General features: G+C 38.0%; 2 protein-coding genes and 2 long non-coding RNA genes across 13 annotated transcripts; 3 read left to right on the top strand and 1 right to left on the bottom strand.

The window, feature by feature from the left end:
* Positions 1–18,080: 18,080 nt before the first annotated feature.
* Positions 18,081–49,975, top strand: LOC116719975 (uncharacterized). 9 transcript variants are annotated; one of them, XM_032562916.1, is made up of 11 exons: positions 18,083–18,380; positions 18,493–18,613; positions 22,377–22,708; positions 41,495–41,579; positions 42,735–43,085; positions 43,842–44,168; positions 44,545–44,874; positions 45,251–45,577; positions 46,328–46,654; positions 47,031–47,354; positions 48,091–49,975. In XM_032562916.1, exons 2-11 carry the CDS (start codon positions 18,502–18,504, stop codon positions 48,174–48,176), a joined length of 2,601 nt encoding a protein of 866 aa, XP_032418807.1. In that variant the 5' UTR covers positions 18,083–18,380; positions 18,493–18,501; the 3' UTR covers positions 48,177–49,975. The 9 variants fall into 9 exon arrangements, with proteins under 9 accessions (XP_032418842.1, XP_032418852.1, XP_032418834.1 ...); XM_032562896.1 differs by having other exon boundaries at positions 22,377–22,718; positions 41,496–41,579; XM_032562906.1 differs by having other exon boundaries at positions 22,377–22,724; positions 41,499–41,579; positions 48,094–49,975.
* A 2,945-nt stretch (positions 49,976–52,920) lies between these two features.
* On the top strand, positions 52,921–54,196 carry LOC116720175 (uncharacterized). The gene is made up of 2 exons (XR_004339343.1): positions 52,921–53,538; positions 54,071–54,196. It is a non-coding gene; the product is annotated as an uncharacterized LOC116720175 (long non-coding RNA).
* A 991-nt stretch (positions 54,197–55,187) lies between these two features.
* On the bottom strand, positions 55,188–76,006 carry LOC116720053 (high affinity immunoglobulin gamma Fc receptor I-like). 2 transcript variants are annotated; one of them, XM_032563069.1, is made up of 10 exons: positions 75,957–76,006; positions 73,268–73,516; positions 64,811–64,978; positions 64,568–64,603; positions 64,176–64,430; positions 63,851–64,096; positions 63,603–63,770; positions 63,398–63,484; positions 56,793–56,879; positions 55,188–56,210 (listed from the first exon to the last, which is right to left on the bottom strand). In XM_032563069.1, exons 3-10 carry the CDS (start codon positions 64,839–64,841, stop codon positions 56,167–56,169), a joined length of 954 nt encoding a protein of 317 aa, XP_032418960.1. In that variant the 5' UTR covers positions 64,842–64,978; positions 73,268–73,516; positions 75,957–76,006; the 3' UTR covers positions 55,188–56,166. The 2 variants fall into 2 exon arrangements, with proteins under 2 accessions (XP_032418960.1, XP_032418969.1); XM_032563078.1 differs by having other exon boundaries at positions 64,811–64,940.
* LOC116720166 (uncharacterized) lies at positions 66,618–69,147 on the top strand. The gene is made up of 2 exons (XR_004339335.1): positions 66,618–66,729; positions 68,862–69,147. It is a non-coding gene; the product is annotated as an uncharacterized LOC116720166 (long non-coding RNA).
* Positions 76,007–113,427: the final 37,421 nt, after the last annotated feature.

Below are 113,427 nucleotides of genomic sequence, written 5' to 3'. Positions count from 1 at the left end.
AGTTTTTTGCGAATTATGTCGCCACGTTAACCCCAAATCCCACCAGAAGTAATAGCTGGAATGGCGTGAATTTTCTGCGTTTTGATACCTCATTTGTAGGTGTGCACCAAGCGGTATGAGCCGCATTAACGGTTACGGAAGAAAAATAAAGAAGAACTAGAAAATTTCGGAAGAAATTTAGCCGGGGCCTGCCAAGGCGCGCCCGTGGGGTTGGGCCCGGCGTCGTCACGCCACAAATGGCGTCGACGCTAAAGAACGCCGCAACGTAATCAGTGGCACGCGGAGAACCGCAAGAACGTTAAGCGAGGCGGACGTGCACCATTCGGTACGATTTAAAATTTTGTCAAGGCTTTTATTTTGGAAGTTTTGTTAAACTTCATTTCAAAGGGCCAAACTAATCCCATGCGTAATAGTCCTTGGGTTAAAATAGTTATATAATGCTCAAAACACAAGTAGCTGATGTAAAAATATTCAAGGCTTTTATTTTGAAATTTTCAGTATGCTTCATTTTAAAGCCAACTAATACCATGTAACAGTGCTTTGGATGAAAAAGTCAAATAAAGCCAAAAAGAGCAATTACGTCATGTAAAAATATTCAAGGCTTTTATTTTGAAATTTTCAGTATGCTTCATTTCAAAGGGCCAAACTAATACCATGTGTAACAGTGCTTTGGATGAAAAAGTCAAATAAAGCCAAAAAGAGCAATTACATGATGTAAAAATATTCAAGGCTTTTATTTTGAAATTTTCAGTATGCTTCATTTCAAAGGGCCAAACTAATCCATGTGTAACAGTGCTTTGGATGAAAAAGTCATAAGCCAAAAAGAGCAATTACATGATGTAAAAATATTCAAGGCTTTTATTTTGAAATTTTCAGTATGCTTCATTTCAAAGGGCCAAACTAATACCATGTGTAACAGTGCTTTGGATGAAAAAGTCAATAAAGCCAAAAAGAGCAATTACATGATGTAAAAATATTCAAGGCTTTTATTTTGAAATTTTCAGTATGCTTCATTTAAAGTTCAAACTAATACCATGTGTAAGAGTGCTTTGGATGAAAAAGTCAAATAAAGCCAAAAAGAGCAATTACTGATGTAAAAATATTCAAGGCTTTTATTTTGAAATTTTGTATGCTTCATTTAAAGCCAAACTAATACCATGTGTAACAGTGCTTTGGATGAAAAAGTCAAATAAAGCCAAAAAGAGCAATTACATGATGTAAAAATATTCAAGGCTTTTATTTTGAAATTTTCAGTATGCTCATTTTAAAGCCGAACTAATCCCATGTGTAACAGTGCTTTGGATGAAAAAGTCAAATAAAGCCAAAAAGAGCAATTACATGATGTAAAAATATTCAAGGCTTTTATTTTGAAATTTTCAGTATGCTTCATTTAAAGTTCCAAACTAATACCATGTGTAACAGTGCTTTGGATGAAAAAGTCAAATAAAGCCAAAAAGAGCAATTACTGATGTAAAAATATTCAAGGCTTTTATTTTGAAATTTTATTATGCTTCATTTAAAGTTCCGAACTAATCCCATGTGTAACAGTGCTTTGGATGAAAAAGTCATAAGCCAAAAAGAGCAATTACATGATGTAAAAATATTCAAGGCTTTTATTTTGAAATTTTAGTATGCTCCATTTTAAAGTTGAACTAATCCACGTGGTAAGAGGCTTTGGATGAAAAAGTCAAATAAAGCCAAAAAGAGCAATTACGTCATGTAAAAATATTCAAGGCTTTATTTTGAAATTTTCAGTATGCTTCATTTTAAAGTTCTGAACTAATACCACGTGTAAGAGTGGTTTGGATGAAAAAGTCAAATAAAGCCAAAAAGAGCAATTACCTGATGTTAAAAATATTCAAGGCTTTTTATTTGTGAAATTTTCAGTATGCCTAATTTTAAAGTTCAAAACTAATCCATGTGTAACAGTTACTGAGTTAAATCAGTTATATACAGCCCATAGCAGCGGGTAGTTCTAAAGGCCAGTTCTCAGTCCTGATCTGTTTCAACTGAGGATAGATAGAACTACAATGATGCGAATTTGTAGTCCAAATCAGCAGCCAACAGCCTCTTGAGTTCCGTTGCTATGGTAAATAATGGTCTCAGCAGGTGTGAGCTGTGAGTCATACATGCTCAAACACACAATTGTGTGTTTGAGCCAACACGGTTTACTGAAAAAAAGCATTGGAAACAAATCCTGCTTGTTCGGGAACCGTAATACATATTCGAAAAGCGTTTCGAGCGTATGAGAGGCCTATGTGTCTTCTGCGATAGTCCCGAGATTCATATCTGTACCTCACTCAGAGCATTTACAGCGATGAGAGAAAGAAATGTTGTGCCCAGATCTGAAATTCTATTCAAATACATGGGAGAGAGCCTCAGACAGCCTCAGAAAATCCTGTCGCATGACTTTGCTCTGAAGCACCGTGACAGAAAACCGTACGGTCTAGATAAATTTCGAAAACATTTTACCGGAGCAGACAGGCGTATCAATGTCAGGACCGATTTTGATACTAATCGTGCGATATTTGTGGCCGTGATGGCGATTTCAAAAATGATTTGGCTGAAAAAGTTGTCTCATCTCTCACTCTAAGCAGCCAGAGACGCACTCTAACTTTAGTAAAAATGAGAAACTTTGGGTCGCTTAGAGGCAAATTGTGGACAAACCGTAACTGGTATCGACGAGCCGTCTTCACTTTCGAAGAGATCACAGACGTATCTACAAAATGAAATTTGAATGGCATTTCTAGGTGAATTTGTGACGACACAGCAAATCCTCAAAAATAGGGTATTTCTAGGATTTTTCCCATTGAGTTATAATGGGGTTTTTTTCGTAGTTTTTTGCGAATTATGTCGCCACGTTAAGCCCAAATCCCACCAGAAGTAATAGCTGGAATGGCGTGAATTTTCTGCAGGTTTTGATACCTCATTTGTAGGTGTGCACCAAGCGGTATGAGCCGCATTAACGGTTACGGAAGAAAAATAAAGAAGAACTAGAAAATTTCGGAAGAAATTTAGCCGGGGCCTGCCAAGGCGCGCCCGTGGGGTTTGGGCCCGGCGTCGTCACGCCACAAATCGGCGTCGACGCTAAAGAACGCCGTGACGTAATCAGTGGCACGCGGAGAACCGCAAGAACGTTAAGTGAGGCGGACGTGCACCATTCGGTACGATTTAAAATGTTGTCAAGGCTTTTATTTTGGAAGTTTTGTTAAACTTCATTTCAAAGGGCCAAACTAATCCCATGCGTAATAGTCCTTGGGTTAAAATAGTTATATAATGCTCAAAACACAAGTAGCTGATGTAAAAAAATGCAAGGCTTTTATTTTGAAATTTTCAGTATGCTTCATTTTTAAGTTCCGAACTAATACCACATGTAAGAGTGCTTTGGATGAAAAAGTCAAAAAAAGCCAAAAAGAGCTATTACCTCATGTAAAAATATTCAAGGCTTTTATTTTGAAATTATTATTATGCTCCATTTTAAAGTTCCAAACTAATCCCATGTGTAACAGTGCTTTGGATGAAAAAGTCATATACGGCCAAAAAAAGCAATTACATGATGTAAAAATATTCAAGGCTTTTATTTTGAAATTTTCAGTATGCTTCATTTCAGAGGGCCAAACTAATACCACGTGTAACAGTGCTTTGGATGAAAAAGTCATATACGGCCAAAAAGAGCAATTACGTCATGTAAAATATTCAAGGCTTTTATTTTGAAATTTTCAGTATGCTTAATTTTAAAGTTCCAAACTAATCCCATGTGTAACAGTGCTTTGGATGGAAAAGTCAGATAAAGCCAAAAAGAGCAATTACATGATGTAAAAATATTCAGGGCTTTTATTTTGAAATTATTATTATGCTCCATTTTAAAGTTCCAAACTAATCCCATGTGTAACAGTGCTTTGGATGAAAAAGTCATATACGGCCAAAAACAGCAATTACCTGATGTAAAAATATTCAAGGCTTTTATTTTGAAATTATTATTATGCTCCATTTTAAAGTTCCGAACTAATCCCATGTGTAACATTGCTTTGGATGAAAAAGTCATATACGGCCAAAAAGAGCAATTACGTCATGTAAAATATTCAAGGCTTTTTATTTTGAAATTTTCAGTATGCTTCATTTTAAAGTTTAAAACTAATCCCATGTGTAACAGTTACTGAGTTAAATCAGTTATATACAGCCGATAGCAGCAGGTAGTTCTAAAGGCCAGTTCTCAGTCCTGATCTGTTTCAACTGAGGGTAGATAGAACTACAGTGATGCGTATTCGTAGTCCTAACCAGCAGCCAATAGCCTCTTGAGTTCCGTTGCTATGGTAAATAATGGTCTCAGCAGGTGTGAGCTGTGAGCTCTGAGCTCTCAAACACACAAGTGTGTTTGAGCAAACACACTTTACTGAAAAAAAGCATTGGAAACAAATCCTTCTTGTTCGGGAACCGTAATACATATTGGAAAAGCGTTTTAAGCGTATGACAGTTCAATGTGTCTTCTGCGATAGTCCCGAGATTCATATCTGTACCTCACTCAGAACATTTACAGTGATGAGAGAAAGAAATGTTGTGCCCAGATATGAACCGAGATGGGCTGTCACTCTAATTTGAAGAAAAATGAGAAACTTTGGGTCGCTTAGAGGCAAATTGTGGACAAACCGTAACTGGTATCGACGAGCCGTCTTCACTTTCGAAGAGATCACAGACGTATCTACAAAATGAAATTTGAATGGCATTTCTAGGTGAATTTGTGACGACACAGCAAATCCTCAAAAATAGGGTATTTCTAGGATTTTTCCCATTGAGTTATAATGGGTTTTTTTTCGTAGTTTTTTGCGAATTATGTCGCCACGTTAAGCCCAAATCCCACCAGAAGTAATAGCTCCAATGGCGTGAATTTTCTGCACGTTTTGATACCTCATTTGTAGGTGTGCACCCAGCGGTACGAGCCGCATTAACGGTGACGGAAGAAAAATAAAGAAGATTAAAGAGACGCTTCTCTCCGACAATAGTAATAGGTTCCTGCCATTGCTTTGCATGGCAGGCCCCAACTAGAAAATTTCGGAAGAAATTTAGCCGGGGCCTGCCAAGGCGCGCCCGTGGGGTTAGGGCCCGGCGTCGTCACGCCACAAATTGGCATCGACGCTTAAGAACGCCGCGACGTAATCAATGGCATGCGGAGAACCGCAAGAACGTTAAGTGAGGCGGACGTGCACCATTCAGTACGATTTAAAATGTTGTCAAGGCTTTTATTTTGAAATTTTCAGTATGCTTCATTTCAAAGGGCCAAACTAATACCATGTGTAAGAGTGCTTTGGATGAAAAAGTCAAATAAAGCCAAAAAGAGCAATTACATGATGTAAAAATATTCAAGGCTTTTATTTTGAAATTTTCAGTATGCTTCATTTCAAAGGGCCAAACTAATACCATGTGTAACAGGGCTTTGGATGAAAAAGTCATATACGGCCAAAAAGAGCAATTACATGATGTAAAAATATTCAAGGCTTTTATTTTGAAATTATTATTATGCTCCATTTTAAAGTTCCGAACTAATCCCACGTGTAAGAGTGCTTTGGATGAAAAAGTCAAATAAAGCCAAAAAGAGCAATTACGTCATGTAAAAATATTCAAGGCTTTTATTTTGAAATTTTCAGTATGCTTCATTTCAAAGGGCCAAACTAATACCATGTGTAACAGTGCTTTGGATGAAAAAGTCAAATAAAGCCAAAAAGAGCAACTACATGATGTAAAAATATTCAAGGCTTTTATTTTGAAATTTTCAGTATGCTTCATTTTAAAGTTCTGAACTAATACCATGTGTAAGAGTGCTTTGGATGAAAAAGTCAAATAAAGCCAAAAAGAGCAATTACGTCATGTAAAAATATTCAAGGCTTTTATTTTGAAATTTTCAGTATGCTTCATTTCAAAGGGCCAAACTAATACCATGTGTAAGAGTGCTTTGGATGAAAAAGTCAAATAAAGCCAAAAAGAGCAATTACATGATGTAAAAATATTCAAGGCTTTTATTTTGAAATTTTCAGTATGCTTCATTTCAAAGGGCCAAACTAATACCATGTGTAACAGTGCTTTGGATGAAAAAGTCAAATAAAGCCAAAAAGAGCAATTACATGATGTAAAAATATTCAAGGCTTTTATTTTGAAATTTTCAGTATGCTTCATTTCAAAGGGCCAAACTAATACCATGTGTAACAGTGCTTTGGATGAAAAAGTCAAATAAAGCCAAAAAGAGCAATTACATGATGTAAAAATATTCAAGGCTTTTATTTTGGAATTTTCAGTATGCTTCATTTCAAAGGGACAAACTAATCCCATGTGTAACAGTGCTTTGGATGAAAAAGTCATATACGGCCAAAAAGAGCAATTACCTGATGTAAAAATATTCAAGGCTTTTATTTTGAAATTATTATTATGCACCATGTTAAAGTTCCGAAGTAATCCCATGTGTAACAGTGCTTTGGATGAAAAAGTCATATACGGCCAAAAAGAGCGATTACCTGATGTAAAAATATACAAGGCTTTTATTTTGAAATTATTATTATGCTCCATTTTAAAGTTCCGAAGTAATCCCATGTGTAACAGTGCTTTGGATGAAAAAGTCATATACGGCCAAAAAGAGCAATTACATGATGTAAAAATATTCAAGGCTTTTATTTTGAAATTTTCAGTATGATTCATTTCAGAGGGCCAAACTATTCCTTTGTGTAACAGTGCTTTGGATAAAAAAGTCACATAAAGCCAAAAAGCGCAATTACCTGATGTAAAAATATTCAAGGCTTTTATTTTGAAATTATTATTATGCTCCATTTTAAAGTTCCGAAGTAATCCCATGTGTAACAGTGCTTTGGATGAAAAAGTCATATAAAGCCAAAAAGAGCAATTACGTCATGTAAAAATATTCAAGGCTTTTATTTTGAAATTTTCAGTATGCTTCATTTCAAAGGGCCAAACTAATACCATGTGTAAGAGTGCTTTGGATGAAAAAGTCAAATAAAGCCAAAAAGAGCAATTACATGATGTAAAAATATTCAAGGCTTTTATTTTGAAATTTTCAGTATGCTTCATTTCAAAGGGCCAAACTAATACCATGTGTAACAGTGCTTTGGATGAAAAAGTCAAATAAAGCCAAAAAGAGCAATTACATGATGTAAAAATATTCAAGGCTATTATTTTGAAATTTTTGTTAAGCTTCATTTCAAAGGGCCAAACTAATACCATGTGTAACAGTGCTTTGGATGAAAAAGTGAAATAAAGCCAAAAACAGCAATTACCTGATGTAAAAATATTCAAGGCTTTTATTTTGAAATTTTCATCAAGCTTAATTTTAAATTGCCACACTAATCCCATGTGTAACAATTGCTGGGTTAAATCAGTTATATAAAGCTCAAAAGAGCAATTTTCTGATGTAAAAATATTCAAGGCTTTTATTTTGAAATTTTTGTTAAGCTTCATTTCAAAGGGCCAAACTAATACCATGTGTAACAGTGCTTTGGATGAAAAAGTCAAATAAAGCCAAAAAGAGCAATTACATGATGTAAAAATATTCAAGGCTTTTATTGTGAAATTTTTGTTAAGCTTCATTTTAAAGTTCAAAACTAATCCCATGTGTAACAGTGCTTTGGATGAAAAAGTCATACAAAGCCAAAAACAGCAATTACATGATGTAAAAATATTCAAGGCTTTTATTTTGAAATTTTCAGTATGCTTCATTTCGGCTTTTATTTTGAAATTTTCAATATGCTTAATTTTAAAGTTCCAAACTAATCCCATGTGTAACAGTTACTGAGTTAAATCAGTTATATACAGCCCATAGCAGCACGTAGTTCTAAAGGCCAGTTCTCATTCCTGATCTGTTTCAACTGAGGATAGATAGAACTACAATGATGCGTATTTGTAGTCCAAATCAGCAGCCAATAGCCTCTTGAGATCCGTTGCTATGTTAAATAAGTTTCACACCAAGGTGTGAAGTGTTAGTGAAACAGCCTGAGAGCCTCAGAAAATCCTGTCGCATGACTTTGCTCTGAAGCACCGTGACAGAAAACCGTACGGTCTAGATAAATTTCGAAAACATTTTACCGGAGCAGACAGGCGTATCAATGTGAGGACCGATTTTGATACTAATCGTGCGATATTTGTGGGCGTGATGGCGATTTCAAAAATGATTTGGGTTGAAAAAGTTGTCTTCATCTCTCACTCTAAGCAGCCAGAGACGCACTCTAACTTTAGGAAAAATGAGAAACTTTGGGTCGCTTAGAGAAAAATTGTGGACAAACCGTAACTGGTATCGACGAGCCGTCTTCACTTTCGAAGAGATCACAGACGTATCTACAAAAGGAAATTTGAATGGCATTTCTAGGTGAATTTGTGACGACACAGAAAATCCTCAAAAATAGGGTATTTCTAGGATTTTTCCCATTGAGTTATAATGGGGTTTTTTTCGCAGTTTTTTGCGAATTATGTCGCCACGTTAAGCCCAAATCCCACCAAAAATAATAGCTCCAATGGCGTGAATTTTCTGCACGTTTTGATACCTCATTTGTAGGTGTGCACCCAGCGGTATGAGCCGCATTAACGGTTACGGAAGAAAAATAAAGAATTATAATAATAATACTTAAAGAGACGCTTGTTGGGTGTAGAGTAATAGGTTCCTGCCATTGCTTTGCATGGCAGGCCCCAATAATAATACTTAAAGAGACGCTTCTCTCCGACAATAGTAATAGGTTCCTGCCATTGCTTTGCATGGCAGGCCCCAATTAAAGAGACGCTTCTCTCCGACAATAGTAATAGGTTCCTGCCATTGCTTTGCATGGCAGGCCCCAATAATATTAAAGAGACGCTTCTCTCCGACAATAGTAATAGGTTCCTGCCATTGCTTTGCATGGCAGGCCCCAACTAGAAAATTTCGGAAGAAATTTAGCCGGGGCCTGCCAAGGCGCGCCCGTCGGGCAGGGGCCCGGCGTCGTCACGCCACAAATCGGCGTCGACACCAAAGAACGCCGCAACGTAACCAGTGGCACGCGGAGAACCGCAAGAACGTTAAGCGAGGCGGACGTGCACCATTCGGTACGATTTAAAATGTTGTCAAGGCTTTTATTTTGGAAGTTTTGTTAAACTTCATTTCAAAGGGCCAAACTAATCCCATGCGTAATAGTCCTTGGGTTAAAATAGTTATATAATGCTGAAAACACAAGTAGCTGATGTAAAAATATTCAAGGCTTTTATTTTGAAATTTTCAGTATGTTTCATTTTAAAGTTCCGAACTAATACCACGTGTAAGAGTGCTTTGGATGAAAACGTCAAATAAAGCCAAAAAGAGCAATTACGTCATGTAAAAATATTCAAGGCTTTTATTTTGAAATTTTCAGTATGCTTCATTTCAAAGGGCCAAACTAATACCACGTGTAACAGTGCTTTGGATGAAAAAGTCAAATAAAGCCAAAAAGAGCAATTACGTCATGTAAAAATATTCAAGGCTTTTATTTTGAAATTTTCAGTATGCTTCATTTCAGAGGGCCAAACTAATACCACGTGTAACAGTGCTTTGGATGAAAAAGTCATATAAAGCCAAAAACAGCAATTACCTGATGTAAAAATATTCAAGGCTTTTATTTTGAAATTTTCAGTATGCTTAATTTTAAAGTTCCAAACGAATCCCATGTGTAACAGTGCTTTGCATGAAAATTCATATAAAGCCAAAAAGTGCAATTACCTGATGTAAAAATATTCAAGGCTTTTATTTTGAAATTATTATTATGCTCCATTTTAAAGTTCCGAACTAATCACATGTGTAACAGTGCTTTGGATGAAAAAGTCATATACGGCCAAAAAGAGCAATTACATGATGTACAAATATTCAAGGCTTTTATTTTGAAATTATTATTATGCTCCATTTTAAAGTTCCGAACTAATCCCATGTGTAACAGTGCTTTGGATGAAAAAGTCATATACGGCCAAAAAAAAGCAATTACATGATGTAAAAATATTCAAGGCTTTTATTTTGAAATTTTCAGTATGCTTCATTTTAAAGTTCCGAACTAATCCCATGTGTACCAGTGCTTTGGATGAAAAAGTCATACAAAGCCAAAAACAGCAATTACATGATGTAAAAATATTCAAGGCTTTTATTTTGAAATTATTATTATGCTCCATTTTAAAGTTCCGAACTAATCCCATGTGTAACAGTGCTTTGGATGAAAAAGTCATATACGGCCAAAAAAAGCAATTACATGATGTAAAAATATTCAAGGCTTTTATTTTGAAATTTTCAGTATGCTTCATTTTAAAGTTCCGAACTAATCCCATGTGTACCAGTGCTTTGGATGGAAAAGTCAAATAAAGCCAAAAAGAGCAATTACGTCATGTAAAAATATTCAGGGCTTTTATTTTGAAATTTTCAATATGCTTAATTTTAAAGTTCCAAACTAATCCCATGTGTAACAGTTACTGAGTTAAATCAGTTATATACAGCCCATAGCAGCAAGTAGTTCTAAAGGCCAGTTCTCAGTCCTGATCTGTTTCAACTGAGGATAGATAGAACTACAGCGATGCGTATTCGTAGTCCAAATCAGCAGCCAATAGCCTCTTGAGATCCGTTGCTATGTTAAATAAGTTTCACACCAAGGTGTGAAGTGTTAGTGAAAGAGCCTGAGAGCCTCAAAAAATCCTGTCGCATGACTTTGCTCTGAAGCACCGTGACAGAAAACCGTACGGTCTAGATAAATTTCGAAAACATTTTACCGGAGCAGACAGGCGTATCAATGTCAGGACCGATTTTGATACTAATCGTGCGATATTTGTGGGCGTGATGGCGATTTCAAAAATGATTTGGGCTGAAAAAGTTGTCTTCATCTCTCACTCTAAGCAGCCAGAGACGCACTCTAACTTTAGAAAAAATGAGAAACTTTGGGTCGCTTAGAGGCAAATTGTGGACAAACCGTAACTGGTATCGACGAGCCGTCTTCACTTTCGAAGAGATCACAGACGTATCTACAAAATGAAATTTGAATGGCATTTCTAGGTGAATTTGTGACGACACAGAAAATCCTCAAAAATAGGGTATTTCTAGGATTTTTCCCATTGACTTATAATGGGGATTTTTTCGTAGTTTTTTGCGAATTATGTCGCCACGTTAAGCCCAAATCCCACCAGAAGTAATAGCTCCAATGGCGTGAATTTTCTGCACGTTTTGATACCTCATTTGTAGGTGTGCACCCAGCGGTACGAGCCGCATTAACGGTTACGGAAGAATAAAGAATATTAAAGAGACGCTTCTCTCCGACAATAGTAATAGGTTCCTGCCATTGCTTTGCATGGCAGGCCCCAATAAAGAAACACTTTCTCCGACAATAACAATAGGTTCCTGCCATTGCTTTGCATGGCAGGCCCCAATAAAAATGTCTGCACTGCTGTAACAGCCAACAGGATCTCTGTTGAGCATCTTAAAGAAATGCTGGTTAAACAGTACAATCATGATTTTAACGAAAGATCCTCAGAGGAGAAAACTGAAATGTCCAGAGAGGATTTGCATTTCCTGAACATTGTTAATAACTCAACAAAACTTATTGAAAGTCATTATCATATTGACTTACCTTTCAGGAGTGAAAGTCCCAGCTTGCCAAATAACATCTGTGTTGCAGAGCAGCGCCTCCAGAGTCTCAGGAGGAGATTTGAAAAGGATGCTCAGTACAAGGAGGAATATACTGCCTGTGTAAACAACATGCTGCAACAAGGACATGCTGAAGCCGTACCAGCAGATGAGCTACAGAAAGGTGATGGACAACTGTGGTACATTCCTCATCATGGAGTGCATCATCCCACAAAAGGCAAGTTAAGAGTTGTATTTGATTGTGGATCAACTTATAAAGGAGCATCACTGAACTGTCAGCTTCTACAAGGACCTGACCTCACAAACTCTCTGGTTGGAGTTCTCATCAGATTTAGAAAAGAACCTGTTGCACTAATGGCCGACATTGATGCCATGTTTCACCAAGTTTATGTCTCTGAAAAACATGTCAACTTTCTCCGTTTCCTGTGGTGGCATCATGGTGACACTTCAAAACCTGCCCAGGAGTTCAGGATGTTGGTTCATTTATTTGGAGCAGTGTCTTCACCCAGCTGTGCAAATTATGCTCTGCAAAGAACTGCTGATGATAACACACAACAGTTTCCAGCTGAAGTGGTTGATACAATCAAAAATAACTTTTATGTGGATGACTGTTTAAAATCTGTTTCCACAGAAGAAGATGCAGTGCAGATGGTGAAGAGGCTGATGGAGCTCTGCTCTAAAGGAGGATTCATGCTTTCAAAATGGGTCAGCAACAGTCGCACAGTGCTCATGTCAATCCCAGAGGAAAGGAGAGCAAAAGAAATTAAGAATCTGGATTTGGACAAAGATCAACTTCCAGTTGAGAGAGTACTGGGTTTACAGTGGAGCATTGAAACAGATGAGTTCAAGTTCAGAACGTCTGTACAGGACCGCCCACACACCAGAAGGGGCATTTTGTCTGTGGTCAGCTCACTGTATGATCCTTTGGGAATCCTGGCTCCCTTCAGTATGCCAGCTAAACTGTTGCTACAAGAACTTTGTCGACAAAATTTGAAGTGGGACGAAGTTATTCCCCACTCCATTTCTAGGAAGTGGCTTGATTGGCTGAAGGATCTCCAGCTGATATCCAGTTTTAAAGTGGACCGTTGCATCAAACCAAGCTGCATCAGAAAACTAGACAAAGCACAACTTCATAATTTCTCTGACGCAAGTCAAGATGGCTATGGAACAGTGTCATATTTAAAACTGGAAAAGAATAACATCTCACATGTTACTTTCATTTTAGGAAAAGCAAGAGTTGCTCCTATGAAGCAAACGACAATCCCCAGGTTGGAATCGACAGCTGCTGTTCTGGCTGTCCGAGTGAATAAATTGCTGCAAATACAGTTGGAAAAACCTGTTTTCTGGACTGATAGTACAGCTGTACTAAAGTACATCTCCAGTGAAACCAGAAGATTTCACACCTTTGTTGCAAACAGGATCTCTGTCATCTGAGAGGCAACAGATGTGAATCAGTGGAGATATGTTTCCTCCAAGGAGAATCCTGCAGATGATGCATCCAGAGGCATGAAAGCTGAGGAGTTCCTCAAATGCAAGAGATGGATAAATGGGCCTGAATTTCTCCACAGGTCAGAAGAGGAATGGCCTAAACTGGAGGTGGATCACCATGTAATTCCTGCAGATGACCCAGAGGTCAAAAGGGACCTAACAGTGAGTGTTATTGTGAATGAATCACAAAATGTTACAAACTATCTGATTCATTATTTTTCAGCTTGGACAAAGCTTAAAACCTCTGTTGCTTGGTTTTTAAAGTTGAAAAACATCCTGATGTTGCTGCAACAGAAAAGGAAAGAGTTTGCTGCTGCAAACCTGAATAAAAATGATCCAGAAAACCAAAAGAAAGAACTGGAAAAGCAGATGGAAAGGTTCAAGACCACGCTGAAGAATGAAAATCTGACTCCTGAAGACTTGGCCAAGGCAGAACTATCTATTATTCAGTTTGCACAACAACAGAAATTTACAACTGAAATAGCTTTAATCACTAGCGGCCTTAAAACAGTATCCAAGAGAAGTTCTCTATACAAACTTGACCCAGTATTGGATGCTGGGGTCCTCAGAGTGGGTGGCAGGTTGAATAAAACAGCCATGCCTGTAGAAGCAAAGCATCCTGTAATTTTGACAAAGGATATGTATATGTCTCACTCCTGGAGATGTTGTCTTAATTGCAGACTCTACAGCCCCAAGAGGATCGTGGATGATGGCCAAGGTCTTGAGTGTAAACCAGGACGCAAAAGGCTTGGTGCGTTCTGTGCGATTACAAACCAAGACCAGTGTTTTGGAAAGACCTGTGACCAAACTTCTTTTGCTGCTGGAAGCATCACCCTGAGGAATTAAGGAGATGTTTGAGGGAATAGCTCCTTTTTCCTTTTAAGTAATTGTGACAGGATTCACAATTAGGGGCCGGAGTGTTGGAGCTATTTATTCTTTATTTCTTTATGCATTTGAATTTTGTTAGTTTATTTTTACATTTCTAGTTTTTGTATTATTTGCAGGTTAATAATTGTCAATTCTATTTATCTTTTGTTTTTTATTATTTGTTCTTATTTATTTGATTTCTAAAAGACAGGAAGTGTGGTGGATCAATCCACTTTCTATAAGTGTAGGGGCCTGGTAAAGGACCAGCAGGCATTTGGGTTTGGGGCCTATGGTTTTTACCAGAGCACCAGTGCAACAGGGCACCAGAGACAGAAGTAGATAGGAGTAACAAAGGAAAGTTTGAACGTTATAAGTGTTTTGCTGAAAAGGAAAATAAAAGCAACCAAGAAAATCAAGAAGTTTGGACATTAAACTTTTTGTGCCTGCGTGAAGAATCTGGACCCCAGTACCTCATAGTGGCGGATGGAACTTTTTATTGGATGTTTGGTTTGACAAACAATCGCCACTACATTGCTAATGGTCAAGAGTTTAAAGGTTTTATTAATAGATTAAAGGAGAAACCAGATGTAATTTGCATTCAAGAAACTTGGTTAAAACAAACATTACAGTTTAGTATTAGTGGGTATTCAACTATAAGAAGAGACAGAGGAAATGGAAATGGAGGAGGATGTGCTATATGTATAAAAGAAAAGATAAAATTTATTAAGATACAATTGGACACGGAATTAGAGCTTAATGGAATTAAAGTGTGGACAAAAAATGGAAGTATAGAAATTATAAATTATTATAATCCTTGTAAAAAAATAGATAAAGCAAAGTTAGAAAATATAATTAAACACAGGGGAGAGAAGCTAATATGGTGTGGGGATTTTAATGCACACAGCACTTTATGGGGTGAGAAAGATGATTATAATGGGGGTATTTTAGAAGGAATAATTGAGGAAAAAGAATTGGTAGTATTAAATAATGGGGAAGGAACTCGGTTGGATGTGATTAGTGGTAAGGAATCTGCTATTGATCTCACTCTAGTATCACAAGGTATGGCAGATAGTTGTAAATGGAAAATAAATAAAAATAGTACAATAGGCAGTGATCATTATCCAATATTTATTGAAGTTGAGTTAGATATGGAAAAAGAACAGGTAAATACTCAAGGAAGATGGAGGTTTAAAGACGCTGATTGGAGGAAATATGAAGATATGAGTGAGAATAGATTGATAAATATAGATATAAATAAATCAATAAACAAATTAAATTTAGAAGTTAGTAAGAGTATTATTGAAGTAGCAAAAGAAGCAATCCCAAAAGGTAAAGGGATTAAAAAGAAAAGAATAGTCCCCTGGTGGAATATAGAATGTACAATGGCAATTAAAGCAAGGAATAAGGCTTTTAAAACACTTAAAAAAGATGTTAGTTTCCAAAACCTAATTAGTTATAAGAGGAAACAAGCAGAAGTCAGGAGAAAGATTAGAAATGCGAAAAAGTTTTATTGGAGTAAATACTGTGAGTCATTAGGAAAAACTACAGCATTAGATAGAGTATGGAATACAATTAAGAAAATGTCAGGAAAGTCAAAGGAATATAATTTCTCAATACTGAAAAATAATGGAAATATGATTATAGAAGATAAAGATAAGGTAGAATTATTAGTTAAAGTTTTAGCTAAAGTGCATAGTAATGAAAATCTTAGTAAAGAAGAGAAAGAAAGAAGAGAATTAACGATGAGAAAATATAATGAAAGGATAAATGAGGAAATGGTTGATAATGATACTATAAATATGAAGTTTTCAATGACAGAATTAAAAAAAGCATTAAAGAATACAAAAAATTCAACACCAGGGGAGGACCAAATAAATTATGTTATGCTTAAAAACTTGAATGAAAGGAGTAAATTAGTTTTACTAGAACTACATAATAAGATATGGGAAGAAGGAACTTTGCCAGATAAGTGGAAAGAATCAATTATTATTCCTATATGTAAACCAGGTAAGGATCCTCAGTTAACTGAAAGTTACAGGCCAATAGCGTTAACATCTTGTGTCGGCAAAGTAATGGAGAAAATGGTGAATAATAGGTTAATTTACTTCTTAGAATCGAGAGAAAAAATAAAATATCAATATGGCTTCAGGAAAGGAAGAAGTACGATAGATCCTATGATACAGCTTGAACATGAAATCAGAAAAGCACAGGTGAATAAAGAGGTTTTAATGGCAGTGTTCTTGGATATTGAGAAGGCATATGACATGTTATGGAAGGAAGGTTTACTGATTAAAATTAGACAAATAGGGCTAAGCGGAAAAATTTATAATTGGATCAAAGACTTTTTAACTGATAGAAATATAAGAGTGAAAATAGGAAATGAAATAAGTTCAAAATGTTTAACTGAAAATGGCACTCCTCAAGGTAGTATTATAAGTCCAATGTTATTTATAATAATGATTAATGATATTTTTAGTAAAATCGAAGGTAAGTTTGGAATGACTTTATTTGCGGATGATGGTCTTATTTGGAAACGGGGAAGAAATATAAAATTTATAAATGATAAAATGCAAGAAGCGTTAGGTAAAGTAGAAGATTGGGCGCTAGAATGGGGATTTCGAATTTCAAGTTCAAAATCTAAATTTGTTAACTTTACTAATAGGAAGGTAGGCACTAAGATAAAATTAAAAATGTATGATAAAGAAGTAGAAAGGGTAGATAAATTCAAATATTTAGGTTTATGGTTTGATAAAAAGCTTACATGGAAAATACATATTAGTAAAATAATAGAGAGAAGTAAAAAAATATTAAATATCATGAGGTGTTTAAGAGGTAAAGAATGGGGAGCAGGTAGGAAAACTTTGAAGATATTATATATTGGACTTATTAGATCGGTAATAGATTATGGATGTGTGGTATATAATTCTGCCTCAAGTAACTTATTAAAAGAAATGGATAAAATACAATATCAAGCGTTAAGAATTTGCTGTGGAGCAATGAAGACAACACCAGTGACAGCACTACAGGTAGAAATGGGGGAAATGCCATTGGAGTTAAGAAGGAAACAATTAGGAGTAGGGTTCTGGGCAAACGTAAAAGGGCATAAAAAAAGTTATCCTATAAATAATATATTACAACCATGCCAAGAAAGTGTTAAGAATGTAAATGTAAATAGTTTTGGATGGATAATAAATAAAGAAATAAAGGAAATAGGATTAGATCAATGTTTAATTAGCCCGGTGGTGGATTTTTCATGTAATCCGCCTTGGATACAAAAAGAGATGAAAGTTGATTTAACATTGTTGGAAGAAGGAAGACAGACAGTAGAAGGAGAGGTGGAAAGATACATAAGAAGGGAATATGGAGAATACTTACAAATATATACAGATGCATCAAAAATGGTAAATGATAGAGTAGGGATAGCATTTATAATTCCAGATTTAAACATCATGGAAAATAAAAGATTAACGGATAGTTTGAATGTATACACAGGAGAGTTACTGGCTATTTCAATGGCGTTAAAATGGAGTGAAGAATTAAGTGAAAAGAAAGTGTTAATTTGTTCTGATTCAAGTAGTGCATTAATAAGTATTATGGAACAAGAGTCGGAAGCAAGACAAGACATTCTGATAGATATAAATAAATCAATACATAAAATGGGAATAAATGGATCTACTGTTAAGTTTATTTGGATTCCGGCTCATATCGGAATAGTTGGAAATGAATTAGCAGATACATTTGCAAAGAGTGCGAGTAAGAGAAATGAAATTGAATTGGAAGTTAAGTATAGTAAAAGTGAGATAAGGAGTATAAGTAAAATATATTACAAGAAGAAGTGGCAGGAACAATGGGAGGGTGAAAAGAAGGCAAGGTTTTATTATAGTATTCAAAAAAAAGTGGGGGAGTGTAGAAAGGAAAATAGGAATAAACAAGAGGAAGATATTATATCTAGGTTAAGATTTGGACATGTAGGGTTAAATAGTACTTTGAAAATAATAAATAAACATAGTACGGGGTTATGTAATTTTTGTGGAAAGTTGGAAACAGTTATACATATTTTTATGGAATGTAATAAATATAATCTAGAAAGAGAGGGAAGAGTTAAATAGGAATAAAGTTAAATTAAATATTAGAGATCTGCTACAAAAATCTTCTGGAGATGTGGTTTTTAATTCCGTGTTTAGGTTTCTTAGGAAAACAGGTCTAATAGGGAGATTATAGGGATTAGACATCTGGTTCATACTCCAGTCCAGAAGGTGGCGGTAATGCACCTGAAAGTTGTTTGCCAACCGCCATAAAACAAAAAGAAGAAGAAGAAGAAGAAGAAGAAGAGCGGAAAGGAGGGCTCCCTCCTCTGGCTCAGACCGTTACAGCCCCACCCTTTTCCGCCTCTGCAGATCTCTGTCGCAGCGCTGTGAGTTTCTCTTTCCTGACTTTAATTTATCCTTGTTGTCTCCTAACAGGTTGTTCTGTTCTAAGTTAAACTTTAATGTTTTTGGTGTTTCGTTACAATATTTTCCACTCAGAAACGTCGCATGAATCTATATTTCGGACGGAGAGATCGACTCAACCAGGAAATGGCTTCTTCTCTTCCTGCGTCTCTGTTCCTGCTGTCTGTGGTTTTCTGCCAGTTTGTTTCTGCTGCAGGTCAGATTCAGTTACACACAGTTTCATCAAACTACTGAAGAATTAACTTTAATCTCCGCCATGTTGTGATTGTTTTTATCATATTTCAAAGCTGTTGAGTTTTTATCCTGGTTTAGTATTTTTATAACTTTATATTCTGCTGTTCTGCATTTCCAGCACAGTTTAATTTTACTGTTTTAGGTTATTATGATCTTTTTATCTCACTGATCAATATTACTAGAACTAAAATGAGGACAGTTTACTGAAAACTATTCACTAGTTGGATAGAAAGTTGAGTGGTTGATTCAGGACTTCATGTTGAAACATGACTTCAACATGAAGTCCTGTTTCTAAGGACTTCATGCCACTCCCAATATGGTGGACACTCTTGCCATGTTTCTACTGCTGGTTGCCAGTAGAATCAGCCTGTGGACAACATGGAGTTTTGAGTTTCTATGTTGCAACTAAAAGATTTAGTTGCAACATTTATTTAGATTTAGAGGAAATTTAAATGATTTCATGGACCTTTGCTTTAATTTTCAGCCCAGTTATTATTCAGATTTTTTGACTTATTAAGTCAGTCACATCATTTCATTGGTTCCAGTTGTTTTCTGAACCAGATGGTACCAGAACCAGATGTGTCTCTGTGTCTACAATATTTAATACATCTATGAGTAAAAGACGATGCGAAAGCATAAATTATGGAACACAAAAGAGGTTTATTTAATCTAAAATAGCACAACCAATGTCAAACAAACTCCATGAACAAAACAGCCTGTTATCAATTCTGCCATATTGTTAATAACTACATGTGGTCCGTGCAACAGTGATACATTTGTCATATTCTTGTGCTGCATTTTCAGTTGTTGTTTCTGCGACACTAGCAAGAAGCTTGTTCAAAAACGGCACAGAAGAAGAAATGCCGTCAGTACTTGATTGAACACCTTGATTATGGGTTCATAGCTTCTCCAACAAACACACAACTTCCACAGTGTTTACTGTGTGAACAAGGTTTTTCCAAAGAGGCAATGAAGCCATCATGTCTCCAGGAGCACCTTATGAAGATCCACACAGATAAAGCTAACAAGGAGCTTCTTTCAGGCTCTTAAAGAGCAGCATGGTAGGAGAACATCACCATCTCTCTGTCTGGAAAAGCAGCCAGACTGATAGTGGGCCAGTGGCGTCCTATAACATTTCTCTGCTAGTAGCCAAATGTGGGCAGCCGTATACAATTGGAGAAAAATTGATGCTCCCTGCCATTAAATCTCTACTGTACTGGAGCGGGACCCCACGCAGGTTCTGAAGTCCATATCACTCAGCAATGACATTGTAGCAAGCAGAATTAATGAAATGGTGGTGATACAGAGGAGCAGCTGTGTGCCATCTTAAGGGATTCTCCGTTCAGACGATGACTCCCGACAACAGAAGAAGAATTACTTTATTCATCCCAGCAGGGAAATTATTTCGCAGTTACAGCAAGAATTTTTTTATACACAGATTAACACACACACGACAGGAGCTGTTTTTGAAGGAGGACATGCGGCAAAGGTTGTCGGGACCGGGAGTCGAACCCGCGACGTCCGCGGGTCTAAGGCCTCCAAATGTGGGGTGTGCTAACCTCCTGCGCCACCACAGCACACTCTGTTGATGGCTTACATCCACTTTCAGGCCCCCAGCAGTGAGGACTTGGCTGAAGAGTTTTTGTTTTCAAAATATCTGAAAATGGACAGAAAAGGTCAGACCATTTTAAATGCCCTTCATGGTTATTTACAGGAAAAGTCCGTCCCAATAACAAATATCCTGGCATGAGCCACTGATGGCGCCCCTTGATGGTTGGCAGGTACTGCAGCTTCACAGGTCCCAAAGGTCCTGACTGTCCATTGCTTCCTGCATCGCCACAATCTTGTAGCCAAATGTAAAAGTCCAGCTCCCAACGAGTCCCTCAATATCTCGTTGGGAGTTAACAAAATAAAAGCCCACGCCCTAAATGACAGACTGTTCCAACAGCTACGCCAGGAGAATGATGAGATTTTTGAGCGTCTTCTTCTCCACACAGACATGCGCTGCTCTCCAGGGGAAACTGCCTTGTTCTTTCTTGTCGTCTGTTTGACTCCATTGTGGAGTTTCTGGAGTCGGTAGATGAAGCTCTGGGGGAACAGGTGACTTCCAGCCTCTGAGACATCATGCACCTCACAGACGTCTTTGAAAAAATGAACAAAGTCACATTAAAGCTCCAAGGAAATGGTGTTACTGTCCAGAGCAAAGCCGTCATTCACTGTTTCATCTCCAGGCTGGATCTGTACAAACAGCACAGGCAGAAGGTAGTTGGCCTGTTTCACACAACTGACAAAGATGGATATTATAGTTGATTACGCTTATTTAATTTAGGTGAATTATTAATAGTCAGAGTAATAATTATTTATTATTAATAATTCATGCTAATATTAATAATAATAGCCTAATCATTACAGGTGTCTGAGCTAACCGATGACCGCCTCCTCATTTATGTTAAAACCTGAAAACGGTTCAGGCTGAGTTGGAAATGCTCTTCAGAACCTTCTGGACCTGGAAGTTCCCGTCTGGGTGGTTCAGCCCTTTCAGGAGGACGTGGTCACACTGAGCATCTGGTTGATGTCCAGTGCAACGTTGAGGCCCAAACTATTTTTTGTTCCTCTGGCTGGGGACCAAATACACCCCCTGTTATCCTCTTTAGCAGAAGGTCCGGCTGCTGCTGCTTGATTTCCTGACCACATGTCTCATGGAGCAGAGATTCAGCCAGGTCCTCCTCATGCAGTCCAAATGGATTTCCTTTGAAAATCAGCCTAAAAATCCTACTTTGTTCTTTAGTGGCCGATTCTTTTATTCTGCTCATTGTTTGGCATTTCTGATTGGCTGTTGTTAATTAATACATGAATGGTAGATTGCTGGCTGTTTCTGATTGGTTCCTGTTTTTTACGGTTAATTAAAGTTTGAACTGAAATTTTCTACCGTCCTGATTGGCTGAAGTTAGGCATATCTAATTTAAATTTAATTTCTGCTGTTTCTTAAAAATATCTTTATTTTTTGAAGCAGCTGTAAATAGCTTTTATTCTCAGGACATTTTTGTTTCCTGAGAAACTAATAAATCTGTTATTCAGTGATGTGAGTCAAGAAATTATTTTTTAATGATAAATTCAGAAGCAACATAATATCATCAGTAATTGTAGCTCATCTCATTTGAAGGGTAAGTACCTGGATAAGTGGAGCCGGGTCCATTAGAACCAGTGGAAAAGGGCCAATGAAAATGTTGGAGATTAAATTATTTATTCATTTCAAAGGGAAATTAAATGTGTGTCATATTAACCAGATCATCAATAAGCCTCAGATTCTGCTGGTTTCAGATCTTCTGTTTATTTATTCAGTTCCTTTAATAAACAGGTGAGATATTAATAACTGGTGACTGGATTTTCATGAAGCTTTTATGTTTTGATCAAATGTTTTTTTTTCTAAAACTTATGCTGTGAGGAATTCACAAAATGAATCCTGTAGAGATTTTGTTTCATTTTAACCATATTTTTTTAAGTATTTAAAATTATCTTCATGAAAACAGTTTTCTCTTTTCTGAATGTCTATACCTACTATGACCTTTGACCCTGATGTTTCTGCTGTTGGATGAATCTTCAGATTGATGGAGCTGATCTCGTTGTTCCATCAGCAGAAACTGATGAGTCTTCATCACACAGACCTACACTGATCTCACTTTGACCTCTGACCTCTCTGCTCTGTGTTGTTTTCTCTCCTTCAGATCAGAACAACGTGAAAATCAAAGCTACAGTTGGAGAGAGCGTCATTCTGCCATGTAAAGATCCTGACCAGGAGGAGATTATAGTTGCAGAGTGGAACAGAACTGACCTGAAGTCAGGATTTGTCCTCCTGTACAGAGATTCACAGTTTGATCCAGCAAACCAGGATCCATCTTACAGGAACCGGGTTGATCTGCTGGTTGGTCAGATACAGAAAAGAGACTTTTCTTTGATTCTGCAGAACACAACGACTGATGACAGCGGAACGTATAAATGTCACGTTGTTAAATCGGACCTTATGAAGAAACGGATCAGCTCCGTCAGCCTGGTTGTAGCTCCTCCTCCTCCAGGTGAGTGTTTGTCTCTGGATCAGAACCAGCAGCTTCCTGGTTCTGATCCAGATCAGATGATGAGACTCTAGAAAGCAGCTGGTCTGAGATCAGATGATGATGATCTACAGTCAGATCAGACTAGAGGTTAAAGGTCACAAATCTAGACAGTGTTTGATTGATCATGACCTTTGCCCTTTATAATTAATGCCAATTGAATTTGATTGATTCTTTTGACCTTAAATACAAACTATGTTCATAAGTTATCAGAAAGGTCAGATGTGCTGGTGATACCAGAGGTTGTGCTAAAATCTTTGGTTGTTTGTCATTTTGACTGAGCATAAAAAAATAAAGTCATTAAATTAAGTTGTAATATTGAATAACTTAAACTTTTATTTTGAAGTTTAGTGGGCAGTTGATATCTTACATAAACCAAAATTACATACTATTATTTTACTAAAGGATGCCTGTCTGGTCTTGGGCCAAATGCATCATGGACCTTGTCTAAAAAACGACGGTCCAGTTCAGATCTGGTACTTTGGTTTTGGAGTCCAGATTCATTCGTTCATCCCAGAGGAGGAGCAACGATGTTCTTTGTGTGATTTGGGGGAAACGTTGAGAAATAATTTATTTACTAAAATACTTGATATTAATGGATGGCGATAAAATTCATATTAATTTAAGTATTTTATGTTTCAGTTGGCACATTTTATTTTGAAGGCCTGGCACCTTAGAAAGAGGATGGTTTTAGTTTAAAGAATATTTATGTCTGTCTGCTTGTTTGTAATGTTTTTATTGTGCCTTATAAACCCATATGGGCTGTAAAAGATTCTGTCTTATTCTATTTTTACCCGTCAAATTATAACCATATTAATAAAATCGGCCATTTAATCTCATTTTTATGTGGTTTAGTTCATATTCACCAAGTTGAACCGTGAATCCAGATCCCATCAAACATAAAGCAGATAAACGTATCTTAACTTTTTCTCCATAGTAACAAAAACCACTGACTGAGGCCTTAATAACTTATAATAAATGAAATTAAACGACTCCACTTAAATTACAGCATTTCACCTGCTGCAGTCTGAACGCTCAGCCTCACTGATTCCTCCTGGTTGCATCTGCAGAGAAATCTGTGCTGCTTCATCGGTCAGTTGATCTGATCCAAACCGATTAACTTTAGAGGCCAGAGGCTGAATTAAACCAAGAACATTATCTTAATGATGATTTTACAGCTTTACTCCACTATTTGAATAAGCAGAGCAACTTCTCCTATTTTAAACTTTTGTTCATTCACCTGCGTTCTTGAGAGACGGATCAGTTGAACCCTGCTAGCTCCCTGCTAGCTCTTTTTTTATTTATTTTTTATTGCAAACAAAGAACATATGTGAACAACATAGAACAGTAATAATTACAAACAGATACAACATAAATGGGCTTTACAGAACATAGAACAATTATTTTACAATGTCAAAATCAAACTGAGTCTCCAGGGCTGCATTTCTTTAATGCAGTTATGATTTACTGGCTTTAGCATTTGAGCTGATTTTTAAGGATTCTAAATAGATATTAATAGAAGATAATAAAATCTGGAAATTAGGTTTTTGTTGTAAATGTTTGGAGGTGTGAATATGATATTTACCATAAATAATAAAAAGGTTGACAACATATAAAAATTCTGTTTTGACAAGTTCACATTTCTCCATCCAAACAAAATATCCTGATCTGTTAAAGTAATATTGAGATTTTTTTGATGAAAAAAATGGACATATCTCTCCAGAATATTTTGGTATAATTACAATCCCAAAAAAGATGAACAAGCTTTTCCTCATTATTTTTACAAAAAGTACACAAAGGGTCCAAATCCCATTTATATCTTTTTATCAAAAATGCTTTAACAGGATAAACATTGTGAATAATTTTATAAGAAATTTCTCTTACTTTATTGTTTATTAAGTATTTTTTTAGGAGTATCCAAGTCCACTTCCAATTTATATTTTCAAAAATGTTGGACCAATAAAATATACAAGCTGGTGAAAAAACAAGATCTTGTAATAGAATCTTTCTTAACATTTTGTTGGTTGTTTTCTTACTTAAAAAAGGGCAATAATAATCAATATAAATGGAGTTTGGATCAAAATGTGAATTGGATCTGGAGGTAAAGATGATAAAAGCTTTAATGACCCACTGGGGATTGTTTCAAGCACCACAGCATTTTCTTTAGGGGTGGCAGGAAATTGGAAATGTAACATAAAATCAGAATAAGACAATAAATGACCATTTGGATTTAATAATTGGCTTACAAGTAATATTCCCCTATCAAACCATTTTCTATAAAAGATTGTCTTATTTTTGTATTTAATGTCTTCATTATTCCAGATATAGTATTTATGGGGAGAAAAATTGTGTTTGTACAAAAGTGACCAGCTGAAGAGCATTTGTTTATGAAACATAGATAGTTTTAGGGGTATTTTGGGTTTATTGTAATTGCATCTCAGAAGAAAGGGTAATCCTCCAATTTTGCCAAAGTTGTAAATGGGAATAGCATTCCATATAGAGTTTGGGTTTTTTAGAAGATTTTTTAAATATTTAATTTTAAATGAATTGTTTAAAGATGTGAAATCAAGGGCTTCAATTCCACCTTTTTCAACTTTATTCATTAGAATATTTTTTTGATAAGATGGCATTTCTTTTTCCATATAAAATTAAAGTTTATTTTATTAATATTGGTACTGATTTGTTTGGGAACATCAAGAGCAAGGGCCGGATAAACGAGTCTAGAAAAGCCTTCAGCTTTGACTGATAATGAACGTCCTAAAGAGAGAGATCTGACTGGAGCCACAGATTAAATCTTTGTTCAACTATTTTAATTATGGGGTTAAAATTGTCTATTGATCTTATATTTTGATCTTTAATTATTGTGATTCCAAGATATTTAACTTTGTCTTTTATAGGAATATTGAGGAATGTGCCTTTTAAATGAGATTTAATGGAAAGTAATTCACATTTATTTAGATTTAGAGTTAAACCAGAAGCTTTGGAGAAGGTGTTGATGATTTCAGTAGAGTTTTTTATTTCACATTTATTCTTTAAAAAAGTGCAGTGTCATCAGCAAGCTGGGAAATTATGATGTTTCTGTTTGCAACATTAATCCCTGTAATTTATTCCTTGATTTTAACTGAAAGAATTTGCATGACCAGAATGAATAGATGTGGGGAAACTGGACACCCTTATCTTTTCAAATCAAATCTTTTAGAGCAGCCAGGTGATCATTTTACAGATGCATTACAATTCCTATATAACATTTGACAACTTTTAATTAAGATTTGTCCGTATCCAAATACTTCTAATGCTTTAAACAAAAATGTATGTTCAACAGCTGATCCAGAATGCTGCTGCTGGGGTTCTGACTAAAACCAGGAAGATAGAGCACATAACACCAGTTTTAAAGTCCCTCCACTGGCTCCCTGTAGCTCAGAGAATAGACTTTAAAATACTGTTGTTAGTTTATAAATCACTGAACGGCTTAGCACCACAATACATTAAAGATCTGCTGTTGTTGTATCAACCTTCCAGACCTCTCAGGTTCTGGTTCTGGTTCTGCTCTGCATCCCCAGAACCAGAACCAAACGAGGAGAAGCAGCTTTCAGCATCTATGCACCACGAATTTGGAACAAACTTCCAGAAAACTGTAAAACAGCTGAAACACTGACTTCTTTTAAATCTCAACTAAAAACCCACCTGTTTAGAATTGTATTTGAAATGTAATCAATTACAAATTTATTGGTGGAACTTGACTTAATGATTGATTATTCTGTGTTTGTAATGATGTAAAGCACTTTGAAATGCCTTGCTGCTGAAATGTGCTATACAAATAAAATTTGATTGATTGATTGAACTGTGTCAAAGGCTTTAAAAAAAAAAATATATATATATATATATATATATATATATATATATATAATAATAATAAAAACAATATAAGACCATCCCTCTCTATTAAATCTGAGTAATCTAGCAGATCCAAGATAATATTATTAGTTATATGTCTACCTGGTATGAATCCAGACTGAGTTTCATCAATAACTTCTTCAAGAGTATTCTGAATTTTTGTAGCAATACAACCTGCAATAATGTTATAGTCATTTTGTAGTAATGTAATTAGTCGCCAGTTATCCAGAAGAAGTTTGTCTTTTTGTGGTTTAGGGGTCAGTGTAATCAGACTTTGGGTCATTGTTGGAGGAACTGACCCAGAATCCAAACTTTCAAGATAAACTTGATGTAAAAATGGCGATAGTTGTTCTGAAAACTTTTTATAAAATTCTGCATTGAGGCCATCAGTTCCTGGTGATTTATTTAGTTTTAATTTGTTGATGGACTTTTGGACGTCTTCAAGTGTAATCAAGGAATCACATTGTTTTTATTATTTTTACTAATTTGTTGCATTTTATTCAGAGTTAATAAATTGTGAGACAGTTTCATCAGAACATCTTGACTGATAAAGTTCTTGGAAAAAAGTTTCACAGTAAGAGGAGATTTGAACTTCACAGATATTATTATTGATTTGAAGTTTCATAATACTGTTAGATATTTGGTGTTTTTTTCTAATCTAAAATAAGAAGAGTTTTTTCCTCCTAACCATTCCTGTCTCGATCTGATGTACGCTCCTTTAGCTTTGGAAATGTAAATATTGTCCAGGTTCAGTTGTAAATGGTTTAATCTGATCTTTTGTTCTTCAGATACATTTTCTGGCAGAACATTGTTCAATAAGATAATTTCTTTTATTCCTTCTGATTCTACTTTCCTTTTTCTTTTAGAATCTCAGCTCCAGTTTTCATGAACATTTTTTGAAGTTCATATTTTAGGAGTTCCCAATTTTTACTGAATTCCTTCTGACTGCAAACTGTATTCCAATACTTTATAATTATTTGTTTAATGTTTTCTTCCACTGTTTTATTTTCTAACAGTGAAGAGTTGAGTTTCCAGTAAGCTGTAACTGTATTTTTTCCATACTGGTTTAATTGAGTTTTTCCAGTTAAAATAAGCTTGTGGTCTGATAACGGAGCTGGAAGAATCTCTGACTTCATTTCATCAGTTATTAAATCAGACAGCAGCCAGAAATCAGTTCTTGATTTAAAGGAGCCTGTTTGGTTTTGCACATAAATTTAACTTTGGACTTATTTTTTTGTCTCCATTCATCAATCAGGCCAAAGGTTGACATAAAGTTTTCTAGAACTGTGTTTGGATTTGTATAAGGAATTTAGAGGAAATCTATCTAATGCTTCGTTAAGAGTTGAATTGAAGTCCCCACCAATAATAATATTCATATTATGATATTTACCACATAAGTAATTCACCTCATTACTTAATCTAACATAAAGTTGCATATTTTCTCCTTTGGTATTGTGCCCATATATAGAACCCAACAAAAGAATTTCTTCATTTATTGATACAACTAATAAAGTAAAATGTCCGTATGTGTGGACATAATCCATCTCCACTGAAGTTGTTTGGTAATATTGCCTCCTGCTGACTGAGTGGATCCATGTTCCAGCCATAGTTCGTCCCCCACTGACTTTTCCAGAACTTGGTATCATTTGCAGTTGAATGAGTTTCTTGGATTAAACAGAAATCTGCTTTAAAATTTTTAAGATATAAAAACATTGCCTTTCTTTTAATGTTGTTCCTTAACCCTCGAGCATTGAGTGAAATAACTTTAAAAAAAGAAATGCTACTAAGAGTTGTAGCTTCTAACCCTGAAAACTGAGTTACAGAAAAATCTAACAAACTTTCCCAACAGAGAAATTATATAATAAACGGAGCTTTTTCAATATTTAATATCATTACTTTACTGTTAGTTCTGATTCTCAAGATGTCTGCCAGTCATTAGCAGGTTCAGGTTTTTCCTCCTTCCTCCTCTGTCAGTAACAAAAGCTCTGGGACCGATTTAAAGGCTGGTTTCCTTCTTCGCCTGCTTTTTTTCACCAGTGGCCACAGCAAGTTTCTTCTCTGACGGTCCTCTGGGCAGAAGTCCTCCTTGAAGCGCAGGTTGCTTGATTTCAGAAAAGATGACTGCTTGGCCTCCTTCCATACCGTTTCCCTGTAGGGTCTCATGGAGAACTGGATCATCACTTCTCCAGGACGACCCGTGCCTGTAACGCCACCCAGCCGGTGGACGCTGTCGATGACGTCTGGTAGTTTTTCTTTGCATCCTGGCGCTGTCTTCTGGCAAATGGTAATAACCTTGCTACGAACATCTTCTCCTTCTTCATTTATTCCAGAAAGCCGCAAGTCCCATCTTCTTTTATAACGTGAAAGTTCGAGCAGCTTATTTTCCATTTGCACCTTTTTTTCTGATTTCTCAACTCTCCCGACGGTTTCTGTCATCTTTTCTTGCATTTCTTGCATTTCAGCATGGATATAATCCACTGAATCTTTGAGATCATTTATGCTTGAAGACCGCCCGCTCTCTCCTTTATCGTCAACTTTAAAGTTGCTGATATTTTCAGCGAAGTCATGGTCTTCCGTCGGTTTGTAACTTTTAGCCGACATCTTAGTTGGTGTATTTTCTGTGCTGACGGATTTGCGTTTACCACTTGCAGCCATTCTTTAAAATTTTCAAGACGTCCTTTTTGAGCAGCTTTAAGCACAATATCTAACGAAGGTCTCAGAATAAATGCTTCCCTGCGTTAAAGCAGCAATAACTGCTCCCTATCCAGACAATCTCGGGAGAGCTTGTAAAGAACCACCACTCACGCCGCCATCTTGGCCACTCCTCCCTGCTAGCTCTTTACCCTGTGAGCAATCCAGGGGTTTTTATAGGATTTTTTTTACATGGTTTTGCTCCAAAACGGACAGATGTTACATCTGCTGCGCTCCTGAGCGCCTCTCCTTCTGGGTGTAGGAGGGAAATGTCTTCAGCTCCATTTGTTAAAACCGCAGGATGAGTTCAGTTGAATTCTTCTCAGTGTCGGAGCCTCGTCTGCATTAGTTGTGCAGCTGCTCATGTTACGGTCTAGTTAACTTCTGCAGCTTTATTTATTTCCTCAAGATAAACTGCCGGCTCCTCTGTTTAGATTATAAATGGATTAATACAACATCTCTTAAGTTTTCTCTGTTCTTTATGTAATAGTCAGAAAGACTCATTTAGTTCATGAGATGATTTTCAGAAAGGATTTTTTATTGACTGATTTTAGTTTTCTCTGCAATGAACTGTTTACATAAAATCCATCCACCTTATTCTGAGCCCCCAGGAGGCTTTGCTTGATTTATGGGCGCAACTTCCACCACAAACCGGAACCGCCTTTAGTTTACATGTTGTAAAATTCAGCTTGTTCTAAAGCAGAACTCACAATAAACTCAAAGGGTTCTACTACAGGAAATCAGGTAAAATATGTTACCTCATTTAATTTGATAAGAAAATAAATATCCAACCAGTCCATATAAAATTTGTTAATTTTTAGCAACAATGATTTCAATACTAAGAAATAATAATAGTTATTCTGATAAATACAACAATAACCAATAATCTCTCAAAAATAATTATAGGTTAGATATAAATCACTCATTTTAAGCCTGCAAAAACCTTAAATAATTAAATGTCCAAATATTCCTGTTCTTCTTTAAGGAGAATGATGTCCGCAACAGAATCCCATATTCTCAAAAACAAATCAAAGTTCCTGGAAACCTTCTCCGTTGTAATCCAAAGTCCCGATCCAAAATGAAAAATCCAAACCGTCAAACCCCCCAAAAAAAGATGAGAAAAAAAGAGTGGTACCACCAAAAATCCCCAACAAGAAAAGTAAGTCCAGATCTCACCTGGAGCGTCTTTCTTCCCCTCGGTGGCGTCCTCTTGTACCGGGCGGCGTTTCCTGGGTGCAAACTCCGATCCAGTTCCTAATGCTCGATCTGCGGCACTTTGATCGCTGTTTTATGTCTTTTTAAAAATGTTTACTTGTTTTAAACGTTCAATCAAGTCGAAACTCCCGCTGCACAGATCTGACGGTGAGCGTCTTCCTCTCTGGTTGGCCGCTGCACACGCCCCTTTTTAACAGTTTTACCCAAATCAGTTATAAACGGTGGAAATTCGGAATAATTTTTAACAATGAAATCACAGCAACTCATACAGAACAGATACATTTACTTTTTAATGTATTTATTCAGAATAAAACAAAACATAGTGATTGTTACAATGTTAGCAACTCGCTAACCGACTTTCGTCAGAGCTTATAAAATATGTGGGAACAGCAGCTACCAAAGCTTAAATGTGACAATATTGTTTTACCGCTACAGCTAATGAGGGATGGCGACCTGAAGAAATGGCCGCCCTTCTTCAGGTCGCACTAGCATAGTTAGCTTCTTCACTGACTTAGTTGCTTCGGATGCAGATGCAGCTTTTCTGCCCTGAGCTTTCTGAAACAATGAAATGATGACATGAAGCATTTTTGATTCTCTGTTCAAGTTTAGAATTTTTAACCAAATTCTTTTTGTTTCCTTATGTGACCTTGGGTACAGCTTTGTTATGTGTGGAGAACCTTAAATCCTCTTTTTACCAGATCACACATATATGGAAGATGCTATGACAGAGCACAGCGTCTTCCATACAGGTAAAAGCCAGTAAATTAGAATATTTTGAAAAACTTGATTTATTTCAGTAATTGCATTCAAAAGGTGTAACTTGTACATCATATTTATTCATTGCACACAGACTGATGCATTCAAATGTTTATTTCATTTAATTTTGATGATTTGAAGTGGCAACAAATGAAAATCCAAAATTCCATGTGTCACAAAATTAGAATATTACTTAAGGCTAATACAAAAAAGGGATTATTTAGAAATGTTGGCCAACTGAAAAGTATGAAAATGAAAAATATGAGCATGTACAATACTCAATACTTGGTTGGAGCTCCTTTTGCCTCAATTACTGCATTAATGCGGCGTGGCATGGAGTCGATGAGTTTCTGGCACTGCTCAGGTGTTATGAGAGCCCAGGTTGCTCTGATAGTGGCCTTCAACTCTTCTGCGTTTTTGGGTCTGGCATTCTGCATCTTCCTTTTCACAATACCCCACAGATTTTCTATGGGGCTAAGGTCAGGGGAGTTGGCTGGCCAATTTAGAACAGAAATACCATGGTCCGTAAACCAGGCACGGGTAGATTTTGCGCTGTGTGCAGGCGCCAAGTCCTGTTGGAACCTGAAATCTCCATCTCCATAGAGCAGGTCAGCAGCAGGGAAGCATGAAGTGCTCTAAAACTTGCTGGTAGACGGCTGCGTTGACCCTGGATCTCAGGAAACAGAGTGGACCGACACCAGCAGATGACATGGCACCCCAAACCATCACTGATGGTGGAAACTTTACACTAGACTTCAGGCAACGTGGATCCTGTGCCTCTCCTGTCTTCCTCCAGACTCTGGGACCTCGATTTCCAAAGGAAATGCAAAATTTGCTTTCGTCAGAAAACATGACTTTGGACCACTCAGCAGCAGTCCAGCTCTTTTTTTCCTTAGCCCAGGTGAGACGCTTTTCGCGCTGTTTCTTGGTCAACAGTGGCTTGACACGAGATATGCGGCAGTTGAAACCCATGTCTTTCAAGCGTCTCTTGGTGGTGGATCTTGAAGCACTGACTCCAGCAGCTGTCCACTCCTTGTGAATCTCCCCCACATTTTTGAATGGGTTTTTTTTCACAATCTTGACTAGGGCGCGGTGATCCCTATCGCTTGTACACTTTTTCTGACCACAGTTTTTCCTTCCCTTTGCCTCTCTATTAATGTGTTTGGACACAGAGCTCTGAGAACAGCCAGCCTCTTCAGCAATAACCTTTTGTGTCTTTCCCTCCTTGTGCAATGTGTCGATGGTCGCCTTTTGGACAGCTGTCAAATCTGAAGTCTTCCCCATGTTTGTGTAGGCTTCAGAACTGGACTGAGAGACCATTTAAAGCCCTTTGCAGGTGTTTTGAGTTAATCAGCTGATTAGTTTGTGGCACCAGGTGTCTTCAAAATTTAACCCTTACACAATATTCTAATTTTGTGACACACGGAATTTTGGATTTTCATTTGTTGCCACTTCAAATCATCAAAATTAAATGAAATAAACATTTGAATGCATCAGTCTGTGTGCAATGAATAAATATGATGTACAAGTTACACCTTTTGAATGCAATTACTGAAATAAATCAAGTTTTTCAAAATATTCTAATTTACTGGCTTTTACCTGTATATGGGCAGGAGGAAGAGTGTGCAGTACCATACATGCAGGACAAGATGCTCCGGCTACACTTATCTGTCGGTAGGCAATGAAAACCACCGCTTTTGTTTTTGGAGGACTTTCAAGACACACCTGCTGCTACCACAAATTAAACCTGGTCTGATTATTAGAGTACAGCCATGAACAGCAACAGTTACCCGAGCTTCACAAGGACATCTTATGACACGTTCCAGTGGAAAGTTGCTCTCTGTACCAGGTTAATGTGTGATTTGGTTCGGTTCTGGTCCAGTGGGCAGATTCTCTGTGTTACGGTCTGGAGTAGCTGCGGTTATTTCTCTGCTGATTTGCAGCGACACTCGGTAACGGAGAACCTGGAGGTTCTGGTTGTGATGGACTAAATAACCATTTTATTTTGTTTTCTAAATAAATGTTGCTGGCCCAAACATAATGATAAAGACTCACATCATGAACTTTATTATTTTTTAAATTCAAATAAAAAATCAAATTCACACCAAGCTAATATTATGTAGTTCTGGTGTTTTACACTGTTGGCACAAACCTGCAGCTCAGATCTCTGACCAGCTTCTCTGCTTTTCTCTTTATTTCTGTCGGTTCTTCAGAGAAACGAGCTGCTAGCAGTGATGCTAACTCACCGTCACTCCGTTACTAAACTCATCGATCGTGTTCCTGTCGCTCTGTGATTAAACTCATAATTACGATAATCTGTACTGAGCAGCTCTCTGATAGCAGACGGTGTGTTAATCAACAAGTTTAACTAAATATTGTATTATAACCGAAAAAAGATGTAACTTCTATCATGAATATAGATGATGGGCGCCGGAAGTAAGACCATAATCATTTCCACAGAAAGCCTCCCAGGAATAGAGTGAATGTCTGCTCATTGCACCAGGCAAGGATATTAATTATAACCTGTAAAATGACGGACAGGCTTAAAATTTTTCTGTCATTAAAAAAAGAAAAAAGTATGATAAATGACCTCTGACCTCCAATGATCAGAGCTGATGAATCAATAATATTCTGACAGGATCATTTGGTTCTGATCAGCAGATCAATAATAATATCAGAAACTCTTTGGTTCTAAATGAATCTCAGCGTTTCTGACTCCTGGTTGGATGGAAGGTTCTGAAGGCTGACGGGTCCAATCTGGTACCAGCAGGGAGTTCATCATGGAGAGGCTGAAGTCCAGGTCCAGTTGGTTCAGAACCATTTAAACAGCAGCAAGTTGGACCAAAGTTCTGCTCAGAGGTCCGATCAATAAAAGAGATGAACCAGATACTAAAACTAGAGCAGAGACTTTAACTAGGCCAGGTGGACTCACAGCGGGTCAAACTCTGGAGACTAAAGACGAGTTTCAGACGGATTCACCTGGATCTGTACAGTAGTTTCTTCCTGGTTCTGGAGTTTTGTAGTTTCTTCCTGGTTCTGTAGTTTCCTCCTGGTTCTGGTCCAAACCAGCAGCAGCTGGACTGACCAAAGGAAGATCCGGCTGTAAGAACCAGAGGAGCTTTGAGGTTTTTAGGAGACATGAAGATTTAAAATAAATTCTGTGATGAACCGGAAGCTGATGGAGGACAGGAGAGACGTCCTCATGTCTGAGTGGACCAATCAGAAGACGGCAGCAGCATTTAGACCAATCAGAAGACGGCAGCAGCATTTAGACCAATCAGAAGACGGCAGCAGCATTTAGACCAGGGGTCGGGAACCTTTTCTACTCAAAGAGCCATTTGGGACCGCCTCCCAATAAAAAGAAAGCACTTGGAGCCACAACCCATTTTGAGGTCATATATATAAAACCTATATGCTATGTACAAAAATCGATACTATGTTGCGTTTATGAAATCAACGAACTGCTGCATAGAACACAAAATTTTATTTCTGCATGGAACAAAACGCATTTTACACTTTGTTGATGCTCAATTTCAAACAAAACACCCTCTGTCTATTTGGGTCTTTGTATTTAAGAAATAAAAATCGAAACTTACCCAACCAGCACTGAAGGAGAAATAGAAACAGAAAGCAGTCACCTGTCCTCCTCTTATTCAGGAGATAAAAATCAAAACCTATCCAACTATTATCCACCGGCACTGAATGAACCAAGCAAACCAAAAAATGCGCAGTCTGCTTCTGTGTCCCATCGCGTGTGTGCGGTCACCTGTCCTCCTGAATAAAAAAAGAAAAAAGACTATTTCACTTAACAATATATAGTTATGTATTTATATTTGTAGATAATCTCCATCTATAAATGGCTTACCATACTTGATTATTTCCTGAGTAGCCACGAAACTGGCACATGTAGTGGAGTTTGCGTCTTAATCCACTTCTTGAAGTGACTCCTGCTCGCTTCTACGGAGCCCTCTAGGGGACATGGGGATTTTCTTTCTTTTGCGTTCCCTCGCAATACTTTTGCGTTCCCTCGCAATACTTTTGCGTTACCTTGCAAAACTGTACTGGTCAGTTATGCAGCATAATTTAACACTGTAAGCCTTTCTTACGGTGGGCGCCGTATTTTCTGCTTTAATATAAGGTTATGTGAGGTTTTTCCATGAATGTTAGTATCTTTTTGTGAAATATCTGAAGTTTTATATCTTTCTTTAGGATAGAAAGGCACCACAAACCTACGATATAAACAGAAACCTTCCGTAAGTAGGAAAGAAATAAAAATACATCCTAATTTGGACTATTTCTGAGTTATTATCGCGGGTAATAAATCATCTGACAGTTTTGACTGTGTCTCTGTTGTGTTCTAGTCTGAATGGTTTAAAGAGCTGCTTTCAGTGCCATCTTAGCCTTAACAGACATAAACATGTAGGAAAAAATAAATCGATTTTCAATCAGTGTTTTGCACCAAACAGTTTTTATTATTAAAAACACAACAAACTAATGATGGTAAAGGACCGCACTGGGTTAACTCTGGAATCTCATCTGTCCGCGTATCAATCAACTCCAGATCATTTCTTTGTTCTGTCACAATTATCGATTTATTCCATTTTGATTATCAGGCTCCAAACTTTGCAAGGACTGACCGCCCCGCTCACCGCTTCCTCATACACACAAAACCAGTATCCTTTCCATTCATACCTGGTGACGTCACGTTGACACACCTAAGTGTCAAAGCCTCCTGCTGCTGTCATATCAATAATTACTTATTTCATTTATATTGCTCTTACAGAGCCTCAGTGAAAACTTGTTTATTATTATTGCATACTGTACTGCGTAACTGACCAGTACAGTATTGCGAGGGAACGCAAAAGTTTTGCGAGGGAAAGCAAAAGAAAGATAATCCCCCATGTCCCCTAGGGGCCTCCGTACGCTTCAGCCTTTCGCATCAGCTCCGAAACGGCCTTTTTTCTCTCCTCTCCCTCGAGATATTTTTTTAGCAAAGACAGAGTGTTTGCTCTTGAAATGTCTTTCAACATTTGACTTCTTGTTGTTTGCCAGTCTGTCGCCACATATTAAGCAGACTGGTGAACCAGTTTCACCAGCGGTGAAACAAAATGATCTGTCCACGTAGCATTAAATGTTCTGCCATCTTCAGAATGTTTCCTTTTCTTGGATTTATTCATGATGTATCTTCCAGGCAAGGATCAAAAAGTCAATAAATCAGTGCGCTAAAAAAACGCGGTCTGCCAGACATGTGGGGTTCACCAGGAAAGCCTGTCGCACATCGGCGGACATGACGTATATTTTGGGTGCTAAAAATGTTCAAAACTTTTGTTTTAATGTTACAAGTTTACCATAATCTTCAGATTTAGAAATTTATTTTAAAATGATTTTAATTTATAATTTTTTAATGATTTAATTTTAATAAAATATTCTATTTCCCAAAGTCACTGGGAGCCACAACAGAAGGATGAAAGAGCCACACGGGGCTCCGGAGCCATTGGTTGGGGACCCCTGATTTAGACCAATCAGAAGACGGCAGCAGCATTTAGACCAATCAGAAGACGGTGGCAGATCAAGGGTCACCAACACGGTCCCCGCGGGCCCCCGGTCGCCCGAGGGGACCTTGTCAGTTGCATGTCCTAAAAATAGCCATTGTCATTAGGGAGCACTGCCAAAAAAAATTTTAATTAAATGTTTTTACATTGAAGTAATATCATTTGTTTATATTTAGAATAAAAAAAGTACATTATGAAAACATTTAAAATAAATGGCTTTATGTATAAAACTCTTTTCTAGGGTTAAAGTTCAGAATTTTGCGCAGCGCCTGCAGCTGTACCCACTCTGCATACCTTGAGATTTTCCTTTAAGTAATAAAAGAAAAGAATCATTTCTGGAATTTTTACTATCCAACCCAAGTACAACATCTTGTACTTGGCGCACATCAGTGTGAGTCTGTGGGGTCAAAGGGCAGGCCAAAGCTTAAATCTTATTGGTCAGTTTGCTTTAGTTTATTTGGTGGCTTGGTGCTTTTTCTAAGCTAAAAATGAAAGATCAGAGTTTGAACCTCCCGTAGTTCTAAGAGGACGTTTGGATCCCAGCTGAGCTTTTTACTGTGTCGGTTCTGGCGGGTCGCCTGTTGGCTGACATCTGCTGCTCCTACTGAGCGTCTCAGACTGAGGCTTAAACAATTTAATCTAGTCAAAATGTCCCAAAAGAGTAGAAATTAAGTGAACATTGTTGCTTCACCTTCTCTCCTCTGGACAGAACCTGAACCTGGTTCTTAATCGATTCCTAATGAGTCAGACTGAAAGTGTCATGGAGTCACTGAACAGCCTGGTGATATTAACACTGACATGAAGAATAATATTGAAGAAGTAAATATATTAAATCTAATTAAAAACATAAATAAGTTCCTTACTGTTCTGCTCTGTTAAATATATTTATTCTTAGTACTAGATGTGATCTCAACAAACTCATGGCACTTCAACAATATTATTTTACCTTTTATCTGAAAACAGTGTCTGATTCTTGCCACACATTCCTCTGTATTAATTATTGCTAAAATGGTCTTGCCATACAGTCCTCTGTATTAATTATTGCTAAAATGGTCTTGCCATACAGGTTTATTTCTCTGCATTTACTTTAGTTTTTTCTGCCCCTTTTCCTCTGGTTCTACTTCAGCAGCTCGGTTCTATTCAGAGTGACCGCGTTTCCACCGGCTGCCTCGGTTCTGCAGCAGGGTGCCGCCCCCTGGTGGTGGGGGGTATAGCGCCCTGCCTCCGGGCGCCATGAGCTGTACTTCGTTAGTATGTGACCTAATACGAGTTGTTTTTCTGAGACAAGAGAAGAAAAGAGAGCTGAGCTATTTTTTATAGCCTGATGGTGATTTTTCTGAGACTTCAAGAAAATGTGCAGTGGGAAGAAAGCTGCTGCCGCTAAATATTGAAATCCAAAGCAAAGAAAAGCATCTTTTAGTTCACGGCTTGTTTGTATCTTCCATCACTTCCATGTTGCAGCGAGTTTGAAAAGCAGCGCCTTCGTTTTTCTTCTGTCCTTGCTGCTCCGTCTGACCACGCCCTTAGCCAGTCAGGGAACAGGAGCCAAGTTTGACCCACCAGCTTTGGTGGGTCCGAATAAAAGCCAGTGGAAAATCTCTGAAAGCGCCGAGCCGGTAGAAAAGGGGCATTTAGTTTATTCTTGCATTTTGTTCTTCATTCATTTCCATTTAGTTTTTTTTGATTAGTTTTATCCTCTCTTGGTTTATTGTTATTAGTTTCATTCCTGTTGCTAGGTTTATTTAATCGTCTTATTGATGCTCACCAGCAGTAAAATTCACTCATCATGTTTTTCACCTGCTGCTTAATCATCATGAGTTTTTCACTCAGATTGATGTTTCAGCGCCGGATTCTCTGATCCTGATTCACATCTAGTTTGTTACTCCGTTCTGCGTCCCGGTTCTCCTGTTTCAGAGTTTTGTGCTACATGTGCGTTTTGTTTTTTTTGTTTTTTTACCCCCTATGGTGCGGCGCGGTCATATTGATGGAAAAAGGCAGACTGACCTTAACCTTTTTAAAACAACGGAAAAGATCCCAGTATACTGATTAAATTAAAAAGTGCTGTGTTGCTGCCGTTTCATACCGGATCACTGTCAGCACCGATGTTAACTATAAAATGAACTCTGTGGTATCATCCATGGAAGGATTATTATTAATTTTTTTGTTTAATTGGTTCATTTTTCTGAGAGATTCACAGTGAGGGTAACGTGATTTTAGTAATTACATCAGAGCGATATTTCCTTGTCTTTCCATGGAAGCTGCAGCATCCAGACGGACAATAAAACACTTTTAATAAAGTTGCTGCTTTGACATAATCACAGCACTGCCAAAATATGTACAAAAACCCTCAATAAAACATAAAATATGTGAAAATCAGACACAAGTAAATCACAGCAGCGCCATCAGCTGGAGTAACACTGAACTGATGGTGAAGCTACCAGTAGCAGGAGAAGCTACAAACACTGAAGATAATAAGAGCTGCCATCGATGCGCTGCAGCCAAATATGTTTTAATGTTACACAATACAGTTTTAGCAAAGGAGGGATTAGGATTATCCAAACCAAATATGTTATAAATCTGGATCTTCATAAATGGTTGCAATTATTAATAATTATAATAGTTTATTAATAAAATGAATTGTTTAGCTTAAGGGGAACCAGAAATGAACTCTGGAGCCAAAACTCTGATTTTCTCTAAATGTAAACTAAAAAGCCACCAAGCTGATTATGAACCATAATCAGAATTTTTCTAATGAAATATTGACCAATATTTTGACTTGTAACGATGGCAAAATGTAAAGTTTCTGGTTTCCTGTGTGGTGATTTTATGACTTTGTGTTTTTATGATGTGAATCACTTTGAATATAAAAAATATTAAACCTTCAGCAGGTTTAACTTTGGGTATGAAAATTATTATAATTACTTATGGAAAATTATTAACTAGTAATTTAGATCAGAAATGACTTCATTCCTTGTAGAGAAAATTATATTTTACAGCCAAAGAGTTCAGTCTGTTATTTCTAAAACCGAGGTTTTCTAACTGGAGGGATAAACTCAGTTCTGGTTTATCTTCAGGATCTACATGTGGAATAAACAGAAACATATTTAAATATACAAGTTTATTAACAAAGGAAACTAAATTTAAACATTTTATTCAACCAACTCATTAAGCTAACACACAATTAAAACTACTGAGATTAAAATATGAAACTAAAATTACTTTAGATAAAAACTGAAGCATTAAAATAATTCAGTGATGTCATAGTGATGTCATAGTGATGTCATAGTTCAGTATTAATGGTGAATATTGAGAACCAGCTTTAATTCATGGGGAATGTGCTAATTAGTTATTACTAATTCAAAATATGTTTATTTTTAAACTGGATCACCAGAAATGTTCAATAATAAAACCTCATTAAAAGGAAGTAATTTTTACTGGAAGAGAATCAATAACTTTAGTAAATGCAGACGTTGTTTCCAGTTCACACTGGGAGGAAACTGATGATCTGATTTTTCTTTTCCTTCCATAAATGATCTCATAACAACAGGCCCGTCTGCTGGTGGACGAGGTCAAGATGTTTCTAACGTAGAGCAGGAGGATTCAGTTCAAACCTTCAGCTGTCCAGGCAGAAAAATATTTATGAGGCCAAAGTCCAACGATTTAATGTGATAAATAAATATTTATTGTAGCTACATATTTATATCTGTCGTTGATTTGACTATAAAATGAAATAAATTCAGCTTTATTCAAATACTTGTTTCATTTTGATAACATATCAAATAAGAAGTAAAACATGAAACTGTTTATGTTCACAAATGACTTAAAAAAAGAAATTGAGTTAAAGTTTGATTTATATTTTTATGTTTCATATCTGGACTCAACATCTCAGAATATTTCAATAATTTAAATGCAAGGCTCTGATTGGTTGAGCCTCACAGCCAAACATGGTCCAGACCTGCTAGGCTGCTTGATTTGGACTCGGAAAGTTGAATCAGAACCATTTGGATCCAGAAAGTAAACGGATCAGTTCTGATAAAAATCTTTCTCCAGCTCATCCTGAGTCAAAATGTCTTTATTTATTAGCAGCTTTATTTACTTTATTTTCTCACAAAGTTTTTCTGCTAAGAAACTTTTGAGCAAAACATGAAATATGTAAAGTAGCTTTTCAAAATAAGAGTCACAAAATAAAGCACCATAATGAAATGAATAGATGATGATGAAATCAATAAATCCTGAAATAAATAAAATAAAAAGGTAAAAATGTCTGGGGACATTTATTTGTTTCATATAATATTTATTGATATTTATTTATATAATCTTGAATAAAAGAACATCAACACTGATTTAATATCTGATTTAGACAGAACCAGCTGAGTCCAGAACCGGTTCTGGTTCTATCAGCTCCTCATCCTGACCTTCTATCAATATCAACCAATCAGAATCAGGATGACCTGATCAGATCATGTTCTGGTTACCAGGGCAACCAGCTCCACCAATCAGATCTCTTGTGGTCAAACTCTGAGTCAACCAGGTTTCCTGTCTGTTAATGAAACTCAGATTTAATGGAAAATCATCTGATTATGAAAATATTCTGTTATTATAACTCATCCGTCTTCATTTGTCTCCACAGAACCGTTTCCAGTCTGGGCCACAGTTCTACTGGTTCTACTGGTTGCTGCTGCAATTTATTACTTGTTCCATTGGAGTCCAAGTGAGTCTCTAGAACTGCATTACCCATAATGCCTTTGGTCAGTGTCTGCTCTCTTCCAGAGCAGGACTGAAGAGAAGAACCTCGCTGCAGCAAACAGGAAGGGGCGGGACGGACCGCTGTCAGTCTCAGACCTTTTTTGGAAATGGGACCATTGCACTCCGGAAGTGAAGGGGGCGCTATTTCCTATGTTATCCGCAGCCTCCAGTTTTTATTTTCTTTTGAAATCTGTGATATATTTTCACCTTTAGGAAGGATTTTCACTCTCAGCATGTATTTAAACTTCTCTCTCTTTCATTTACTTCAGCTCAGCTCACAGTTTTAACAGATTCTGTAGCTTTCTTCTAAATCTGCTCCTTAGTTGCATCTTTTCAGGCCTGCTACTGCCTCTAGTGGCGTGTGGGTGGTAACACAACTAATATAATTACATTATTAAATCAGAATAGCACAAAGTCTTAATTATTTTTTAATTTTTCATTTTCTTAAGGATGTAGAGTTTATTAAATTACCTGAAAGTGATTCCAGTTTCTCTCGATGGCCAACCTGTTGAAACTGAGGCTAATATTAAATACTTTGGGTCGTTCTTTGGGTCAGCTCAACTTTGCTGAAAACACTGATTATATTTTTAAGAAATGTTTTCAGAGACTCTATATTTTAAGGAGACCCAGAGATCTTGGGGTTTCCCAACTAGAGCTTGTGTAGAAGACAATGTTGACGATGTTAACTTTTCCTCTCATTGGCTGGTTTGGTCACATGAGCTGCAGAATAACAGACAAACTTTTAAAATACTTTGAATGGCAGGTAAAACGACTCTGTCTCAACTGTTTGCTGAAAAAACATGGAAGACGTAGAAATATTTCATCAGAGAGAATTAATTCTCTATTACAGTAGCTCCTGGTGCATTGTGGGTCAGCAGCTCCTGGTGCATTGTGGGTCATCAGCTCCTGGTGCATTGTGGGCCAGCAGCTTGAGGACAAACAGGTGAGGATGGAGCAGAACTTGGTGTGTTGCTGCAGGCAGCAGCTGGTTCCACTTGGGACATGGACACATGTCTCTGTCCTCAGAGAGTCCAGGAGACACAGAGACAGGGAGGAGACATCAGAGCTGCTGCTGTCTGTCCAACTCATCTTGTCCATCTTGTCCTCTGTTGTCTCTCAGTCCAACAGGTGGAGGTGGAACCAGGGAGGGAGTCTGTCCTGCTGCTCTTAAAAGTCCCACGCTGCCTGTGGTTCTGTAAATACAGAATCTTCCAGCATGTGGCTAAAGTGGAGTGGAAGGACGAATACAACAGGACGGTCCATGTGTATCCGAACGGTTCTGATCAGTCTGGAGAACAGGACCTGATCTACAGAACCAGAACCAAGATGGATGAAAACCTGCTGAAGACTGGAGACCTCAGTCTGACTCTAAAGTGGCCCACTGAGAGAGACGAGAAAATCTTCACCTGCAGAGTCTATAACAGGAAGGGAGAAAAACTGATGGAGAAACACGTCTGGCTAAAGGTCAAAGGTCAGTGACTTAAATGTACTTTTAGACGCAAACCAGAGGAACTGTTTGGATCAGAACCAGTTCCATCTTTTCCTTCTGTTTGAACTGGATCGGTTCTGGTTCTGGTCGGCTCTCATTGACCAGTTGACATTGACATTTAGCTGGTTCTGGTTCTGAACCATTGAACCCATGACCTTCATCAGAACCCTGGATCCCTTCAGAACCAGGCATCAGAGGTCCAGAACCTCCAGGTCCAGGTGTAGGTTCTGGATCTCTGCTCGGCTCCAGAACCAGCAGGTCCAGTAGCTCCATCAACCTGTCCAGAACTCAGAGCTTCATGTCCATGTGGACTGAAGGATGTCCTCATGTGGGACAGAACCAGAACCAAGACAGAACCGGCCTCAGTCCAACTGGACCTTCTGTCTCCAACAGACGACAGGAAGTCCTGAAGTTCTGCTTCCTGTCCTCTGCTGGTCTCCATGGAGACGTGTCCTCGTCTTTCTGCCAGTCTGGGTCCAACTGGAGACGAATGATGGACAGAAGCAGCTGGACACAGAGTCCAACTGCTGCTGGGGACAGTCTGCAGCTTCCTGCTGTCCTCACTGAGGACATTCTGTCCACCTGCTGCTGGTTGGACACAGCAGAGACACCAGTGGAGACATGGGACACATTTAGACTGGAACCAGTCCAACATGTTGGACCTTCATCCAGTCAGAGGAAATGTCCTCAGAGCTGCTGCTGTCTGTCCAACTCATCTGGTCCTCTGTTGTCTCTCAGTCCTACAGGTGGTGGTGGAATCAGGGGTGGAGTCTGTCCTGCTGCCCTGGAGAACCACAGAGGATCTGGATGGGGACGTTAAGGTGGAGTGGAAGGACGGAGACAACAGGACGGTCCATGTGTATCAGAACGGTTCTGATCAGCCTGGAGAACAGGACGAGTTCTACAGAACCAGAACCAAGATGGATGAAAACCTGCTGAGGACTAAAGACCTCAGTCTGACTCTGAATCGGCCCACTGAGAGAGACAGAGGGATCTTTACCTGCATCGTCTATAACAAAGCTGGAGACATCCTGATGAAGAAACAAATTAATCTGAAGGTCGAAGGTCAGTGGTTTAAATGTATTTTTCCAATCAGCCTTTTGGTTCTAATCAATAGTGATGGTTGTCTGATTAGAAGGTCAAAGGTCAATGTGATGTAATGAGTGATGAAGATGAGGAAGCAGAGCAGGAGGAAGAGGTCCAGGACAGACGGGGACCAGAGTCCAACTGCTGCTGGGGACAGTCTGCAGCTTCCTGCTGTCCTCACTGAGGACATTCTGTCCACCTGCTGCTGGTTGGACACAGCAGAGACACCAGTGGAGACATGGGACACATTTAGACTGGAACCAGTCCAACATGTTGGACCTTCATCCAGTCAGAGGAAATGTCCTCAGAGCTGCTGCTGTCTGTCCAACTCATCTGGTCCTCTGTTGTCTCTCAGTCCTACAACAGGTGGAGGTGGAATCAGGGAAGGAGTCTGTCCTGCTGCCCTGCAGAACCAGAGAGGATCTGGATGGAGACGTTAAGGTGGAGTGGAAGGACAGATTCGACAGGACGGTCCATGTGTATCAGAACGGTTCTGATCAGCCTGGAGAACAGGACGAGTTCTACAGAACCAGAACCAAGATGGATGAAAACCTGCTGAAGAATAAAAACCTCAGTCTGACTCTGAGTCGGCCCACTAGGAGAGACGAAGGGATCTTTTCCTGCATCGTCTTCAACAGAGACGGAGACATCCTGATGGTGAGACGAATTTGGCTCGATGTCGAAGGTCAGTAGTTTAAATGTATTTTTCCAATCAGCTGATTGGTTCTAATCAATAGAGATGGTTGACTGGTTAGAAGGTCAAAGGTCAATGTGATGTAATGAGTGATGAAGATGAGGAAGCAGAGCAGGAGGAAGAGGTCCAGGACAGACGGGGACCAGAGTCCATCTGCTGCTGGGGACAGTCTGCAGCTTCCTGCTGTCCTCACTGAGGACATTCTGTCCACCTGCTGCTGGTTGGACACAGCAGAGACACCAGTGGAGACATGGGACACCTTTAGACTGGAACCAGTCCAACATGTTGGACCTTCATCCAGTCAGAGGAAATGTCCTCAGAGCTGCTGCTGTCTGTCCAACTCATCTTGTCCTCTGTTGTCTCTCAGTCCAACAGGTGGAGGTGGAATCAGGGGTGGAGTCTGTCCTGCTGCCCTGCAGAACCACAGAGAATCTGGATGGAGACGTTAAGGTGGAGTGGAAGGACAGATTCGACAGGACGGTCCATGTGTATCAGAACGGTTCTGATCAGCCTAGAGAACAGAACCAGATCTACAGAACCAGAACCAAGATGGATGAAAACCTGCTGAAGACTAAAAACCTCAGTCTGACTCTGAGACGGCCCAGAGGTGAAGACAGGGGGACCTTTACCTGCAGCCTTTACAACAGGAATGGAGACGTCCTGATGATGAAAGACGTCTGGCTATGGGTCAAAGGTCAGTGGTATAAATGTACTTTTAGAGCTGAAAGAGAGGAACTGTTTGGATCAGAACCAGTTTCATCTTTTCTCTTTGTTTGAACTGGATCGGTTCTGGTTCTGGTCGGTTCTCATTGAGTAGTTGACATTGACATTTAACTGGTTCTGGTTCTGAACCATTTAACCCATGACCTTCATCAGAACCCTGGATCCCTTCAGAACCAGGCATCAGAGGTCCAGAACCTCCAGGTGTAGGTTCTGGATCTCTGCTCGGCTCCAGAACCAGCAGGTCCAGTAGCTCCATCAACCCGTCCAGAACTCAGAGCTTCATGTCCATGTGGACTGAAGGACGTCCTCATGTGGGACAGAACCAGAACCCAGACAGAACCGGCTTCAGTCCAACTGGACCTTCTGTCTCCAACAGATGACAGGAAGTCCTGAAGTTCTGCTTCCTGTCCTCTGCTGGTCTCCATGGAGACGTGTCCTCGTCTTTCTGCCAGTCTGTGTCCAACTGGAGACGAATGATGGACAGAAGCAGCTGGACACAGAGTCCAACTGCTGCTGGGGACAGTCTGCAGCTTCCTGCTGTCCTCACTGAGGACATTCTGTCCACCTGCTGCTGGTTGGACACAGCAGAGACACCAGTGGAGACATGGGACACATTTAGACTGGAACCAGTCCAACATGTTGGACCTTCATCCAGTCAGAGGAAATGTCCTCAGAGCTGCTGCTGTCTGTCCAACTCATCTGGTCCTCTGTTGTCTCTCAGTCCCAGAGGTGGAGGTGGAAACAGGGGAGGAGTCTGTCCTGCTGCCCTGGAGAACCAGAGAGAATCTGGATGGAGACGTTAAGGTGGAGTGGAAGTACATGGACAACAGGACGGTCCATGTGTATCAGAACGGTTCTGATCAGCCTAGAGAACAGAACCAGATCTACAGAACCAGAACCAAGATGGATGAAAACCTGCTGAAGAATAAAAACCTCAGTCTGACTCTGAGATGGCCCACTGGGAGAGACGGAGGGATCTTCACCTGCAGCGTCTACAACAGAGACGGAGTCATGCTGATGAAGAAACAAATTAATCTGAAGGTCAAAGGTCAGTGGTTTAAATGTATTTTTCCTATCAGCTGATTGGTTCTGATCAATAGTGATGGTTGACTGATTAGAAGGTCAAAGGTCAATGTGATATAATGAGTGATGAAGATGAGGAAGCAGAGCAGGAGGAAGAGGTCCAGGACAGACGGGGACCAGAGTCCAACTGCTGCTGGGGACAGTCTGCAGCTTCCTGCTGTCCTCACTGAGGACATTCTGTCCACCTGCTGCTGGTTGGACACAGCAGAGACACCAGTGGAGACATGGGGCACATTTAGACTGGAACCAGTCCAACATGTTGGACCTTCATCCAGTCAGAGGAAATGTCCTCAGATCTGCTGCTGTCTGTCCAACTCATCTGGTCCTCTGTTGTCTCTCAGCCCTACAGGTGGAGGTGGAAACAGGGGAGGAGTCTGTCCTGTTGCCCTGGAGAATCACAGAGAATCTGGATGGAGACGTTAAGGTGGAGTGGAAGGACAAAGACGACAGGACGGTCCATGTGTATCAGAACGGTTCTGATCAGCCTGGAGAACAGAACCAGTTCTACAGAACCAGAACCAAGATGGATGAAAACCTGCTGGAGAATAAAGACCTCAGTCTGACTCTGAATCGGCCCACTGAGAGAGACAGAGGGATCTACACCTGCAGCGTCTACAGAGACGGAGTCGTCCTGATGAAGAAAGATGTTGTGCTCTGGGTCGAAGGTCAGTGGTTTAAATATATTTTTCATATCAGCTGATTGGTTCTGATCAATAGTGATGGTTTTCTGATTAGAAGGTCAAAGGTCAATGTGATGAAGATGAGGAAGCAGAGCAGGAGGAAGAGGTCCAGGCTGGTTCTGGTTGGTTCTCCCAGAAGAACCTTCTGGTTCTGGTTCTGGTTCTGTTAGTAGGAAGAGATGAACCAGAGGAAAGAAAACGGTAAAAAGAGGAGAGAGAGCAGCTGGAAGGACAACCAGGAAGGTAGAGAGAGAATCATCAGGTTCTGGGAAGTTCTGCCTCCATCCTTCTCCACCCAGACAGAATAAATCCTCCACCTCACTGAGGACGTTCACCATGAATCAGGATTTAATCAGGACTTCAGGCTCTGATCAATAAGCAGCATTGATCAATACTCAATAGTTGGGCTTTGTTCTGTAATTGACGGGTTGCCAGTTCTGATCCGGCTCAGTCTGTCTCAGCTGTTGTCCTTTGACTAGACCGTTCTCCACTTTGCTCTGTCAGACTGATGCTAATGTGTTGTAGCTACCAGAGCAGCTGTAGCTACTGCAGTAGCTCAGCACTTCATTGGGTGAATGAATGAATGAATGAATGAATGAATGTAGAGAGAAAAGCTCTGCAGTCTGAGGACTGGATGAGTTCAGATTCATGGAGTCATTGACCAACATCTGGTTGATCCTGATGCTGCTGGATTGTCTCTAACTGTCCTCTGTCTCCTCAGCAGGGACAGACCGGGTCCAACCAGAGGACACCAGGACCGGAAGCAACTCTATTGATCAGCCTCTACTGGGTGATCAATTAGTCTGATCAGGTTGATCAATCTATGATTATTGATCCAGCCAGACTTTGGATCAGAGCCGATCTCAGTGAAGGTTCTGATGGACCAACAGAGGACACTTCCTGGTCCTCTGGTCCAGTCTGCAGCCTCTTATTGATCACTATTGATTATTGATGACAGAATGAAGATCTGAAGGAACCAGTTCATGACTGGAACTGGAACTGGTTTGGATCCATCAGGGAGGAGAACAGTTCAGTTTGACCCAGGACCTCATCATCATCATCATCATCTTCATCATCATCTTCATCCTTTTTCTCTTCAAACCCAAAAATCTCTGAATTTTTTGCTTCCAGTCCAGAATTTGGATCTTTAGTTTAGAGCTGCACTGATTGTAATTTTCTGGCCGATTATAAATCTTTAAAATTTGACCTGCTGGTTCTAATTTTGGCCTTTTTTTCTGAAATGTTGCTGCATATCAGGAGAAAGTTGCTGAGTTGCCAACAGACTGACTGCAAACATTGAGTTCTGACCCGGTGGGCCGGTCTGCCAGTCAAACGTCTCTCTGATTTCTAGACCTTCGCTGAGGAAGAGAAAATCGTCTTCATGTCTAAATATCGGCTGATATTTCAGGAAATCAGCTCAGATAAAATGACTGGCAGAGAAATTGTTGCACCAAAGAAAACCTGGAAATATTTTGTTCCTTTATGGTTCATGTAAAGTCCAGTTACACTTATTGCATTTATTAATCTTTATTACATTATAATGCAGATTATTCTAGTCCTGGATTATAATCTAACTCTGACAATCATCCTAAAGTGTCCATCTGGTTTCTATATGAATCCTGCCTTATTAATGTTTTCATTATAAATAATAGAAGCTTCTTTATTTCACTTTTTTATTTTAGACACAATTTGATTGTAAAAGTGAAAACCTACTAACACCATAAACTGTTATTTTATAAAATACAGAATTTGAACATAGTTCCAGATTTCTGATCACTAAATGTTTTCATTTCTGACTGAAATATATTTTATGCCTCATTTTATCCATTTGTTACATTTTGCTTTCATGTTAATGTGAATTTAAAGACAAAACTTTGAATTTTAAACCTCCAGAATGAAGATCTAATTTATTACCAAAAGATCATGAAATAATTTGATCACTAATATAATTATTCAATATATTTAGTCAGACATCAGCTGAAGCTCTAGAATGAGTTTTTCTATACATGTTACTATTTACAGTGTTCATATTCTATGCTTGTATATCTACTATAATGATATTTCATGCTTGTATTTTTTATTATGAATTTTTAGATTTATTTTACATTTTCTCGGCGCTTTAAGGCTGAATGAATCTGATTCTCTGGTTTCTGAGTTTTTCTCTGCTGGTTTTATTTTCAGTCAGGATGAAAAAATATTTTTTATTTTAAATCTGGATGTTTCCTGAATCTGCAGAATCAAATTGAGAATCATTTGAATTATTGATCCCTAATAACAGATGAACTGATTGGTACTGAAGGTTAATCAATATTTATTTAATCATAAATATCTATTTCACTGGCTGGAATCCATGGATATACAGAGTTTTTATTAATTTGGCTGGAAAATAACGTTTTATTTTCAGACCAAATCAGTTTCCAGATTTTATAGATTTTTTTAGTTTAAAATGAAAACAGAAAATATTTTCAAAACTTTGTTTTCTTTACTGATTTATTTCGTCCCTTCAGGGAGTCGACCTGAATCCAAACTAAAACATCCTGGTTGGTCCTGATTTCACTCTGAACTACAGAAAACCAAAAAAAATCCAGATTTTCCAAAAATTAAATCCTCAAACAGAAACTCAGTAAGTTTGATACTTTTTCATTTTTTTCTTTAAATGCCAGTTTTAGTTTTTAAACTCATTTTCAGGTGAATTTTATTTGTTTCTGCCAGGTTTTGTTAAACATGTTTGCTAAAATGCCAAAATGTGCTTAATAACAATAAAACGTGATAATAAGCTAAAAACTTCCGTCTGTTTTGTGTTTGAATTCATTTTTATTTCGTTTTTCCAGGATCGTCTTGCAGTGACTCTTTTAAATCAGGTTCTTAAATCATTTTCTTGACTTTTCATCCCATTTTAAACTGCAGAGTAAAAATATCTCTAACACTTTATTAGTTCTGTTGATTTCAGGCTGATTCTGTTTTCACACAAACTTCAGACTTTCTCATATTTATTAAAATCAGCTCTTGCTGCTGCATCCTTGTGATGAAAACGTTCCCAGAAAGTCGTTCCTTCTGGTCTCTCCAGGCCAAAGTCAAACTGTCCCAGGTTGAACTGAAGCTGGAGACGTTTTCCTCCAGTCTGGCTGCTTTAGTATCTTCATATTTAGGAGTTTTGTGTTTCTCTGTGACGTTTCTGCTCAACGTTCATAATCAGCTCCAACTTTAAGCTCCAACACCAAACAACACATTTTACTCTCTTCTGCAGGAACCAATCTTCATTGTCTCTGTTTCCATCCAGCTGCAAACAGTGAGACACAATAAACATCCTGGAGCTTCACAGTGACAATAATTACAGCCAAATGAAAACTTTATATTAATTTAGAGTTTAGTATCAATAAACATCCATCATGCAGATTATGTTAAAAAAAACACATTTTAGGAAAAACATCTTTATTTAGAAAACATTTATGAAACAGCAACACAAAACATTTGATACAAAATTAAAGGAGAAACATTAAAGTAACAAAAACATTTAATAGAAATAAACAAATGTTCAAATATATTAAAATATACATTTAAATCTTTCAGGGGTCAAAGTTCAGACTGGATCTCTGCCTGGGATCATTTATGGTCTGAACAAATTGATACACGTTTCCATGTTGTTGGTCTCATCCTGCAACCAGTTCTACAGATGGAACTGGTTCTACAGACGGAACCGGGTTTCGGGTCGATCTTCCTGTTCCTGTAGAGAAGAACCGGATCCAACTCCAGATCAGTTCTGCTGAAACAGATCCATTCTCTGCTCCACATGGCAGACTGATGATCTGATCATCAGGAGAGGAAACAACAGGACACAGAGGTCAAAGGTCAAAACATTTAAAATAACATTAATTTACTTTGTTAAACTGGTTTGTAACTGAATCAATAATTGACAATAAAAATTAAAACTCTTCATCCAAACTATCAACAATGAAACTAAAATAATTTCCTGGTTGAATTAATCAGATCTTCATGTTCTGACACCAGGCTGTACTTGACCTTTGACCTTACAGACTTGCTGCTAGCTTAACAGAGTTTCACATCCTGGCTGCACCTTACGTTGCTTATGTCAGTGCTGCCTTCAATGAGTGTGGGAGATGTCGGTATCAGAGACCCGACTGGACCAGTTCTGATCAGGTGAGTCTCTCTGTTCCTCCATGTGAACCTGAATCAGTAAAACTGTTTTCCAGCTAAAATCAGGTCAGTTTAACTTCCTGATGTTTCCAGGTTGGACCTTTACATTCCTGCTGCAGTTATCAGATCAGAATGTAAAACTGAATCACTTTAGATGTGAGACCTGAAAATGTTTAGATTTGTTTAAATTGATTAAAATATTTATCTATGAAAACAGGAATCAGCAGAATCACCACAGGTTCTGTACATGGTTACAAAATGTTTGTTTTTAGGTGTAAAATGAAAAAGAGTGATAGTTTTAATCCCATCCTGTCACTAAAAACTTTATTAATTTCTAAGCTAAAACCTGTCAGCAGAAACAAACATGAAGCAGAAAATGGATCCAACAAGTTCGAGCCGTTTCCTGCAGCAAAGGCCACACATCCGTTTTTACATCTCTAAGAAAAGTCAGAGGAAACTGATTCTGTGATAAAACGGCTTGCCATACCGGACTCGCCCTGTCGGAGCTGAAAACAACCATGACGTCACAGTAAGATATGAACATCTGTCTCTGGTTTCCATAGAAACACAGAGAACAACATCTGCATCAAGCAACAAACTGGAATCTGATCCAACATGAACCTCCTTTAAAATCCCCCAGAGATCTTCAGACTTTAATTAGGACATAAAGACGGACAGCGCCCAGATCTCTGAGGAGCTCACTGCGCATGTCCGGGTTCTGCTCTTCTTGTAAATCACGTGACTTCAGCAGAAGTGAAACTGAGCTGCTGGGTGTGACTGAGTTTATTTATAAAGTTTCTTCATCTGATCTGTTGAAACTCATCAGGTTGAATCTGGAAGCAGAAAAAACAACCAACTGGAATCTGTTCATGTTGACGTCACTGGAACCAGTTTGGATCAGAAACTGGAGCCGGAAGCAAACAGGAAGTCAGAAACTTTAAACTGGATTCTAGAAAACTGATGTAAACATTCATTATTTACATTCTGCTTCCTGTCGGATCCAGATCCAGATTATTAGAAAGTAGTAAACATGTGACGTCATGTAAGTGGATCCTGCTGCTGGAGTCTTCCCATGTAACGATGCTGCCACCTTGTGGCCAGAGATGAACACTGCGCTCTGTAGTTCTAGTGGATCTCAGATGGTTTGAGCTTCCAGAGAAAAGTTTCTGCATCAAACTGGGAAATGTAAAAACTATCAGGGCTGAACTGGTCTCTGATGTCACTGAAGCTGGATGATGTCACACCAACGGTCCAATCATCTGTTTCTAAAGCTCTGAATGACTTTGGTTCATCTTATCTAAATGTTTTAGTTTATATTCTACAAATGTTATTCGCATCTAATTGGTGTTTAATCCAGATCATCTTTAGTAAACAGAGCTGATGAGTGGGTGGTGGTACTGGGAGGTGGACCGGACCGGGCCGTTGGGTTTTTCTCCTCATCAGCAGAACAGGAGGAGAGGTCAAGTGTTTAAACAGCAGATCCTGGTTGGTGACCTTTGACCCAGAAGGTGATAACATGTTTATCACAGTACCAGGTTCAGTTCTCCAGAATAAGAGTGTAACTGGACCACAGAGCAGATGTTCTGGTCCACTGAACCTCCTGGAACCAGAACCCTCCTCCAGAGTCCAGAAAACTAACTGAGCCAGGATTAGAGGTCCGATTGGTTCTGATGTTTTCTGAATGAGGAGGAATTAAATCTTTCCTAAGTGGAGATTTTTTTAAAACTCAGTTTGTCTTTTATTCCAACTCATCCATCTGCCCACTAGGGGGAGCTCGTCTTCCTGCAGCTCCAGTCCTGCAGCTTTAAGTCTCTCTGCTTCAGCTGGATCCAGTATGAACTCCCAGTATAGATCTATAGAGCTGGACTGATGACACTTTAATCATTTCATTTCAGTGTGGAGGAACAGAGACACATCTTAAAGTCAGAGGATTCTGGACTTCAATGAATGCAGGTTCAGTTTGAGATTAATGGACCAGAACACAGAGGAGGAGTCCGGCTGCATCCTGCTGCAGGTGAGTCTGGCCCCTGGGGACTGGAGTAGGAAACCCCTGGTTTAGTCTGACTGGTCAAGGTCAGAATGAAGAGCTGAACTTTCTGAGGGAACTTATTGTTTTTTCCTAAAAGTTTTGATGAACTTTATGTTTCAACTTTTTGATGATTTACTAAAATAAATGGGAAAAAGAGCAAAGTTGAATATTTTACTTTGTAGATTTCCAGGATGTTTAGCTGCAGTATTTGTCCACCAGGTGGCAGCAGAACCTGCAGTATTTGTCCACCAGGTGGCAGCAGAACCTGCAGTATTTGTCCACCAGGTGGCAGCAGAACCTGCAGTATTTGTCCACTAGGTGGCAGCAGAACCTGCAGTATTTGTCCACCAGGTGGCAGCAGAACCTGCAGTATTTGTCCACCAGGTGGCAGCAGAACCTGGATCGTCTGTAGAAATCTCAGCCTTTCATCTTTTCATTCTGCTGAACTTCAGGAAAGTTGAAACGTTTTAAATGTTATAAAAATCTTCATGATGATAAAAGATGTTTGTCTCAGCAGGTTTATTGATGGATTATTGATCCTCTGGTTGATCAGACATGATGTCTTTAACTCACTGATGGTTGATGGTGAAAACATGAAGGACTCTTAAAGCTGCAGCTGGAGCTCAGAGGAAACCAACTGGATCTAAACCAGTCAAATCCTCCAGTCTGATCCAGGCAGAGTCACTGGGAGAACTGGAGTCCAGACCCACTGGGACTGGTCAGATGTCCTTCATCACAGATCATCATCATCATCATCATCATCACAGATGTTCTGTCTGGTTCTGATCCATCTTGTGTTTTATTATTTCGTTTTTTCTAACATGTTTTATGCTAACTTAGCATCGCTGCTAACCACTAGCCTTCCTGTTAGCAGGAGCTTCAGATGAAGCTTGAAACGAGGCCACATGATCAATGACATCACTTCCTGTCCAAACCTGCTGCCGTCTCTTCTGCTGAACTGCTGGCATTGTTTCAAAAATTCACATTTTGGAAAATATGTTTAACAATAAGTAAAAACACAAAGTGAATTTTTATTTTTATTTTTTCTTGATATAAACAGAAATAAACAGCTGCTCTGCTGTTTGGGTTGGTTCCGACTCAATGAATATGAAAATATTTTAACTTCTAATCAATTATTATTATGATTCACTTTTGCATAAATGTTGATTTTCTGCCATTTTATTTTCTATTTTCCATTTTTTAAATCAAATATTTTCATAAAAATCTTGATGCCATTCAGAAACTTTAGCAGAGAAAACACCAAAGCTGAGCTGCATATGAACACATCATATCTGACCTTTGACCTTTGACACGTCCTTTAGTTCCTCCCACCATTAAACTATTTAACACTTAGATTGTTACTGAAACCTGGACTGTTGCTGACATCTTGCTCTGCTGTTTATCTGAATCTGTTTGGATGATTTTCACTGCAAGTCAAAATATAATTTAGTTAAATTTAGTTAAAAAATCAGAAAAATTCTTAGATAATCCAGAGTAGATTAAAGAAAAGTCATAACTTTAATGTTTTCCTCCATCATGAAGATGTTTCTAGTTTTTCTCCAACAAACTGGTGAAACCAGAAACTGAACATCTGGACTCAGATTAAAGTCATAAAGACGAATAAAATGACTTCATGCTGTTTGGACTGGATTTTATTCAGGAATATTAGAGGAAAATGAAGATACATGCCGCACTTTTCAGATTATTTATAAAAACAGTTTAATTCTCCTTCCACTTAATTATTATTCAATAATAAAACATAAAATTGTTCAAAATAAATGTAGGTCATTTTTCCGCTGCTGCATTTTGTGATTATTGATTTATAATTGATTATTTTAAAGGGACATTTCACACATTTTACAACTAAAATACATTTTCAAAAAAATGTTCTTGTGGTTTATTGTTTAATATAACAAATTAAGACAAACAAAAATAAAAGTGAAGAACCAACCAGAACCAACTGGACCAACTAACAGAAATAAAACTCCCAGATTATTTATCTAATATTGATGTTCTGAATCCACAGACACTTAATTTAACTTTAACTGCAGTTTATCACAGATTCTTTAAATATAAAATCAATAAACAACCTGAAGGATCAGCTTTACTTTCACACACTGGGGGATTTTTTTAGTTTTAACAGGTTTGTTCTGCGGTTCTGGTTCAGTTTTTCTCACCTGCTGCTGTGAATAAAAGTTTCCACTGGTGAACCGCAGACAGACAGACAGACAGACAGACAGACAGACAGACAGGCAGGCAGGCAGACAGACAGACAGACAGACAGACAGACAGACAGACAGACAGACAGACAGACAGACAGACAGGAACATCATGTTTGTTAGCAACAAGCTGCAGAACCGCAGGTTAAACTGGTTAAACAACTTAAACTGGTTAAACTGGTTCAACTGGTTCAACTGGTTAAACTGGTTCAACAGGCTTTGAGGTTTTAACAGTTCAGACATTTCAAATAAAAACAGTGAATTACTGAAAACATGAGACTGAAACATTAAATACATTCATTTGGTTCTACAGACAGATAAATATTCACCAGGAGTCGATCGATCACTCTGGGCTTTAACTAGGCCGCTGGAGGTTCCTGCTGGACCTGGAGGATTACCTCAGGGTGGAATAAACTACTTTTGGTTCTGGTTTATAATCTGAAAAGAAAAACATGAAATCAAATCAAAAATAAACCAAACTGAACCTGAACTGTTTGGTTCATAATGAGAATCGACTGGAATGGAAACGATTCAGAGTTCATGTGATTGAACTGAAATAAAATAATTCAGTTTATTTAAAGGACCACAGAAACATGTTATCACTTTAATATGTGATATGAATAAATGAACTGAAACTTAATCTATAATCATCTCATCAGGTTTTTTAGCTTCATTTTGGTAAATTTGTAGATTTTTTCATGAACTTTCCAGAATAAATGATTTATTTATTTTCAAGCTGTTGCTTGTTGGAGCTTCAGTTCAAGCTGTTTTGATGAAAATATTTATTTTAAAGCTTATGCCTTTATTTATTATTAGTAATAAGAGCAGAAATCAGGAGCACAATGCTTTTATTTTGTAATAGAAAGCAGCAGGCTTCATAAATCTGCATTAAATAATTTATTTTTCTGAGTGAATCTAGTTTTATTCAACATCAATATTTTCTGATTTTTTCCATTTCAGATTAAAGATCAGAATAAGAAGATTAATTTGTGCTCAGTTATGTATTTAGAGAAGTTTTACCTCTTTTCCTGGTTTCTCTGATGATTATCTGCCCATAACTGATTTCATCTGTCGTCACCGTGGAAACGACTGCAGACGGATCGCTTCCTGAAAAATTAACAATAAGAGGCTTAAAAAAAATGCAACAATCAATCAATCAATCAATCAATCAATCAATCAATCAATCAATCAATCAATCAATCAATCAGATTTTATTTGCTTTACATCATAAAATCACAAAAAACAAACAATTGAATCATTAATTTTTGGGTAAACATTTAAATGTTGATCCATTTTTCCTTCTTGATGTTTCAGTTTGTTTTTCCAGATTTAAAGGCTCTCAGTGTTTCGGCTGTTTTACATTTTTACAGAAGTTTGTTCCAGATCTGTGCTGCATAGAAGCTGAATATTACAAAACATCGACCGTCATTAAATGCAGATGTATAAATAAATAGAACTGACTCACAGCTTCACACAAAATAAAGAGTTAAAGGCAAAATCTTTGCTTCTTATTAAGATATTTTTTAAATGAATCTTTATTAGAATATTTTTATCTTCTGCTTTGCATTTTAATCTGTTTGATCTTCTACTTATTGTTCTTTTTTCAGAATAAAATGAATCTTAAAGCTAATTTGACCAAAGTTTGAACAACCTGGTTCTGAAACAAACAAATTTATACTTATTTTTAAGATACTTTCATTATTTTATTAGTTATTTGTTCTACTTTTCATTTTTCCTTCTTACTGTTTTACTTTTTGATAGTTTTACTTCTCTTTGTTATTCTTCCATTTTTATTAGTTATTAGTTTAACTGAGTTTGTTGATTAACACCAGACGAAAACTTGAAAGTTCAACTTTAGGCTAAAGACCCTAAACATACAGTTTTATTTACTTTAACATATATATATATATATTACCCCTCCAGGGGGTCTTTTGTGGCTCTAGTGTCCCTTATGACAGCAGGCTGACAGGAAACTGGGAAGGAGAGGGGGGAAGACATGAGGCAAATGTCGTCGGGTCCGGGAGTTGAACCCATGACGGCCGCGTCGAGGACTCAAGGCCTCCAAATACTGGTCGCGCTAACCGCTACGCCACCACGGCACGCCCATACTTTAACATATTTAAAATGTGTTTTTGTCATGTTTAGTTTAAGATTAGATCATCTTTAAATGTTACATTTTCTCCTCTTTCCCTTCAGCTCTGGAAGTGCTGAGAATATTGAACTTGCAGACATCAGTTTTATTATTTATGATAATTGTAACATCATTTATATCACCGGTCTCTGATTCCTAAATTCATTTAAATGAGAATTAATTCAATCATAAACTGACAGAAAGTCCAGTTTGGTAATATTCTCAGTTTGTAAAATCATAAATGAACATGAAGATGATCATCTGATGATTCTGCTGAGCTGCTCTGTCACTATAACTGAGAAAACCTGAACAAAAAGCCACCAGAAGGTTTTTGCTCTCATTCATACAGGATTGAGTCCAATTCAGTCTAAAGACAAAAAAAGACAAAATTTTAAAAATCAAGTAACTTTTACCTTCAGCTGTTATGAAAATGATTTGTATATAAAATGACTTTAAAAGAAATTTGAGTTTGTAATTTGAAGCCTTGAAATTGGCCTCTGTCCCTTTAAGAAGCTCCTAATCTTTCCAACACTTCAGTTCATCGTCACAACAATGCTTCTCCATTATGCCTTTTCCAGCTGTTCTTAGGAGCGTTGCTCTGAGCAGCAGCTCAGCAGCTCCAGCAGGTGTTTGCTAATTGCTGCTGGCTAGTCTGAAGGAGCTGCTCTGTGAGGCAGAAACCTGGAAGCTGCAGCCAATGGGAGGAGCTGCAGCCGAAGGCGGGGCTAGGCCCACCCAGGCGTTTTGCACAGCTGAATGGTTGCCATGGAGATTATGAAGGAACCATGGCAACAATCCAGGTATGTTTTTGATGAAGGAATAAATTTATAATATGATGTAAAGCTAAAAATATATTGATATGATTCTGTTCCTTTAAATATTGTGCAGACTTTGGTTCAGGATGAAACCAACTTAAAACTTTTCTGTTTATTTAAAACTTCCTCATATCTGTGGCTAACAGCGTTAGCATTTATCACTCTGTGTTTTTAATACTTATGATAAAATCAATCTATGGTTTAAATTGAAATGAAATTAAAGCTCTGAGGGAATCAAGATGGAATTTGGCTTTAATTCTCCATCCGACCATCAGATCCATCATTTCCTCTGTTTCCTACACAAACGGATCCGATTCTCTGGTCAGAGACGATGGAGGGAATCGCAGGTTTTCCGTCAGGTTGGTGATTTACAGATCAACCTTTGATTGGAAAGTGACATCAGACACTTTCAGGTTGTTGTGAAGACAAAGTTTCTAAATGAAACTCTGATCATTTCCTGCTTCATGACGATCAGGAGGCGTCTGCCTCACTTCAGTGGTATGTTCTCTTGTTTCTCCCATTTTGAAGAGTTTTCTTGTTACTCCGGCTCAAAAACTACAGCGGTGTTTGTAGTGAGGCGAAACTCAAAGCAGCAGCTCAAGGCCTTTTAGAGGCGTTTCTGTCTAAATCAGAGTCTGTTGGCTGCAGCAGCTGCAGCAGCTGCAGCAGCTGAGCTTCGTCACTCTGGTTCCCCTCAGGCGGCGACTCTTCCCAGGTACGGAGCCACTGAACCTTTAGCTCCAGCTCAGAAGACCTGAGGGCCCTCGTGTCTTTAAACGCATCCTACTCCATTACATCAATGGAAACACACCAGTAACAGACCACACTGCCCAGTAGGAGGCCGTGTGGCTGCATACTGGGTGAACTGTTAAAGATATTAAGTTCATAAACTTAATAATCGCTCTCAAATTAAAGGTTGATATCTTCTGAATGGTTTCATGTTAAAACTCAGTCCTGCTCTTTAAGGTACGGCTGCCAGGAGTGCCAGGGTTTGTGGAGAGCACGGTTAGTCACGAGAACATGTCTGACTCTCAGCAGCGGAAACCACAATGCATTTCACCTCTGTTTACTCAATGTCACACGTTCACATCAAAGCAAGACGCAAACAGTTTCTCAAGTTGGAACGGAATCAACAGCGACGAAGTCCAAACCACAGAGCGACCAAACGGCAGCAGCTCAACCAGCCTCTGATGAGAAACGCTGCTGTCGTCCTGATGGCGTGAGAAGATCACATGACCAACCACCCAACGGAAGAATGAAGACCAACCGGGTCAGAACATGGAGATACTGAGGCAATAAACATTAATGAAGACAAGAAGAACTTTGTTAAAGCTAAATGTTCCTCTACTGGTGAATATTTCATTATTATGAGAAATAAAACTTTAGTTGATGGAACTGAGGCGGTTCTGAGTTATGGAGAGAAAATCAGATGAAAACATTCAATGGAAAAATAACTTAATAGTTTGGATATTTTAAAGTTATGATCAGTTCAGTTTAGTAAAAACATTAAAAACTTTCAGCTGATTTGATCAATTTAAAAGAAAATATTCTTATATCTATTGGATCAATATTGGAGGATATTAAACTTTACAAAAGTAAAGTTTGTTGTTGGTTAAAACAAAGTTAATGTTACAACATGAAGGACAAAATGGCTCCTTATCAGCTGCAACGTTTCAAACTGCAGAAAACTTTTTATACTTTTCACAGATTATGAGGAGAATATTGTAAAGTTTGGAGCTTTTCTAGGATGAGAAACGGAGAAGATCTTTGACCAAACACACCCAGAGTCTGAAATCAGATTTTATATGGTGGAAAACCAGGTGATGATAGTTTAGTTAGTTAACTATTAGTAGTTAACATTACCTCTAAAGCTCATCAAAGCATCGACTGTTATAACTTCGTTCTCTACATGAACATCATGAAATATGATAAAAAGTCTCAAACAGCCACATCATGTCCAGGTTAAAGAAGTTCAGGACCAGATGGAGATAAAGTTATGATCAGAGTTATGATGACATTATGGCTCTGAGGCTCCAGAGAAACTCAGATCATCCAAAATGGAGGAAACCTGGAGGAGTGAAGATCCTCCCAGGAGAGACTGACAGAAATCAGATCAAGTCTTTTCTCCAGTCTAACCAGTTACCATCTGGTTCTGGTCGGGTTCTTTGTGTCTCCACTGCTTGAGATTCTCATTATGTGGGCGTGAAAATGACTGTGGGTGGAAATGTGTGAACATGGAGCCACTGAGGTCTCTGTGAGCAGGACTCCACTTTTACAACATCTGTTTCTGTTTTAACCTGCATGTTCCCTCAGACGGCCAGTTTCTCCAAAGCCTCAGTTTCTTCCTCTGACCCTGCATGACCTCGTCCATCACAACCTGTTGGACCTCAAGGTCTGACCAACGGCTACAGTCTGGTCCTGGATTAAAGATGGCGGCTCAGATGTTGCTGTTGTTATAAGTACTGAAGCCAAAATCAATCAACAGTCTGCTGCCAATCACATTGATCAGAGGCAATACCAGCTTTTACCAGTTGTTTCAGAAACAGGAAGGAACCATGAAGGATCTGGAATGGAGACCAATCTGTCTGAGGTTAACTGGGGAAAAACCAGTTAAAGCCAAAATCCCAATCCAGAAGATCCCAGAGGAAACCAGAACAATGTTTTAATCTCTGCAGACCTCATGGCCTCAGTAAAGGTCAGAGGTCGTTACTCAACAATATGGAAGACAGACTGAGGCAAAAACTGCCTCCATCCGGGAGTTCAAAGGTCAGAGTCACTGGAGACCCAACAGAACACAAAGACCAAAAACATCTTGATGATCCTAAAGGAGTCTGAGGAAATGTTCTGATCAGACAGAAGTGGATCTTTCTACAACGTTTGGATCAAGTTGGATCTGCTGTGGAACCAGAACATCAGAACCAGAACATCAGAACCAGAACATCAGAACCAGAACATCAGAACCAGAACATCAGATTCACTCAGAGACATTTCTCTGAATCTACCAGCTTCCCCACACAGACCTGCGAACCAATCAGAATCAGAGTAAAGGCGGCTAAACTTTGACTCATATCCAGCAGTGGGTCCGTGTGGCGTTCAGGGTCCCTGTTTCTCATACTGGGAATGAACAGTAATGACTGGTTCCTCTTCAGACTTTGGTTCCCGCCTGATTTCATGCGGAGCTGCAGCAGGTGGAAACGCTGCATGTTGCCAGTAAAACAGTGGAAACTGTGAAGCTTTGATGCTGGAACTAAAAGACGTTTCGCATCATTTGAGGTAAAAAGTGAAGCTGCTGGGAATCAGATGTTACAGAAACCTGCCAGTCCTGAGCATCAGAGTCATTAATGTTCATGATGAAACTCATGTCAGGGATTTTACTAGAATATTTTGGCTCATCAACAGAAAGTCAATGACTTCTGGACAGTTTACAGCTCTAGATGCTCTAGATCTAGGCGCTGGTTGTGAACAGTTAAACCAGTTCAAGCTGGGAGGGATTATGGGTAATGCCCAGGGGTCAAAGAGCACAGGGCCCTAAAGCCTGGAGCCCAAAGAATCCCTTACAGGCTCACACTGGGTTTGTTCATCTCCTTTATTGTCCATTTGGATCAACAAATTCAGCAGAATCTATAATTTAAGAAGATTTTTAAAATGTTCTGCTGGAGTTTTAAACAATGTTTGGATGTCTGGAGTTAGACACTAAAGTATTTTATCAATCTGGGCCCCGGAGCCACATAGATTGTGCAGTTAAGGTTTATTTTTATATGATATCATGTAAAGTGTTAAAACTGCGTCTCACACAGTATCTCTGTCCTGATGGAGGAAAAACACTCAGACTCTTTCAGTCCTGGTTATAGATGACGCTACATGTGACAGCAGTTAAACCCAAAGCTATTTAATAAAACATTAAAACAGTTTTACTGTCTAAGTCTAGTTCAATCTTTCCTCAGGTGAATCTGTTCAGAGCTTCGGCTTGTGAACCTTCAGCTGAGACACAGAAACAGGAAACTGGACGACCGCAGAGTCTGTTAGACCCAGTTAGCAGCAAAACCACAAACTGCTGCAAACGGTTCAACACAAACAACAACTTTTACTGTACAAAACATAAATATAAATATAAACATAAATATAACTATAAATATAAATATAAATATAAATATAAATATAAACATAAATATAAATATAAATATAAATATAAATATAAATATAACTATAAATATAAATATAAATATAAATATAAATATAACTATAAATATAAATATAACTATAAATATAAATATAAATATTCTGTACTTTAAGAACCGAACAGCAACATCACTAACTGACCCAACAGCCTGGAAACAGAATCCAATCAGAACGGAAACAACAATTTAATACATTTATTATGTTATAGTGTTTAATTGATAAATAGGTTAATTGATATTCATACAAGTTAATTCAAAATATTTACATCAATAAATTATATTTTTTATGTTCTAAATGCTTTAAATAGTAAAACTATTTATTAGTTTGATGTTTAAAACCTGCAGGCTGAACAGAGAATTAGTTATAATCAATAAACATCTGAATAAAACCTGATTCTGTTATTTACTTTATTTAGTTTATTTAGTTTTCTATCAGTCTAACTGTTAGACTCTAACAGTTTGTGGCTCCAGAAAACTAACAAATACAAGAAAACATTTTACCTTCGTTTGGTTTGTCTTTCTGTTGTTTCCTCTGGAATATTTGAACATCAGTGTAAGTTAAACTTTCCTCTCCATCTTCCTGATTATCTGGAAAAAATAATCAATATATAGTTGAAAGATGTACAGATGAATAAAAAAAAGAACTTTTGCAAATATGAACTTAGAAATAAAAACTCAAACCTAAAATAATTAACATTGATCTCACCTTTAGATTTCCTGTTAATGTGACGTTTGACCAGTAGAACCAGTAGAACCAGTAGAACCAGAACAACACCAGCTAGAGACAAGAGACCATAGAGGAGAAACTGGGAGGAAGGTGAAGAGGATGATGATGGAGGAGGAGTTGATGGGGACGATGTGGTTGACGGTTTCTCTGAAATAAATATTTAATAAGTTATAAATTCATGTTAAAACTTAAAGTTCAGGATTTATTTAACCTCCCTGACCTCTGACCTTTGACAGACATCCTGCTGGATGGAGACTCTCCATGACCTTTGACATTACATTTATAGAGGCCTTCATCAGAGCTGGAAACATGGAGGAGGGTCATGTGACCTGATGGTCCATCACCAATGAAGGAGCCATCTTTATAGAAAGCAGCTGGGAGGTTGTGGGTTGGATTCTTTGCTCTGCAGCTCAGAGTGACGTCATCTCCCTCCTTCACAGGGAGGACAGGACTCTGCAGGATCACTGATCCACCTCAACACAGAGACAAACTACAGCATTTCATCCATTTCCACACAGCTTCAGCAACACTAACTCCACAGTCTGATCTTACCAGAGACAGAGAGCTGGATGCTGCTGCTGGAGGATCCAGACATGGACTCACACCAGTACAGACCAGTATCTGATGGGAACAAGGTGATGTTACAGGTAGAACCATCAGCTTCTCCCCATTTATCTCCACACTCAGTCCTGGTTCCTCTGGTTGTGTTTCTCCTCACAGTCCATCCATCCTCACAGATCAGAGTCACTGATTCTCCTCTAAAGAACTGAGATCTGCTGGGATTCACAGTCAGATGAACTGGGAGGACTGGAAAATAAAATCATCATATCCGTTTTTAAAATGTTGCATTGTATTTAATTGTATAAAATCAAGATTTGTTTTATTTCTCTTTCTGAAACATTTTGTTGGAACATTTAAAGTTAATATTACAGAGTATAACCAACCTTCAGCCTCTGTGCAGGAAACCAAGAAGGTCAGAACTAAAGAAAAATGAACATTTTTAGTTCAAGATCTGAAACAATTTACAATCTGAAAAACTTGAATGTCAAACAGAAAATCTATAAATTTATAAATCTGCTCATTTTCTTTGATGCTCTGATTTCTGAACGGATTAAAAATAAAACCCTGATAATCATGAAAGCCAGCAGCAGTTTGACCCAAACGGATCATAAAGTGTTTGTACTTACAGAGTGAAGCTGCTAGAGATGTTGGTCTCATCGTAGCTCTGACTGATCAGTTCAGCTTCAGTTCAGCTGCTGTTACTGAGCTGAACCCGCCTCCTTCCTCCACATCAAGGGATCAGAGCAGCAGACAAACCTTCACAGGATGAAACTCACATTTCACTCAGGAACCACCTTAATAACAGCAATGAAAAGCAGGACAGTGATACTTCATATCCAGAACAATAAATAAGTTTTAAATATCTGACAGTAAAACAAGTCTCTTGTAAATGAAACAACCTGTATAAATAAAATAAATAAAGTTTCCTTCTAATCAAGTAACTTGGCAAATGTTGGGCAAGAGGAGCAAAGAGACCACAGAAAAAATGTAGAGTTAAAGGAAACAGAGAGAAAACAGAGGATGTTTTAGGACAGTGGTGGGTAAATCCAGGTTCTGCTGACCTGCAGCTTATAGAGGCGTCTCTGCTTCAGCACCTGAGTCCGATAATGATCAGGTCATTAGCAGAACTCTGGAGAACTGGACTGCAGTTAGGAGGTGATCAGATTTGACTGCAGCGTGTTGGACCAGGGAGCTAAGAGCTGCAGGACAGCAGGCCTTGAGGACAGGATTGGATTCCTGTTAGGATCTTAGTTTGCTCTGAAGTTTAATTTGATCCTAGTTTCATTATTATTCTCAGTTTTTAAATGTTGGTTTGATCAGTCTTGTTCCTGTGTTTCTGTTGTTCAGTCCTCATTAGTGATTCTAGTCACATTAGTTTTATTATGTTTCACTGCTTTACTGTTAGATTCATTTCTTATTCTCTGTCTCTCCCTCGCCCCCTGTGCCACTTTCACTCTCTCTCCCCTCACACCTGAAACCAGCTAACTGGTTCAGCATTCAGTCTCCCAGTACTTTAACTTCTCTTTCCCAGTCACTCCCTGCTGGTTCCTTCTTTCTTCCCTGATTACTCTGCATTGTTTTGTGTCTTCTGTCTAGTTTTTGTTATGAATTATTTTTGTTTGACTCAGGCCTTCTGTGTTTTTGTCATTTTTTCATTAAATCCTCTAAATCCATTTGTTGCCTCAGGTTCTTTGCTTTTGGGTCCAAACCATTTATTATGACAGGATGATGGTGGGAGATGTTGGAGGCTGAGAATCTGCTGTGGTGCCCCCTAGTGGTGGGAGGTGGTGAAAGACGTTCTGATATTGCAACACTAAATGTAATATCAGAAGATATTAAGTATATAATACTTAGTAGAGTTGTTGCTTTTTGTGGACAACGTTTTATTTTCTTTCCCATGTTTACAGCAGAAATTACACCATTAGATAACATCATATTTTCTATATTTGGCTCAATCTTTTAAAGTGGAAAAACATGAAGGTCGTCTGTCATGTAGATAAACTACGATTCACACACCTGACCACCTGGTGCAGACGCACACACACTTTATGCACAGCTGACTCAAAATCTGACATCTTGCCATGAAAGATAAAAAGTTCAATAGTTTCCACACTAAAGGTTGAACCAAACATTCTGTATAAATGCTACATATATAAAATATTTTATGCAGCAGTCAGAATATACAGAAATATACATGGTGTGAAAGTGTAGGATTATGAACAGAAACTTGATTTGCTGTCAGAATGTGCTCCTCTCACAGCAGAGCTTTGTTTTGGTCGGTAGCCTGGCAACCTAGTGGACAATCACATGTGAGGATATGTGATCATATCATTATGACAAAACAGAGAGGGACAGCAGTCAAGTGGAAAATCGATTTGTCCCTCAATCAGTAGATATTGAGTGGAAAGTACGTCTGTTTTCAAAACCCATATCAGTCTATCTTGATAATTATTGATTTTTGTCTTTCAAGGCCACCAGAAGCTGCAACACTCATAATCTGCTAGAGACCAGAACCTCCTGGGTCCATAAGCAGCTGGCCTCCCAGGTTTGTTTTGCTCAATAAAGAGAAAATGTTGTATTAAGTAAAATCAACGTTTTGAGCATTAAGTCATGTTATAATGTTTTTCCCTCATCAAAAACAAACTTGATGTTTCGCCTTGATTCTTTCCTGAATAGTTGAGAAATCTTTTAATCTCCATGACAACCATTCAGCTGTGCAAAACGCTTCTGAGCCTCCGCCTCACAGAACATCTCTCCCCTGTGACCTTTGCACTCAGCTCCTTCAGACTAGCCAGCAGCAATTAGCAAACAACTGGTGGAACCGCTGAGCTCATTATAGGAGCTTCTGTTCGGAGCAACGCTGGTAAAACTTTGTCAAAGGGTTAATAGAGGAGTGATGATGTGGATGTGATGACTTCCTGAAGGCGGAGTTTTGGAAAGAGCAACATTTTCTTAAAGAGACAGAGGTCGTACTGCGAGCTCCTGCAGTGAGCAGCAGCTTAAAGACATTGGAAACAGCAGAACAGAGAACCTTCACTGGAAAATGAAAAACTTTACTGTGACCGGTTCTGATTCTGTTCTGGTTCTGCTGGTAGATTTGTTCATGTTTTGTTCATTTGTTTGTGTTGAATAAAAATTAAAAGTTTGATTAAAATATGGCTGCACAGTGGCGTAGTTGGTAGCACTGTTGCCTTGCAGCAAGAAGGTCCTGGTTCGATTCCCGGCCCGGGGTCTTTCTGCATGGAGTCTGCATGTTCTCCCTGTACATGGTGGGTTCTCTCATGGTTCTCTCCGGTTCTCCGGCTTCCTCCCACAGTCTCTGTGTGCCTGGTTCTGTGTCCTGTCTGTCTGTGTTGCCCTGCGACAAACTGTCTACCTGTCCAGGTGACCCCGCCTCTCGCCCGGAACCTTAGCTGGAGAGGCAGCAGCTCCTCCTGACCCCACTGGGGTCAAGGTGTTAGAAAATGGATGGATGATCAAAATATTACACAAATATAAGAATGTTTTAACAATAACATCAGGCAGGTATAGGACTTTTCATAAAGACACTAAATGCAAAGGGATCTTTTAACATACAAAACATTCATATTTGCCAAGTTGCGCTAAAATAAGAAGTTACAGATGATAATGAGTCAAGAGCCGTTTGGGAGCCGAAAGAATCGGCTCTTTTTTGAGAGCCGAGCCACGAGAGCCGGCTCTCAGAAAGGAGCCGAACTTTCCATCAGTGGTTGAGTCTCGACTTCCGCACTTTGTCGACCTTTCAGACGTCACATTTCTTCACGGAAAATAAGATATTGGTTTATTTACGCCCAACAAACAGTAAATTTTAGTAAAGTTTAGTGTTTTAAGTTAGACTTCTTATGTTTTTCTGTTTTTTAAATTACATTATCGTGGTAAAAGAAGTAGCGTTCATAAAACTGTCGGGCACCGAAACCAGGAAATGAATTTTTTACCTTGTACCCGATTTCTACTGACTTTGGTGTCTGTGATCGTCATCTCAGCCATTTCTACAGGCAAGTTTCTGCAAGAATGATTTCATTCCAGTTATTTTGATCGAATGCTTTCTACGCTGATGGTACATGGGTCATTAGGTCTATGTTCGGTCTACTATGTTCATTGTTTGTTGTTTTCCAGCAGAGCAGATCCAGGAAATGTGTTAAAGTAAAACACGACTTTAAGCTGGATGAACTAAGACTGAAAATAACCAGAAACCATCTGAGTAATGTTTGTTTAGGACAGAGATTGTCTGGTTTTCATGAATCCCTTCTTCCAGGGCCGTAGCTACCTATTTATGTTCCCTGAGCCCAAATGCATTTTGGGGCCCCTTGCACTGAAATCGGCAATAATACAGTAATTGTTTGTGAATTTTGCTTCATTAGTCATGCACTATTGACTGGCCTGTTTATGTGTAAATATAATTTAGTATATTTAATTTTAGAGCAGAATTTGTGTTCATGGGATTTTTGCTGAGCCATGCAGTTTCATAAAACGAAGTAATAAATAATTATTCTGTCATGTTTATTATAATTGCAGTATAAAAAATATCATGATAAAACTTTAAGTCCATATCATAAAGGGAGGTCTTTAAAACATCTCTACTCTTATGTAAAAGGCAACATTCGTAAATAACAGCTGAATAAATGACCTTTAACCTCTCTGCTCTGTTTCCTCTTACAGATCAGACAAACATCACAGCTGAAGTTGGACAGGAAACATTTCTGCCCTGCAGATCTCCTGATAATAAACCTGTTATTGCTGTTGAGTGGATTAGATCTGATCTGGGGTCAGAATATGTTCTTCTGTACAGAAATAGGAAGATTAATCTAGAACACCAGCATGTGATGTTTAAGGACCGAGTGGATCTGCAGGACAGACAGATGAAGGATGGAAACGTGTCTTTGGTTCTGAAGAACGTGACGACTGACGACAGAGGAGCTTATGAATGTCGAATCATTCAGACAAACAGCTGGATGGAGATTGTCTTCGCCATATACCTGGATGTTCTAAATCCTCCAGGTGAGTTGATGTTTCATCCTGTATGTATTGATACATATTGTGGCCCTTAAGGCCCCAGTAAGTCCAGCCAGTACTAATATTCTGCATAGTGACAGAGAGTCAGGGAGACCCTGACATTAGTGATGAACCTCATTAATCACAACACAGTTAGCATGCTAACACCTCAGCTAACACAGCAACCACAGGATCAGGGTCAGGTGACCTGGACATGAGGTCATGTGACTGAGGTCAAACAGAGAGGTGGCCATGAAAGACAAAACCAAAGCCAATAAAAAGTGGTCAGTCCTCCTTCAGCAGACAAACTCCCAGCTGTACTGGTCCACAGGCCCAACAAGACCAGCAGACTACCAGTAATCAGATTACTGAACTCAAAGAGGACCCAGCTCCCATGATGCATCACCCTCTGCTGTGTTTCCTCTTTCTGTCAGAAGGTGGCGCTGGTTTCATCAATGTCCCTCAATGAATCAACGACCTCATAAAACAGAAACATCAACTCTTTCATTCCTGAACCTGTGAAAACTTTTCACCAAAAGACTCACAAGGCTGCGTCTCCTGGCTGCTAACGCTAACGCTAACGGCAGCAGTGACCTTTAGCTGCATCCGTTGACCTTTGTTTAACCTGACGCCACTTTTCAAGGATGATGATGTCACCACGCAGCGCCATCCGCCATCTTGTGTTCCCACCTTTCACTTCAGCTACTATGTAACTAGCCAGTTAGCTTTCCTTCCTTCACACGTTAAACCTTCATCCTGTCGTTTTATTTAGCCTCAGTGCTAATTTATCCTCATTCAGCCATTTTCTGTGTTGTTGTTACAGAGTTCACTAATTTAATCCATTGTTATAAATCCAATTTATTAATAAATGTCCTGCCACCTTATTAATGGATATTGATTTTTAAACAAGATCATAGATTTTTTAAAAACTTTACAAGAAAAAAGCAAAACAAAACAAACAAGTTGAAATAATGAACATTGTTAGTCATAAACTTCATTTTTTCTGCTATGATAAAGTTTAAGAAAATAAAATCTGTGTAGATCAGCACTTCAGGTTGACCAATAGAAAAGCTGCTAGCAGCAGGTTATACAAGGATTGTGTTACCATGGCGATATATTGAAAATGTAGCTTTTCATTTTGAACAGGAAATCCAGGATTTTCCTCAAACTCAGAGTTTTTCCATCACCACCTTCTTTCTGACGTTTTCTAGAGATGTTTTAGTTAAGAGTCTAGAAATCAGCTGGTCTGAGGTCAGATGATGATCTGCTGTCATTTTCTATCTGGACATCAAACTAACACCTGGTTCTGTTCTGCAGGTGAACCTGATGGAGGGAACCGAGACGGACCTGCTTGTCGGAGATATATGATGATTTATCTGGTGGTTGGTCTGATTGGTCTGGTGGTGTTTGTTTTGGTTTTAGGTATTTTTGTTCATTGGATCCGTAAAAAACGTTCAGGTTTGAGTCCAAAGCCGAAGCAGAGATCTGAAGAACCACTTCAAGCTGAGCAGCCTTTAACGGATCAGAACCGACCAGCTGAGCAGTGAGTCCAGTCTGATCTGAAGGATGATGGATCCAGAACCTTCATCATGAATCAGACTGACTGTTTTCATCGGAACCAAACAGAGGAAACCCAAACTGGTATCAGCTGGTTCTGTCCTTCACCAGAACCAAACCAGGCTGTTACAGAACCATTACAGAACCGCTACAAAACCGTTACAGAACCGTTCCAGAACCAAACCAGGCCGTTACAGAACCGTTACAGAACCGTTGTTCCAGAACCCGTCCAAACTGGACTGAATGCTTCATTATTACAGAAACTGAATGAAGCTGCAGGTTGGTGTCAGGATCTGCTGACAGTTTGTGACTTTTAAACGTTTCTTCTGGATTTAAAATGTTTTTATTTTATATTTCTGTTTTTATTTTATGTATTTATTCAGGATGGATCTCACTTAGAAACTAAAACTCATTTTCACAAGAAACTTGTTCCAACCTCATATACAGTCATATTCAATAACCTGGAATATTATTGAAAAGTTCATTTTTTCAGAAACTCAATTCAAAAAGTGAAACAGAAACAGATTAAACTGATTAATGTTTATTTTTATTAATTGTGATTTTTCTGCTTAATGAAAACACATTGAATATTAATCAAACCAATAAATAACTTTTAATGCAGAAATGTGAATTTTCTAAATATTCTTTTAATCTGACAAAAAGTTTCATCTGCACATTTATTCTGTCTTATTAAATATGACTGTTTTATATTTGTTCATAAACTGTTTGTGTTAAATGTTCCTCCTGGAAGCATCTAAATCATTTCATTTATTACGTTTCTGATGTTTCTGGTATTTATGCATCATTTCTCCAGTCAAAACATTTCACTGGTTCCACTGGTTTCACTGGTTCCACTGGTTCCACTGGTTCAGTGTCTGGTCCTGCTGCTGTTACTTAAAGCTGCATATTTGTTGCTTCAGTCTCATCTCAGAGTTCTCATGTCTTTAGTAACTGCTGGTTTCATTCCTGTCTGGCAGAGATAATGTTCATGGTTCTGGAGTCGGAACAATAAACTCATAAATTCTCCGTTTGGATCTTTATTGTAATAACTTGTAAAATAAATGCAGGCAGATTGTTGAACCATCTGAGGTCAGCAGGTCAACCAACATGTTCAGGAAGCAGAAACCAGTTCAGATGATGTTCAGCTTGTTCACATCAGTCCTGAATATTAAAAACATAAAACTCAAACTTACCGTCCTTTAAATCGTCGTTTTGTTTAGAAATGTTTCTTCTTTGCAGAAATTCTGGATTTTCTTCAATATCTTCAAAATGTTTCCATGCAAAACGTTTCAGAAAAGTTTGACACGAGTTTTTTGTTGGATTTGATGAAAGTGGGAGAGAAGCTGCTTGGTTCACCAGGGTCAACCACTGGCTGACCTTTGACCTTTAAACTTTCATTTATAACTTCAGCCCCAAATCAGCTCAGGTTTAATCATTTCTGGTCAGACCAGATTGTTTTAAAATCAAAAATTACACAAATTGTTTCCTAACTGTCACTTTATTATCAAAGTTATTAAGTTGATTTTTAATTAAAATATTTGAATATTTTCCCAAAGTAACTGATTTTATGAATTGTTGGACTGTTTCTGTTTTAGGTCATTAAATACTGTTAATCATTAAAATATATAATAAACCTCTGATATACATTTAGTGTTTAAGAAAATATTTGAGTTTTTTTCAGCCATTTTGTTTCCAAATCTAATAAAATAACCCAGAATCTAAATCCACAACCGGAGGTTAAAGGTCAGATCGTCCAATCAGCTCTTAGAACATGAGGATCCCTGACCTTGAGTAAAGGTCACATCCAGGATCTGTAAACTGACTGAACAATAACTGGATCAGAACATAACAGCAGTCTGGGTCGGTGCTGTTTATGTTTACTGTTACATAATGCATCATTATGACATCATCAAGACAATTTAAAGATACTTCTTACATCAGCTAGAAAAACAACTTCAAAGATTTAAACGTTTCTGGTTCTAAACTTTTGGGAACTGAAAATAAGTTTATAGATTCTGGAGTCTTTACCGCCCCCTGCTGTTTCAGAAGAAGAACTGCATGAGTACAAAGTTCTGAACTTTTACTTTATTCTTTGTCAAATAATTTACAGAAAATGAAGCTTCTTAAAAAACAATTCACACATTTATCTAGCTAGCTGTGTAGCTATGTAAGCTAGCTAGCTATCTAGAGAGCTGATTGGCTGAACCGGCCTTGACTCTGTTGGTTGTGGATTTATCAGGATGGATCAATATCAACAGATTTTGACATAAAACGTGAAAGAGGAAAAGTTCAGTTTGTTTTAAAGGCAGATTATTTTTTACACCATCTGTCATCCATTACATCACCTGCTGTAACAAACAGCATCTTCAGTTCATGTTTTTTTCTTTCTGCTGGTTTAATTTCACATTTTGTTTTTTGTCCAACTTAAAAAAACAAAATGTGTTTTCTTTAAATTAACTCCCAAACACAGTAAAGCTAATATTTATCTATATAAAACCAGAACCAAAGCAACTAACCTGCTGAGGAGGAGGAGCTCCATCAGGTGGATGATGCTGATTGGACCAGGCTCTGTTCCTGGTTCCTCCATCGTCAGCCAGTCAGAACCAGAACCAGAACCAGAACCCGTCTCGGTCCTCCGTCTGGTTTTCTGGATCCGTCTGATCTCTGCAGAGGATCAGACTCTGACTGCAGCTCATTTCTGAGGATTTGATCCCAGCAGCTCAGAGTGACGGAGAGTCCAGGATCAGCTGAGATCTTCATCTGATCTGCAGGAGAAACACAAGTTAAACAGATCCAACCGATCCAACAGATCCAACGGACCCAACAGACCCAACGGACCGCTGGTTTCTGGACCGGGCCGGATCCTCACATCCTGAATGAAAACCTCATGTATCATAAACTGAACTTTACAGGAGAGGAAAGAAAAGCATCAACATTTAAACCATCTGATCAACATTAAATGAACTTTTTAATGTTTTCAGTTCAAATGTATCAATAAAACTCCAGATAGAAACTAAAGGTCCAACAGAACCAGCAACTGGTTGGAAATTAAATCTCTGAATCCTTAAAACCTTGAAATGCAACAATATTTTAACATGCTTTTTATTAATGTTTATTTATTAAAATAAATAGTTTTATTAAGGATAAAAAACAAGGTGATTCCTGTCAGGGTTTAACTTTTACTGAAAATAATTTAAAATCTAAAAAATTCATATTAACAAATGTTAAATCTTAACAAAAACCATTAAAACTATATTATTATTTAAAGATAGATAGATAGCATTTATTGTCATTGAACAGAATTCAACGAAATTTCCATTTATCATTATATATAAATTATATTTTTAATTCATTTCCTGATCAGCAGCTTCATTACCAGCTGTAAACATCACGGATCAGGAACCGGTTCATCCGGTCGGTCGGATTGAGGAACGTTCACTGAACCGCAGCTGAAACTCCGAGTTTCTCCTTTTGTCAGTGAAACAAAGAGAAGCAGCTGATTGGCTGAGAGAGTTTAAACCTGATTGGCTGAAAGAGTTTAAACCTGACCAGCAGCTTCTGTCTCTAAAACAATAAATGACTGAAAACTTTCCAGATAATAAACCACTGATCCCTCTGATCACCTGTAACCTGAACACACCTGGGCTCTGTGCTGACGTCACCTGACAGAACAAACACCACCTAGTGGACGGAGCAGAGTACTGCAGGAGAAATATCCAGAAACAATAGTTGGTTTGTCAAATTTAAATCTATTCAACCCTCTGATGACAATAAATAAAATCATTTTTAAATCAGCTGCTTCTTGTTTCTTCACCCATCAAGTTTATCTGATTGTCTTTAAATAAATATTTTACTTTGATGTTTTTACTGATGTTTAGGGAAAATTAAATTTATTTTTTGTTGAAACTTTTATAGTTTCTGCTTTTAAATTTTCATCTTCCATTAAGTCTTGCTGTGAAAATAAACTATTAATTAAACATTGATTGATCTTTGACCTCTCTATATGATCCAGACTGATTTTAAAATAAAAATAGTTTAATTTGTTCTAGTTGAGTTTCTATCGACTGTAAAACCTGGTTTGGTTTAACAATCAGAGTCACAGTTTTATAAACTAAATGGTTTAACTGAAAACTAAACTAAATATTGAATTTAAATAAAAGCAGGAAAGTAAGAAAAGTTTCTATGGTCACAAAATGGCCGCCAGCCGACGCATCATTTCCTCAAGAAACAGAAAGTGGTTAGAAAACAAATGATCCACAACTGGTCACCATGACGACCAGGTAACCACAAACACGACTTTCTGACCATCAACGTCATCAAAGCTTTTAAAAAATGACATTTAGTTAAAATAGTTCAACTTGATCAAATCAGACGTTTGGAAAAAAAGTTTTTATCTGTTGAACCAACATCTGATTATTTACTGTTGGACTGAAGCTTGAAGGAGGAAGAGAGGACATGCAGGGTGTCCTTATTTACCTGTTAGTCTGGCTGGAGCCAAAACAGCTGAGGACCTCAGACTGGGACCCATCAGGACCTCAGACTGGGACCCATCAGAACCTCAGACTGGGGCCCATCAGAACCTCAGACTGGGGCCCATCAGAACCTCAGACTGGGACCCATCAGGACCTCAGACTGGGACCCATCAGAACCCATCAGGACCCATCAAAACCTCGTCTGTTCTGGTTCCGTGTGAATTAAAGAACCAAAAAGAAGCAGAACTTTCTCACTTCCACATTTCCTGAGGATTTTCCCAGGAACTGGACCTGCTTTCTGTTTGGTTACCAAATGAAACAGAATCTGGTTTTGCATAAACAAATGATCCAACAGCAGGTTTTGGATCAGAACTGGGAGAACTGGTCTGAACACTGGACTCTTTAATCTGGACCAGATCATATCATCTGACTGTTTCCATTTTAGATAACAAATTATGTTCAATCATATTTTATAGAATCTATAGTTATTAAATGCTTAAATAATAAGATTTATTCTCATCTTCACTCAGTTCCTGATGATCATCAGACATTCAGGAAACAATCAGTGACAGTTTAACTCATGGAAACTTTTTTCTAATAATCAATAATCACTTTTCCACCATTAATATCTGTGGTGGTGAATTAATATTTACTCTGACAGATTAACAGATTTATTTCTGTGAATAAAATCATTTTCTCTTCTGCTTCATGTCAATCAGAAAGTAAATCTCACCTGAGCGGCTCCCTGCTGATCCATCAGACTGAGATCAGAACCAAACCCAGCTGGTTGTTGGTTTGACAGTCAGCTGTTGGGTCACATGATCCCAGCGGCTCTCCTCATTGGTTCCCAGCAGGAAGGCGTCTCTGTTGCTTCACATAGTTTCTGTTCTTCCTGATTCTTTGACTCCAGTTTCCAGTTTTTCCACCTGCTGAGATTTTAAAGGTGCAGCTCAAACAAACAGCAGCAGAAAAACTTTCTGTTCATGTCAGATTAATGTTTGCTGGAACAGGAACTGACTGGTCAGAGGGTCAGTTTGGATGACATCACTTTCTGCTTCCTGTTAGCTACTGAAATCAATGGGAATAAATGGAAAAGTTTCTCTGCAGCCTGAAAATCCAGAGAATCTGATCCTGATGTCACATGATGACGGAGATTCACATCAACCAGAACCTGACTGCAGCTCATTTCTGTTCCTGCAGAGAATCACAAACATTCAGTGTTTGAAAGATCCAAGGACAATAAATCAAGATGTCCGTAAACGACAAAGCCTTTCTGACCATTATGGATAAAGAAGTTTACCAAAATGAGGATCACAGCTGGGTAGCCCCTTTACCATTTTACTCTCCAAGAGCTTCTTCCAAGTAACCAGAAACAAGCAATGAAGCGCCTTGAACTCACTTCGAAAAGCTCTGGAGAAAAAGCCAGAAATGAAACACTTCAAGGAGTTCATCCAGAAAAGTCTTGATAAAGACCAGCTGAACCAGCTCCCCTTCAGCAGAAGGTAGAGAAAACTGGTATCTTCCAACATTTGGTGTCTGAAACACCAGGACAGATCAGGGTGGAGTTGGATCCAAGTGCTGCTGATGTTCTTCTAAAGAGACCAGACTGGAACAACTCTGATAGGAGATCTTGATCTTCTGAGGTTTCTGAGAACTGGTCGCTGTCACAGCAGATGTTTTCCTGTCAGAGAGGATCAGAGAGATTATCTCCGTTTCCTCTGGTATGAAGATAAAAACCTTGACAAGAACATCGCAGAGTACAGAGTGAAGGTCCAGGTGTTTGGAAACACACCATCACCTGCCGCTGCTGCAGGAGACGAGCTGCTGGACAGGCTGAGGATGAACATGGTTCTGATGCCAGACAGTTTGTGGAGAGACAGTTTCATGTTGACCATCTGTGGTTCTGTGCAGAATTAAATGTTGAGCTGAGATGATGAAATCTAACAGAAATCCAGAGTCGTTGTCCCTGAGAGATTTTCCTGACATGTTGACTTTTACAAGCTGAAACTCTTGTTAACTCATCAAATATACATTTAGGAATCTCTCATTTCTCACAACTATATTTGTTCATGTGAATCTTCAGTCTTTATAGCCGACATTCAAAATGGCTCCTCTGTAGTTCAGATAACAGAGAAACTCTTCATGAAGCTGTAAATGATGAAAACCCTCAGACTTTGTCCTTCAAACCTTTTATTATGTCTGCAGACTTCAGCTCTCTGACCGTAAAGAAACTTTATCAGCAGGAAGTTTAAACACAGTGAACCTGATCTTTCAATTATAATGATAATCTGATTACTGGGAAAGGGAGAGATCTACCAACAATAAAATACCTTTCATACCAACAAGATGAAACTGTTATAAACTGCAGTGTGAGGTGATGAGGCAGCAGGCAGCAGACCCAGGATGAGATGAATAAGGTGATTTAATGATGAAAAACACAAAGTCCAAAATCAGGCAGCACAGCTGAGCAGAAAGCTAAAGCTCAACACTGGTAGCACTGGTACACGAATGGACAGCAAAACCAAAAACCGACAGACTGGAACGAACCATCGACAAGGATCCGACAAAGACACAGAAACACAGGTGACATTAAATACACAGGAGATAATCAGGGAACGAGACACAGCTGGGAACAATCAGGGGGAGACGGGACAACATGGAGACAGAAACTCAAAATAAACACAGAAAAACACAGATCACAACAGAAACTTGTCTGTTATCAGCTTTGATATGATCCAAGTTGAACGTGAAGGAATCTGTCTTTAAGGACATTCCTGTTTTCTACCTGCCTGAACCTGAACTTTTCACTGAATCCTTGGTTTGAAGGAGAGACTCAGAGGAACTGCAGATCTCTCAGCTCTTCTTAGTTTCAACCTGAAATGTCTGGAGGAAACAGATGAATGTGAACAAGAACATAAATATGATCTGCAGACACAACCAGCCTGGACTCTGAAACATTAAGTTTCAGCAGGTTGTTCTGTTTAAACAGTAAATCTGTGTTTGGCTGCTGAAGCTCTGCAGATGGGAAACCAAGCAGTTTTACTAGGTTAGCATGATGCTAAAGCCACTGCAGCTAAAGCAGAGACACTCTGGAGGAAATCTGATCCTGGTTCTTATTTATTTTATTTTATGAGTTTGATACTTTTTAATGTACAAATATAAATGTACATTTTGTACAATATTTGTTTTAATTATCTTCTTCAGCTGGATAATTTCTTTGATCAGAAAATGATGTTTCAATAACAGCATTATGATCAAATCTTACCTTTACTCTACATTATATTGTTCCTAAATTTGTTTTTTAAGTACTTTTAATACACTGAACAAAAATCTAAAGGCCCCATGTCTAGTATTGTTGCTATGTGGAGTTAATGGCTGTAAAGGATCATTGCTGACATTTTATTGTACAATATTAATATTTCTGTTGATGTGTGTATAATGTTTAACCCAACCTGCTGTCAGTGAGCTGCTGTTTTCCTCAGTGCATCTCCTCTGGCTGATCAGACAGAACCAGCAACAACATCCTTGGACTGGACAACAAAAGGCCCCAAAATGTCTCATGATGTCATGAAGCCTCAGATGTTCTGTGGAGCCGTCGGCGTGTTGGATGCAGGGACGTCCACCAGCAGCTGCACGGCTCAGTGTCCGTTATCGGACCGGCAGACCGGCTCTGCTGCAGAACCTCCTCATCCTCGTCGGACCGCTCAGCACCAGACGGCCACATCGGCTCGTCCATCCGAGGATCGGCTCAGACCAGCTGGTGAGACTATTGGACTGAACGACAGACACATCAAACCTCAGACTGTCTGTAACCGCCTACAGGAAGCCAACTGGGTCAGAACCAGATCCCTCAGCCTGACCCTTATCACCGCTGATCTTAACCTGCTGCAGACACAACACAGAGCTGGAACCTGCATGTCTGCTCAAAGCAAAAAGTGTCTGAGTCTTTATTCTTTAGTTAGTGGATCCTTTATCATTACAGTTCATTTTATTTTGCACTGTTAGGATCTTATGGATTCTTTATGGAATCTACAGGGATTAAGATTTTTATAACTAGAGATGAAACTTGGTTCTGCATCTTTTGATTCTTTTTTAAAGCTGTTTTTGGCTCTAGAGGCCTTTAATTGAGAGGTTAGAAGGAAATCAGGTAATGAGAGGAGGAAGACCCTCATCGATGGTCATCAGGCCTCGAAATAATATTTCTGCTCTAACATATAATCTTAATTAACCTCAGCAGTTCTCTATTTATTGCTGCACTAAGGTTCGCATGCCTTACTTATGAATATAGATTCTAATATATAAACATTTTGAAGAAATATAAGGTCCACTTAAGATGGATACAACTTAAATCATAAAGATAAATATTGCTAACGCCAATAAGCTAAACTTAATATAGTAATTCAACTACATTGATTTAACAGTTGGTCATTGTTGTCATTGCTTTGAAATTCAGGCTGAAATGTCTGAACAACAACCGTATTAAATATTTCAGATTTTGTTTCAGGCTAAATAAGGATTTTATTGTTATGAAGCTTTTATTTTTATGGCTTCATTTCCTATTAAACAGTATACACAATGTTTATAGAGCTTATTGATTTAAATTGGGAATAAGTATATAAATTTGAAATGATATAAAAGTATTGCAGCCATGTTTCACATTCGGCTCTTTTATTATGTTCTCTGTTACCATCAGTTTTCATGGTTTCAGTTTATTTCATATGGAAACTTCAACTTCAGTTTCACTCCTTAAAATGTTAACCAGGTTTATTAAGGAAATGTGTTGAATTTGTTCCTCTTTAAAATGTTTCACCTTCCCAGTTTAGAAGATGTTAACCTTCTTCAATCCTTTAAATGATTCCACAGAGTTAATCAGAATATTAAGTGTCTTCATCAGAAGAAAGCGGCTGGAATAGGACAGATTCTCAGCTTCTGGAAAAAACAGAACTGAAAGCAGAAACAATTAGTACTTTGATTAGACAAAGCATGTAATGAAAAGCTGGTCCTGTTTTTACTCTGTTAAAGTCCTAACAGTACAGAGTCAGCCTGTTCTAATGAGGCTGAATCTGTTTACCTGCTGAGAATCACAATTTGAAATGAAACATCTCGTTTTCCATAATGTGTTTTCCTGACGGCATATTTAGTGTTTCACAGCTACAAACAAGGTTCAGACTGATGTCAGAGATAAACTTATTTGTTATCCACAGTTTTAGTTACACAAACAAATTGATAACAAAACCCATGATATTTTAACATTGGTGTAAAATTTCAGGTCCTTTACATAAGTTTAAATAAAGATACAGAGAGATTTGACTGGCTGCACAGTGGCGCAGTTGGTTGCCTTGCAGCAAGAAGGTCCTGGGTTCGATTCCCAGCTGGGGTCTTTCTGCATGGTGTTTCCATGTTCTCCCTGTGCATGGTGGGTTCTCTCTGGGTACTCCGGCTTCCTCCCACAGTCCAAAAACTGACTGTTAGGTTAATTGGTCCCTCTAAATTCTCCCTAGGTGTGTGTGTGTGTGTGTGTGCATGGTTGTTTGTCTCTGAGTTGCCCTGCGACAGCCTGGCGACCTGTCCAGGGTGAGAGGCGGTCAGGAGCAACCCTCCTGACCCCATTAGGGACAAGGCTGAACAGAAAATGGATGGATACAGAGAGAGAAAGATTAACTAACCTTTAGTTTGGCGTTAAATGCTGCAAATAAAACAACCTACTGTAGAGTTCAATCAAATTCATAAGTTTCATAACTAACCTTGTCGGGTTCACCTGAGCTTCTATTTAAATGATCTGAACTTTTAAAGGAACGGTATCTGTCTCCTGGCTAGCAGTGCATTATTAATTCTAATGAATTATTTTGTCATGGGAGAATTTATTATCTTCATTATTTGACAGAACTGCTAGTTTAGCTTATAAACTAGTTAGACAAGCAACTTTTGTCAACTTTTGAACTAGAATTGAGGACATTTGCTTTTTAATGGGAATAAAAATAACATTTACTCCCAATTTTAAGTTTGGTTAAATTGATTCATTTTCTTCTCAAGTTATTTTTATGTATTTATTGTGATCAGTTAAATGGCTCAAATTTAGCATTAATTTATCACCTTTTAGGTCTTCCTGGTGGACCGTCCCTAGCCCGGGTTGCATGATGGTTCTGGTTCTGCTGATCTTTTCATCCATGGTTGTTGCAGACCATGTCCTGTGCTCAGCTGTTGTTGCTGGTCTGAGCGTCGTTCGTTCGCTGCTTCATGTCAGAGCAGGCGTTGCCGGCGCTCCATGACCCAATCAGGCTCCTGCTGTGGAGATGAGTTCTGGTTCTCCATGTTGTCGTGCTGTGAGGTTATCATGTCATCAGTCAGCATCTTCATTGGCGTCACCTTCTTTATGTTGTCATATGCAACTCTTAACAGATCCACCTCTTGATGATTAATAATTTTATCATTTGAAGTTAGTTATCTTATTTTGCCTATAATCAAATCGTTTTGTTTTAGTTAAATCCCATTTACTGTCAATTTTGATGAATTGAACTTGTAGCTTGTTTGTATTGATTCTTGTGTTGAAGTTATCAGAGGTAACCAATAACCAGACAATTACATCATCATATTAACCATAGATAGAAAAGGAATAGTTATTATATTTCAAAGATTTATTTTCTTACAATCCTGTTTAAAATATATTATTTATAACCTATTACTGTTGCTATGACTGCACTGGTTCACTTAACAAAACCTGTATGTTAACAATTAATGCTAATAATGAACAGCCAAACTCCTAACAGAATATTAGTTAGGATAATCTGTTTACACAGATTCATTTCTGTGTAAACAGTCATTTCTTACTGCAGCTGTTTTAAATTGTTGGAAATGTGTTTGCAGGAAAAATCAAATCAGAAAACATATTTTTTCAAACTTTGGCACATTGGAACATAAGAAGCAAGTATCTGTTTATATACATTTTTATTTTATGATAATTTTATGTCCTAAATAAACTCAATAAAAAGTTTCTGATTAAACAGTCTGGGCTCAGCTACTGTAAAAAATAAAACTCTGTTTATGTAAGACAATTAAACTGCATAAAGGACAGAACCCAAACAATTACTACAATCATTTACTTTATACACTGAACTCTAGAGAATCAGGGCCACCATAGATTAAAGAAGAAAACTTTCTACATGCAGGAGAAAATTTGACCCAAACAAAATAAAACAAAACTTCTAACAAGCAAAAACATGGAATATTCATAGAAGTAAAAAGAATATTTAGATGTAAAGCTGAATAAATTGGCCAGAAAACAAACTAAAGAATTTACAATATTAAAATTGAAATAATTTCTTGTAAAGTTAAGAAGTTGCATGAAAAAAGCAAATTATAAAGTCAGACATTTGCGACAGAAATATCAGAAGAGATTTAAGTGGTGAATTAGTGAGACGAGTGTTTGGATATTTTCATCCTGGTTCATTTCCTGCATCAGAACTTTTTCCGGGTCCAGTTTCACCAGAACGGCTTCAGCTGAATCCAGAATCCAGTCAGATGCTGGGAAGTTGCAACATATTTCTGCATCAGGCCTGCAGCTGCAATATTCACGACAATATTTAAGAGTTTTCTTCTGAATACAGTGAACCCTCGTTTTTCACGGGTTTGGGTTCCAAAAGAACCCGATCGGCGAAATCCGTAAAGTAGTTACCTTTATTTTTTACAATTATTATGCAGCATAATTAAATATTCTACATTGAAACCAAAGAACAAAACCTGTTTTCAGGCCTAAGCATTTTTTAAACAAATAGAACAATTTCTTACAAATAATTACAGTAAAATAATCATTTTAATCATCAATAGAAGTTCAGTAGGACAAATTGTGACTCGTATTTCTCTGATCCTCTGACTGTGACTCTGCAGCCCGACTCTGCAGCCCGACTCTGCAGCCCGACTCTGCAGCCCGACTCTGCAGCCTGACGCTGCAGCCTGACTCTGCAGCCTGACGCTGCAGCCTGACTCTGCAGCCTGACTCTGCAGCCTGACTCTGCAGCCTGACTCTGCTCTCTGGTGGCTTTTGGTGCAGGTGAGTTTTTTCCAGAGAAGAACGTCGTTATTATCGGTAGCTGTTGTTGCTCTTTTTTCTTCTGGGCAAAAAGATTTGCCAAAATTTGCCAAACTGTATGTTTAAATACCGTAACGTTATTGGCACACAGGTAGAGAAGAAGTGCTGAGACTGTTTAGCCAATCAGGACGCAGAACAGAACAATGCAGTGTGGGGAAAAAAAGAAAAAACTACACAAAACAGTTCGCGAAGCAGCGAGGGTTCACTGTACATCTAATTATTTTTGAGATGTTTCTGCTGAAAATCTCCTTCTGTGTGATCTAACTTGTGTTTCTTTTAACCCACATTGATCTCAGTATTTACATTAACAGGAACCACTGCAGGTTGAGTTTCAGTCAGATCACTGGACGATGAGTTTCAGTCAGATCACTGGACGGTGAGTTTCAGTCAGATCACTGGACGGTGAGTTTCAGTCAGATCACTGGACGATGAGTTTCAGTCAGATCACTGGACGGTGAGTTTCAGTCAGATCACTGGACGGTGAGTTTCAGTCAGATCACTGGACGGTGAGTTTCAGTCAGATCACTGGACGGTGAGTTTCAGTCAGATCACTGGACGATGAGTTTCAGGTCGTTTCTTCTTCCACAGAGTTAAAGAAATAAATGCAGAAACAACCAGAGAGAAGAGGAAGAGAGAAACAATCAGTCCAGGAACCGTTCTGCTCTGGTTCTTCTTCTCTCCATCCTGGTTCTGTTGAACGAACTGAACTGTAAAACAGAAACAGGAAATTTTGGAAACAAAATCCTTTTTTATTTTTGGAGATTTTTCTGGATAAAACGTCTCCAACATTTTCTCCTGGTTTGATAACCAGGATCATTAAATCCGACTGATTCTCAGTATTTACTGACCAATGATATAAACTCTGTGTTAGAATATCAACAACATCCTAATGTAATAATATTAATATTAATATCACATTAATGTCTAATGATCTGTTTCTAGTTCAGCTTCTAACCTGCTGAATGATCTGGAGTCACACCAGGAATAAAGACATGCAGATATTTGATGCAGAAGCAAGTCAGAAATAAAAGCCAAATATTAATTTGAAGTATGAAAATATGATTAAATGTGAACTATTTTCATTTTTTAACAGTAACTCCAGACCTTTCAATGCTTCATATTTGGTCACTTCAGCTTCACTTCCTGCAGACAAGAAGCAAACAGGTGAGTTTTAGAAACAGACAGGTTGCTTAGCAACAGCTGGGTTCATGACAAGACAGGTGGAAAAACTCAGACATGACTTGAAACCGTTTATCTTAGCAGGTAGGTGAAGTAAATTCAAACGTTAAATTATTAATCAGCTGTTGATGAAAAATCAATCAATTCATCAATTATCTCTTAATGGATCAGAATTTCCCTCCATTATTCCATCGTTCTGATGACAGAAAGTCTCAAACCATCCAGGATCATAACAGAACCATCATAACAGAACCATCATAACAGAACCATCACAACAGAACCATCATAAACATTTCCAGGATTAAAGGACTAATGTCTCAGCAAGATCTAGAGAAACTCATCCATGCGTTCATCTTCAGTCGTATTGATTATTGCAACAGCGTCTTCACAGGTCTGTCCAACAAATCAATCAAACAGCTGCAGCTGATCCAGAATGCTGCTGCTGGCGTTCTGACTAAAACCAGGAAGATAGAGCACATAACACCAGTTTTAAAGTCCCTCCACTGGCTCCCTGTAGCTCAAAGAATAGACTTTAAAATACTGTTGTTAGTTTATAAATCACTGAACGGCTTAGCACCACAATACATTAAAGATCTGCTGTTGTTGTATCAACCTTCCAGACCTCTCAGGTCTTCAGGTTCTGGTTCTGCTCTGCATCCCCATGAAACCAGAACCAAACGAGGAGAAGCAGCTTTCAGATCTATGCACCACGAATTTGAACAAACTTCCAGAAAACTGTTAAAACAGCTGAAACCACTGACTTCTTTTAAATCTCAACTAAAAACCCACCTGTTTAGAATTGTATTTGAAATGTAATCAATTACAAATTTATTGATGTAACTTGACTTAATGATTGATTCTATGTTGCATTGTGATTCTGTGTTTGTTATGATGTAAAGCACTTTGAAATGCCTTGCTGCTGAAACGTGCTATACAAATAAAATTTGATTGATTTGATTGATAACAGAACCATCATAACAGAACCATCACATCAGAACCATCACATCAGAACCATCATAACAGAACCATCATAACAGAACCATCATATCAGAACCATCACAACAGAACCATCATAACAGAACCATCACAACAGAACCATCATAACAGAACCATCATAACTGAACCATCATAACAGAACCATCACATCAGAACCATCACATCAGAACCATCACAACAGAACCATCACAACAGAACCATCATAACTGAACCATCATAACAGAACCATCATATCAGAACCATCACAACAGAACCATCATAACAGAACCATCACAACAGAACCATCATAACAGAACCATCATAACTGAACATCATAACAGAACCATCACATCAGAACCATCACATAAAACTCAAATTTGAACTTGGTTCCAGCTTCAAACCGCCAGAACTAATGCATCTCAGCCTTTCTATGCTGTTCCGAAGCCAATAAGGCTGAAAATTGAGTGTGGTGCTGAAAATTCACATATTGTCACTTTTTCACTTCTCTCGCCGAGAAAACGCTTTTTTGGTCTCTAACATTCAAAACTCATAAAACTCAAAATTTAGACTTGGTTCCAGCTTCAAACCACCAGAACTAATGCATCTCAGCATTTCTATGCTGTTCCAAAGGTAATAAGGCTGAAAATTGAGTGTGGTGCTGAAAATTCACATATTGTCACTTTTTCACTTCTCTCGCCGAGAAAACGCTTTTTTGGTCTCTAACATTCAAAACTCATAAAACTCAAAATTTAGACTTGGTTCCAGCTTCAAACCGCCAGAACTAATGCATCTCAGCATTTCTATGCTGTTCCGAAGCCAGTAAGGCTGAAAATTGAGTGTGGTGCTGAAAATTCACATATTGTCACTTTTTCACTTCTCTCGCCGAGAAAACGCTTTTTTGGTCTGTAACATTCAAAACTCATGAAACTCAAAATTTAGACTTGGTTCCAGCTTCAAACCGCCAGAACTAATGCATCTCAGCATTTCTATGCTGTTCCGAAGGCAATAAGGCTGAAAATTGAGTGTAGTGCTGAAAATTCACATATTGTCACTTTTTCACTTCTCTCGCAGAGAAAACGCTTTTTTGGTCTCTAACATTCAAAACTCATGAAACTCAAAATTTAGACTTGGTTCCAGCTTCAAACTACCAGAACTACTGCATCTCAGCAATTCTATGCTGTTCCAAAGGTAATAAGGCTGAAAATTGAGAGTGGTGCTGAAAATTCACATAGTGTCAGTTTTTCACTTGTCTCGCCGAGAAAACGCTTTTTTGGTCTCTAACATTTAAAACTCATGAAACTCAAAATTTACACTTGGTTCCAGCATCAAACCACCAGAACTACTGCATCTCAGCATTTCTATGCTGTTTCAAAGCCAATAAGGCTGAAAATTGAGTGTAGTGCTGAAAATTCACATATTGTCACTTTTTCACTTCTCTCGCAGAGAAAACGCTTTTTTGGTCTCTAACATTCAAAACTCATGAAACTCAAAATTTAGACTTGGTTCCAGCATCAAACCACCAGAACTAATGCATCTCAGCATTTCTATGCTGTTCCGAAGCCAATAAGGCTGAAAATTGAGTGTGGTGCTGAAAATTCACATATTGTCACTTTTTCACTTCTCTCGCCGAGAAAACGCTTTTTTGGTCTCTAATATTCAAAACTCATGAAACTCAAAATTTACACTTGGTTCCAGCATCAAACCACGAGAACTAATGCATCTCAGCATTTCTATGCTGTTCCAAAGGTAATAAGGCTGAAAATTGAGTGTGGTGCTGAAAATTCACATATTGTCACTTTTTCACTTCTCTCGCCGAGAAAACGCTTTTTTGGTCTCTAACATTCAAAACTCATGAAACTCAAAATTTAGACTTGGTTCCAGCTTCAAACCGCCAGAACTAATGCATCTCAGCATTTCTATGCTGTTCCAAAGCCAATAAGGCTGAAAATTGAGTGTGGTGCTGAAAATTCACATATTGTCACTTTTTCACTTCTCTCGCAGAGAAAACGCTTTTTTGGTCACTAACATTCAAAACTCATAAAACTCAAAATTTAGACTTGGTTCCAGCTTCAAACTACCAGAACTACTGCATCTCAGCAATTCTAAGCTGTTCCGAAGCCAATAAGGCTGAAAATTGAGTGTGGTGCTGAAAATTCACATATTGTCACTTTTTCACTTCTCTCGCCGAGAAAACGCTTTTTTGTTCTGTAACATTCAAAACTCATGAAACTCAAAATTTAGATTTGGTTCCAGCTTCAAACCGCCAGTACTAATGCATCTCAGCATTTCTATGCTGTTCCAAAGGTAATAAGGCTGAAAATTGAGTGTCGTGCTGAAAATTCACATATTGTCAGTTTTTCACTTCTCTCGCCGAGAAAACGCTTTTTTGGTCTCTAACATTCAAAACTCATAAAACTCAAAATTTAGACTTGGTTCCAGCTTCAAACCGCCAGAACTAATGCATCTCAGCATTTCTATGCTGTTCCGAAGCCAATAAGGCTGAAAATTGAGTGTGGTGCTGAAAATTCACATATTGTCACTTTTTCGCTTCTCTCGCCGAGAAAACGCTTTTTTGGTCTGTAACATTCAAAACTCATAAAACTCAAAATTTAGACTTGGTTCCAGCTTCAAACTACCAGAACTACTGCATCTCAGCATTTCTATGCTGTTCCGAAGCCAATAAGTCTGAAAATTGAGTGTGGTGCTGAAAATTCACATATTGTCACTTTTTCACTTCTCTCGCCGAGAAAACGCTTTTTTGGTCTCTAACATTCAAAACTCATAAAACTCAAAATTTACACTTGGTTCCAGCTTCAAACCGCCAGAACTAATGCATCTCAGCATTTCTATGCTGTTCCGAAGCCAATAAGGCTGAAAATTGAGTGTGGTGCTGAAAATTCACATATTGTCACTTTTTCACTTCTCTCGCAGAGAAAACGCTTTTTTGGTCACTAACATTCAAAACTCATAAAACTCAAAATTTAGACTTGGTTCCAGCTTCAAACTACCAGAACTACTGCATCTCAGCAATTCTAAGCTGTTCCAAAGGTAATAAGGCTGAAAATTGAGTGTGGTGCTGAAAATTCACATATTGTCACTTTTTCACTTCTCTCGCCGAGAAAACGCTTTTTTGGTCTGTAACATTCAAAACTCATAAAACTCAAAATTTAGACTTGGTTCCAGCTTCAAACTACCAGAACTACTGCATCTCATCATTTCTATGCTGTTCCAAAGCTAATAAGGCTGAAAATTGAGTGTGGTGCAGAAAATTCACATATTGTCACTTTTTCACTTCTCTCGCCGAGAAAACGCTTTTTTGGTCTCTAACATTCAAAACTCATGAAACTCAAAATTTACACTTGGTTCCAGCATCAAACCACCAGAACTAATGCATCTCAGCATTTCTATGCTGTTCCGAAGCCAATAAGGCTGAAAATTGAGTGTGGTGCTGAAAATTCACATATTGTCACTTTTTCACTTCTCTCGCCGAGAAAACGCTTTTTTGGTCTCTAATATTCAAAACTCATAAAACTCAAAATTTAGACTTGGTTCCAGCTTCAAACCGCCAGAACTAATGCATCTCAGCATTTCTATGCTGTTCCGAAGCCAATAAGGCTGAAAATTGAGAGTGGTGCTGAAAATTCACATAGTGTCACTTTTTCACTTCTCTCGCCGAGAAAACGCTTTTTTGGTCTGTAACATTCAAAACTCATGAAACTCAAAATTTACATTTGGTTCCAGCTTCAAACCGCCAGAACTAATGCATCTCAGCATTTCTATGCTGTTCCGAAGCCAATAAGGCTGAAAATTGAGTGTGGTGCTGAAAATTCACATATTGTCACTTTTTCACTTCTCTCGCCGAGAAAACGCTTTTTTGGTCTCTAACATTCAAAACTCATAAAACTCAAAATTTACACTTGGTTCCAGCTTCAAACCGCCAGAACTAATGCATCTCAGCATTTCTATGCTGTTCCGAAGCCAATAAGGCTGAAAATTGAGTGTGGTGCTGAAAATTCACATATTGTCACTTTTTCACTTCTCTCGCAGAGAAAACGCTTTTTTGGTCACTAACATTCAAAACTCATAAAACTCAAAATTTAGACTTGGTTCCAGCTTCAAACTACCAGAACTACTGCATCTCAGCAATTCTAAGCTGTTCCAAAGGTAATAAGGCTGAAAATTGAGTGTGGTGCAGAAAATTCACATATTGTCACTTTTTCACTTCTCTCGCCGAGAAAACGCTTTTTTGGTCTCTAACATTCAAAACTCATGAAACTCAAAATTGACACTTGGTTCCAGCATCAAATCACCAGAACTAATGCATCTCAGCATTTCTATGCTGTTCCAAAGGTAATAAGGCTGAAAATTGAGTGTGGTGCTGAAAATTCACATATTGTCAGTTTTTCACTTCTCTCGCCGAGAAAACGCTTTTTTGGTCTCTAACATTCAAAACTCATAAAACTCAAAATTTAGACTTGGTTCCAGCTTCAAACCGCCAGAACTAATGCATCTCAGCATTTCTATGCTGTTCCGAAGCCAATAAGTCTGAAAATTGAGTGTGGTGCTGAAAATCCACATATTGTCACTTTTTCACTTCTCTCGCCGAGAAAACGCTTTTTTGGTCTGTAACATTCAGAACTCATGAAACTCAAAATTTACACTTGGTTCCAGCTTCAAACCGCCAGAACTAATGCATCTCAGCATTTCTATGCTGTTCCGAAGCCAATAAGGCTGAAAATTGAGTGTGGTGCTGAAAATTCACATATTGTCACTTTTTCACTTCTCTCGCCGAGAAAACGCTTTTTTGGTCTCTAACATTCAAAACTCATAAAATTCAAAATTTAGACTTGGTTCCAGCTTCAAACTACCAGAACTACAGCCTCTCAGCATTTCTATGCTGTTCCAAAGGTAATAAGGCTGAAAATTGAGTGTTGTGCTGAAAATTCACATATTTTCACTTTTTCACTTCTCTCGCCGAGAAAACGCTTTTTTGGTCTCTAACATTCAAAACTCATAAAATTCAAAATTTAGACTTGGTTCCAGCTTCAAACCGCCAGAACTACTGCATCTCAGCATTTCTATGCTGTTCCGAGGCCAATAAGGCTGAAAATTGAGTGTGGTGCTGAAAATTCACATATTGTCACTTTTTCACTTCTCTCGCCGAGAAAACGCTTTTTTGGTCTGTAACCTTCAAAACTCATAAAACTCAAAATTTAGACTTGGTTCCAGCTTCAAACTACCAGAACTACAGCCTCTCAGCATTTCTATGCTGTTCCAAAGGTAATAAGGCTGAATATTGAGAGTGGTGCTGAAAATTCACATAGTGTCAGTTTTTCACTTGTCTCGCCGAGAAAACGCTTTTTTGGTCTGTAACATTCAAAACTCATAAAACTCAAAATTTAGACTTGGTTCCAGCTTCAAACTACCAGAACTACTGCATCTCAGCATTTCTATGCTGTTCCAAAGGTAATAAGGCTGAAAATTGAGTGTGGTGCTGAAAATTCACATATTGTCACTTTTTCACTACTCTCGCCGAGAAAACGCTTTTTTGGTCTCTAATATTCAAAACTAATGAAACTCAAAATTTACACATGGTTCCAGCTTCAAACTACCAGAACTACTGCATCTCAGCATTTCTATGCTGTTCCAAAGGTAATAAGGCTGAAAATTGAGTGTGGTGCTGAAAATTCACATATTGTCACTTTTTCCACTTCTCTCGCCGAGAAAACGCTTTTTTGGTCTCTAACATTCAAAACTCATGAAACTCAAAATTTACACTTGGTTCCAGCATCAAACCACCAGAACTAATGCATCTCAGCATTTCTATGCTGTTCCAAAGGTAATAAGGCTGAATATTGAGAGTGGTGCTGAAAATTCACATAGTGTCAGTTTTTCACTTGTCTCGCCGAGAAAACGCTTTTTTGGTCTGTAACATTCAAAACTCATAAAACTCAAAATTTAGACTTGGTTCCAGCTTCAAACTACCAGAACTACTGCATCTCAGCATTTCTATGCTGTTCCAAAGGTAATAAGGCTGAAAATTGAGTGTGGTGCTGAAAATTCACATATTGTCACTTTTTCACTTCTCTCGCCGAGAAAACGCTTTTTTGGTCTGTAACATTCAAAACTCATGAAACTCAAAATTTAGACTTGGTTCCAGCTTCAAACCGCCAGAACTAATGCATCTCAGCATTTCTAAGCTGTTCCAAAGGTAATAAGGCTGAAAATTGAGTGTGGTGCTGAAAATTCACATATTGTCACTTTTTCACTTCTCTCGCCGTGAAAACGCTTTTTTGGACTCTAACATTCAAAACTCATAAAATTCAAAATTTAGACTTGGTTCCAGCTTCAAACTACCAGAACTACTGCATCGCAGCATTTCTATGCTGTTCCGAAGGTAATAAGGCTGAAAATTGAGTGTGGTGCTGAAAATTCACATATTGTCAGTTTTTCACTTGTCTCGCCGAGAAAACGCTTTTTTGGTCTCTAACATTCAAAACTCATGAAACTCAAAATTTACACTTGGTTCCAGCTTCAAACTACGAGAACTACTGCATCGCAGCATTTCTATGCTGTTCCGAAGGTAATAAGGCTGAAAATTGAGTGTGGTGCTGAAAATTCACATATTGTCAGTTTTTCACTTCTCTCGCCGAGAAAACGCTTTTTTGGTCTGTAACATTCAAAACTCATGAAACTCAAAATTTAGACTTGGTTCCAGCTTCAAACCGCCAGAACTAATGCATCTCAGCATTTCTATGCTGTTCCGAAGCCAATAAGGCTGAAAATTGAGTGTGGTGCTGAAAATTCACATATTGTCACTTTTTCACTTCTCTCGCCGAGAAAACGCTTTTTTGGTCTGTAACATTCAAAACTCATGAAACTCAAAATTTACACTTGGTTCCAGCTTCAAACCGCCAGAACTAATGCATCTCAGCATTTCTATGCTGTTCCGAAGCCAATAAGGCTGAAAATTGAGTGTGGTGCTGAAAATTCACATATTGTCACTTTTTGACTTCTCTCGCCGAGAAAACGCTTTTTTGGTCTCTAACATTCAAAACTCATAAAATTCAAAATTTAGACTTGGTTCCAGCTTCAAACTACCAGAACTACTGCATCTCAGCATTTCTATGCTGTTCCAAAGGTAATAAGGCTGAAAATTGAGTGTGGTGCTGAAAATTCACATATTGTCACTTTTTCACTTCTCTCGCCGAGAAAACGCTTTTTTGGTCTGTAACATTCAAAACTCATGAAACTCAAAGTTTAGACTTGGTTCCAGCTTCAAACCGCCAGAACTAATGCATCTCAGCATTTCTATGCTGTTCCGAAGCCAATAAGGCTGAAAATTGAGTGTGGTGCTGAAAATTCACATATTGTCACTTTTTCACTTCTCTCGCCGAGAAAACGCTTTTTTGGTCTCTAACATTCAAAACTCATAAAACTCAAAATTTAGACTTGGTTCCAGCTTCAAACCGCCAGAACTACTGCATCTCAGCATTTCTATGCTGTTCCAAAGGTAAAAAGGCTGAAAATTGAGTGTGGTGCTGAAAATTCACATATTGTCACTTTTTCACTTCTCTCGCCGAGAAAACGCTTTTTTGGTCTGTAACATTCAAAACTCATGAAACTCAAAATTTACACTTGGTTGCAGCTTCAAACCGCCAGAACTAATGCATCTCAGCATTTCTATGCTGTTCCGAAGCCAATAAGGCTGAAAATTGAGTGTGGTGCTGAAAATTCACATATTGTCACTTTTTCACTTCTCTCGCCGAGAAAACGCTTTTTTGGTCTCTAACATTCAAAACTCATGAAACTCAAAATTTACACTTGGCTCCATCTTCAAAACAACCAGAACTACTACATCTCAGCATTTCTATGCTGTTCCAATGCCAAAAAGGTTGAAAATTGAGTGTAGTGCTGAAAATTCACATATTGTCACTTTTTCACTTCTCTCGCCGAGAAAACGCTTTTTTGGTCTCTAACATTCAAAACTCATGAAGCTCAAAATTTACACTTGGTTCCAGCTTCAAACCACCAGAACTAATGCATCTCAGCATTTCTATGCTGTTCCAATGCCAAAAAGGTTGAAAATTGAGTGTCGTGCTGAAAATTCACATATTGTCACTTTTTCACTTCTCTCGCTGAGAAAACGCTTTTTTGGTCTCTAACATTCAAAACTCATAAAACTCAAAATTTACACTTGGTTCCAGCTTTTTTTTTTCAAAATTTGTCCGGGGGTTGTAAGTCCCAGTAAACTATAATAAGCTGGATTTTCTGTTTGTCTCAAAATGAACTTTTGATGTAAAAAAAATATAAAAAATTAAAAATACCAATCTTTGCTTTCATCCACCCATAAAACATTGCTCATCATTTCTCTTCAGTCCAATCCGATGGTCAAATTTCTTAATTCAATTCAGTTGATTTATAAAACGCTAATTTACAAGACCATTTACAAAACAGTCATTTCCATTCTACTTATCAAACAACACAGCAATTTAAATGTATTAAAGTCAGTAAAAAACAAAAAAAAAAGTTTAGTTATCCGAGTTAAAAAATGCAGATTGCATCATGTCATTGACTTGACTTGTTTATACGCTTCTCCTTCTTCAAATTACTTTTACCCTACAATGACTGATTTTATCCATATTTTCAGGGGAAGCCGGTGGAACCAACATGTACATTTGCTGCTTTCTATCTTTGTTCTTTCTTAGACTAGGATCATCACAAAATGAATAACCTCGCTGATTGAACTCTAAAATGAATAAAAAGTCATTCAGTTAATCATTCAGTTACTCAGAATCAGCACAACATTGACTCTTTCCATCTTTAAGATGACTAGAACAAACTCCTCACTGTTGAATCCGTGGTGTTGGCATCACTTTATTACAAATGATAGTAAATAATTGGAAACATAATTCTACCAAGATAGAACTTAATCTGCTATTACCGGACACAACTGGAACTCCATAAAGTCTCGTAGTAAAAGTCACATTAATACACAATCAGAGCGCATCATGCTAAACCGATCCTCTGCAAAAATACAAAAAAAAACCAAAACAAACAAACAAACATTTGTTTAACATGTCAGAATTTTAACAAGAAAGAAAAACACAGAGTACAAGCGATAAAATTGTTGTGTTATTAGATGCAGGTCACAACAGCTGGAAATGTACATTTTATCTTTAGGGTTTTATGTAACACCGTACTAATAAGCTACAATATTGTTGGTGAATAATATCATTCATCACTAGTGGATCTGTTCTTCTCTTCTTCTGCAGCCCCTGGATGAACAGGAACAACTGATGTTTGTCCGTTCTGTAAGACACAATTTCCCTTTAAGGAGAAAAAAAAATCAAAGTTTAGTTTGTTTTACATTGTTGTTTTTTTAGCACACGCAAATGATAGAGCACTTAATAAATTAAAATAAAAGTTGTTCATTTATATTATATTCATTTAGACCAAAAAGGGAAGTTATTAGTTATACTCTACAATTCAGAGTACAATTCAATTTTTAACGAGATCCACATTTTTTAAAGTTTTGACAAACCTTAAAGTGTCTTCAGCTCGTGGAGCCGTTTCAGTGAAGTTAGCGTTCATGGAGGGAAACTTGCTGTTGCTGTTCTGCTCGGTCAGAATGTTGCTGATGTCAGAAAAATCTGCTGTCATGTGATGAGCTGGAAAAAAAAATTAACAAACATGTTTGCAAAAAAAAGTGGCATTGTGTTTTCACTTAAGACTTATAAAATAGTTTCATGATTTTGGTTATGCCTGTAGAATTTAAACTGAGGTAACACTGAACAATGAATCGTTGGGTAAATAGTTTGAAAAAGAAAAGATATTAAAGACACGCTAACCTAAATGGCTGCAAATGCAACCATTGCTGAAAATGAATCAGACTCGTGTAATGTTTTGTCTTAGTGTAATGTTTCACCTCTCTGCAAAAATTTGAGTCACTAAGCTTTATTCTGTTTTAAACCCTTGCTATTTGATCAGTTTGATTTTAGAAGGGGAACAATGACTTTTTTTTTATTTATAACAGAAACATAAAATCTACTCTCTTTACATCTTTAAGATGACTAGAACAAGACTCACTGTGTACACTGAGGGCGATGAGTTCAGCCAAAAGTAAGACATTCAGGATTCCCAAACATACAGCCGCACGGAGGCAGAGCCTCTCTTTGGAGCTGCTCCAACCTTAACAAAAACCTCAACCTTAGCAAAATTGAATTCAATACACACTAGATTTCTCTGTAACTTCGTTCTTACCTGTGTGATTAGATGCAGTTTGTCCAACAGGTTCCATATTGACGTAAATTTCCTCCATCGCTTCAGACTCTGCGCTGGCTTTAAACATTGACTATAAAATCCACTGCAGTAGTGGAACTAAGTGAAAAACTGTGGGAAAGAGATGAGATGTCTGGTGTTCAACAAAACAAAAGGTAAACGTATTTTAGAGATAACAACCAAATAAAGAAATTCATGAGCGCAGATTCAGTATTAGTTTCTTAAATATCTTACACAACATAAAATTCTTGAAGGTTTCAATAGTTTCATAAGTTCATATTTGCTGATTCGGTTCTGTATCAATGAATATTTATTTATCCTTTTTCTTTGTTTTCCTTCAGCTTGGTTAATCCTACTCATAATAAACACATTACACTTTTCCATGGGTGAAAAAATAATTGGCCCTTTCCATCTTTAAGATGACACAAAATTAAAAATAGTTTTAAATCACTGATATAAGGATGAAAAAATACATCTGATGTTGTGATGTTCTTGCTTCATCTTGCTCCTGCAGATGGCTGTGTCCAAAATATTTCCTAAAGATTAATAAATTGTTGGAGCAGATGACTGGTTCCCTCCTTGGTCATATGGACCTAACAGTTTTACAGGTCTCATTCTGTCCTGATAACTAGTCACAGCCTTGCTCTCGGTAAAAAAACTATCATCTTTGTATTTTGCTTTCTAAATCCTCTTTTAACCCTGTTTCTTGTCCAGTAGCAGAAGCATTTACATTAAGAAACCACAGGTGTTGAACTGAAATCCTCCATTAGTCCAGAAAATGTAAAATCCCTGAATTGCATTATTACAAAACTTCTATAACCGTTGGATCGAATAATTATGGAATTGTACGTATTTATTCATATTTTAAAGATATGTACTTTTAGGACTGCCATCTAGTAAAAAAACAAGCTGCATGAGCTGGCTAGTACTGTCTAAAACTCTGTCACCATATCTTCTAAAACAGCCATGAGGCAGATCAAAAGTTTGACAAACAGTTTGCTTTGTGAAGCACCGCCTCACTGGGAGGGAATCAAAAGGGAATCAGGTGCAAGTTGGGTGGGTTAAAGTAAGAGAAACCAGATACTGCATTCAAAGCATGATGAAGACCAGCAAGCAAAACATTCAGAGTGGATATAGTAGAATATCAGACTTCAGGAGATACAAGATAGAAGATTTGACTGAATCAAGACATTGCCCAGAAGTTCAGACTGGGAAGCTAACTGGCAAATTGCTAGCTAAGTATGTGGAGCAGGAAAATAGGTCGTATTTACTTTAATTTATGCAAACCAATTGCCTCAAAAAGATTCAATTACTGCAACATATAAAAGACAAGTGTAGTTACACCGTGTGATTTTGGCAAACAATATTCTTAAACTCATCCAAAATATTATTCTCCGTAAAACTTCTTTTATTTTCTGCTTACAGCAGCAGCAATATATTTGCTACATAGATTAAAGATACATGGTCTCATCATTTGACATGGTTGTTCTGTTCAAAACCTTTTGGTTTGCTTGAGCAGAAATGGTGTAGTGTCTGGGCATGTTAAAATGTTCAACTTTTCCACCCAAAATCCTCACTACTTTCAAATAGTTCACTTTTTATTTTATCTTAGTTGTTGCATGGACTCAACTTAAATAGATTAACTTATAAAGCTTTTTTTTTTATATCCAAACGTTCCTGCCACTTGTTTAAGATGAGTACAAACAACAAGTTGATGATAATTAAGTGATGTTCACTTTAACTTTTTTTTTTTTTTTTTTAAGTCTAATGTCTTATTTTACAGTGAGGAAGGCCGGAGTCTAGCTTTAGCAGATGGCTGAAGGCATCTGATCCATGCTTCAAACTCAGTACCTGTTTGCTTTACGGCAAAACTTTGGTACGGTTAAATTTAATCGGCTAAAGAAAGTCAGACGGTTTATTCTCCAATGTGAGAAATCCCTTGAGGTAGTCAAGTTTCTTGTTTGATCAGATCTTGTTAGTCATTTACATAGTATGATTACTAATTAACGGTTGATTCTTTTGTATCTAGATGCAATGTAATCATTCAATTCATAATTGAAGTTTTATTATCAGGATTCAGCAAATTAAATATTTCATAGTATATTTCACTGATTCCTTTCATACAGTCTAAGTTCCCTGAAAAGGAGAAATGACCTTTCAGAGAAATATAATTTTGATTGCTTTGAGTATAATGATATTTTACTTAATCTGACTGATATGATCTTCTTTAGCGCATACTGATGCTTCGCATTGATCATTTATAAGCTTATCAATTACAAGAGTTGTACTGTCTGTTACAGAACATTAGTGAACAGCATCATTAGGACCAAGGAACAAAAGCTGCAGATCATTTTTAAGGTAACAAAACAATTCACCATGTTGTGAGCAACTCTTGGAGCATGGTTGTGTAGTGAGTATGTTTAATTTTTATTTTTAGGTAAAGTGTACCAATAGCAAACTTAGTCAATGTTATTATAAGTGGGGCTAGTTGTCAGAAGATGTAAGTAAGTCTCGGTGAGAGGGAGTATTTAAGAAAAAACACAAATTCACTGATTAAATTGTTGGTTGATAGCCAACATATATTTGAATTTGTGCAACAAACACCAAAAGAAAAAAACTATATAAAACTGAATGGCCATTCAGTTTGATAAATATTTACACATTCAATAAATCAATAGAAATCCAAGGGCACACATTAAAACATCAAATCTAAATAAATAATATGAATTATATTAACTATTTTAATACAGACTGATGGTTCACATTGATCATTTAAAAGTTTTAGTAGTAGTAGTGGAAAAGTCTGAACAAATTCTTTAACTGCGGAAAGATAAAAGTTAAATTTGAGCAGCCTCACTTAGGCCTGTTTACTGTCTGTCACATGTTCTTCAGAAGTACGTGTACAAATGAACATTTACTGAAATGTTTCACACTAGCTAGTGTTACAGAAAAAAAAATCTATAAGAGTTTAAAATTTAAGTGATGAAGGAAATCACAAACTCATAGTCAGCACTGACTAATCGTGCTACCATAAAATAAAGCAGTAAAACAGTTAAAACTCTAAGTTTTCTGTAGAGGTATGTGTTTACTATTGTGCCTGGACGCACACACTCCCACACGCCTTTTGAATTATGCAAGTAGAAAACAAAAATACTATAGTTTTTTTTATTTCAGGTGCTTTACCAAACATGTAGAAGAAGGTGCTCTGGTCAGATGAGACCAAAGCTTAGTTTTTGAAAAAATAAAAGGGTGGCTGTTGTCACATGGAGAAATCACACAAACACACCCACACACACACACACACGCATATACACACTGAAGGTTATCCTGCAATAGTCAGCCCCGCCCACTCCTCACTACTTCCCAGGGCTGCCTACTGACCAGTTCTCTGTCTAACAGGTCCGGAAAATCTCTGAGACCTGGGTATTACCCTAAAAGTACTCTATAAGAGATAATCTATTTAAACTGGTGGCGAAAGTGATTCGTCTAGCTCTAACTACCTCCAATCCAGAAGTTATGACCCTTTACAGTTAAGAAACAATCAGCTGAGTAGCCCTCGCAGCTGCATAATTCCAATAACCACTTCTGTTAACGGTAGCCCACTTTCTAAATCGTAACTTGCACTTGGAACCGGCTAGATTATGTTTAGTGACTTAGATGTAAGTCCCAGGGTCATTATTTAATCTCACCAAAGGAAATTATGAAGCCTCCTATTTACTGGAATCATGTACATTAGTTTTACCTTAATTAAAAGAATTGGACAAAGATTAAATGACTCTATTAATTCCAATGTCCACCAACCTCATCAGAATTTTATAATATAAATTTATTAAGCAAGCTTAAGCAGGGATATGCGACATACAAATCAATAATCAATCGTATATAATTCAAAAACAGTGTAATAAGATTTACATGTACAATCATACTACCCTATCTCCTTTCCCTAATTTAAGTCGCACGTTCTGAAATGGAATTTCAATGAGCAGATTCAACTCATACCCCGGTGATGGTGGATCTTTTGGCAACAGGAATTTCTTGCGTCCTTGGTTGAGGTCTTTGCCTGGTGTGGAAAAACCCTCCTCAGAAGGGAAGCAAAGCAGAGAGGGTCTGAATCTTTTTTGCAAAACCCAGTTCTTTATCCCTGAGGGACCTTTGTCCTTCCTCCAAGTCTTGTTGCAGAGTTTGAAATTGCTGGGTTGAGACGAGACCAGCGGTCGAATAAAGAACCAGAGATGGGGCGATGGGACCCAGTCCTTTCTTAGCGGTGTGAAGTCCGAGCTTCCCCGTGGTTCTGAAGTGCGGTCCGTAGCTTAATCTGCTCCTCTGTGAGTTGTCTCTCCTTCTGCGCCGCCGGACTGGGAACAGCTGGTTCCTCTTTTCAGCCCCTTTTTATGCCTCTCCTCACCATGTGTGTGTATGGGGAGGTTTGGTCTACGTGACTTGCTTCACATCTGCTGTCTCTCATGAAAAAGTCCCTACATTTCTCAACCTGTTTTTGCTGACCATAGCGGAATTTCCCGTACTTCCTCTTTTTCCGTTGCCTCAGCCAAACTCACCGCACCACCCATCCTGTGCGCTCTGGCCATCTGTTCAGAACTGCTTGCGACATTTCCTGTTTCAGGGCTGTACTGCATTCCTCTCTTTTCCTATAACTCACTATTATTTATTATAACTCATTAAACACATTCAAGCTGCTTAAATTGATTTCAAATGATTACAACTTCATATTCATTGACAATAAATCACATCTTTTCCTTATTGTTAATCATTAACATAATCCTTTCATAGGTAAATCATCACAGATCATTAATCAAAAAATTCTTTGCAGAAAGTTATGGAGTGATTACGTATACTCTTATTATTCAGACTTATTCAACTTAATTAACTTTTAATCAAACTACAGGATTACTTTATTTCTTCCAAGCCATTATGCATCTTTTTCTGCGTGTGCCTGGAAAGATCTCATACCCTTATGCCAGTTTTCTTGACAGACTTAACTCTTAGGGAAAGGAGACAGGGTAGTATGATTGTACATGTGAATTTTATTACACTGTTTTTGAACTATATACGATTGATTATTGATTTGTATGTCGCATATCCCTGCTTAAGCTTGCTTAATAAATTTATACTACAAAATTCTAATGAGGTTGGTGGACATTGGAATTAATAGAGTCATTTAATCTTTGTCCAGTTCTTTTAATTAAGGTAAAACTAATGTACATGATTCCAGTAAATAGGAGGCTTCATAATTTCCTTTGGTGAGAGTAAATAATGACCCTGGGACTTACATCTAAGTCACTAAACATAATCTAGCCGGTTCCAAGTGCAAGTTATGATTTAGAAAGTGGGCTACCGTTAACAGAAGTGGTTATTGGAATTATGCAGCTGCGAGGGCTACTCAGCTGATTGTTTCGAAGGAGAAATGACCTTTCAGAGAAATATAATTTTGATTGCTTTGAGTATAATGATATTTTACTTAATCTGACTGATATGATCTTCTTTAGCGCATACTGATGCTTCGCATTGATCATTTATAAGCTTATCAATTACAAGAGTTGTACTGTCTGTTACAGAACATTAGTGAACAGCATCATTAGGACCAAGGAACAAAAGCTGCAGATCATTTTTAAGGTAACAAAACAATTCACCATGTTGTGAGCAACTCTTGGAGCATGGTTGTGTAGTGAGTATGTTTAATTTTTATTTTTAGGTAAAGTGTACCAATAGCAAACTTAGTCAATGTTATTATAAGTGGGGCTAGTTGTCAGAAGATGTAAGTAAGTCTCGGTGAGAGGGAGTATTTAAGAAAAAACACAAATTCACTGATTAAATTGTTGGTTGATAGCCAACATATATTTGAATTTGTGCAACAAACACCAAAAGAAAAAAACTATATAAAACTGAATGGCCATTCAGTTTGATAAATATTTACACATTCAATAAATCAATAGAAATCCAAGGGCACACATTAAAACATCAAATCTAAATAAATAATATGAATTATATTAACTATTTTAATACAGACTGATGGTTCACATTGATCATTTAAAAGTTTTAGTAGTAGTAGTGGAAAAGTCTGAACAAATTCTTTAACTGCGGAAAGATAAAAGTTAAATTTGAGCAGCCTCACTTAGGCCTGTTTACTGTCTGTCACATGTTCTTCAGAAGTACGTGTACAAATGAACATTTACTGAAATGTTTCACACTAGCTAGTGTTACAGAAAAAAAAATCTATAAGAGTTTAAAATTTAAGTGATGAAGGAAATCACAAACTCATAGTCAGCACTGACTAATCGTGCTACCATAAAATAAAGCAGTAAAACAGTTAAAACTCTAAGTTTTCTGTAGAGGTATGTGTTTACTATTGTGCCTGGACGCACACACTCCCACACGCCTTTTGAATTATGCAAGTAGAAAACAAAAATACTATAGTTTTTTTTATTTCAGGTGCTTTACCAAACATGTAGAAGAAGGTGCTCTGGTCAGATGAGACCAAAGCTTAGTTTTTGAAAAAATAAAAGGGTGGCTGTTGTCACATGGAGAAATCACACAAACACACCCACACACACACACACACGCATATACACACTGAAGGTTATCCTGCAATAGTCAGCCCCGCCCACTCCTCACTACTTCCCAGGGCTGCCTACTGACCAGTTCTCTGTCTAACAGGTCCGGAAAATCTCTGAGACCTGGGTATTACCCTAAAAGTACTCTATAAGAGATAATCTATTTAAACTGGTGGCGAAAGTGATTCGTCTAGCTCTAACTACCTCCAATCCAGAAGTTATGACCCTTTACAGTTAAGAAACAATCAGCTGAGTAGCCCTCGCAGCTGCATAATTCCAATAACCACTTCTGTTAACGGTAGCCCACTTTCTAAATCATAACTTGCACTTGGAACCGGCTAGATTATGTTTAGTGACTTAGATGTAAGTCCCAGGGTCATTATTTACTCTCACCAAAGGAAATTATGAAGCCTCCTATTTACTGGAATCATGTACATTAGTTTTACCTTAATTAAAAGAACTGGACAAAGATTAAATGACTCTATTAATTCCAATGTCCACCAACCTCATTAGAATTTTGTAGTATAAATTTATTAAGCAAGCTTAAGCAGGGATATGCGACATACAAATCAATAATCAATCGTATATAGTTCAAAAACAGTGTAATAAAATTCACATGTACAATCATACTACCCTGTCTCCTTTCCCTAAGAGTTAAGTCTGTCAAGAAAACTGGCATAAGGGTATGAGATCTTTCCAGGCACACGCAGAAAAAGATGCATAATGGCTTGGAAGAAATAAAGTAATCCTGTAGTTTGATTAAAAGTTAATTAAGTTGAATAAGTCTGAATAATAAGAGTATACGTAATCACTCCATAACTTTCTGCAAAGAATTTTTTGATTAATGATCTGTGATGATTTACCTATGAAAGGATTATGTTAATGATTAACAATAAGGAAAAGATGTGATTTATTGTCAATGAATATGAAGTTGTAATCATTTGAAATCAATTTAAGCAGCTTGAATGTGTTTAATGAGTTATAATAAATAATAGTGAGTTATAGGAAAAGAGAGGAATGCAGTACAGCCCTGAAACAGGAAATGTCGCAAGCAGTTCTGAACAGATGGCCAGAGCGCACAGGATGGGTGGTGCGGTGAGTTTGGCTGAGGCAACGGAAAAAGAGGAAGTACGGGAAATTCCGCTATGGTCAGCAAAAACAGGTTGAGAAATGTAGGGACTTTTTCATGAGAGACAGCAGATGTGAAGCAAGTCACGTAGACCAAACCTCCCCATACACACACATGGTGAGGAGAGGCATAAAAAGGGGCTGAAAAGAGGAACCAGCTGTTCCCAGTCCGGCGGCGCAGAAGGAGAGACAACTCACAGAGGAGCAGATTAAGCTACGGACCGCACTTCAGAACCACGGGGAAGCTCGGACTTCACACCGCTAAGAAAGGACTGGGTCCCATCGCCCCATCTCTGGTTCTTTATTCGACCGCTGGTCTCGTCTCAACCCAGCAATTTCAAACTCTGCAACAAGACTTGGAGGAAGGACAAAGGTCCCTCAGGGATAAAGAACTGGGTTTTGCAAAAAAGATTCAGACCCTCTCTGCTTTGCTTCCCTTCTGAGGAGGGTTTTTCCACACCAGGCAAAGACCTCAACCAAGGACGCAAGAAATTCCTGTTGCCAAAAGATCCACCATCACCGGGGTATGAGTTGAATCTGCTCATTGAAATTCCATTTCAGAACGTGCGACTTAAATTAGGGAAAGGAGATAGGGTAGTATGATTGTACATGTAAATCTTATTACACTGTTTTTGAATTATATACGATTGATTATTGATTTGTATGTCGCATATCCCTGCTTAAGCTTGCTTAATAAATTTATATTATAAAATTCTGATGAGGTTGGTGGACATTGGAATTAATAGAGTCATTTAATCTTTGTCCAATTCTTTTAATTAAGGTAAAACTAATGTACATGATTCCAGTAAATAGGAGGCTTCATAATTTCCTTTGGTGAGATTAAATAATGACCCTGGGACTTACATCTAAGTCACTAAACATAATCTAGCCGGTTCCAAGTGCAAGTTACGATTTAGAAAGTGGGCTACCGTTAACAGAAGTGGTTATTGGAATTATGCAGCTGCGAGGGCTACTCAGCTGATTGTTTCTTAACTGTAAAGGGTCATAACTTCTGGATTGGAGGTAGTTAGAGCTAGACGAATCACTTTCGCCACCAGTTTAAATAGATTATCTCTTATAGAGTACTCTTAGGGTAATACCCAGGACTCAGAGATTTTCCGGACCTGTTAGACGGAGAACTGGTCAGTAGGCAGCCCTGGGGAGTAGTGAGGAGTGGGCGGGGCTGACTATTGCAGGATAACCTTCAAGTCGCACGTTCTGAAATGGAATTTCAAGGAGCAGATTCAACTCATACCCAGACGATGGTGGATCTTTTGGCAACAGGAATTTCTAGCGTCCTTGGTTGAGGTCTTTGTCTCGTGTGGAAAAATCCTCCTTAGAAAAGAAACAAAGCAGAACGGGTCCGAATCCTTTTGTAAAACCCAGTTCCTCATCCCTGAGGGACCTTTGTCCTTCCTCCAAGTCTTGTTGCAGAGTTTGAAATTGCTGGGTTGAGACGAGACCAACGGTCGAATAAAGAACCGGAGATGGGGCGATGGGACCCAGTCCTTTCTTAGCGGTGTGAAGTACGAGCTCCCCCGTGGTTCTGAAGTGCGGTCCGTAGCTCAATCTGCTCCTGCAGGTTGTCTCATCTTCTGCGCCGCCGGACTGGGAACAACTGGTTCCTCTTTTCAGCCCGTTTTTATACATTTCTCCACCATGTGTGTGTATGGGGAGGTTTGGTCTACGTGACTTTCTTCACATCTGCTGTGTCTCATGAAAAAGTCCCCACATTTCCCAACCTGTTTTTGCTGACCGTAGTGGAAAGTCCTGTACTTCCCCATTCTCCGTTGCCTCAGCCAAACTCACCGCACCACCCATCCTGTGCGCTCTGGCCATCTGTTCAGAACTGCTTGCGACCTTTCCTGTTATCAGGGCTGTACTGCATTCCTCTTTTCTATAACTCACTTTTATCTATTACAACTCAGTAAACACATTCAACCTGTTGTTAAACCTGTTTGAATTGATTTCATATGATCACAAGTTTGACCCTCAGTTAATAATCAATCACATCTCTCACTTATTATAATTCATCAACCATAAATCATCAACCATAATCTTTCCACAGTTAAATCATTACAGATCACATTTCAGAAAATACATTTCAGAAGGTTATGTGATTATTTGTATTCATTTTACTATTCATTCATATTCAACTTAATTAGCTTTTAATCAAACTACAAGATTACTTATTTTCTCTCAGGCTTCTATGCACCTTTTCTGCATGCACCCGGAAAGATCTCACACCCTATGCCAGTTTTCTTGACAACACGCATGCATCCAGAGTAAGAGGGCAGTGGAGGGGGTCACTGCTGACCCTCAGTCCTTATGTCCTACACACACACACACACACGCACACACAGATGGCATGGATAAATCTAAACTTATCTAGGAAAGGTGACAATCTATGTATTAATCTTGATACTGATGATCACTTATTGTTTTTTGTGCTCTAATTGTACTGTACTTTAATTTGCTCACAAGTGGTCACATGTGCCACTGGCACACAGATGGAGTGCTGCAGATCCTGAGAGCTGATAGCTGATAATCAATAAGCATGGTGACCAAAACCCATCCAGACGGTTGAGGTCTGTGAGCTGATAACCGTTGAGCATGGTGACCGCACCCCATCCAGAAGGTTGAGGTCTGTGAGCTGATGTTTTAAGTTGTACTGAAAATTTGTTTTCCGAAATTATTCTCAATCATCTAACACTTATTGTATTTCTCTTAAAACTCATAATGTTTATTCATTCTTTAATTGTATTATTTTAAAACACAGAGGTCAGAAGGTGAAGGAATATCGGATGTCGTAACAGATGGGGTTTGGGGGGGGGGGGGTGACAGGATGGGGGGATGGGCATCATGTGACCGGAAATTAAAATCAATTAATGATTAAGGTCATAAATCACTCATCAATCAAACTCCGATTAAAATTTGACAGAACGGGTCCTATATACCTCTCTCATAACCTTTCAAATAAACTCACAAGTAAATGAACTTAGATAATTTTTCTAACAATGATTAACAGGCCCATGGCCTTGTGGTTGATGAATTTGTTGACTGGTGTTATAAAGCTTTGCTTTCATTAAATGTACAGAAATCAAAGGACATTTTAGACAGAAGCCCTATTACACAAATCAAACCGTAATTAAAGGTCAGTAATTGTGCGGCAAACTAACGGTGTTGTAGAGGGCCGCACTGGGTTAACGCGGTGAATTTCTAACTGTCCGACTCGTGCTTCATTATACTCCAAGTCACTTCAGGTTGTTGCAATCATCAATTTATTCCACTGCGACAGCCATACTTCAGACTTTACAAGGACTGACACATACTGACCAGGCTAAACCATACAATGTGGCTAACAATAAACTACATTACAACACGGTCAACAGAAATTATGACCACCACCGGCGCACCCGCTTCCTCATACATACAAATCAGCGCGCCAGTATGGCTCCCATTCATACCTTAGTGACAGTCACGCCCACCTCGACACACCCACCACCCAAGTGTCAAAGCTGTGTGCTCCTGCCACATCAGTAATTGCTTATTTCAATCATAAGGCTCTTACAGTCAGGAAGTCTAGACAGTAGAAAACTACAAATATCTTGGGACTATTTTGGATAATACAGTAGGTTAAAATTTACCTGCCCTTCAGACAACCTACACAAAAAGGGCCAAAAAAAAAGATTTTGTCTAAGGAGGCTCGCAAAGTTTTAAGTTGATAAGCCATTGATGATCCTATTTTATAGATCATATATTGAATCTGTGTTAACCTTTTTCCTCCTCTGTTGGTTTGGAAATCTTAGTATTAGATCAAAAAATGCCCTTAGAAGAGTAATACATACTATCAATAAGACCTTATGGGTTAAACAATGCTCACTTATAGAACTGTGTAAAAAACAAATCATTAGGAAAACTAAAGCCATTATTGCTGATACTTCTCATCCTGTACATGCTGAGTTCCAGTTTCCTACTTCTGGCATCTGGCTCAAACTTCCTCATATAAAACGTAACAGGTTCAAGCACTCTTTTGTTCCTACAGCAATATCTCTTTTTAATGCAGGATAAGATAAGGGGACTTGCACCTGATTTAATGTTTGTAGCAACTGTCGGTCAATAATGAAACACACTGCTGCTGTATTCTTCCCATTATGTGTTGATTTGTATTTCATGTCCTTTTGGTATGTCTTGTTGTTTTTTATTGTTTTAATCTTTGATACTTTGTCTTTAAGTTTTTATACTTGCTGCAATATCATTTGCCCAATGTGGGATACGAATAAATCTGAAATCTGCTGACTAGAAAAAAAAATTCCCACATTGTTTTTCCGCCCCCTCTAGAGCAGCGCCCCTATGCGTTGCATTTAGTGCATACCTTTTGCACCACTGATTTTCTGCACACCCTAAACACTCACAATGCCTCCATCAAATTAAAGTCATCCACCAGCCTTACTGCAGTGGATTTCTACCCACCAATTGGACTTCAAAGTTTATTTCAAACTTACTGATACACACACATTGTTGTTTAAATCAAGCTTCCATCCAAAGCACACCTATACTGGATTAGTCAAATCACAATAATTGCAGTTTAACAGAATTTGCACACAAGAACCAGATTTTTATGAAGCAGTTGTGGCTTTGTCCAGCAGGGGGTACCACAGGTCCTTCTTAAGGAGATGCTTGAAGTCCTTTTCTGAATCCAAACCAGGAGACCAGGCATTGGCATTTCCTTTTATCAGCATCTACTCCCCTGCAAACAAAATTTGGTAAACGGCTTGAGAAAGAACTTATTTGAGTTCCGGTCTGCTAGTGGAAGGCTGATGAACAGAAAAATCATAGCTGCTTGCAGGAGGAACAGAAACATTAAGGGCCATCTCGTGCATGCAAAGATTAGATCAAACAGAAAACCTAGTACCACTAATAATGGGCAATTTTTTAGGCACCAGAAGTGGCTGCTGAATAGTTTAACACAAACTGTTTACCATGTCGTGCTTACCGGTGGTCCACACACACACAAATCTGTGTGTATTTGATAACATGTCAAATCTGTAAAGTCAGATTTGTGGGTGACACGATAAATACTTTGCTGGCCAGACTGACTTTGCATGCATGAGATGTAGGTGAGATGGTGAAAAACAGTTTATTTTCCATCAGTGGAGTTCTGTCCAGGTCATGATCATGGAATTCAACCCAGCTTGGACCATCAGTCAAAGAAAAAAGCTGCCTTACCATGGATGGCCAGACTGGCCACTAACTCACCTCTTGTTCTAAATTAAGGGTGAATATCATTGTTCTGGGGATCCCAGGTACTCTTGGTGAGCACCAGTAGTCTTATAGTCTGGTAATTCTAATAATATATATTAAATTTGGTGCTTGAATTTGGGGGTATGAATATTTTTGTAAATTGCTGCATCACATCCAGAATACCAGCTATGAATTTGCGCATAAATTAGTATTTTTTATGATTCTTCTGAAAATGCTTGGATTGAAACATAAAAATCAAAAAATAAAAACTGAGATCAAAATCTTTTTGCCTTATGTGATATTTCAATATTATCAGTGTGCAGTAGAAATAAAAAGAGTAATATTTTGCTCTTGTAGTTTTCCAGAGAATGGTATGTAGTCTAAAGCCAACAAATGAAAACAACCAAGCCCAATGATCTGAGACTTAAATTCCCCTGCCAACCCGCATGCCTGGATGCATGCTGAGAAAAATAGTCCCTCCAGAGTTTCCTGGGCCTCCTCCATGTGGAACGTGCCCAGAACACCTCACCAGGGAAAAGTCCAGGAGGCATCCTAATCAGATACACGATCCACCTCAACTGGCTCTTCTCGACGTGAAGGAGCAGCAGGTCTACTCTGACTTCCCGGATGACGGAACTTCTCAACCCATCTTTAATGGAGAGGCCAGTATGGAGAAAATTAATTTTGGTCTCTTGTATCCATAAGCTCATGACCACAGATGAAGAAAGCCATTGTGGAAAATTATAGAGTAAATATAGCTACCTGCATGGAGCTCTGTGTTATTACTTTTCTGTCTGCTGACTGAGATTCAAAATCTTAATTTATGCAACATCCTTTTTTCCTATTTGTATTGCCAGAGCTCATCAGAAATTCATTAATTTCTTTCCCATTATTTGCATTTCGTTCATGTTTCGAGGTCACTTCTAAAAATATATTCCCGTCAGCTGTTTACAGAGGACCGCTGCTGCTCTGTCTGGGTAAATGTCAGTGAAATACCACATTTCTGAGATGCTCTTAAGGCTCCACAAGATACTGCACAATGGATTTTAATAAAGCTCTGCTGAATAAATTGAATCCACAAATCTAAAACCATTATACTAAAACAAAAACAAAATTGGTATACAAGAAGTGTTCTTCTGTCAATATGTTTGATCTTAGTATGAGCAATTGTCTTACAAGAATAACAAAAACATGATAACTTTTATTTTTAATGTCACACTGAAAAAAATGAACTTAGGGGGTTATCACATTAACAAAAGAATATCATGTACTTTTAACTAAATAATTTCATGTTTCAAACAAAAACGTGGATACAATCACGTTGTATAAACAAGAAATTCAAGAACTTAACGTTTATGAAATTTAATCATGTTGAGATAACATGATTCATTATAGTCAGACTGATCTTGTGCTGAAGACGACGAGTGAGATCACGGGATATAACGCGTGTTCATGCGAGACAATCGTTTTTTGTCTCAACTTGAATAACATGTATTCAAGTTGAGATAACGTGATTCAATTTAGTCAGATTGATCCCCCTCCGAAGAGGGTCTATAGACCCTCTTCGGAGGGGGATCAATCGGAGCGTGATCCCCTGATCTCGCTATAGCGAGATCAGGGGATCACGCGAGATTATGGAAGATCACGCTACATAACTGTTTTGCGCCTGGGAAAACTTCAAAGCGGTTTTAGTTACACATTAAACTAAAACCTCTGCAGTTGTTTTTCTCTGCAGGGCACTATTGACATTTAATAACTGCACTGTAACAAATGACTGCAAAAACTACAGCATGAAAATACAGTAAGGTGGCTGGGGTTTGAATATACAGTTCTGTTGTACCTTTTCTAATTGTTGAGTGTTCTTTCTACCCTTCCACCCAGTCCTGTCTTAAAACACTTAATGTGATGTAACTTAAAAAAATGTCTTTGAATTAACGTAATTAAATCATGGAAAGGATTTTCACACAATTAAATAGCTTTCTTTCAGCATGAAACATGTTTGTTGAGCTAAATTAATTTTCATGAGTTGGATCAACTTAATTAAGTAGTGTGAAGGTGCCACTGTAACATAAGTTGGTTTCTCGGGCATGCTGTGGTGGCGCAGGGGGTTAGCACGCCCCATGTTTGGAGGCCTTAGTCGTCGACTCCCGATCCCGGCAACCTTTGCCGCATGTCCTCGCCCTCTTTCCTGTCTGCCTACTGTCTCAAAAAAATACAGCCACTAGCGCCGCAAAAACTCCAAAGCATTGCAAATTAGTTGGCTGGCTCTTTTAAATTACATTGGGTAAAACTATAGTAAATGAGTTGAATCAACCTTAATAAATTCAATTGAGCCAATACATTTGCTTTAAATTGGAATAACCATAATAAATTAAGTTGAGCCAACTCATTTTATTTAAATTAGAATAATCATAATATATTAAGTTGAGCCAACACAATTGCTTTACATTGAAATAACCTTAATAAATTAAGTTGACCTAACACATTTGCTTTAAATAGGAGTAACAGAATTACATGGTGCTGAAATAAAGCAAAGTAATCAGGTGGAAATCCTTTCCATGATATTTTTATGTTCATCCAAAGAGTTATTTTTTTTTCAGTGCATAGTATCTTCCTCTGTGTTTAGATACTTTTTGGCCAGTTATCAGTAAAAGATCAATATCAGCCAAGATAAGATGTAATGTAAAAGTGTGTTTTTATTCAGACTGAAACAACAACTATCATCTAATACATCACCTAGTAACTTAGCTTTGACTGGTAATGGTGGACTTATATCATCCCCATCCTTCAATCCTAATTATTCATAAGTGGATATGCTTGTTCTCTTGGACAATGCATATACAACAAATGCAACACTTTTCATGTTTTTTTTTAAATCTCTTATAAACTGTGATTTCATTTCCACCTAATTTCTGCTCTACTTTGCTAGTAATAAAATTTCCAGTAAAACACACTGAAGTTTGTTTCTTTACATAAATTCTTCCTCAAGGTACTGCAAGTCAAGAATGTAATGTTTTTGATAGGATCTGTTTAAACCACAAGATATAACTCAGGTAAAATGCCACCGGAAATGTGAATAATACTTCTGAGTGGGAACATCAACTTGTGTAACTCCAGCTTGTGTCTCCAGCTTCTCAGATCAGGTTTTAAATCACGATACAGCTGCAGATAAGAATAACTATTCCTTTAAGTGTTGTTTAACCTTCTGTAGGTTTTTGTCTTTGACTACGCTCCTCATGTGTGAGAATGGACAAATTCTCCATAAGCTCTTACAGGGACATTAACTGTATAGACAGCACCTTTCATTGCTCTCCTGTAATAATTGGCAACAGACAAAGAGAGTGATCCAGATAGTAGTGGATGGCACATTTATTTACGTTAACATGCCACAGACTATTATTTGAAAAAACCCAGAAGATAAAAATAGCCCTCTGGGGTGGTAAAAGTGCATCAGCTCCTTTCTGCATGGCGTATAAGTGGGTGGAGGGTAAAATAACTTGGCATGTCCTATATTTTTTGCTTGTGATGCAGATGCTCTGGTATGACTTGTGGTTTGCATGTGAAAAAGACAAAGTCAAGGCATATACCTTTGCATGTACAACCAAAGGACACAGTAAGTCATGCAGTTATGACTCATGAGTTTGTTTCCCTTTCCTTGTCCTTCAACTGGCTGCCAAAAATGGTTTCAAAGTGAAATCTAAATTGACATTTTGCAGCACTGAATCAGCAGCTAAAGTGGACTCGTACATGGCAAATAACAGCAAGGGGAAGGAGGGGCTTGTTTTGCAATAAAAAGAAAAGAGAGAAAAAAGGTCACAGTTGGAGGAAGACATGTATATACATGCCCCCTATGCCACAGAGCACAGAATGGCATTAACCTAATGAGTCTTTACATAGTAATTAAAGCCTCCCCACTCAATGATAGACCATGCTCTGATGCACTAACTGAGAATTAATTATTAGTATCAATCAATGATATTATCTATGGGTGTTAGTTGGTTAAAAGAAGGGCGGGGGTGAGGGGACAGGCAGACAGTGGCATTTAGCTGTGATTAATGAATTGACCTTCCCTACAGCCTTGGCTGCGACCTTGAAAAATCTATTCCATTTCAAAGTGACCTCTGGTTGGAACACCCAACGATAAACATCCAAATGCAACAAAACTCACACATGACCACACATGACATTCAACAGGGAACAGCAAACAGCAGCGCAGATGATGCAAAAGTTGATGTCAGAAGACAACCTATCTGACAGGGCCGTGCAGAGACCTTTGGAGGGGCAGGAGCTCAAAGTTAAAAAAGGGCACATTGAACAAGATCTTAAAACACTGTACCACAACATAGCAACAACCCATATTAATCAAGAATTTAATTTGATCCTACTCCTATATCATATCATATCTCCTATATCCTGATCCTATATCACTGCCATCATGTGGGGACAATGCAAAGCAAATGTAGTATTTTCCCCAAGGCAAAGAAAACTCAGTAGCTGCTGTTAGGGGCCCTTCAGACATTCAGGACCCCCTAGAAATGGTTTAATTGTAACACAGACCATAGATCTAAACCTGTAGCATTCATTTATAGAGAATGTCAATGTTGTTAAATTTTATTTAATGCATTCAGCTGAGAAAAAAAAGTACATTTAGAATTTAATTAGGAAGTTTACTTAGTAAAAGTTTAAAGAATCATCTTGATAGTTTGATTGTTGTGTTACCATGGCTACAATATGGTGTAATC

Source organism: Xiphophorus hellerii, chromosome 1 (assembly GCF_003331165.1).
Source record: "Xiphophorus hellerii strain 12219 chromosome 1, Xiphophorus_hellerii-4.1, whole genome shotgun sequence".
In the NCBI taxonomy this organism is placed as follows: Eukaryota; Metazoa; Chordata; class Actinopteri; order Cyprinodontiformes; family Poeciliidae; genus Xiphophorus; species Xiphophorus hellerii.
The sequence above is the reverse complement of the archived record's forward strand: the minus strand, read 5'-3'. Positions and strand labels throughout refer to the sequence as shown.

Coding starts and splice junctions, on each gene's coding strand:
- LOC116720053 (XM_032563069.1), bottom strand. CDS start 64,841: ATGAGACCAACATCTCTAGCAGCTTCACTCT. Junction 64,097..64,175: donor CATCCAGCTCTCTGTCTCTG/GTAAGATCAGAC, acceptor CTCTGTGTTGAG/GTGGATCAGTGATCCTGCAG. Junction 63,771..63,850: donor CAGCAGGATGTCTGTCAAAG/GTCAGAGGTCAG, acceptor TATTTATTTCAG/AGAAACCGTCAACCACATCG.
- LOC116719975 (XM_032562888.1), top strand. CDS start 18,502: ATGAATCTATATTTCGGACGGAGAGATCGACTCAACCAGGAAATGGCT. Junction 44,169..44,544: donor AATTAATCTGAAGGTCGAAG/GTCAGTGGTTTA, acceptor GTTGTCTCTCAG/TCCTACAACAGGTGGAGGTG. Junction 45,578..46,327: donor CGTCTGGCTATGGGTCAAAG/GTCAGTGGTATA, acceptor GTTGTCTCTCAG/TCCCAGAGGTGGAGGTGGAA.